This window comes from Tursiops truncatus, chromosome 11 (genome assembly GCF_011762595.2).
Source record: "Tursiops truncatus isolate mTurTru1 chromosome 11, mTurTru1.mat.Y, whole genome shotgun sequence".
Lineage (NCBI taxonomy): Eukaryota > Metazoa > Chordata > Mammalia > Artiodactyla > Delphinidae > Tursiops > Tursiops truncatus.
Window position 1 is genome coordinate 63,314,751 of NC_047044.1, and position 134,627 is coordinate 63,449,377.

Genomic DNA, 134,627 nt, shown 5'->3' on the forward strand with positions numbered 1-134,627 from the left:
TGGTGGTGGTGCTGGTGGTATGAATTGGGAGATTGGGATTGACATATATACACTAATATGTATAAAATAGATAACTAATAAGAACCTGCTGTATAAAAAAATAAATTAAAAAAAAAAGAAAATGCTACTACGGGCCTTTTGTTACTGAGCAGCCGTACCTTTCAGAACCCTATGGTGCTCTCACATTCCACCTGGATGGCCTGATCCAAATGGCTTATTTAAGCAAGGTCACACTCGTTGCTCATCAACTACGGGAGGTGAAAAAGACAGTTGCTTGGTTTTAGAACGAGCACCGGTAAGCCCCAAAGATCCCGCCTTCCACGGGGCGAGCCTATCAGCGTTCCTCTAGCGAAGAGCGGCAGCTCAGTAGGAACCAATGAGTTCCGCTCCCTGGAATGATCCCGCCCATCCGTTTTGTGTTCCCTCTGCCTCTTGTAAAATAGAACCGGGACTTGCGCTTCCTCTTAGCGTGCCTATCGGCTGGTGTCTGCGTTGAAACTCTACGGAAGACTGACCTTAAAGGGGAGGGAGCAGCGGGGGGCTGGGGCCCTTTAAAACGAGGCCCGCGGGTGCCTGCCCCTTTAAGGGAAGGGCGTCCAGACGACAGAACCTGAGCCCCAGATTACCCCGAGTCTTCGTCACAGGCTGCAAGAAACGGCTCCTTCGCTGGGTCCGGGTGCTTGGCGGCGGCGGTTTCATCCCCGCTGGTCCTCCCCGGGCCCGGAGACACCCCCGCCCCAGTCATGCTGAGCAGAGTATGGAAGCAGCTGACTACGAAGTGCTATCCGTGCGAGAGCAGCTATTCCACGAGAAGGTCCGCGAGTGCATTGTGAGTGCGGGACCCGGGCAGGAAGGGTAGGACCAAGTGGGGAACGGGAGTCGCGGGAGAGGGAGAGTCCGGGTCGGAGTGAGACCACCTGGGCTCAGAGTGCCGGCAGACAATGCTTGGTCCAGGGGCTAACGACGAAGGGCCCTGGTCCGACCAGTGCTCGGGCTGGCGAATCCCTAGATCGGGTCAGCTGGGTAGCTGCGCGATAAACAAAGCCGATCGGTTTCCGTTCCTCCCACTCGACACGCCCCTCCCCCCTCCTGTCCCCCAACCCCGCCCATGTTCGGAGTGCAGGTCTTCGTGTGTCTGGGAGCCTGGTGAGCCTGCCGGTTTTAGTCAGATGGTTGGAGAGGGATGGGTTTGGCTGGGGGGAGGCTTATTTGCACTTACCCCTCAAACCCAAATAATGTTTGACGAAGGGGAGACGAACAGTGGACTTTGGTGGGTTTCCCTCTTTAGAAGAAAGTACTCTTGCTGAGGTGGATTCTACTGTCTAGAGATGGGGAACAACTAAAGTTTCCCCTTCTTTTCCTCCCCCTTATTGGTGTTTGTTAGAAATCCTGCAAGCCGAGTTTCCTAGCTTCCCAGCCATTCAGGGATTTCCTGTGAGTGGTTTCCCCCGGTGCTACAGAGGGCACCTGGCTGCTTTCCTTACTGCCTCACTGCCACCTAGAGTAACAGCTGAAACTGCCACACAGCAAGGGACTCCTCACTTCTGGGCCAGGGACACCCAGTGGAGTTTAGGGGATCGCATCTTTCTCAGGCCGGCTCTGAACTCTCATCTCTCTCCTTTCTTCTCTGTCTCCTCCCTTGGAGCTCCCCTGGGTAGCCCTCACCCACAAATACTAAAGGGAAAGGGAAGGGTTTAGAAGAATAGAAGTTAGTGAGTGGAGAACCCACTGATGGGGTCATCCTTCATTTTTCTCAGACTTGGCCCTAGTCTGCCCTGGGCAGCCTCAGATTGGAGGAGGGCTAAAGTGAGCCATGGCATAACTAGGTCTGCCCTTATCTGTGAGGACTGAGAAGTAGGGAGTAGATCTGTCCATGTGTAGAGCTCCAGATCTGCTTTCAGGAAGCTTTCCTTGTGTGTTTCTTAGTGGATAGTTCCACATGACAGGGTTGGGCATATCGTGGAGGCACACCCAGGCCTTGAGACAGTGTAGAGCCAGAGACCCACATTCCTAGAGAACAGGGAGGGATGAGACCTTGGACAGAGAAGCAGCCTCCTGGATGTCTCCCCCATCCTTTAGTCCCATTAGCTGAGGACATCAGTGCTGGCCAAGGGCAGCCTGAAGGCTTCTAGTACCTCCCCCACCTGGCTCCAATCCCCTGCTCTAGAAAATGACCTAGCCTCTGCTGGAACTGCAGGGAACTGCGGGGAACTCCAGTCTGACCTTTTGAGCCCTCCCACCTTCCTGCTTATTAAGCAAGCCCAGGGCAGAGCCCTAGGCAGTAAAAATCTTGCAGTTACAATCTGAGTGGCTCATTCTACCCTACTTCCCTGATATTAAAAGCTACAGTTTTGTCCTGGACCCTTGGTTCTCCTGGGGTCTATGACTTCTCTCTTTGCATAGAGAGCTGTATGCAGATTCCCTGTAGGGTCAGCTCCTCTTGGGGACTGGAGCGCCTATGAGACTGATTCTGCCTTCTTTTTTTAAATTTATTTATTTTTGGCTCCGTTGGGTCTTCGTTGCTGCGTGCGGGCTTTCTCTAGTTGCGGCGAGTGGGGGCTACTCTTTGTTGCGGTGCATGGGCTTCTCATTGCAGCAGCTTCTCTTGTTTCGGAGCATGGGCTCTAGATGTGCGGGCTTCAGTAGCTGTGGCAGGTGGGCTCAGTAGTTGTGGCTTTCAGACTCTAGAGCGCAGGCTCAGTAGTTGTGGTGCACGGGCTTAGGTGCTCCGTGGCACGTGGGATCTTCCTGGAGCAGGGCTCAAACTCGTGTCTCCTGCATTGGCAGGCGGATTCTTAACCACTGCGCCACCAGGGAAGTCCCTGATCCTGCCTACTTCAAACGCAATAACATCTCAAGATTCTCTGGCCCTGGTTGTGGAGCCAAGCTGTCTAGTGGCTCCTTCCCTGGGCAATAGCAGCTTACTTGCGGTAGAGTAGGGATGCATGCATGTGTAGAATAACCTGGCCAAGTCCTGCCATAACTGTCCATTGGAGGAGTAGTCCCCCAGGGGCATGGGACAGACCCTTTTAGGCCTACCCTGCAGTTGCAAATCACCTTAGGTAGGGACCAGGGATTGATAGCTTTTAAAGGGACTGATGCCAGCTCTAGAAACTTTATAGATGTGGGGCCCCAATTAAAGCCTACTATTAAGGACAGGGCATCAAAGAGGCTCTAGTTTGGCCCAGAGCAGACCTGATCTTTCAGGGCCCCTGAATAAACAGAGTGGAAGCTCTGAGTTGGTCTAGGAACATGATTCCTACTTATTTTCTCCTAGAGCTTGGATCAAGGTGGGAGTGGAGGAAGAGGGGGGTGCAGCACCAGGACAATGCAGACATCCCCTTCTTCCCCTCAAACCTGCTTCCTTTTCCAATAATGTGCTAGGAGTAAATTCCCTCTGGTTCTGTGGCCTGTTTCAGGTGTGCGGATATGTGCATCTCTAGGTGTCTTCTCTGACAATTTACCAACCAGGGTTCAGTTGGAACTATTTTTTTCCTGGGAAAAAACCCTTGTAGAGCTGGGCATGGTACTGTTTTCCCAAGTGCATGGGACAGCCCCTGTCTGATGCTTCTTGTAGGCCCCTGAGGCCTTGACTAGAAGGAAGTACTGGGGAGAAAGATGGAACCCCTGGAAGTATGGAGCCTAGTTTTGGGAAAGTGTCCCTGTGGAATTAAGAGAGGCCATTGGGGCTGTGAAATGTGTGGGGCTTAGAGCTTCTCATCTCGCTCACTCTCTGCCACAGATCTCAACACTTCTGTTTGCGACACTCTACATCCTCTGCCACATCGCCCTGACCCGCTTCAAGAAGCCTGCTGAGTTCACCACAGGTACCTGTGACTTCCCTTCCTTCTGCCTGCCCTCTGCCAGTGTTCCCGTTGCCATGGCACCAGCCTCAGGGGAAGCAGCCTATGGTGCCTGCTGGGAAAGGAGGGGTGGCCGTTCTGGAGCCTCTGCCTCTTCTGCCTCCCTCCCTCCACAGGCAGAGACAAGGTGGTAGAGTGGAAAGTCTAGATGGAAGTCCCTCAACTAACAGAGCCACAGGGCAAGTAATGCAACTCTTGTGACCCTCAGTTGCATCCTCTACAAAATGAGCCTAACAGTCTCTACCCAGTCCACTGTCATTGTGTAGAGCAGATATGATGGCTAATGTGAAAGCTCTCTGTGAACCTAAAGCAGGCAGCTGCAGGGTGAATGTTATCATGGGCACAAGCTCTGTCATCTCCTCTCCTAGTGCTCCTAGTGCTCAGAGACCTCCCTGACCACTGGGACCCCAGGACCCGGTGATGGTGACCTTTCTCTTGGTAGAGAGTTCAGATTAAAGCTTTCTGTAGGCATTGTGTGGTTAAGGGGAGGGACACACTTACCACAGTTCCTAGCTCCAGCCTGTCCAGATCTTCCTGTCCTGGCCTGAAGCTTTCCTCCCCTCCAGACGGCTTTATGCACCCTCAGACAAGAAGGCAGCTAGTCCTCAGTGTGATTTCCCTGGGGACTTTCTCCATGATTCTCCCTCCCCGCCCTGCGCCCCCGCCATTTCCCTTTGCTATACCTAGCCACTGATGTAACCAACCTCACAGACCAGTCATTCATTGTATTTGCAGCTTACAAAGAGGAACCTATGATGGAGGAGAGCTGGGGAAGGAGGGAAGTGGGGGAATTTCTGGTCCATACTCTCTCCACCTGGGACCACTGATTTTTTTTTTTTTTTTTTTTGCGGTACGCGGGCCTCTCACTGTTGTGGCCTCTCCCGTTGCGGAGCACAGGCTCCAGATGTGCAGGCTCAGTGGCCATGGCTCACGGGCCCAGCTGCTCCACGGCATGTGGGATCTTCCCGGACCAGGGCATGAACCTGTGTCCCCTGCATCGGCAGGCAGACTCTCAACCACTGCGCCACCAGGGAAGCCCCTGGGACCACTGATTTTTTAGCTGCCACCCTGGCCAGAGAATAGGTTGTGGGGTTCATAGTGTGAGCTCTCCCAGGGCCTCCTGCCCAGCTCTGCCTCAGTGGGCCCAGGCCCTTCTTTCAGGAGACAGGAGGGAGCAGGAGAGCACACTGCAACACAGATGGCTCCCAGAGCTGCACACTGATGGCCTGCCTCTTCCCCATGCCTCTATCTTTTGTAGCGGATGATGAAGATGCTACAGTCAACAAGATTGCGTAAGTGTCATTGCCTCAGTACCTGGCACTAGTAGCCTTTAGAAGCTGGGATCTGAGGCCCCTGGAGCTGGGGGAGAGTAAGGTGTCAGAAGAGAGAGTTTCTGCTTCTGCCCCATTTCTGGCTTCTTCTGGCTTTACGCTATCCTAGGGATGCTTGGAAAAGCTGCTGTTCCTGTCTCCCAGGTTGGGCCGGGAGCTTCAAGCAGCCTCTTGGCCAGGAACTCTGAAGCCTCTTCTGCGGGCCTAAGTCACCAGAAGTGGCTCCAGCTTGGCGTCACCTCCCAGCAGCCACTGGAGAGGGTGTGGGGTGGGGATACAGACTGATGGAAACGGCAGGGGATGGGGAAGGTGGAACCCCCAAAGGCGGGGCATGCTTATTTCTGAGAGGATGGCCCTTACTCTAGGCAGTTATTATTCACTAGCACCTAAAGAGAAAAATATAGAGATGACCCCTCTGATTCAACAGGCAACAGATTAAAAGGCAACCCCCCTCTCTCACCTCCCATGGACCAACTAGATAATTGTCCCTTCTTTTCAGCTGATGCAGCCCAGGGCACAGGCCTTGGCTATGAAGCTGGGTTTCAACTCCCCTTGTCCCCGCTTTGCCTTAGTACCTTCCCATAGGGCATAGCCATATGGAGTGACCCTGCTCTGTCCAGGCTGAAGAAGGCAAGCTCAGAAATCCACTTCCCTGAGCTGAGCAGAGAAGTCAGGCACTTTAGCTTGGCATCATGCCCGGCACACCCTATAGGCAAGTGCGGGAGGACCTCATTCCTGGGGACAGTCTGGGCAAGTGATATGGCAGGCAACCAGTTTCCCATAAATGCCTGAGCTGTTCCCATCCCACATGCCAAGGCTTTCCTGGAGGTAAGGGCTACGGTGGGGAGGCAATGGGTAGAGCCCCAGCTAGACAGCTCTTCCCCTAGGTCTGTCACTGCTACAGCTGGTTCTAGAAGTCACAAGTGCCTGTGGGGACGAATGGGGCTTCTTGGGCCCAGGGAAGTGAGTGTCTGAGCTAATCAGAGGCACTTCCCCTTCTCTGCCCAGGCTCGAGCTGTGCACCTTCACCCTGGCAGTCGCCCTGGGTGCTGTCCTGCTCCTGCCCTTCTCCATCATCAGCAACGAGGTGCTGCTCTCACTGCCTCGGAACTACTACATCCAGTGGCTCAACGGCTCCCTCATCCATGGTACATCGATCCTGGTTGCAGCTGAGGGTGGGGATGGAGAGCAGATAGGGTAGGGCAGACACAGACAGCCTGGGCTAATCAGTCATAGAGCACCCCATCCCTCCCGCCTTCCCTGCCACATGGTCAGTCCCCAGTGGGTTGGGGGTCCCCCCTTAATGACCATCTCTGCTTCTCCTTTTTTGCTCTAGGCCTCTGGAACCTCGTTTTCCTCTTCTCCAACTTGTCCCTCATCTTCCTCATGCCCTTTGCATATTTCTTCACTGAGTCTGAGGGCTTCGCTGGCTCCAGAAAGGTGAGTGGGGGAATGTATCAATCAATCTGTGCAGACAGGAGACAGGATTCCACTGAGATGGTTCAACTGAAGAGATTTTAATGAAGAAACTATTTGCAGAGGTTTAATCAGCACTAAGGAGCTTGAGGCGCTAGTGACAACAGGAGGTCATGACCACCCCTAAGCCTGTGGGAGCCAAAGGAAGAAATAATTTCTGGAAGCCACTGATAGTGGAAACTGGGGAGGTGTGGCCACCCAGGAGAGGAGCTAGTGTCCAAGGTGCCCAAGGTGGGAGGAAACACAAAAAATTACCCTGGACTCTTTCTCTTCCTACCTTCCACTCTCCTGCCAGCCCTTCCCATTGGGCAAGGTGAACAGGAAACCAGAGGGCAAAGAGCTTATGTGACACAGACCTCGGGGTCAGCCTCCCAGGGCAAGACAGGGATGGAGAAGGGATCTGGGGAGGGGGATTGCAAATGAAGGATATCCAGTAGAGGGAATGATCCCGGACTGTGGGGCAGGAGGACAGAGTAACTTAGCAGAGTAAGCGGGAAACACCCTCCGCTGCCTCCTGAATCCGGTCCTCTCGGGTCCCCAGCCAAGCTGCCATCTCTGCCGTCTCCTTCCTTCCCCACACTGCCCGCACCCCACCTACTGCCTCCTCCTGTAGGGTGTCCTGGCCCGGGTCTACGAGACGGTGGTGATGCTGATGTTCCTCACTCTGCTGGTGCTGGGAATGGTGTGGGTGGCGTCAGCCATTGTGGACAACAGTAAGGCCAGCACGGAGTCCCTGTATGGTGAGAAGGCCAGCTTCCTCCCCACCCTCCAGGCCGGCTGACTCTTCAGCTGGCCGATGTTCCCTTGCCCGGACCAACTGTATCCCTCTAAAGTGGAGCAGTTGGGAACCTTCCCCCTTAGACTGAAGTTTCAGACAGATGGATTTCAGGCCAAATCCAACCTGTAGAAGTGTTCCATTGGGCCCATACAATGATTTAAAAAAATGTGAGTCCGTTGAAACGGGGAGATTTCACATTAATATCCAGGTTTCTGGCTTTGCTTGACAAGGTTGAGGATCTGGCCACACTAGGCCCCAGTGACTTGGGCCAAATAGTGGTAGTGCCCTTTCGATAGGATCTCCAGTTTGCTATAGTCTCTGTCGCTCCTTCTTCTGGCCAGCTTTCCTCATTTACATTACTTTCCTAACCCCTATAGGCTTTTGTCTTGTGCCTTTGCCTAGACTCTGAGGCCTGTCATCCCCCAGTAAGCAGGAGGAGAGAGATGGGCTGACGTACTTTTTTTTACCCTTAGACTTCTGGGAGTACTACCTCCCCTACCTCTACTCCTGCATCTCCTTCCTCGGGGTCCTGCTGCTCCTGGGTGAGTGTTCAGGACCTGAGAGGGAATGGGTAAGGTCCTCAGGCCAGCGCAACCAGGGTGGAGGACGGAATGGAAGGGTGGGTAGGGGAAGCGGTAGAGAGAAGGGTCTGGTAGGTGACTGGCTCCTGTCCCCACAGTGTGTACTCCGCTAGGTCTCGCCCGCATGTTCTCGGTCACTGGGAAGCTGCTGGTCAAGCCCCGGGTATGTAGTGCCCCTTGTCCTTTGATCCTGCAGGGCGGGCTTCCTGCAAAGGTGGAGCCAAACAATGAAGCAACCCTACAGTTGTGCAGTGCACACCTTGCAGAGGGCCACAGCCTTTGCTGGCTCCTGTATCCTTGACCCTCATCACCTGGAGCTGGTCACCAGGCATACAAAGCAGAAGACATGGCAGCTGGGAGGGACTGCATAAAGTGCCTGGCCGCAGGGCGGTGAATGAGGGAGGGGGAAGGAATAGGACAAAGGAGGCCTGAGATGAGCAGGCTTCTCCTGGGGCCTTTGGGATCAGGGAGCCTCTGACAGCCCATCCCTCCCTTTCCCCCGCCCACAGCTGCTGGAGGACCTGGAGGAGCAGCTGCACTGCTCAGCCTTTGAGGAGGCAGCTTTGACCCGCAGGATTTGCAGTGAGACGCAGCTCTTCCCAGTTGGGATGGTGAGCGTGGCTTGGGCAGGGCCTGTGCAGGACTCGGGGACAGCACCATCTTCTCTGCCCTCAGATCCCACTTCCTGCTGGCTGCCCTTGGACATGGAACTGCTGCACAGACGGGTCCTGGCTCTGCAGACACAGAGGGTCCTGCTGGGTATGTGGGTTGGTAGGCACTGGGATGCCTGCTTTCCCCAAGGAGAAGAGAGCCTCATTCTAGGCCCTTGCTAACTGCTTCCCATCCCTGCACAGAGAAGCGGCGGAAGGCTTCAGCCTGGCAGCGGAACCTGGGCTACCCACTGGCCATGCTGTGCTTGCTGGTACTGACGGTACGGATACCAGCCTTGGTGGGGGTGGGAGGTAGTAGGCCCATGAGTACCTTAGACCTTCTCAGGGAGCAGGGAGGAGATGCAAGGACCTGGTTATCATCAATAATAGTAGTTGCCTCTCAGCGAGTATCTACTTTGTGTCCCGCCTTGTGCTGAGCACATCAGTCCCCATTTTGTAGATGACGAAACTGAGAAGTTAAAGAGTTTGCCCAAGGCCGCGCAGGGCCTAAGCAGTTATGCAGGTTTGCTCTGGGGTGAAAATAAGGGTCGAAATCCAGTCCATCCCCCCATTTGCTACATCCTGGACTTGGGAATAAGTCTTATTTGTCTGGAGGAAGAGGTATATTTTTCTATTTGGCCTTTTTGCAATCCTTCCCATCTGGAGAGGGTACATCTTATAATACCCTCAAAGGTGCTCTCTTGCTAGCATCAGCCTTCAGGAGGTCCCACACAGCTAACTGGAAACTGAAAATGTTGGACCAGAGTGTCTGCTCTTAACATTCAACTCTGGATACAACTGTGGGCTGGGACAGGGATGGGAGTCCATGACCTTGCCTCACACAGGGTCTGTCTGTGCTCATTGTGGCCATCCACATCCTGGAGCTGCTCATCGATGAGGCTGCCATGCCCCGGGGCATGCAGGTACTGGGCTGCCCTGCCACCGTATCTTTTGGGGAGGGCCTAAGAAAGGCTGGGTGAGGGGGCAGAAGCTGAGGCCAGAGGGTAGGCTGGGTGCGGGTGGCATTGATGATGGTGGGGCGTGCTGCACAGTGACACTGCTCCATCTCTCAGGGTGCCTCCCTGGGCCAGGTCTCCTTCTCCAAGCTGGGCTCCTTTGGTGCCGTCGTTCAGGTCGTACTCATCTTGTATCTTTCTGGAAACCCACCGTTGCCTCTCTTCACCAAACCTGTCTCCTCTGGGTTGCTGGGCAGAGCTACAGTGGGAGTGATAGGGAAGGGGGCAAGACTTGGCCAACCCGGGGTTCAGAAAGAAGGAAAAGACTTGATTTGAAAGGAGCGCTGGGGGAGAGAGGTCTGTTCCCTTTGAGATGAGGCATTAATCCCTGGGAGCAGACCAGTTCTTCCCTAACCCAGTGACAGTTACCTGATGGTTTCCTCGGTCGTGGGATTCTACAGCTCTCCACTCTTCTGGGGACTGCGGCCCAGGTGGCATGACACAGCCATGACGCAGGTAGCTGGCCTGGGGGGCGTGCCTGGGCACTAGGTGCTGGCAGCTCTGCTACCCTGACCTGCCCTTTCCTTAATCCCACCCAGATAATTGGGAACTGTGTCTGTCTCCTGGTCCTAAGCTCAGCACTTCCTGTCTTCTCTCGAACCCTGGGTAAGTAGCAAAAGGAGGTAAGAGAATTGGCTTTTTTTGAGTACCTACTGGTACTAAGCAGACACATTATATTCATGCTCTCTCTAATTCCCACAACAAACCTATGAGGAGGGATTATCTCCATTTTACAGATGGAGAAACAGAGGCTCTATAAAATGCTATGCTGAGCTTCAGAGTAGTGTTGCTTCAAAGCTCATACTTTTTCCATTTGCTACATCCATCCCACAGCCTCCCCTACTTACTTCCATTTTTTTTTTTGGTGGAGAAGCACCACTTTCCCCCAAATCTTCTTTTGTGGTGGATCATCTGATAAACAGTTCTTTCTTTTTCTGCGGCATGAGGGATCAACCCTTGCCCCCTGCAGTGGAAGCACGGAGTCTTAACCACTGGACCACCAGGGAAGTCCCAACATTCTCATTTAAAAGACGAAAAACAGGGACTTTACCGGTGGTCCAGCGGTTAAGACTCCGTACTTACACTCCAGGGTGCGCGGGTTCCATCCCTGGTTGGGGAAATAAGATCCTGGCTTGCCGCGCTGCGTGGCCAAAAAAAAAAAAAAAAAAAAAGAGAAACAGAAAAGCTAACTGATTTACCCAGAGTTATACAGCTTGTTTGAAGCAAGGCCAAGCCAGGCTAGAACCTCTGTCTCCTGAACCCCAGTCCAGTGTCAGTGCTTTTTCTACACGCTGGGCATGAAATAGCATGCTCAGTTCTTCTCCCATCTTTAGCTATGATCTAGCATTACCTGGTAAAAATGTTCAAAACTGTAACTGCTTCACCCAAGGTAGTAGGGGAGTTGCATAGGTTCCCCACCTCCCCACCATCGTCATCTATATACTGTACATGATTTAGTATTTACGTCAGTTCTATTTGATTCTTAAGTTCATATTCTCTCTACTCTACCATTTGTACTTATGCCATGGCGATTTAGGAAACTTGGCCTGTGGGTCCACCAGTTAGTTCCTTTAAGGTTGGATGCTGGTAGGAATATTTTTTAAGTGGGGGGGGGGGGCCGGGGCTCCAGAATTTTTTTTTTTTTTTTGCGGTACGCGGGCCTCTCACTTTTGTGGCCTCTCCCGCCGTGGAGCAACAGGCTCCGGACGTGCAGGCTCAGCAGCCGTGGCTCACGGGCGCAGCCGCTCTGCGGCATGTGGGATCTTCCCGGACCAGGGCACGAACCCATGTCCCCTGCATCGGCAGGCGGACTCTCAACCACTGCGCCACCAGAGAAGCCCTCCAGAATTTTAATTTATGATGATTATATTATTATTGTTAGGGGCTTGGTAAGTGTTGGAATAGTGCCTGGCGCATATAGTGCTTTATGTGTGTTGTCTCATTTAATTCTCACAGTCCCATTATTTTCTCTATAGTTGAAGAAACGGAGGCACAGATATTTAATGAATTTGCCCCAGATCACACAGTTAGATAGGGCGGGGTTCGGATATGAACCAAAGCAGCCATGACCAGAGTCAGAGCTCTTAGCCTCCACACTGCTCTGTCTACTAAAAAGAACATTTGGCTTGTAGGCTCCTGGCCCAGGAACAAGTAGCAGGCCCAGGATGCTCCTCAGGACTCCTGGAGCCAGAGGGCACCCCCCATGGGAGGAGAAGATGCCAGACTCTGGAAGGGAAGTTAAAGCAAGCCTAGCTGCTGACACTTTCTTCAATAGCCCTGAACTGTCCCTGAGACAGAGCTTGGGAGATAGGAATAACGAATGAATAGAAGCCAACCTATTAGTTGCAGTGTTGAGATGTGGCCACCAGGAGGCAGCAGAAAGCTGGGCTCTGAGCCAGGGAAGGGTTGGGGAGCCTACCTCCCATCCTGGCCTTTGTACTTCAGGGCTCACTCGTTTGGACCTTCTGGGTGACTTCGGACGCTTCAACTGGCTGGGCAATTTCTACATCGTGTTCCTCTACAATGCAGCCTTCGCGGGCCTCACCACTCTCTGTTTGGTGAAAACCTTCACCGCAGCTGTGCGGGCAGAGCTGATCCGGGCCTTTGGTGAGAGGGAGTGGCGGTGAGGCTGGTGGGGTTGTGGGATGGAGCCCTCTGGAACAGTGGTCATCCCAAGCAGGGGAGATGGCATGCTGTCTGCTTTGCAGCGTATCTCATCCACCCATTCTGTGGCTTGGTTGTCTTATCCCTGAGGACTGAACCTATATCCTGCTTTTGACTGCCCACCCTGCCTCTTCCACAGGGCTGGACAGACTGCCATTGCCGGTTTCCGGTTTCCCCCGGGCATCTAGGAAGACCCAGCACCAGTGACCTCCAGCTGGGGGTGGGAGGGAGAAAACTGGACACTGCCATCTGCTGCCCAGGCCTGGAGGGGTGCCCAGGGGTGGGTGGACCTCAGGACCTGGAATCTGAGAGGGTGGGTGGCAGAGGGGAGCTGAGCTGTCTGCACTGTTGCATCATCTGAGCCAGAGTTTGGGACCGGGCCCCCCAGCTTTTCCAGATTTAACTGTGGGCCCCAGCGTGAGGTGGGGCTGGGTGACTGGGTCTGGCTCCCCGTCCCAAATTCGTTTACACATCAATCTGCCTCACTGCTGTTCCGGGCCATGCCCATAGCCATGTTTACATGATTTGATGTGCAATAGGGTGGGATGGGCGCAGGGGAGGGACTGAGCTGGGGGCAGACTTGGAAGGCAGATTGTCTCCCTTGCCTCTGGCCCAGCAGAGCCTAAGCCCTGTGCTATCCTGGAGGAGCTATGGACCACTGGAGAGACGGGGTCATAGGGAGGAGAGGCCACAACCATCAGCAATAAAGTTGATCCCAGGGTCTGCTTTGGTTTTTTTAAAGGGCCTGTCTCTGTGTCTATTTGAACAGCTTTGCTCCCACCAGTCCTGAGTCTGCAGAGAGAAACAGAGGGGTCCTTCCCACCATCCTTTCCCTTCCCCTCCATCCGCATCCTCAGTGACCTTTGGGGACTTGGGTCTGGTGTTAGACCATACAGTTAGGCAGTGGGAAGCTCCTCTTCCCTCAGCCTTCCTTAAAGCTGGCTGGTCACCTGACTTTTCCCTATGCCCAGACCTTATTTCTGTGCCTTGGTTATTGGGGGTAGGTGGGCATCAGTGTAGGAATGGGATAACATCCCCCTATATAATATCCCCTTCCCCCCTACACAAGCCCCTTCCTCCTTGACCTGCCTATTGGATGTAGAGTAAAAGAAGTGGCTGCCTGACAAGGGTTTATGATTCTCAGAGAAGAACCTAACTCCATCTTTCCCGAGGCTATCAGTGTCTTGAATACTCTACAAGCCCCCCTGCTATGTTGGGCGTAGAGGCAAAGTTTCCGCTCATGGTTATGTAGCTTGTACATTGCACAACTGCTAGAGGCACCATTCACCTCACAGTCACTGTATGTATAGTTACTATGACTTTTCTTGCAAATGGCAATCAGGTGGCTTGAGGAAGGGCTGCTTTTTTCTAATGTACACAGTTACTGTGAATGTTAGCCATAGAGCTGAGTGAGGAGTGAGTATGGAATACCAAAAAAAAAAAAAAAGTGTAGTGCCACAAATACTTGCCGAGCACCCTACTATAGGCCAGGTGCTCAGCTGAGATTGTGTTTAAGTTTGTGCTTAAGAACTGCTGTGTGTAGTAAGGGTGACATTTTAATACCATACCACAGTGGATGGCAGTTAATCACTGGTTCTCAAGGAAACATAGAGGTCCGGTGTCAGAACATCAGGGAAGGCTTCTTAGAGAAAGATTTTTTTTTTTTTTTGCAGTACGCGGGCCTCTCACTGTTGTGGCCTCTCCCGTTGCGGAGCGCAGGCTCAGTGACCATGGCTCGTGGGCCCAGCCGCTCCGCGGCATGTGGGATCTTCCCGGACCGGGGCACGAACCCGCGTCCCCTGCATCGGCAGGTGGACTCCCAACCACTGCGCCACCAGGGAAGCCCAAGAGAAAGATTTCTAAATGATAGTAGATTAATGGGTGAAGTGTTGCAGGCTCAGAGCCTCTGAGATGAGACCCGAATGGCTCCAGCGGGGGCAGAGAAGGAGAAAGATAAAGAGGTGACTAGATGGAGGGTAAAGGGAAGAGATCATCAGACTGTTAGAGACTATGACTTTAAGTACCCACTGCCCTCCAGCAGTTTCCAATCCACAAGTTGGGTGTTTGGCAAGGATAAGAGGGGACAAAAGTTTGAAGTCCTCAACCTGACTATAGGTATGAAGCTCTGTTCCTGATTCTGGGGAAGCTCCCAGCAGAAGGCTGCAAAGCTACCTGGGAAAATGGTCCCCTGGTATCCAGCCCTTCCAGTCTTGGTTACTGCTAAGGAGGAGAGATGGAAGTGGGGGAGGACCACAGAAGGGAGGCTCTGGTTGTGTGCCCAAAGGGCTTGGCTGGCCTTGGGCAGAAATTGGATCCCATAGCTCCTAGATGATAGCGGGGGGACATGGTCTGCCATGTAGGCTTGGGGAGAGCAAAGATCCAATTCGAGTATCAGGGTGGTTTGGTGCCACACATGGGCTTAGAGGTAGAGGGATGCTTATCCAGGCAGCCAAGGACTGTACAGCTGTTAGAATTTCCTAGGCAGGTGCCTGCCTGGTTTCCAGGGTGGAAACGAAGTGGACCAGCGGTGGCCGACTAGAGCCCCCGCCCCGGTGGTAGGGGGCGGGACGGTCCTGGGAGAAGGGCGGGGGGCGGGGCCAGGGGCCACTTAAGGCGGAGCCCCGGCGTTCTGGCAGAGCCGGAGCCTGACGGCAGAGCCCGGCAGGATTGGCACTTACCCACGACCCCCCTTCCCTGCTATGATGGCCGGTCAGTAGCAGGTTCCAGACCCCCCGGGGGTATGTAGGCAGAGCTAGCGGCAGCCAGGTGTGCTGAGCCACAAGAGCTCTAGGGCACTCTGGGGGCAGCTCTGCCTGCTGCGCTCTCTGGTGCAGGGGGAGATGCCCAACTGACGAGCGAGCTGGTGAGGACAAGAACGTTCCCTTTTGGCCCGAGTCCGCTGCATCCATGGCGCTGCCGGCCAGTCTGGTGCCCCTGTGCTGCTTGGCACTTCTGGCGCTGCCGGCCCAGAGCTGCGGGCCGGGCCGGGGGCCGGTTGGCCGGCGCCGCTACGTGCGCAAGCAGCTCGTGCCGCTGCTCTACAAGCAATTTGTGCCCAGCGTGCCCGAGCGGACCCTGGGCGCCAGTGGGCCGGCCGAGGGGAGGGTGACAAGAGGCTCTGAGCGCTTCCGGGACCTGGTGCCTAACTACAACCCCGACATCATCTTCAAGGATGAGGAGAACAGTGGTGCAGACCGCTTGATGACCGAGGTAAGGAGGGCCTCTCCCCACCTGCTCGAGGGCACCGCCAATTTCTCTGCTCTCCTCTGGCAGCTGGCGGAGGGGACGGGGGATGGTGTGAGCTGGACTTCATCTATAGGGACCTTGATCTCAAGGATCTACCTACACTCCTCACCCCTCACCCGCCCCCCACCCCAAAACACACACACACACACACACACACACACACACACACACACACCTCTCTGCTGGCTGTACTGAGTGATCAGGAGGGATCCAGGGAGAGGCTGCATGGGGAGGGGGAGAAGGGACTAGTGAGAGTGAAGCTGGGAGAGACAGGGAGGGCGGGGAAAGGAGGATGGCGGCAGGCGAGACGGGAAATGGCTGAGGCGTGGACCGGGGGTCAGCTACCGAGCCAGGCAGGAAGGGCTGGGGTGAGCTGGGGGCCAGGAGCTGGCTAGGCAGCAGACAGAAAGCTCTACCCTTAGCCTGGCTCCTGACCTGATTGTGTTAAAGCTCTGTGGGCTAAAGAGACTGAAGGGGCTGGGAAAGGGGTGACCAAGGGTCAGGTCATCAGGCCATCTACCTGAGGAGGGGCTGGGCAAGAATTGTCTTTGGCATGGGGGAGGCATCTCAGAACCAAGGTAAAGCTATTCTAGAGTCTAAACGACTGTCCTAGAGTGAAAAGTGATCTTTGATGGGAAGAACAGATGGGCCCACCTGAGAATCAAAGGGTTCCTGTGTCCCTCAAACTCAGTGTAGCTCAGGGACTTTCCTTGGAATTAAAGGGTTAAAATGAATTCAACTACCATGTATCAAGCATCTGCTGCAGACCAGAACCTAACCAACCTATGGTGAGGTGTGAAGGCCCACCTCTGCCCTGTGATCTCAAATGTCAGAGCTGGAAGGAAACTTGGAGGTCACATTCTTCCACCCCCCCACCCCACCCCCACCCCCGCCTCCCATTTTTACATGAGAGCTGGGCCCCAGGAGGAAAAGTGATTTAATCAAAATCTTGAAACTAATTAGTGGCATGCCTGGGACTAGAATTCAGGACTCCTGATTCTAAGTCCTATACACTTTCCATTACACCACCTAATTGTGTATGGAGTGGGGAGGTGGGGGGAGAGGGAGGGGTACGGATTTCCTCTGATTAACTGCCATAGTTTTCCAGGTTACTTTGTTAGGAAAACCTGTCCAGGGGAGAAAGAATTCCTTCTTGCTCTTGCCCTGAAGCATTCCTCCTCCCCAGAGATTGGGAAGGGGATACTCCTTCCCTCCTGGCCAGGGATGGAATATCCTGGCCCTTTCCTCTGGTTTCCACCTGCAGCAGAGGGGGCAGAACAAGGGATAGGCCCAGGAGAGGCTCTGACAGGCCTGGGAACCCCCCTCGGTCCTGCTTATCTCCCACACCCTGGCTGCAAAAGGCCTCCATTGAGTTGGCTCTGCACTGGGCTGCTGCCCCCGCAGGTCAAGGCCTCAGGGCCTCCTTAGGGGACAAAACGACAAAAAGTTGGAAGGAGTTACCACTTTTCCTGTCTTCCCCCTCCCCTCCTTTCCAACCCTGCGGAGGTGTAGAAGACTCGGGAAGAAGGGCAGGGGGGAAACGTCCCTCTGGCAGTTAGGAGAAAACCAAGTCCGAGGAGAGGTCAGAGCGGGGAGAAGAAAAGGAAGCTGTCCTCTCTGTGCCTCCTCCCGCGAGGTCCGTGCTGTGGTGCGCGCCAAGGTCTCCGGCTCCCAGACTGGAGCGGCCGAGATAACCGCGGTCTCACTCCCCCGGCGCAGGCTTCCAGCCGCTGCTGCTTTTCCTCCTCTCCACTCCCACCCTGCAGGGGGCCCCCCAGATCCGCGCAAGGGCTGCTCGCGTTATTCTCAGGTGTTACTCCCACGCCTTTCTGCGCTGCCTCCGGAGCAGAGACGGAGAGATTGGGGGCTCTCAGGGCTGGTGGAGCCCGAGCTGGAACTGGGAGGGCTGGCCGCGCTGGGGGAGGGGACCCGGCGGGCCGGAGCAGGGATGGGGGGCGCGGCTTTCTGCCCTTTCCTCTCTCTGAGCCGGGGCGGCTGAAAAGCGCCTTTGTGGATGGAGCTGCTGAGTCCGCTTCTCCCGGCGCGTCCCCGGCCTCGGCCCGGGATTCTCGCTCGGTTAAGTCATCCGGGAGAATGGCCATTGTACTTCGCGCAGCCCCCGCCGCCCCAACCCTTTTTCCAGCAGCCTAGATCCCGTACGGCTCCGCTTGGGCACCTCTGTGGGGGGGCACTCGCTCCACGAAAGGGTTAATGCTAGGGGCTGAAAGGAGGAGGAGGAAGGAAGGAAGGAAGCGATGCCCGGTGCCAGGGAAGGCAACGAAACAAAAGATGAATCAGGCGGAGGGAGGGCAGCCGGGGCTTGGGGCGGGGGCCAGGCCAAAACAGGGGCTCCTCTCGCGGAGCCGGGCTGCTCAACCCCTCCCTGACAAAGCTTACACCCGCTCTCTCCACTCTTGCCCTCTCCCAGGTTGAACTGAGGTCCCAGAACAACTAGGGATGAGGGGCGGAAATTAAAAGTGGGGGAAAGAACTAGGTTTGGGCGCTCCCTCTCAATATCAGGGGTGACCCCACAGTTCGCCAACGATGTTCTGGAGAGCATAGATTAGCGACTACACCCATTCAGATTCTCACTTCCTCAGGACACTCAAAATCTGGGAGGGACTGGAGGGGTGTCGGGAAAACAAAGAAGAATTAACCCGCCCGCCCAGGTCGCTTTAGCCCCCATGCTGGTGGTAGTGGTACTGAGGAGACTGACTCCTTTATTCCCCGCCAGCGTTGTAAAGAGCGGGTGAACGCGCTGGCTATTGCGGTGATGAACATGTGGCCCGGAGTGCGCCTACGGGTGACCGAGGGCTGGGACGAGGACGGCCACCACGCTCAGGACTCACTTCACTACGAAGGACGTGCCCTGGATATCACCACGTCCGACCGCGACCGCAATAAGTATGGGTTGCTGGCGCGCCTGGCAGTGGAAGCCGGCTTCGACTGGGTCTATTACGAGTCCCGCAACCACGTCCACGTGTCTGTCAAAGCCGGTACAGTACGGGGTGGGTGGTGAGGTCCCTCCGGGAAACTGAGGGTACGCAGCCCTGTTGGGACTCTAGGGGACCCCAGGCGGGCGTTAGTGTTGTAAACCCCCTTCCATTTCTGCCCAGGTTAGGACCAGATCCGTGGGAACTTGCATGTTGTTCCGGGACTGGTGAGGTCTGCGCTGGGCTTGACCCACGTCTTTGACAATATGTACTAACATTCTGGAACTGGTCTCCATGCAATCCTCTCTCTGCTTGTCCCCTCCAGATAACTCACTGGCGGTCAGGGCAGGCGGCTGCTTTCCGGGAAATGCCACCGTGCGCCTGCGGAGCGGCGAGCGGAAGGGGCTGCGGGAACTGCACCGCGGTGACTGGGTGCTGGCGGCAGACGCGGCAGGCCGGGTGGTGCCCACACCCGTGCTGCTCTTCCTGGACCGGGACTTGCAGCGCCGGGCCTCATTCGTGGCTGTGGAGACCGAGCGGCCCCCGCGCAAGCTGTTGCTCACTCCCTGGCACCTGGTGTTCGCCGCTCGAGGGCCTGCGCCCGAGCCAGGCGACTTTGCACCGGTGTTCGCGCGCCGGCTGCGCGCGGGGGACTCGGTGCTGGCGCCAGGCGGGGACGCCCTTCGGCCTGCGCGCGTGGCCCGAGTGGCGCGGGAGGAAGCCGTTGGCGTGTTCGCACCGCTCACAGCGCACGGGACGCTGCTGGTCAACGATGTCCTGGCCTCGTGCTACGCGGTTCTGGAGAGTCACCAGTGGGCGCACCGCGCCTTTGCTCCGCTGCGCCTGCTGCACGCGCTGGGGGCGCTGCTTCCGGGCGGGGCCGTCCAGCCAACTGGCATGCATTGGTACTCTCGGTTCCTCTATCGCTTGGCGGAGGAGCTGCTGGACTGAGCGCTCCAGGCATAGAAACCTCGTGGCATCCGCCTAAACGGGAGTGTGCGGGCTGAGATCTGGAGATGTGGGCAGCAGACGATGCTGATTGGGAGGGAGGGAGGGATAGGGAGAAAATGGACGCGATGGTTTAGGGGCAACCTCTACCTGAGAGGTTGGGTCCTAAGTAGATGGGGTTGATGATGGGTACTCGTCGACGAGGACTATTTCTCCTCTTCTTCCCCAGTGCCTCAGCCCCACCCGATTATTTTATTTTATTTTCTATTTATAAATTGTAATATAATAATCTGCTTGCCCCGCCTGGCAAGATGAGGGGCTGGGGCACAGCGTTAACAGTTATCTGACATGGGAGCCAATCTGACATCTGACATTTTCCTACAAGTGGGCTAATAAAGGGAAGGCTTCCAGGAGCTTATTGGGAAATATCTCTATTCAGATGGTGATTTACCTCCAGATTGGGGGAGGGGGGTACGGAGAAAGGGAACCATACTTTACTTCCCATTCCCCTCTCCTTCCCCAGCAGATCGTCCCACCCTGCTTCCTCCTCTCAGAGGAGGCATCCCAATCGACCAGCAACAGAGACCAGAAGAGTCTGCCCTTTTCTAGGCTGCTAGTTCTTTTTCCCACCCAGAGAGGACTAGCATTCTGCCCACATGTTTGCATACCGACTGTTGGAGGGACCAGGGTTACCCAAGGAACAAGAAAACCCAAAAACGTCCTTTTTCTGTTCATAGGGGCTCCAGAGGTGGCTCAGGCCACTGTGGGTACTGATACTTAAAGAATTCTGGCCTCCAATTGTTAGCCTGCAGTCCTGGTCCCTCCCTCAAGAATCACCGTAATCCCCATCCTACTCTGGTGTAAGGGGTCTACATGGGGCTGATGTTTTTTGGGGGGATGTAACTGGACCAACTGATGACTCATGGGAATCCCTAGCTAATTCATAACTAATAGTCCCCACACACTCTTGATCAAGAGAAAGAACCTGGACAGAGGGCTAGAACCTATCCCTCCTGATGGGCTGAGCCCAGATGTATGGGGGTAGAGGGGGCATAGGCTCTCCAAGCAAGGGCACATAGGAATTAAAACCTGAGCCCCCTTCCTGATCACCTGTCCTGGTTGTTGTTTCTACTGGCTTCCTCCACCTTTCCCCTCTCCCCTCTCCCATTATTTCTAGCTCTGCTTTCCTGGCCTGGGTGTTTCTGGAACCTCTGGGTCCAACGCAGCAGACACCTGGAATCCAGACAGGCAAGTGCCCCTGAGTTAGGAATGGAAGCTCCGAGGAAGTTGGACTGCACTGGAAGGAGAGTGTCAGGGCCCGGGCGGGGAATGGTAGGGGTTGGCGGTACCACCAGGAGCCCACCTTTCCCTGTAGCGGCTGTGCTCTTCCTGCCCAGGGTCCCTGCTATATACTGCCCTCTAGTGGCCTTCAGGATCGGTTCCCTTCCCGGCCAAAGGAAAAATGCTGCGCAGAGGGTGGACTGGATTTGTGCAGAGGAGCCTTCCCCCAGGATGCAAGAGATGGTGGATGGTACTTGTTAAGCTGCCAGGGCTTAGCCACCGGTATCAGGGGCTGGCGAGGAACCCACCTGCCTCTCATTTGGAAAGTGGCACTTTTGTATCCCTTGCACCTGGTTTAGCTCTGTGGCTCCTGGAAGCTGGAGGTATGGTTGTAGCCTGTAGTATTCCAGATTTCCATGTACGTCCAAGTTGCCCACTCACCTCCCTCACCCTGTGACACTTTGAGTTCAGTGTCTGGAGGTGAAAGCATATAGGGTTCCAGGTAGTGCTTGATAAAGCCGACATTTGGAAGCAGGCCAAGTTTACCTTTAGTATCTTTCCACCTCCCATTTCCCTCAGTCCACACCAGGTGCCCATTACCACCACCCTCCCCCTTTCAGAGGGATTTCAGAAACACAGTCCAAGCTGTGGACCTTTCCTTCCTACTTTCTAAACCTGCTCTTGTCTCATTCTATCAGATCCTGATGCCCTACTGTCATGTCACTCCAGGTGATGACTAATCTGATAAACTAATTAGTATTTCTACATTGGTAGGGCTGTTTTCACAGGCCTATTACATGATCAAAAGATCATGTAATGCATATATCTTAAAGGCCTGCTGAAAATAAGGCCTTAAACCATGAGACCATAATGGTGCTGATTCCTAGCACCTTAATATGTTGGGCAGGAGATATCTGGGGACAAGGAGAACTAATTGGTTTCCCTTAAACTACATCCTGTAGATTACTCCCCAGGCCTGAGGCTCACCTCTCACCCTCAACTTCCATCCCTCCTTATTCTTGTCCCCTTGACGCCCTCCCAGCTTCCTAAAATAAAGTCCATTCCCTTCCCTCAAGCAGCAAAGAGTACCATCTCTATGAAGATGGCCAGGAAGGCATATTTACTTGGCCACACAACATCTCCAAATGCAGCACCCCTTCTCATTAACAGAATTGGCAAGGAGGATTAGGGAAAGAAAGGGCATGGCTAGGAAGTCAGGCAGATCTGGAGATAATGATCCTTCCCTGACAGGATTGTTGACAATATCAATGTATGTGCCCAATGTGGAATAGATACCATTGAGTTTTATATGCTCTGCACCCGTTTCTCACTCCCTTTGCTGCTGTCTGCTGTCTGTCTGCTTCTGTCCTTACCACTCTACCAGAGGCAGCATTATCAATGGTTCCCAGACCTTTGGGGATTGTGTTGTCCCTATAATTGTTTGATTTCATAACACTCCATTCTTCAGAAGGTGCTGTGTGACAGATTTAGGTTTGCTTTAGAACTAAAGTATAATTAAAAGTAATCTTGTTTTGAGAATTGCAGAGAATTTTGTGATCATCCTGGCAAGACCTCTCCACATACTGGGAAACCGGAGTTGAGAAGCACTGCTTTAAGGTTCAGGTGACCTTTTTATTGCCCAGAATCCAGATTTTTCTCCCCTTCCTTTCTTCAAGCAGGAGTTACTGAACATCTACAGTGTAGCACCGTATTAGGCACTGAAAAACACACCAAAATTAAGAAATAGCTTCTTAAAGGTATAAGATTGTTAGCTGCCAAAGCAACATTGTTACTTAATCAAGATGAGTTGAACGGGTGCTAAATGTCATATTTGTACATAGGAGGCCTTGTGGAGAAAGTAGGGCCTGAATAGGATGTTGTAGCCTGTGTAAGTGGAGGAGACTAGAAAGGCCATTCCAGACAGAAGTACCAACATGAGCGAGGACTTGGAATCTGGGATGAAGATGTGCAGGCTGGTTAGAGTAGGAAATTGGGAAATGTAACTATATGTAGCTAAAATTTCCTGAGAACTTACTGCAGGCCAGGCCCTGTTTTAGCACTTTACATACTTTCTCATTGGTCCTCACAATAACCCTATGAGATTGTATTACAGATAAGGAAAATTGGGGCAGGCATAACGAAATAAGAATGCCTCGATGGGGGCTTCCCTGGTGGCGCAGTGGTTGAGAGTCCGCCTGCCGATGCAGGGGACACGGGTTCGTGCCCCGTCCGGGAGGATCCCACATGCCGCGGAGTGGCTGGGCCCGTGAGCCATGGCTGCTGAGCCTGCGCGTCCGGAGCCTGTGCTCCGCAACGGGAGAGGCCACAACAGTGAGAGGCCCGCGTATTGCAAAAAAAAAAAAAAGAATGCCTTGATGGATGGGGCCACATCCTATGGGACCTTAAGCTGGTTTTGACTCTCTTCCTCATTCCCTCCATTGGGTCACTAGTAAGTCTAGCTTTCTGACAGTTATTTCTCTCTCATTTTCATTGGCTCTTCTTCCTCCTGCCTGGATGACTGGCTTCCTTAACTAAAGCAACCTAGCTACCAGTTAAGGAAATACAGATGTGGCTGCAACTCTCTGGCAGTCATCCATGGCAGATTGGTACACCAAGCCAGAAAGCATGAGAAGACTCTCAGCTCTTTTTGAATTAGAGGAGGGGAATGTTGCACTTTGTTATGGACTGAATGCATGTGTCTCCCCCCAGATTCAAATGTTGAAGCCCTCATGCCCGTGTGGCTGTATCTGGAGATGGGGTCTCTAAAGAAGTAATTAAGGTTAAATGAGGTCATAGGAGTGGGCCTTGATCTGACAGAATTAGTGTCCTTACAAGAAGACATAGGAGAGAGCTTGCTTTCTCTCTCTTCACATGTGCAACGAAAGGCCATGTGAGGCCATAGTGAGAAGGCAGCCGTCTGCAGGCCAGGAAGAGAGCTCTCACCAGAAACCAAATTGGCTGGAACCTTGATCTTGGATTTTTCTAGCTTCTAAAACTATGAGAAAATAAATGTTTGATGTCTAAGCCGCCCAGTCTGTGATATTTTGTTATGACAGCTCTAGCAGAATAATATAAGCTTCCAGAAATGTTTGAAATAAGAAGAGGCCAGTGCTAAGATGGGGTCCTTAGTGAAGAGAAACAACTCTGCTTGAAAAATTAGCATTTCTGACCTAGAGCCTTGAGATGTGTATCCCTGACTGTGCTTTTGTGGTCCCTGGTATATTGGAGGAAGCGTTCTTCCCTGTCTGGGTAACTGAGGCAGCTGTCTATGGGAAGCAGCTTATGGCTGGTTAGGGTAGTTTCCTGTGGGGGATTTTGTGGCCAATTATCATATTCAAACCTTCCTCTCCCTGTTATTGTCTCTATATGTGACTTGGTTAATGATGAACATCTCCCATGAGAAAGCGGTATCTTTAATAAGGGTTTACTGAGTGCCTACTCTGTGTCAAATATTGTGTTGTGCCTTGGGCATAGGACAATAAAGTCAGGCATCGCTCCTACGGGTCATCTGGTGAGACAGGCATAAGTGGTTAGAAGGTTGTTGAGTGTGGTAAAGAGATGAGAAGTGGCATTTAAGCTGAGACCTGTACGGTAGGTAAGAGTTGTTCAAGCCGAGGGAACAGCATGTGCAAAGGCCTGGAGTTGGAGAGCAACAGTAAGATGAATCTGAGGAGCATCGACAAGTTCAGTATAGTGAGCGGGAGATGGGGTCGACTTTAAGGGTTTTCAATCCTGTCTGGAAGTTGAAAGCAATTGCAGGATTTGAAGCAGGTGAGGGGAAAAGTCAAACTTGCATTTTAAAATAAGGAAATTGGGGCTTCCCTGGTGGCGCAGTGGTTGGGAGTCCGCCTGCCGATGCAGGGAACACGGGTTCGTGCCCCGGTCCGGGAAGATCCCACATGCCGCGGACCGGCTGGGCCCGTGAGCCGTGGCCGCTGAGCCTGCGCGTCCGGAGCCTGTGCTCCGCAACGGGAGAGGCCACAATAGTGAGAGGCCCGCGTACCGCAAAAAAAAAAAAAAAAAAAGGAAATTGCCGGGACTTCCCTGGTGGCCCAGCGGTTAGGACTCCGCACTTCCATGGCAGAGGGCAAGGGTTCCATCCATGGTCGGGGAACTAAGATCCCACATGCCATAAATAAATAAAAAAGGAAATTGCCAATTGGATGGGCTTTTTGGGTCATCTTTATCCCTAAGTAGGTTGGTTCTCATCTGAGCATATGAGTATCGCTAATTCTGACCACAAGTAGGAAATGCCCCCGTCCCTACAGAGAGCGTGTTATGGGAACAGATGGAGGTGGGGGCAGCGTAGGGAAACTGGAGCAGGACAGGATAAGATAGAAACAGAACTGAAGGTGGTACCTCAAGCCCTGGCTTTGCTTCTCTCTGAAACCTGAACCCCAACTGTCTCTCAACTTCCCTCCTTGAGACCACATAACCTAAGAACACAGTGGTCTGCTTTCAAACCACATGGTGTCAAAAAAGGATTTATTGGAACTAGGGACTCTTTTTCTGCTATTCTCTTTTGCTTTCCAGCGATTCTTTCCACGGAGGCTTGACTTTGCTTGGAGCTGATGGCCCTAAGCTGAGACAGAGCTGCCACCCTGAGAGCCAGGTCTGGGCTGAACATTGCAGCTGCCTAGGGAACAGCTGGTTAAGCCCTCAGCAGCTGCAGCAGCTGGGATTCCACCCAACATGTGAGCTGGGATTAATCCCATTTCCTCCACACACATCCTTTCCTTGTTCTAGTCCCTGGCTAGTCTATAGTAGCTCGTAGAATCTTTGAGGCTAGATATCATGAATCTCTCCCTGAACTAAGCTGTAGTCAAAGTCACCCACCTTCCTCTTCTCTTGGAGGCAGCTGGCCCAAAGCACCTGAGCACCACCACATGAGGGAGGATGTGGGTCTCTCTCTCACACACAACCTCCTTTCCCTCCTTATCTCTATCCTTTGATAAACTGGCTAGGTTGGATTCTTCTCTGAAAAGTCTCATTTTCAATAACTTGTAGAATTGTCTAAAGATGAAGGGGCTTCTTTGGTGGGGTAAGAAGGTGGATTTCCTTTATCTTCGAAAGACTCTGTACAGAGGCCTGGAAACTTGGTGGGAGTGTTGCAGGAGGATCAAGCATCCTACTGGTGGTTGTCACTTTTCAACTGTGATTGCTTCTCACATAACAGTGGCTCCACAGTGAAAAATAATAGGGCTGTATATTCTATTTGGTGCCTATGCACCAGCTGTGTGACCTTGAGGAAAATCACTTTGTAAGAGATGCCAGAGGCTACTACAATGAGGTGTTTCCAAGAGGGTGGAAACAAGGAGGTACTCTGAGATTTAAGCAAGTCAAATTAACACACAAAGGGACAAGGCAGTTCCTCTCAGGTCCAGAGACTTGACTCCCTCCCTTCAACAAATATTTATTAAAGCCCCTGCAAATACTATTAGGCATTGTACTATGCTGGGGATTTTTGACAGTTTTCTAGAGAAACAGGCAGTCGTTTTAATGGATTAAATTAATTAGGTTTTAGCTTAGAGGAGTGGCCTGATCAAATTTGGGTTTTAAAAAGATCACTCTAGCTCCTAAGTGGAGAATGGAGTTAGAAGGGAGTGGGCCCAGGGAGGAGAGCAAGCAAAATGATAATGAGATAATGAGAGATGATGTTGGTTGAGATAAAGAGGTGGCAATGGAGATGGAAAGGACAGTTTCAGGACATATTTGTAGTTGTGGGATTGATAGGACTTGGTGGTTGATTGGACAAAGAGGAAGTGAAGAGTAAGGTAGAAGAAGAAAAATATTTCTTTCAACTTTATCGGCTTGATATTAATGTATCTAAAATGAAAGAAAAAGTCATTGATCAACCAATATCAATCTATTGATCCAAAATGGAATGTGGCAAATGGGCAACTCAGTCAATCAGAATTGTTACCACGTGCCCAGAATTATCTTGGGGAGAGAAGTGCCGAAATATGGTCACTGGTGGGGCAGGGATGGTTCTTTGGGCCTCCACGTGTCCTGGCCAAAATACCTTCACAGAGTTAGTCCTCTTCTTTTATCCTAATGTTCTGCTCATCAGGCACCACATTGGTACCTCGCTGAAAAGGGAGTGCCCTAGATAGAGGATGTGCAGACTTCCTCGGTAGTGGAAAGGGAAAGCAACAGATACATACATTGGCAAATTGGTTCCCTGATTTGGGAACCCAAATCACGCGTTCATGAATTATTGTGAGGCTTCCCTAGCACATGAGCATTTGGAGGTCCTGAGCAAGTCCAGTTCCCAAGTTGGCTAGACTGAGTGCTCTTCCCAGTGGCATCTTTCCCAGTGATGTCCAGGGAGGGATCCAGACCATCTGCCTCAGGGCATACCTCTCTGGCCAAACTGCGAATTCATTTTCAAACTAATAACGATAATTACTATGATGGCTTCAATGTAATGAGTACCAAGTATTTTTTAACAGAGTGATAGGAATATCACATACATTATCTCATTTACCTCTCACAACAGTTGTGCAAAATAAGTATTTGATTCCAGAAAGATTTAAGCAGGTCACAGGAGGGCTGGGGGTCTGGGTTCCAAGGTTGTACAGCCAGAAACAATGCCTCAAATCATAGAACCAAGCCAACAGGGGCACTGTGGCAACTGCCACTAAACACTAGACAGTGCAATTTGCAGACCAATGCCCTGACTGGGTGCTGGAAGGCACTGCTGACACCACGGCCACTATCCACCCTGGAACTCGATCTTTCTGTGGCAGCCAGAAAGAATGACAAACATCTACTATCTTGTTGTTCTAACCATTTCATAGAAGAGAAACTGAGGCTCAGAGCAGTTAAGTACCTGCCTGAGATCACATAGTGAGTCAGCCAGGATTTGAAACCAGGTCTGATTGACTGCAAAGTCCATGTTCTTTCCAATATGTTTTGCTGCTATGATGCACTTTACCTCTCCAGGCTGCAGTTTCTCAGCCTGTAGTCTGGAGAAGTTGTGTTACATCAGTGGTTCTCAAAGTGTAGTCCCAGCAAAGTGTAGACCAGCAACCTCAGTATCACCTGGAAACTTGCTCAAAATGCAAATTCTTGGGCCCTACCCAGACCTACTGAATCAAAAACTCTGGTGTAGGTCCCAGCAATCTGTGCATTAACAAACCCTCCAGGTGACTCTTATGTGTCCTCACCCTTCAGAATAACTGTACCAGATGATCACTAAGGTCCTCCAGCTCTAATATGTTCTAATTCACTTATTTTGGAAGTTGCTGGTTGTGATCCGTGGATCGAGCAAGGTCCCCTGAGAGGACCTAAGTACTTCTCATTTTCCTGAAATGGGTTGGTGTTTATCAAACTCCATGATAACAGAATTCAAGAATAGGTGTAAGAGTGAGGAAAGAACCAGACATATGGAACATGTAGGGAACATGCCTGCACATGTATCCTGGCTATTTTTCTGGGCAGTGCCTAGAGACACATATCCTTAAGTGGCCCATGGACATGTGAACATCTGGGAGGTGCCCCAAAATCCACATGTCAAAAATAAGTGCATTGGGCTTCCCTGGTGGTGCAGTGGTTGGGAGTCAGCCTGCCGATGCAGGGGACGTGGGTTCGTGCCCCGGTCTGGGAAGATCCCACATGCCGCGGAGCGGCTGGGCCCGTGAGCCATGGCCGCTGAGCCTGTGCGTCTGGAGCCTGTGCTCCGCGGTAGGAGAGGCCACAACAGTGAGAGGCCCGCGTACCGCAAAAAAAAAAAAAAAAAAAAAAAAGTGCATTAATTCAATACTCTCCCCATGCCCCCACTAAGCAATTCCCGTTCTTCCCCTGTCCTCTAAATCTATAAATGGAATTTTGTCTCTATTAATCAGGTCATAAACTTTTTAACTTGAATCTGGAGTGCACTTTGTGTGAGTCCTCACCATCCTCTCTGTTGCTACTGTGGTCCAGGCCCTCATCTTTCTCCTCCTGGGTATCAGCTTCCTAACAGTGCTCCTGCCTCCAGCACCAGTCTCTCTCGGTACATCCTCCTCCACAGGGTCGCCAGCATGATCCTTACAAAGCACAGCTGTCTTCACGGTACTGCCCTCCCCATAACACTCCCACCAAGGCAACATCAAAGGTCCCTTTGCTCATTGCAGTGCTTCCCAAACCTTGTACTATTTTCATGACTATGTCCATAGACCCATTCCACCCATATAATTGTTTAATATTTTTCTCTAATTTCACGGGCTTCTCTTTCTACCAATTTCAACCTCTTCTAAGCAACAATATTTGTGAAGTCAGAGTTTTGGCATTATAGCTCTTGTTTTTCCTACCACACATTAAAAATTACATAGCAAAAAAAATTTCTTTTGTGTATTACCTAAGTCATCTTACATGGCACTAGTTGTATATTTTGAAAACCCTGGGGTACAGAATAAAAACCAAATTCTTTTTTCTTAATTTTAAATTATTTATTTATTTATTTTTGGCTTTGTCGGGTCTTCATTGCTGCGCGCAGGCTTTCTCTAGTCGAGGTGAGTGCGGGCTACTCTTCGTTGCAGTGCGTGGACTTCTCATTGTGGTGGCTTCTCTTGTTGTGGAGCACGGGCTCTAGGCACGCGGGCTTCAGTAGTTGTGGCATGCGGGCTCAGTAGTTGTGGTTCGTGGGCTCCAGAGCACACAGGCTCAGTAGTTGCGGCACACGGGCTTAGCCGCTCCTCGGCATGTGGGATCTTCCTGGACCAGGGCTCGAACCTGTGTTCCCTGCACTGGCAGGCAGATTCTTAACCACTTCGCCACCAGGGAAGTCCCAAGACCAAATTCTTAAAGCTGGCATTCATAGCCCTCCCTGATCTGATCCCAGTCAAATTTCCAGCCTGAATTTCCACACGTAGCTCCCCCTCACAGAATGCTCCAGGTACAGGGTTCACTCTGTATTTCCAGACACACTGTGCTTTCACTCTTCTCTGAGCATTTTGCCTTAAAAATTTTTTTTTTATTGAAGTATAGTTGATTCACAATGTTGTGTTAGTTTCAGGAAATCACAGGAAAGTGATTCAGTTGTGTGTGTATATACATACATATATATATATATATACATATATATATATATATATATATATATATATATATATATATATATATATATATATATATATACTGATTCACTTTTTCAGATTCTTTTCCATTATAGGTTACTACAAGATATTGAGTATCGGGACTTCCCTGGTGGCACAGTGGTTAAGAATCTCCCTGCCAACGCAGGGGACACGGGCTCGAGCCCTGGTCTGGGAAGATCCCACATGCTGCAGAGCAACTAAGCCTGTGCGCCACAACTACTGAGCCCGCGCTCTAGAGCCCATGAGCGAAAACTACTGAGCCCACGCACCACAACTACTGAAACCCACGCGCCTAGAGCCCGTGCTCCGCCACAAGAGAAGCCACCGCAATGAGAAGCCCGCGCACCACAAGGAAGAGTAGCCCCCGCTTGCCACAAATAGAGAAAGCCCGCAGGCAGCAGTGAAGACCCAACACAGCCAAAAAATAAATAAATAAATTTATAAAAAGAAATACACAAGTTATTGAGTATAGTTCCCTGTGCTATACTGTAGGTCCTTGTTGGTTATCTATTTCATATATAGTAGTGTGTATATTTTAATCCCAAACTCCTAATTTATTCCTCACCATCCCAGCATTTTGCCTTTTTGCTTAGAGCCTTCTTGAGCATTAAGGCTCAGCTCAGTTATCATGTGGAATCTCTGATCCTTCCAGACAGAATCAATCAACTTTTCTTTCTTCCTTCCTTCCTTTCTTCCTTCCTCCCTGTCTCTTCATTTTTGAAGAAAAATTTCTTCCATGCTTCTAGCTACTTATACTGTAATGTGAGATGATATAATTTTGCTTTCTAATCTTTTTTTTTTTTTTTTTGCGCGTTACGCGAGCCTCTCACTGCCGTGGCCTCTCCCCTTGCGGAGCACAGGCTCCGGACGCGCAGGCTCAGCGGCCATGGCTCACGGGCCCAGCCGCTCCGCGGCATGTGGGATATTCCCGGACCGGGACCCGCGTCCCCTGCATCGGCAGGCGGACTCCCAACCACCGCGCCACCAGGAAGCCCTGCCTTCTAATCTTTTGCCTGATAATTTTCCCTACTATAACATTCAGAGGTGTATCATTCAGAATCCTTGGAGGAAACAGATTGCATACTCAAATGGGAAACTGAAGATAATATAATGAAAGGGATATTCATAAAGGTGTGGACAGAGTAATGAAGTATCTACAAGTGTGGTGAAGCATTCAGTCTGGCATCAGTGGGGAGTCATCAGAGGTGCTACCTCCTAGGCCTGAAGGGGCAAGGGAAGGAAGGATTACAAGAATTCAAGGGAGCTGCAACTGTGTCTAGTTGAAAGAGAGGGCTACCCAACAGGGTCTGTGGCCTCTGGTAGCCCCATGAGTGAGTCCAGGAGAGACGACAGAAGAACTGCCAATTTAATCCACAAAATCATGAGAAATAATACATTGTTATTGTTTTAAACCACCAAGTTTTGATATAGTTTGTTATGCAACAGTCGATAACATACGTCAGCAGGGAGGTGAAGCCTTTCTCTACCAAAACTGTGGAAAACCAAGAATCTCTGAAGACCTGTAAAATGGAACCCATCATTTCAATGGAAAATGTTTTCACTTTTCATAGAGATAATTAAAACAGTTTTCTGGGAGCATTTCATCTTTATTTTATCTCAGTTGTTTGAGACAGAGCAATGTATGATGCTGTCATTAGAAATTTTATTCTAAGCTTATTTACCTAACATTAGGATAGTTTGCTTCCTTTATTTTATCCTATATTGGTGATCTTTGCATATCTGTGATTTTTAAAAATTAATTTATTATTTATTTATTTATTTCTGGCTGCGTTGGGTCTTCGTTGCTGCATGCAGGTTTTCTCTAGTTGTGGCTAACGGGGGCTACTCTTCGTTGCGGTGCGCGGGCTTCTCATTGCGGTGGCTTCTCTTGCTGTGGAGCATGGCCTCTAGGCTCACAGGCTTCATTAGTTGTGGCACACGGGCTCAGTAGTTGTGGCTCACGGGCTTAGTTGCTCTGTGGCATGTGGGATCTTCCCAGGCCAGGGCTCCAACCTGTGTCCCTTGCATTGACAGGGGGATTCTTAACCACTGCGCCATCAGGGAAGTCCCTACCTCTGATCTTTACAAAGTAACCGTTTATGCCCTACCTTTTACAGTGACATATTTAACAAACAAATATCTTGGTCCCAAGGTATGCAGGTCTTGTAGAGTGGCTCTGTAAAAATTTGTTCCTATTCTCTTTTACCTTTCTATACTATAGAGGGTGGAAAAGAAAATGCTAAAATTTCCAGGCTCTTTTGCAGGTAGAGATGGCCACATGATACAGTTCTGTTCAAGAAGACATAGGTGAAAATCTTCTGTGAGATCTTCTCATCCAGAAAAAACTACAAGAGAAAGCCCTTTGCCTTAGTCCTTTTGCCTTCTTCTTGATTGCAAACAAGAGAGTTAGAGGATGATTTAATAAAGAGATTATTTACAAAGGTGTGGGCAAGGTGTAGGGAAGCAAAAGGGATAGAACAACACCTCCCGGTGAGTATCAGAGAGGCTGTTATTACTGTAGGCCTGAAGGGGAAGGGAAGGGAATTACTGGAAACAGAACACTGAGAGCTGTCTGGGTTAGGGTTGGGGGAGTGCTTGGAGAGGTGCTGTGACCTTCAGTGTGGGAACAGACCTTCTCTTCCTTCCATTTGATCTTCTGTGAGTACTCCTCTTTGGCTGAACCCCCCTGGAATCCAAGGAGCAAGGTCTACCTCCTGGACACGGATCTGGGTGGAAAAGAGTAGAGGGTTAATGTGCAAAGACAAACAGCATAAAAGGCATCTATCAATATTATTTATCTTTATATCCTTAGTGTGCAAAACATGGTAAGACTGACTGGTACAAAGTAGGAGATGAATGAACTTTTATTGAATTGAATCCAGTTCTTTGTTTTATCCTACAGTGCTTACAACCTAACCTGGAACTACCGCCAACCTCATTCAAGCCCAATAATCCAGCATAAAATTGCTGGTCTGCAAGGAACTTCCTTTACCCAGTAGAAAAGGTATTTGGGTTCCTTTCTGAGGCCAGATTAAGAAGTGGCTCTTTGGGGCTTCCCTGGTGGCGCAGTGGTTGAGAATCTGCCTGCTAATGCAGGGGACACGGGTTCGAGCCCTGGTCTGGGAGGATCCCACATGCCGCGGAGCAACTAGGCCTGTGAGCCACAACTACTGAGCCTGCGCGTCTGGAGCCTGTGCTCCGCAACGAGAGGCCGCGATAGTGAGATGCCCGTGCACCACGAAGAGTGGCCCCTGCTTGCCACAACTAGAGAAAGCCCTCGCACAGAAACAAAGACCCAACACAGCAAAAATAAATAAACAAATTAATAAACTCCTACCCCCAACATCTAAAAAAAAAAGAAGTGGCTCTTTGGGGACTTCACTGGTGGCACAGTGATTAAGAATCTACCTGCCAATGCAGGGGACGTGGGTTCGAGCCCTGGTCTGGGAAGATCCCCCGTGCCGCGGAGCAAATAAGTGTGTGAGCCACAACTACTGAGCCTGCGCTCTAGAGCCCGCGTTCCACAACTACTGAGCCTGTGAGCCACAACTACTGAAGCCCGTGTGCCTAGAGCCTGGCTCTGCAGCAAGAGAAGCCTCCGCAATTAGAAGCCCACGCACCAAGGAAGAGTAGCCCCAGCTTGCCGCAACTAGAGAAAGCCTGCGTGCAGCAAGGAAGACCCAATGCAGCCAAAAATAAATAAATAAATAAAATTTTTTTAAAAAGGTGGCTCTTTGAAACAACTTTTGTAGATCTGGACATTTTTAAATAATTAATTTTATTTTGGCTGTGTTGGGTCTTCGTTGCTGTGCGTGGGCTTTCCCTAGCTGCGACGAGCAGGGGCTACTCTTTGTTGTCGTGTGCAGGCTTCTCACTATGGTGGCTTCTCTTGTTGTGGAGCATGGGCTCTAAGCGCGCGGGCTTCAGTAGTTGTGGCACGTGGGCTCAGTAGTTGTGGCTCATGGGCTGTAGAGCGCAGGCTCAGTAGTTGTGGCGCCCGGGCTTAGGTGCTCTACAGCATGTGGGATCTTCCCAGACCAGGGCTCCAACCTGTGTCCCCTGCAATGGCAGGCAGATTCTCAACCACTGCGCCACCAGGGAAGCCCCAATCTGGACATTTTAAAGCATGAGATGGTTCTATAGTTTTATAAAGCCTGCCCTCTAATCCAGTCTAACTCCTACACACCCACCTCATCAGGGCCTTGCAAAAGAAACAACTTCTGTGTGCTACCTGTATGACTCTCAGTTTCTACAACTGAGAGAACAGTGATAATAGCTACCCATTACTCAAGTCTCAGGCACAAATGTTACCTCCTCAGCTTCCTAGGATATCATATAAAAAAAGAGGAGTAACACCCCAGGTTACTCTCAGTGGGTTAGCCCACTCATGTCTTGTTTATTTTTTCTCATTGCAGTAATTACTTTTTTCTTTCTTTCTCTCTCTCTTTCGTTACTTTGGGTCTTAGTTGCAGCATGCAGGATCTTCATTGCGGCACATGGGGTCTTTTTTAGTTGCGGCATGAGGGATCTAGTTCCCTGACCAGGGATCAAACTGGGGCCCCCTGCATTGGGAGCATGGAGTCTTAACCACTGGACCACCACGGAGGTCCCTGCAGTTATTACTTTTTAACTGTAACTCATTTATTGTTTGCTTGTAGATGGTTGGTCTTCTCCCCCAAAATACTTGCTCCTTGTAAGCAAAGACCTTGTCCCTGTTGTTCATGGCTCTATTTTAAGCACCTGGAAGGGTGCCTGGGACATGGTGGTTGTGCGATAAATATTTGTTCATGGGGCTTCCCTGGTGGCGCAGTGGTTGAGAGTCCGCTTGCCGATGCAGGGGACACGGGTTCGTGCCCCGGTCCGGGAAGATCCCACATGCCTGCGGAGCGGCTGGGCCCCTGAGCCATGGCCGCTGAGCCATGGCCGCTGAGCCTGCACGTCCGGAGCCTGTGCTCCGCAATGGGAGAGGCCACAACAGTGAGAGGCCCGCGTACCGCAAAAAAAAAAAAAAAAATATTTGTTCATGAATGAATGAATAATGCAAATTAACAACCTCAGGCTGTGGAGAATATTAAATGAGATGACAATGAAATACACCTGGCACAAAGTAGCACTCTAAATCTAGGTTTCTTTCCTCTTTATCCTCCCTCACCTCCTGTATCCAATCCTTCAGCAAGCAAGCCAGCTTAACCTCAGCCTCCAAACATACACTGAATTCTCAGCTTCATTCATCTCTACTACTCTAGTCAAGCCACCCTCACCTCTCACCTGGACTACAAGTAACAGTCGCCTAGCTGATCTTCCTGCTTGCTCCACTTGCTCCTGTTTCTCTCAAACCCCAATCCATTCTCTACAGCCAGGGAGATCTTTTAGAAACACAATTCAGATCATGTCATGACCCAACTTACTTAGTAACATAATCAATAGCTTTCTAGGTACTTAGAATTAGTCCAAACTACTCTACATAGCCTGGCCCCTGCCATCCTCTTAGATTTCATCTGCTTTAGGCTAACTGGCTTTCTCTCTCTCTCTTTTCTGGATTTTAACAAATTTATTTCCACCCTAGCGCCATAGCACTGATGGATTCTTCTGTCTGAATCTTTTGCTAGCTGGCTCCTTACTGTCATTCAGACTTCAGCTTAAATGGGGCTTCTTTTGAAAGGAAGTGTCACTGATCTAAACTGGTTATTTCTTCTCACACTGCTCTATATAGCACTTAATACTATCTAATGCTTACTTGTTTAAGTTTGTTTCTTCCCAACTAGGTTTTAAGCTTTGTGAGTTCCAAGACCTCACCTGTCATGTTTTTCACTCTATCTTCAAAGCTAGAGAAATGCCTAAAACATATAGTATACGCTTAATAAATATTTGTTGAATAAATAAAACACTGTGATAATGGTGACAGCTAAACCTCAGAGGACTTGGCCACAAATTCTAACAATTTTCCCAGGAATAAGATTTGCAGTTCCGAAGTTAAATCCTGGAAGACTGTGGAAACCCGACAATAAAATATCTGGGGCTGAAGTCTGGGGGAATCGGAGGGAATATATTGCAACTTTGGCCTTTTTTAACCTACCCAAGGACGCCGGAGACCTTGCAAAAGGGAGGCCTAGAATCTTTTGACCAGAAAATCCAGCCCAGCCACAACGGATATTATCCATCCATGATTCTTTGCAGCCGCTTTTACTAGGTTGCAAAGGCGCAAACACCTCTAGGACCCCGGGTTCCTTTCTGTTTCTTTATGAATGAACCGGGTCTAGTCTGCGCACGCGCAGCTCCTGGTTCTCCCGCTCCACGTGAGGCCCGCCCTTTGCTTCTGCCAACGGCTCCGCCCCTATCCTTTCTAGTGGACCAATGGCGAGCGGCCTGGGGGGCGGAGCCCTGAGCGGCGCGGCAGTGTAGTTCCCCGGTCGCCCGGCTCCCTCGCCTTAGTCTTGCTGTGTTGTGATCACGTGGCCAGCTCCGGGCGCGGCGCTTGTTTTGGTTTCCCTCTATCTTGCCCCTGGCAGCTTCAGGGTGAGCGGCTTTCCTGTGCCGGTTGCTACACCTGCCTGCACTCGACTTTCTCTTCTTGGGGCTCTCTCAGCCCCAAGTTCTGCAAGCCCCTCGGGGCCGGTTCCTGCCATGCCGTTAGTTCGCTACAGGAAGGTGGTCATCCTCGGATACCGCTCCGTAGGTGAGTCTCGGTCTTGGGCAGAGCACGGATGCACCGCGGCTTTTTGGCCAGAGGAGGCGCACTGCCGCGGGTACGCGACCCAGGGAGAAATGGTGGCATCCTTAGAACCAGCTTGTAGAGCGAGGATTGAAAGGTTGGAGTTGAAAAGGCTGGGGTGGTGGTAGTGTAGAAGGCTGCAGGAAGCTGGAGCATGTAAGAGTTAACGTGGGCTTTACTGCTGGATCACCGCGGTGGTCCTCAGCGTTACTCTGGGGGGTGGAGGTGGGGTTAGGATTTGATGGCGGGGGCGCGGTCTGGGTGGGGCAAGTCTCAGGTGCCCGGTGCAGGACTGACTGGGTCCTAAGGAATACCGGATCTTCCCAGGGGTGGGGTGGGGTGGGGAAAGGCGGCGGGAAAGGCTTCCTGCGGCGCTACTGTATGCATCCGGTGGCCAAGGTGCAGCGACCCAGGGCGAAAAGAGGGTGAAGGTAGCCTAAGGGGAAGCATTGCATGGGGCATTCCCAGGCTAGGATGCTAATTTGGGGTCCCCTTTAGTCCAGGGCCACACAGCCCGAAAGGACAGAGGATGTGAATATGGATGGGTGATTTGGATAAAATTACCTCTGCTTCCCACAGGGAAGACATCTTTAGCACATCAATTTGTGGAGGGCGAGTTCCTGGAAGGCTATGATCCTACTGTGGAGAATAGTGAGTAGACTTCTCCCCTAGGGATTGGGTGGGGAAGGCTTGGGTGCCCCATCCAAGTCCATAGTTTGGGATTTTCCTGGTGCCAGAGGGATGATTTAATTAGACATTAAATCTAATCTCCTCTAGCAATCCTGTTCTGAGTGGAGCTAGAGTGTGGATTTTCCAAGATACTGAGTCCAGGATGGTGTATATGTAGACAATAAGAAGCCTAACATTGTCTCTCCAGGTTCCTGGAGAGCTCTCTAGACCTGGCCCATCTATGTCAATATATAGGGGCACAGATTGCTAGTCCTACAAGGCACCTCACAGTCAAGTTTTCTTTTCTTTTCAGCTTACAGCAAGATAGTGACTCTTGGCAAAGATGAGTTTCACCTACACCTGGTGGACACAGCAGGGCAGGTACCAGTTTGGGGTAGGGTATCTAAATGTGGCAGTTCAGTCCTGGGAGATGAAGTCTGGTAGCCTCTGAGGCTCATCTGTAAAGTAGAATTAAAAGAAAAGCATTTTAGCAGCATTTCAGTGTGCAGCGCTGATTGGAGCTACTCTGTTAATACTTGTTGAACAGAAGTGACTGGAGTAGGGAGTGCCACAGGGAGGGTCCCCAGGATACAGCCCACCAACCTTGGCTATCTGAGTGCTGTGGATCTAGGTATTGATGTTTCTATTTCTTGTCAGGATGAGTACAGCATTCTGCCCTATTCATTCATCATTGGGGTCCATGGTTATGTGCTTGTGTATTCTGTCACCTCTCTGCATAGGTAAGTGACCAAGGTTGTGAGTGGGAGACTTGGGAGGATCTGAGGGCTGTCCCAGAATAAAGTTATAGATTCATTTCTTGTGTTTAAAGTTTCCAAGTCATTGAGAGTCTGTACCAAAAGCTACATGAAGGCCACGGGAAAACCCGGTATGTGGCTCTGGGGGATAAAGACATAGTGTGGACCCGAGGGGAGAGGGAGGACAGGGGCGTATTGATCCAAATTAAGGAGAAAGTCAGGACATAGATCCTGTCTGGTTTGATGGGGAGTTGTCCAGCTCTGATTTGAAGGAGGTTGGGGTCCATGGGGAACAGAGGGGCTCCTGTAGTAACTGCTGTTTCCTCCCAGGCTGCCAGTGGTGCTGGTGGGGAACAAGGCAGATCTCTCTCCAGACAGGTATGGAAATCTCTGTAGCTTAAGGCGAAGGAAAGTGAGCTGGACTAGGAATGAGCCAGGGTCTTGTCGTGGCTCTGCCACTGATTCGAACCAGTCATTTTACCTCTTCATTTCTAACTTGAAGGGTAAGACAAAACAACCCTTCTATTTCAAAAACTATCATTTCATATTTCAAGTCTCAGTCCTAGGCTCCTGTAAAGATTTTGCAGAGAACCTGGGGCCATTGCTGTCCTTCATTTTCATGTCCCAAATTTGCTTCTAGGGAGGTCCAGGCTGTTGAGGGGAAGAAGCTGGCAGAGTCCTGGGGTGCGACATTTATGGAGTCATCTGCTCGAGATAAGCAGGTGCTGGGCCTGAAGATTAGGAAGGTGGTGGCAGTAGCAGTGTTATGGCACTGCTTGGTGGTGGGGATGGTGGGGGAATGGGGTGTTCACCTCAGAGTTGGGTGGTATTGGCAGTGAACTAAACGATTTTTTTTTGCCCTGAATCCTTATCCCTTGCAGCTGACTCAAGGCATCTTCACCAAAGTCATCCAGGAGATTGCTCGGGTAGAGAATTCATATGGGCAAGAGCGCCGCTGCCATCTCATGTGAGCCCTTGAGCGTGGGGTAGCTGCCTTGATTCTGCCCCTGGCACTTGCCAGGCTCCAGTGGGGGCTTGGGGGGGGCAGGCCCTCAGGACTTAACGGGTTTGTTCGGTTGCCAGCTGTGTCCCTTGCCCTCTGGGCACACAGTGTGGTACCCTCATGTTTGCACACTTACCTGGGCTCCAGTGGCCTGGTTGTCGATGTTTACAAAGAGGCAAGGATGTCTCATGGGCACTGTCCTCTAGCTCTGTTTTTGCTAAATAAATGAATTGTTATAACCTATGGAGTTGGGATATGAGTCCTGGGCATTGTCTATTCAGGACCCAGTCTCCTATGTAGGTTTTGGGTGTCGGCTGGGTGAGGGGAGCTGGGGACTCCTGAAGTGGAGCTGGCTCCCTGGAGTGACAATGTATATATGCAAATAAACTGATTAATCTTTTTGTAGTTGACTTCTCTGTATCTGGGGAGAGCTCAGGGCCAATGTCTCCTTTTCTAAGGAGTGATGACTATGGCCTTTGGTAGAGAATCTTTCCTCCTACCTTGTTCCTATTCCTTACCCCTCACTCATTCAGAACCATTACCCTAAGACTTACTACTTATCTTTCCCACCTTTCTTTTCGACTCTTCTCCTATACAGGTAACCTATTGACTGCCACTCCCATCCAAATTTGTAGGCTCTCACAATCCCCTTAACTACAGAAACACCACCCTCTAGTGGCCGGCTGCCACATGCTGACATAGCTTCCCTTGCGGGGCCTTGGCATTCGCTGGAACTCAGAGAGGATAGGGTTTGGGTGGAGGAAGAAAGACCCTTGTTCCTAATGATGTAAGAATTGTGAAGTAGTGTGAAGGCAGGGACTAAAGTGTTATGATGATTTCAGCTTTTTAAGAGTTGAATAAAGTAAGAAATAATGCCCCTGCTCAATCCCCACTCCCTGCTCTCCATCTCCTCAAGTGCCTTTCATTAAAATGGATGTTCTTTGCTCCTTTCATACCTTTCACACCTTTGGAGTTGTGCTGCCTTTTTTGGTTTCAAAGGCTATTGCTTCTGCTCTTTCTTATTGACCGGCCAGCTCGGTAGGAGGATGGGTTTGGCTAGGAAAATTTGGTCCTACCTGCCTCTACCCGCGACCCCTCCCCAGTAGCCCTAGGGCCTAACTGGCCTAATACCTCCTCCAAGGACTTATAAGGGTTACCTGAATGGTATCCTTCACAGGAAGGGCATAGAGTTCTCCTGCCAGCTGGGGATGCACTCCTGCCAACTCTGTCAATGCACTTAGTTGGGGAAAATGGACAAAATTTAGGTGTGATTTTTAGCTGTGACCTTATTATTGCCTGGCTCCAGGCTAGTTGGGCTTACAGTTGGGGATGATGGTTTGTCATGCTGGTTTTCAAAAGTCCTGCCAGCTGCTTTTGCATCTCTGATCTAGAATCTAAAAAGAATTAAGGGCTGCAGGAAGGAGCATATTCCAAAGAGCAATCTCTCGGGGGCTTAGGAGTCTCTTTAGGGTTGTAAACACCCTCTCTCCCTACACTAAAATTAGGTCCTTTTATGCATCTGACTTGGAATTCTCAATAAGGGTACCTACACTCCTGCTGTTATTTCCATGAGGTCTGAGATAGAATAACAAATGTCTGAGGTTTTCTAGAAGTGTATCAAACAATCTCAAGGCCTGATAGTAGTAAAGAATAGTGGTTAATGGCTGGGTTAAAAGAGTAAAAGAGTTACTCTTCCACTTAGCTGTGTGACCTTGGGCAGACACTTAACCTCTCTGAACCTCTCTCAGTTTCTCATTTATGAAGTGTAGTTAAACCTTCCTCATAGGACTGATGTGAGAATTAAACTGAAGTGATTTATGAAATACTTAGCATAGGTCCTCATACATAATAAACCCTTAAGAAATAGTGGCTATTGTGTTATTTGAGGTCTTTCTGGTGAGGGTCTGCCTCTGGGTGCAGAGTAGGGAGAGGCCTTCTATTTTCCAACTTCTGACTCTTGGTGAACTTATTCCACTATAGCTGGGACAGGTGTGGGGTCAGTGCTGGACTTTTTTGCTGAAATAGACCTGAATGGTCAGTGAAGAGCATATGTCAGTGTGTGGCTAGCACAGGACATATCTGATCCCTCCTATGACTCTGGCCAGTAGGGATTTAGGTCTCCTGCACTGTCCAATATGAAAGCCGCAAGTCACATATTACTATTTAATTTAGTTTTAAAATCAACTAAAATTAAAAGTTCCTCAGTTGCACCACCTACATTTCAAAGTGCTCAATAGCTACATGTGGCTAAACCATATTAGATAGTGTGTAGTGCATTTCCATCATTGCAGAAAGTTCTATTGGGCAGCACTGTAAAAACCCTTTCCCACAAAACCAGCCCTGCACCTGATTTGCCTGCCTCTTTCTCCACATCTTAAAAAAAATAATAATAAAATAAATATATATGAATACACACACATATCCCAGGAAAAACATGGCCATTGTTTTGCATCCTGCATGGCTCAACTTCTCACTTCATGTGGTTTGTTGAGCAATTTTACCTATTTCAGTCTCAATCTCTTCATCTGTAACATGGACATAATTACATGTAATTCATAACGAGGGTGAGTAATAACTAAGAATATATAAAGTATCTAGCACATTTGTTAATTTGTCTCCTCCTGTCCATCCCGTGGATAGAGTTAATGCAGAGAAGTCATTTCCAATCCCTTCTCATCCAGACTAATGGAGGGGGGGGGGTGTCTGTATACTGGGATCTTGTCCAGAATAACAGTACTCCGGCCAGGTAGCAGCAAGGCTACAAGTTACATGCTCTCTAAAAAGGGGTTACATGTTTACTAAGAAGGGGGACACAGGCCCTGAAGATTAGGAAAGAAGGACTGGGTCTGGGGGTGGGAGCACCCGGCAAAGGAGGGGAAACTCTACATTTATGTTTTGATGGGGGAGGTGATTGTGGGGGCACTAACAGTCCTCTTTCCTCTCGAGGGGATTTGAGAGTCAGAAGGAACGACTAGGGACTCGTTCCGTTTTTCTTCAGGCCCCCGAACGTGGCAGGAACCCACCCTTTGCAGCGCCAGGCGCCGTGCCTCACTTTCTCCATTTGCGGACTCCAGTTCCCAGGATGCAGAGCAGCGGCCAACCTCCTGGCTCTTCTTCCATCCCCCTCCCGGGAAAGATTGCTCCTGGTCAAGGCAAGGGGCAGCTGGAGTTTCAGGGGCCGATAACTCCAGGGAAACGGAATTAGAAAGTGCACGGAGTCCTAGTTCTACTAGCCGGGCGGTAAAGGAGGCAGTTCTAGGGCCGGGGCGAAGAGGAAGGGGGCTTCTTTCCCACGTGTCTGCACAGCGGCTGGCCCGGCGCAGTCGGGGTTAACCCGTGGCGGAGGGATCCCTTAGCGTGTGCGTAGAACTGCAGAGTCACAGCCTTTCCTCCGAGAGGGCCGGATCCCTCCGCCGCTCCGCTCCAACACAAAATAGGGCCGCGTCTTCTCCTTTCTCCCCCTTCTGGAGTGGGGTTCACCAGGCAAAAGGGCCACCCGGATCTCGCGCCGGAGGCTTCCTGAATCTTCACGACCATTGCCGAGATCTCGGGCCAGGAAATAGCCCCTTCGCAGGAACCACCCTACCGGCCGAACAGGAGGCGGAGGGGGGGGAGGCGGAGCGGCGCCGCGCTGCACTACTTTCCTCTCCGGTTGCAAATGGCTGCCTCGTTCCCCACTTTCCGCTCAGTTTCCTGACCCCCCGGCGCCGGGAGCCGGGGTTGGGCCATGCACCTCTAGGCCCCCCGCGATCGCAGCCAGCCGGGGGTCGAGGGGGTGCCGCCGATCAGAGCCGGCCAGGCCGGGGGCGGGGCAGCTCCCGAGGCCAGAGGGGAAGGGAGGCGAGCGCAGGGCCCGGAGCGGCCGGAGGGGAGCGGGCAGAGGGCTCGCACCGCCCGCCCCTTCCTCTTCCTCGCCCACCTACCCTCCTCCCTTCCCCGGGGGGAGCAGAAGGTGGGGGGCTCGAAGCCGCCGAGGGCGAGCGCTCGGGGTCGAGGAGCCCGGCGCTGGGGTGTGTGTCAGGTTCAGCTCCGCGGCCCCGCCGGCTCCGTGTCGCCGTAGCTCGCGCGGCCCCGGGGCGCCGGCCCGAGCGGGGAGAGGGGCTCGGCGCTCCTGCGAGGGTCTCACGTTCCATCCGGGCCCGGCGCGGGGCGGCGCGGCATTCCTTCCGGGCTGCTGGGGAGGCGCCTCGACGTTCCATCTGGAGAGCCTCGACGTTCCGCCCGAGCCCGGTGCGGGCGGCCGGGGCGCTGGCCCAGCCCTAGGACTGAGAGGCCGCCCGGCGACGCGGATGCGGATCCTGCTCGCCCAAGATCAAAGCCACCGGTGCTCTCTTTGTGTCCGCTCGGGATTCGCCGCCCAGGGGCTGTCCATGGAAACCTAAACTGCTGGAACCCGAGGCAGAGAACCCTTCTTTGGCTTCTTGCTTTTTTGGGGCGGGGGAGGGTGGCCACTCCGACCTGGATTTACCGTTCTTGGCCCCCCTAAGCCCCCCCGTGCGGGGGGCGGCTGTGATCGCTCTGGCGGTTGGAGGTCGGGGAGCGGCCCGGGCTCTGGCCATGTTCTCGGATGAGGATTTCTGGATCGCCCTGTGAAGAGGTGAGTGAAGTCCGCCCGGCCAGGGCCCAGAAAGGGTTGGACTGGGGGCATAGCCAGATGGACTATCTTGGCCGGAGCTGGCCTGTAGGTTGGAGAAAGGGGTGCCAGAGCTGAAGAGGGTTCCTTTGGCAGGGTCTGTCAAGGGAACCCGAGCCAGTCGCCAGAGCACAACCGAGGCCTGGTGTCCTGGGGTGTGCCTCTTTAAAGACTGGGGGGTTCAGGGAACCACGGGAGTTTGGGAACCTGGCCAGAAAGCCTCTCTGCCTGTTTATTTTTGTGTTGGGGGGAGCTCTACCAAACTAGGACCCAAGCCCTGATGCCAGCACCAATCCCAGTCAGCTGCTTCTCCTTCAGGGTTCCTTGTGGGCCTTGGGAATAGAACAACTTGGGAGCGGGGGTAGGGTGGCACTGCCAGGTCCGATTTACTGCCAGGTTGGACTTTAAGGTTGCTCTTGCCCATCCGGGCACTCAGAGCAGTCTTTGGGAGACTCAGGGAGCCCTAGGTCCTTCACTGGGCCTTATTTCACTGTGCAACGAGGAGAGTGTGTGGAAACTGACCATTGTGATGAAGGGGTGGCTGGGGCAAGAAGGAGGCGGGGCTGGGGGCAGCTGTGGCCTTGCTGTTCAACTTTCAACTACCCCTGCCTGGCAGAGTGACCCTAGCGAGGCCTAGTGCTGTCTTAGCCTGCTTTGCCTCCCCTCCTCTCCGGATGGACATAATCTCTAGGGGATTATAGAGGAGGCCGTTGAGATTTGCTCCCTGCGAATGTGGGCTGCAAAAAAATGGCTTTTGTCTCCCGCTTTCTCTGGGCCTGGTGTGGAGAGCTGGTTGCCCATAAGTCCCTGGCCGGTCTTGCAGGCCCCTCCCAGACCTCTCCAACCTTTTTAAATCAGGGAATGTTAACTGGTCCTCTGATCCTGTCCCAACTCTGCAGAATAGGGGGGCCTATATCTCTTTGGAGGAGAAGTGACCTGAGCAGAGCTGTGTCTGCTGAAGCCAATGTTTTCAGCCCTGGCAGGAGGTGTTGGGGAGAAGTGGTGTGTATGTGACTGCACGAAGGGTGCAGCGTGAGCCTCATGCCTCTGACCCTGGGCTGGGACAGCCCCTCTCACAGCTGTCATGCTGCCCAGCAGGGATTTGGCTGGTGTATTTTGCTCCCTCACTCTACTCCCTCCACCATATGAGGGCTAGACCTCTTTGAGCCTGGTCTTGGAAAGGGGAAAATAGGGATTTGCCCTTGAAAGATTTCTGGGTGGTAATCCTGAGGTGAGAGGTGGCACAGGGGTGCGGGAATGAGGCTAGCTGTCGCCCATGCTGTCTGCCCTTGCCTCCTGTGGAGGGCCTCTCCTGTTGTCTGTCCCTGAAGAACTTCCTTAGGAGATACCTCTCCTTATTAGCTGTGGCTGACCCTAGGATGACCCAGGGGGCAGTCCGGAGGGTCTACAGGGCCACTGTTGCCATTTGGATTCTTCCCTGGAGGGCCAACCCAAAATGGGGGTGGGGAGAGGTGTGGTTTGAGTCTCAGGCTGGGAACCAGGAAGTCCTGAGTCCTAGAGAAGAGCTGTTCACTCAAGGGCCTGCTTCAGCCTTTCACCTCTCCAAGCCTCCATTTCCCCTTTGGCTGGGAAAATGGAGTTAAAGCTCTTGGTCTGGGATGGAGGCAGGGAGGAGAGTGGGTTGAGATGAATCCCTGCTTTTTTCCTTGCTGTTCTGGGCCTCTTTGGCCTAGGATTAAGGGGACCCACCATGGTTTTACTCCCTAGATCTGTATTTCTCTGGGATCCCTAGTTCCCCTGAGGAAGCCTGGCCAGGCATTACCCCAGTGTAGATCCAGGGAAAAAACCCTTGGTGTGGATGTGTGGTTTCTGGCTGTGAATGATGGGACAGGGGAACCTATGGTCTTTATTTGTTTAGATCTGTTTAAGGAGGGGCCTGACAACTGCTACTCAGCATTGGGGTGCAGGCGCTAGACTGCAGGGTAGTGAAATAGGGCTTCTTGGAAGTGCCTCTAGATTCTTTTTCCTCAGCTTGGAGGACACTCAACCCTTTGCTTGTCTCTCATCTTCCATGGTGCCATGAATGAGGCTGCCGCTTTGGAGGATGTTGGTACTGATTCCCAAGGCTAGACGAAGGTGGTTTCTGTAGCTCCCCCAGCAGCGCCAGCATTACCAGCTTGAGAGGGCTGCGCTTGGGGGAGGGCGGAGGAATTTGTCCCTCTGGCCTTGTGTGAGGCAGTCCTCCTCCCACCCACTGCACTATCACTGTTGCTTTTCATTTCTTGATGTTTGTGACTCCTTTAGCCTTAACTTTGAGAGCACAACAGTTGGAAGATCTTGGCGGCATTTAGTGGTAAGGTACAGCAAAAGTTGCACACATTTAGGAAACTTTGAAGCCTTCCGGGTGTGGTCAGGCCTTGGATAACTGAATAGGAAGAGGAGCCTGGCTGGTGCCCTGACCTCCAACCCCTAATTCACATAGGAGGCTTCTAGGCGGCCCCTTGAAGTTCCAGAGCAGCTTTTCTGTGGGCTGGCTAGATGACCACCCTGCTTTCCTTTCAGGTGTGATTGTGTGGGTGGCAGCTTTTCTGTGGGCTGGCTAGATGACCACCCTGCTTTCCTTTCAGGTGTGATTGTGTGGGTGTGATTGTGTGGGTGATTGTGTGGGATGCTATTGTCCTGGGAACTCTTAGACAGGAGGTGGGAAGTGGGAAAGGGCACTGGATCCTCTCTTTACCTCTTTGGTAAAGAGGTGATCTGGGAATAGAGGTAACAGGTATCAGGTGATATTTCACTTTCCCAATCTAGTAGAATCTAATAGTGTGAGGGGAAAAAAGTAAAGTAAAATTTCCCTTCCTGTGACATGCTACATGAGGCCCACTGCCAGTGTCTGGAAATGGAGTGTTAGCTCAGGGAAAGAGGACTGATAATGTGGTTCTTAGGTAATTGATTTATGGATCCTGGGCACCTTTGAGGGTTCCCCACTGTCTCATCTGCCCCAGTCACTCAACCCCCAGTGGCTGACTGGGGTATTTGGTTTGGGAAGAGAGGCTTGTCCTTACTAAGGTTGGTGTGGTTCTTCTGGTTAAACAAGAGGAGTGGAGAAGGTGAGAGATACAGTTCTCAAACTTTTATTTAGAGTTTTGTTTTAGGGATTCCCCTCTACCTTCTGTAGGAAAACTATACTCTGTTTCTCTGCTTAAGCCCCTACCCTTCCCACTAAGAGCTGTTTATACCTGTCCTTTTCTCCCTTCTTCTATAGGACCTCTTTCCTCTTCCTCAGCTCTGTAATTCTTATTCTTTACTTCTCTCTTTTTGGTACTGTGTTTAGTTTTATCTGAGGTTTAGGAAAATATACCCAAAGGTGTGGGTCTTGACCTTCTTAGGTATAACTTTAACGTGTTTCATTTGGCTCTGGGATAGGCAGGCATATCTTAGAAGAGGGGACCGTTACCCGCCACCCCCATAGTGTGTGTCGAAACCCTGCTTGACGGAAGAGGAAGGAAGCTACTTTGCTCTGTCCTGCCCCGCTTAGAACAGCTCCAAGTGGTGGTGTGCTTCCTGAGACTACAACTCCCAGCATGCCTAGCCTCAGGCCTGGCTACACATGCTCAGTAACTCTTAAGGCCCACTTCTGTTAACTACTAGGGACATCTGAGGAGGAAGGGCTGTTGGTGTTGCTAAGGGCAACGACCTCAGGCCTTCAGGCTGGATGAGATCCTGAGCTCAGTCATGGCAAGGGCCAGGGGGGTGGGCCTGGGTTGGATTTAGATGGGCAGTGGTGGAAATTGGGGAGTTTCTTCTGTTGTGATTGGGATGTTCTGGTTGAAACCAGTGGAGATGGGGGAGATCCATTCAGAGATAGGCTTTAGTTCCAGTAATGTGTTCTACGTCCTGCGAGACCCCAGGGAGAGGGACTTCGGCTGGACTCAGACTTCTTGTTATGACTGCCCCTGGGTTGGCACTGAAAGGCCTCTAGGATGGTAGCTGACTTAAGACCTGAGGAAAAAGTCCAAGGGATAGGGCCCACCAGAAGCCAAGAACTCAGTCATGAGGCAAAGAGTGATACTGGATGTAGATTGTATGTGCTTCTAGTTGGATGCTGCTGTCCTGGGAACTCTTAGACAGGAGGTGGGAAGTGGGAAAGGAGACTGGATCCTCTCAGAATTCAGAGTAGGAGAAGATGGTATGTGTTTATCTGGGGAGGAGGTAGGCAGTGGGACAACGGTTGGGGAGAGGGACTTTCCTTGTCATTAGTGCAGGAATTTGTAGGTATGGCTTTGCTCTGATTTCTGTAGGGTCTAGATAACATTAGATGCCTTCTCCCTAGGATTTGGGGGAAAGTGTTTAGTGGGAAGACTTACTAGACAAATAGATATCTCTTGGGTCTGACAGGTCTCCCCGAGAGGGCCCTGCCCAGTCGGAGAGAGGGATGGACAGCCCGAAGCCGCCTGGTGAGGATAAAGATTCAGAACCAGCAGGTGAGTAGGGCGCATTCTGGGTTTGCCTGGCAGCTTTCTGTTCTACCCAGACAATCTTAGATTTCTGGTCCTAGCACAAGGACAGGAGCTAAGTCCATCTAATAGACAGGTAATTGAAGGACTTTGTTCTTTGGGACAAAAGTTGAAATGCCATCACTGTTATCCACCAAGGGTTTTGGATAATCTCATGGGTCTGATGAGTGGACTCGTGCTAAATAGAGGATAATGGCTGATGCACACTTCTCTGTCTGTTCATTCAGCTGATGGACCTGCAGCCTCCGAGGAGTCAGGTGCCACTGAGCCAGACCTTCCCAAACCACATGTGGGGGAGGGCTCTGTGCCCAGTTCTGGGGGTCCCAGGCTTCAGGAGCCTCCCCAGGACTGCAGGTAACTAGTTTGGGGAAATGAGGATGTAAGGACATACGAGGATTTGATTTGAGAGTCTGGGGCTTTCAAGGTGGAAAATTTAGGAAAATTAGCGGGAAGCATAGGTGTGCAAGTCATGGGGTTGTTTAGGGGTACCTGTGGGCAGGGGCCAGCGTGGTGCTGATGCTTGTGTGTTCACAGTGGGGGTCCAATGCGGCGTTGTGCTCTCTGTAACTGCGGGGAGCCCAGTCTACATGGGCAGCGGGAGCTACGGCGCTTTGAGTTGCCATTTGACTGGCCCCGGTGTTCAGTGGTGTCCCCTGGGGGGAACCCAGGGCCCAGTGAGGCAGCGCTGCTCAGTGAGGACCTATCACAGATTGGTTTCCCTGAGGGCCTGACACCTGCCCACCTAGGAGAACCTGGAGGTAAGTGGAGGGAAGTGGGGTAGCTGACTTGGGCAGGAAACAGGGAAGGGGCTGAGTGGCCCTGAAGCAATGATGACGTTCTTGTTAACTCTTTCCCCCTTTCCCCCTATGAAGGGTCCTGCTGGGCTCACCACTGGTGTGCTGCGTGGTCGGCAGGCGTGTGGGGGCAGGAGGGCCCAGAACTATGTGGTGTGGACAAGGCCATCTTCTCAGGGATCTCACAGGTGGGGCCGGGCCAGGGGATTGCGTAGGCCCAGGGCAGGGTGGGCAGGGCTGGTGGGCTTCCGAGAGTCAGGGTGGAATGAGAAGGGCAGGGGGCATACTGGGACAGAGGCAGTGCCTGACATGTTGCTCTGGAGAGAGCTGGCTAGCACTAAGGCTTTGTCTCCACCCTGGCAGCGCTGTTCCCACTGCACCAGACTCGGTGCCTCCATCCCTTGCCGCTCGCCTGGATGTCCACGCCTTTACCACTTCCCCTGTGCAACTGCCAGCGGTTCCTTCTTATCCATGAAAACACTGCAGCTGCTATGCCCGGAGCACAGTGAGGGGGCCACACATCTGGGTGAGAAGTCCTGCCCTTTGGACGGAGGGCAGATGAGGGTCCGAGGGTGCTGGGGGCTCCGTACCCTGCAGAGCACTCAGAAGTCTACAGTTACATACTGTCCGTCTGCCCCACTAAAATACGTGTGGCCTTTGTGAGTGCAGGGGCTTTGCCTGTCTCGTTTAGCATGGTGTCTGCAGTGCCTAGAGCAGTGCCTGGCATGTGTTAGGCAGACACTTAGTAACTTTTTGTTATTCGTTCATTCTGTGTCTGTGGAATGCCTGTTATGTAGACAGCACCGTGCCGAGTCCCGTAAGGAATCCATAGGTGACCCGTGTCCTCTGTCCCTTCCCACTGCAGAGGAGGCTCGCTGTGCCGTATGTGAGGGGCCAGGGGAATTGTGTGACTTGTTCTTCTGTACCAGCTGTGGGCATCACTATCACGGGGCCTGCCTGGACACTGCTCTGACTGCCCGCAAGCGTGCTGGCTGGCAGTGCCCTGAATGCAAAGTGTGCCAAGCTTGCAGGTAAGAGTGGGAGGGCAGGAGAGAACCTTAGGCGGGGCACAGGTTAAGGTTGAGAATGAGGGCAAGGAGGACCCTGTCATGTGCCCTGTGCCCCTGCAGGAAGCCTGGGAATGACTCTAAGATGTTGGTCTGTGAGACGTGTGACAAAGGATTCCATACCTTCTGCCTGGAACCGCCTATGGAGGAGCTGCCCGCTCACTCCTGGAAGTGCAAGGCGAGTGCCCCCTGATCCTCCTGCCTTACTCTCCCTAAGTCTGCCTCCTACAGCACCCCGAGTTTCTCTGTTGTGACGAGTCCCGTGTTCTCCTCCAGTCTCTGGCTGTCTGACAAGTGCCCGTTTTGCCCGTTCCCTTCCCCTAGGCATGCCGGGTATGCCGGGCCTGTGGGACAGGCTCAGCAGAGCTGAACCCCAACTCTGAGTGGTTTGAGAACTACTCACTCTGTCACCGCTGTCACAAAACCCAGGGAGGACAGCCTGTCAGTTCTGTTGCTGAGCAGCACCCCCCGGTCTGTAGCAGGTAAGTGGTGTGGACTGGAAGAGATCAGGCTGGGGGATCGGAAGGGCTGAGATTGGCAGGGCTCGTGTTAAAGCAAGCTGACGTTGAGAGGAGGGCCCTCAGGTGGGCAGTGCAATCCATAGCATCCGTGCCTCGCCCCAGTGTGCTCTCGTGAGGAGCCGATAGCTGATGAGAGCCATGGGGCCTGCTCCCCTGTACCCTCTGCAGATTCTCACCCCCAGAGCCTGGCGATACCCCCACTGATGAGCCCGATGCTCTGTACGTTGCATGCCAAGGGCAGCCAAAGGGTGGGCACGTGACCTCTATGCAACCCAAGGAACCGGGGCCCCTGCAATGTGAAGCCAAACCACTAGGTGAGTAGGGTTTGAGGGTCCCTGAAAGTAATCCCCTTCTATCGTGTGGCGAGGGACAGTTTCTGCTTTGCCCCAGACCCTGTACTTTCTGTGGAGTGCAGCTGAACTAGGTAGGAACATAGTGTGTTATGTCTGCAGGTAGAGAAGGGGCCCAACTTGAGCCCCAGTTGGAGGCCTCCCTAAATGAGGAGATGCCACTGCTGCCCCCACCTGAGGAGTCGCCCCTGTCCCCACCACCTGAGGAATCACCCACATCCCCGCCGCCTGAGGCATCGCGCCTGTCCCCACCGCCTGAGGACTCACCCCTCTCTCCACCGCCTGAGGAGTCTCCTCTGTCTCCCCCACCTGAGGCATCACCTTTTTCTCCACTGGAGGAGTCACCCTTCTCTCCCCCAGAGGAGTCCCCCCCGTCTCCCCTGCTTGAGACACCCTTATCCCCACCGCCTGAAGCATCACCTCTGTCACCACCATTTGAGGAGTCTCCCCTGTCCCCCCCTCCGGAGGAACTGCCTACCTCCCCACCACCCGAAGCGTCGCGCCTGTTCCCACCACCTGAGGAGTCACCCATGTCCCCTCCACCTGAAGAGTCACCCATGTCTCCACCACCTGAGGCATCTTGTCTGTTCCCACCATTTGAAGAATCGCCCCTGTCCCCTCCACCAGAGGAGTCTCCTCTCTCCCCACCACCTGAGGCATCACGCCTGTCGCCACCACCTGAGGACTCACCCATGTCCCCGCCACCTGAAGACTCGCCTATGTCCCCCCCGCCTGAGGTATCACGCCTGTCTCCCCTGCCTGAGGTGTCACGCCTGTCCCCACCACCCGAGGAATCTCCTCTGTCCCCACCACCTGAGGAGTCTCCCACATCCCCGCCACCTGAGGCTTCACGCCTGTCCCCACCGCCTGAGGACTCACCTGCTTCCCCGCCACCGGAGGACTTGCTTATGTCCCTACCCCTGGAGGAGTCACCCCTATCGCCACTGCCTGAGGAACTGCGACTCTGCCCCCGGCCCGGGGAGCCGCGCCCGTCCCCTGCGCCCGAGGAGTCGCATCTGTCTCCTGCGCCCCAGGAGCCGCGCCCGTCCCCTGCGCCCCAGGAGCCGCGCCCGTCCCCTGCGTCCGAGGAGCTGCGTCTGTCCCCTGGGCTCCAGGAGCCGCGCCCGTCCCCTGCGTCCGAGGAGCCGCGTCTGTCCCCTGCACCTGAGGAGCTGCGTCTGTCCTCCCAGCCTGAGGAGCCGCGCCTGTCCCCTTGCCCTGAGGAGCTGTGCCTGTCCCCCGCACCCGAGGAGCCGCAGTTGTCCCCAGTGCCCGAGGAGCCGCGCCTGTCCCCTCGACCTGAAGAGCCCCCTGAGGAGCCAGGCCTATGCCCTGCACCTGAGGAATTGCCCTCGTTCCTCCCACCTGGGGAGCCACCCTTACCCCCTTTGCTTGGAGAGCCGGCCCTGTCTGAGCCTGGGGAGCCACCTCTGTCCCCTCTGCCTGAGGAGCTGCCGTTGTCCCCAACTGGGGAGCCATCTTTGTCACCTCAGCTGATGCCACCAGGTACGGGGATGTTAACCCTCTGACTCTGGGACAGTCTTAACTCTTCATGGCGCATCTAATCTAAGAGCCTCTCTTTTCTTCTTTCTCTCCAGATCCTCTTCCTCCTCCGCTCTCACCCATTATCACAGCTGTGGCCCCGCCGGCCCTGTCTCCTTTGGGAGAGTTAGAGTACCCCTTTGGTGCCAAAGGGGACAGTGACCCTGAGTCGCCATTGGCTGCCCCCATCCTAGAGACACCTATCAGCCCTCCACCAGAAGCTAACTGCACTGACCCTGAGCCTGTACCCCCTATGATCCTTCCCCCATCTCCAGGCTCCCCGGTAGGACCGGCCTCTCCCATGCTGATGGAGCCCCTTGCCCCTCGTTGTTCCCCACTCCTCCAGCATTCCCTGCCTCCCCCAAACTCCCCTCCTTCCCAGTGCTCTCCCCCTGCTCTGCCACTGTCTGTTCCTTCCCCACTGAGTCCCATGCAGAAGGCAGTGCAGGTCTCAGATGAGGCTGAGCCACATGAGATGGAGACTGAGAAAGCCCCAGAACCTGAGTGCCCAGCCTTGGAACCCAGCCCTACTAGTCCTCTCCCCTCTCCCATGGGGAACCTTTCCTGCCCTGCACCCAGCCCTGCCCCAGCCCTGGATGACTTCTCTGGCCTGGGGGAAGATACAGCCCCTCTGGATGGGACTGACACTCCTGGATCACATCCAGAGGCCGGACAGACTCCCGGCAGTTTGGCTAGTGAACTTAAGGGTTCCCCTGTGCTCCTGGACCCCGAGGAGCTGGCCCCTGTGACCCCTATGGAGGTCTATGGCCCAGAATGCAAGCAGGCAGGGCAGGGCTCGCCCTGCGAAGAGCAAGAGGAGCCACGTGCACCAGTGGCCCCCACCCCACCTACTCTCATCAAATCTGACATCGTTAATGAGATCTCCAATCTGAGCCAGGGCGATGCCAGTGCCAGTTTTCCTGGCTCAGAGCCCCTGCTGGGCTCTCCCGACCCCGAGGGGGGTGGCTCCTTGTCCATGGAGCTGGGGGCATCTACAGACGTTAGTCCAGCCCGAGATGAGGGCTCCCTGCGACTTTGTACGGATTCGCTGCCAGAGACTGATGACTCGCTGTTGTGTGATGCTGGGACAGCTATCGGAGGAGGCAAAGCGGAGGGGGACAAGGGGAGGCGGCGCAGCTCCCCCGCTCGTTCCCGCATCAAGCAGGTAAGGGGCTGTCCAGCCACTGGATGTGCTTGGTGTCATGCCACTGTCAGAGGTGTAGTCCTGTGTCACTGATACCTTCCTGCCTGGCTTATTGAATCCTGGACTGTCAGAGATCCTTGAGCGCACCTTCTTATTTTATCAAGGAGAATGCTGATACACGGGGGACGCGACTTGCCCAGGTTCATGGTAACTCAGCCATAGAATCGGGACTAGAAACTCGGGTCTCTCAGGCCAGTATTGTTTCTTGTGGTACCACGTTGACCACTCTTCTTGGACGATGTGGAGTGGTTTGGACCAGAGTTACTTACCTGTTGCTATCTGAGAGCTTGGCTTTTTCCCTGGCCCTGACTGGGACTTTTGGGCCTTGTTACCTGCCATACTCTGTCCCTTCATCTCTCCTCTTCCCTCCAAGCCTGTGGATGCAGCATATTAGCCCTCGACTTTTCCTGTAATCATCCCCTTTCCTCACTCAGGGTCGCAGCAGTAGTTTCCCAGGAAGACGCCGGCCACGTGGAGGAGCACATGGAGGACGCGGGAGAGGACGGGCCCGGCTAAAATCAACTACTTCTTCCATTGAGACTCTGGTAGTAAGGAGAGGCCTCCCATCCCCCAAACATGCTTCAGCTGGCCCCTTCAAGATTAAACACCCTTTAAATCTTGCCAGTCCCCTGCACGCTCACCTGCCTGCCTGCTAGCCTAGGGCCCGTCCAGCTATGTCTGTGCTCCTTCTGTGCTCTTGGCCCCCAGGCTTCTCTGAAATCTGATGTTGGGCTGAGGCCCAGTGTGGGAGCTGGGGTGTTCTTCTGCTTCTTAGTCCTGGCTCCTGGCTTTCATCTGAGCCAGGGGTTTATGCCGCCTTGCCCCAACACCAAAGAGGAAGCAGCTTAGTTGGGGCGGATTTAGCTGCCTCACTTTCCACAACTCTCTGCCTATAAGGTTGCTGATATCGATAGCTCTCCCAGCAAGGAGGAAGAAGATGATGATGATGACACCATGCAAAATACTGTGGTTCTCTTCTCCAACACAGACAAGTTTGTCCTAATGCAGGTACCATACTTGACTTTTGTAGTCCCATCTTCAGCAGTGAGACCTGGCAGCCTGAACAGTTGGATATGTGTGTTTCGGTGGGAGGGTAAATGGGGAGAACCAGGGACCTACTCCTGGCATTCCAGAGAATGAGCTTGACACTGAGCTAGCAGCTGGGAATGTAGCAGTGAAAAAGGCAGAAATGGTTTCTGCCCTGTTGAAGCTTAGAGTCTAGGGAACACGAGTAATCTCGAAGCTGTAGAATTTTGTCGCATGTATTACTGTCTCGTCCTGACCAGTCTTTACCCATCTTATCTTTCACTTCTCCTTAGCGTTACCCATGTCAGGCTGTATCATTTCAAATTACCTGATCAGATGGGCAAGGCATGCTAGGAAGGGACGGGGTCTCGTGATGGCTCACCGTGTCCTAGTGCTGGGGATAGGCTTCTGGTTCTTTGACTCCCTCTTCTCAGATTAGTGGTGTAGTCAGTTACTGGGACTGAGTGGTATTGAGGATGTGAGGTTGGACATTTGGGTTTCTGTGTGTTTCCCCAGGACATGTGTGTGGTATGTGGCAGCTTTGGCCGGGGGGCAGAGGGCCACCTTCTTGCCTGTTCCCAGTGCTCTCAGTGCTATCACCCTTACTGTGTCAACAGCAAGGTGAGTTCAGGGCCCAAGAGGTCTGGCCTGAGGGATGGGGTCGTTACTGCTTATCCTAGTTCCCTGTCCTGGCCACTCTACTTAAAGTGGCCATTGGTCATGGAAGTTGTTCATCAGTTTCCAGTGGTTGTCAAATTCATCTTGGGAAAAAATACTTTGGAAACCGTAGTGGTCTTTACGAGTTTCTTTGTGGTAGACCATGACTTGCTGGTATAATTCAGTCCATCATATAAACTGTGAGAACTTTACTAGTAGAAAACATGATATGGTCTGGATATAAAATGTAAAATCAGAATCAAACACATGTCCACAAAGAGAAAGCAGCGTTTTTGACTCAAGTATGATCAGTCATTTTGGGGTTTTCACTAATGTTAATTTAGAATTTGTCCACTGCTGACACTCACTAACTTGCAGCAGTAGCAGGTTCTACATGTTCAAGAAAAACCGGGGGAAATACAACCTAATTCTATCCACAGTCTTTTTGGAGACTTCGCTAGTGAAAGATCCTAATGAGGCAGTGGCCGGGTGAGGCTGTTCTCTGATCAGCAGAGACCCCTGGAAGCCTAAGTTTAAGATCCACTATTTTTGGGGTGAGGGTGCTCTGTGTAGCTTCCCTGTGCTCAAATGGAGGTCTGGCCTGGGTACTGGGGTCCTCCAGCCTCACCTGTGTAAGTCCCCCCCTCCCCTGAGAGGTCTGCCCTGCCCTCCGCATCACCTCCTGAGGAATTGCCATCTTCTGCACCAGATCACCAAGGTGATGCTGCTGAAGGGCTGGCGTTGCGTGGAGTGCATCGTGTGTGAGGTATGCGGCCAGGCCTCAGACCCCTCCCGCCTGCTGCTCTGTGATGACTGTGACATTAGCTACCACACGTACTGCCTGGACCCGCCACTGCTCACCGTGCCCAAGGGTGGCTGGAAGTGCAAGTGGTAAGGAGACTGGGAGCTTCAGAGGGGCCTGAAGTGTTTGAGTGGGTGTGGTGTTGACTACATGGCAGAGGCGGGGTTTAGAAGGCCGGGCGGCTTTGGGTGCTTGGGTAGGTTAGGTGCTGAGGGTCTGTCTTTCTGCCCCCACCAGGTGTGTGTCCTGTATGCAGTGTGGGGCCGCCTCCCCTGGCTTCCACTGTGAATGGCAGAATAGTTACACGCACTGCGGGCCCTGCGCCAGCCTGGTGACCTGCCCGATCTGTCATGCCCCGTATGTGGAAGAGGACCTCCTGATCCAGTGCCGTCACTGTGAACGGTGAGGGTGCCCCTTTCTCCTCATATAAGCCCCCTCTTCCCTGTTCTCAGCCTGGCGTTGTCTCAGTTTATCCCCTCCTGTCTCCCTTCTCCCAGGTGGATGCATGCTGGTTGCGAGAGCCTCTTCACAGAGGATGACGTGGAGCAGGCGGCCGATGAGGGCTTTGACTGTGTCTCTTGCCAGCCTTACGTGGTAAAGCCTGCTGGTGAGTACCAGGGGCGGGGGAGGGGGGAGGAGGGGTCGGGCAGGGGTGCCTTGCTTTGGGACAGGGCCTCTAGCTGCCTTGCTTTGTCCTCTCCACAGTGCCTGTTGCGCCTCCAGAGCTGGTGCCTATGAAGGTGAAAGAGCCGGGTGAGTCACAGAAATTCTGAATGCCAAAGCCAGAGGAGACCTTAGGCACTTAGTCCAGCTCCAGCCCCCCAACTTTATCTCGTTATTTTTCGGAGAAGGAAACTAAGACCCAGGGGGGTTGAGTGGCCTGCCCAAGGTCACTCCATAGGTCAGTGGTGAAGTTATGACGAGAACCAAGGCATCCAGTTTCCCAGACAGAGTTCCTTCCACCAGGCAACGCGGCCTTTGTACGGCTAGAATCTCACCTCCAGAGAGCACGGAACACAGCTTTCTCCTTAATGAAGGAGCTGGGGCTCTCCCACCTCCATCGTGATGTGGGCACTGCTCCTGGCATCTGGGGCACTGTGAGCTGGCATTCGGCAAGGAGGGGCCCTCCTGGCCTCAGACAACTGGAGAATATATTGGGTGAACTGAGGGTGAATCTTGAGCAAAGTCCGGCTTCAGCAGGAGCGGTCTCTCTGATCCCCCTGGTTACCTGAGGGAGCGCCCGGGCCTCAGCTGGCGCCCGCTGGTGGTCTCTCCTCTCCAGCCCTCAGACCCCAGTCTGGACTTCAGTCTGTCTCTCTCTCGCTGCTTTTGTCCCAGCTAGGGACTTAGGCCGAAACTTGGAGTTCTGCGCTCCTTGGGGCCTCCATCAGGGGTCACACGCTCTTCCCCCTTGTGCAGAGCCCCAGTACTTCCGCTTCGAGGGTGTGTGGCTGACAGAAACTGGCATGGCTGTGCTGCGTAACCTGACCATGTCGCCCCTGCACAAGCGGCGCCAGCGGCGAGGACGGCTTGGCCTCCCAGGCGAGGCAGGGCTGGAGGGTCCTGAGCCTTCTGATGCCCTTGGCCCTGATGACAAGAAGGATGGAGACCTGGACACTGATGAGCTGCTCAAGGGTGAAGGTCAGGCTGGGGAGTCTCAGGGAGTGCCAAAGTAATGGGAGCATGCCTGTGAGAGTTGAATGTTGGGTAGGAGCTGCATTATCACTCCCAGTCACCCTCAAGGCACTGTTGGTCTTGCCCGGATGGCTCTGTGGCAGGGCACTCAGCTCTGTTCTTAGGTGGCAGGATGACAGGGTTAAAAGGGTCCATGCCTCTGACCTGCTTCCATCTCATCTGTCCCCGTACACAGGTGGTGTGGAACACATGGAATGCGAAATTAAACTAGAGGGCCCCGTCAGCCCTGATGGAGAGCCTGGCAAAGAGGAGACCGAGGAAAGCAAAAAACGCAAACGCAAACCCTATCGGCCTGGTGAGGCCCTGCGATGCAGAGGTGGGGGTGGTGAGGGGCAGCTCACCAGGTCCCCAGCGGCTTCTCAGCCTCAGCTCTGTCTCCTTATAGGCATCGGTGGTTTCATGGTGCGACAGCGGAAATCCCACACACGTGTGAAAAAGGGGCCTGCTGCACAGGCGGAGGTGTTGAGTGGGGATGGGCAGCCCGACGAGGGTGAGACGGGTGAGGGCTCCAGTGGGGCCTGGGAGAAGGTGGGGATCACAGGACCTGTGGGACACTGCCAGGGAGGCCTGGGGCAGGGGAGTTCACTCAGAGGGCCAGGGGAGTAGTGGGCCCACTACTGGCGCTGGGGAGAGAGTAGGCAGAAAGCGTCCCCAGGCCAAGTTGGGAGCAGCATGCTCGCTGTCCCCAGAGAGGCAGACACCTCCCATTCGGTCCCCAGTGTTGCCTGCCGACCTGCCTGCAGAGGGCTCTGTGGACCAGAGCTTAGCTGATGGGGATGAGAAGAAGAAGCAGCAGCGGCGAGGGCGCAAGAAGAGCAAACTAGAGGACATGTTCCCTGCTTATCTGCAGGTGGGTCTTAGGCTCCGAGGGGCAAGGGCAGTGTCGGTCCTGCAGGGCATGAAGAAGCCTGTTTCTCCCTGACTCCTCCCACAGGAAGCCTTCTTTGGGAAGGAGCTGCTGGACCTGAGCCGGAAGGCCCTTTTTGCAGTTGGGGTGGGCCGGCCAAGCTTTGGACTAGGAACCCCAAAAGCCAAGGGGGATGGAGGCTCAGATAGGAAGGAGCTCCCGACCTCACAGAAAGGTCAGTCGTGTGGGGGTAAGGTGGTCTGAAGGGGTCCAATTTCGCTCTGTGCTTAGAAGCTGGTAAGAGATTTTAGTGGGAAATGGGCTGGTCTCCAGGAGTTGAGGGTGGGCCAAGGGCCCTGGCCTTGGAGCTGGGGTCCTATTCGGGGCATCACATGTAGGGCATCTCTGATTGGAATGGCGACTGTTGCTCATAGGAGATGATGGTCCCGATGTTGCAGATGAAGAATCCCGTGGTCCTGAGGGCAAGGCTGACACATCAGGTGAGGGCTGCTGGGAGGACTGTGCGCCATCTTGGTTTTGCTTATGTCAGTCTGTTCTGCCGCTGAGCACTGTCAGGGATGGAGGCTGGAAAGTGTTCCATGCCTTCTGCGGTTCAGGGTGGCCAGTGTGGTACCTCCATACTGGCCTTGGCTGATGGGTTTCTCCTGGCAATTGCAGGACCTGAGGATGGCGGCGTAAAGGCATCCCCAGTGCCTAGTGACCCTGAGAAGCCAGGCACCCCGGGGGAAGGGATGCTTAGCTCTGACTTAGACAGGATTCCCACAGAAGGTGAGGCTGTGACCCACACTCCTTGCCTATAAGGGTCCTCTGTGGGAGAAGGAGAGCATCCTACCTGTGAGACTCTCATCTCTACAGCTTCTCTAGTGGGGAGTCGTGGGCACCTTCCCTGGCCGTGACCATTTGTAGCCCTGTGGTGTCCCTTCAACTCCCCAGTCTTCCTCAGCAGCATCCTTCATCGATCCCTCACAGAACTGCCCAAGATGGAATCCAAGGACCTGCAGCAGCTTTTCAAGGATGTTCTGGGTTCTGAGCGAGAGCAACATCTGGGTTGTGGAACCCCTGGCCTCGACGGCAGCCGTACACCGCTACAGAGGCCCTTTCTTCAAGGTGATCTGGATAGGAGTGGTTTGAAAACTGGGTGGGCAGGTGTGGCCAAGCCTGCCTCCAGGATGGGCCACTTACTCCTTTCGCTGATCCTGTGCCTCTTGTAGGTGGACTCCCTTTGGGCAATCTCCCCTCCAGCAGCCCAATGGACTCCTACCCGGGCCTTTGCCAGTCCCCATTCCTGGATTCTAGGTTGGTATTTATGCTTAACCCCCGTGGGCAGTCTCTTCCTTCCAACTGGGGCCATGCCAAGGGAGGGAACCTTGGACTCTTGGGTGCTGCTGTAGCAACACCTCCCTCTGCTCCTTTGTTAGTGACTGTCCTCTGTTGGGGCAGGGCAGTGGCCTGGGGACTCTGGGCAGTTTGTCTGGGGTGGGACTTGGCGTCCCTGCCCTCTGTGACTCTCCGCCCCTGCGCCCCAGGGAGCGCGGGGGCTTCTTTAGCCCGGAGCCCGGTGAGCCAGACAGCCCCTGGACAGGCTCGGGGGGCACCACGCCCTCCACCCCGACCACGCCCACCACAGAGGGTGAGGGCGACGGGCTCTCCTACAACCAGCGGAGTCTTCAGCGCTGGGAGAAGGACGAGGAGTTGGGCCAGCTCTCTACCATCTCACCTGTGCTCTATGCCAACATTAACTTTCCCAATCTCAAGCAAGATTACCCAGGTACCCGTGGGATGAGGGCAAGGGAGACAACCTGTAACATGGCACGTGCAGGGGGTCACCTGACAGGTCTCCTCTAACACATTCTGTCTGCCCTCCAGACTGGTCTAGCCGCTGCAAACAAATCATGAAGCTCTGGAGAAAAGTTCCAGCTGCTGATAAAGCCCCCTACCTGGTGAGACAGAGGGAGCCTGGGTCAGCGTGGGAACTGAGGGTGTGGGGTGACTTTGGGAAGGTCGCCTCAGTTCTTTCCATTCCCCACTCCCAAAGCAGCTGGGCCAGTAGGGATCAGCTTCTGGGTAGGCAGTGTGAGTGACATTGCGAGGGCTGGGGGCTCAGCGTGAGATTGCGTCCTAGCCTAAGGTTGTGTCCTCTATTCCTCAGCAAAAGGCCAAAGATAACCGGGCAGCTCACCGCATCAACAAGGTGCAAAAGGTGAGTGGGGGCCAGGCTGGGCCGTGCCGTCCAAGGCCTGTAGTGGGGCGGGCTCTCTAAGGGTAGGGGGGGACGTAGGGCCTGCCTACAGCAGCCTGACTGACTGCTCTGTGCCTGGTCTCCCCCTGTAGCAGGCTGAGAGCCAGATCAACAAGCAGACCAAGGTGGGCGACATGGCCCGTAAGACTGACCGACCGGCCCTACATCTCCGCATTCCCCCCCAGCCAGGGGCACTGGGCAGCCCGCCTCCTGCTGCTGCCCCCACTATTTTCATTGGCAGCCCCACTCCCCCTGCCGGCTTGTCTACCTCTGCGGATGGGTTTCTGAAGCTGCCGGCGGGCACGGTGCCCGGCCCCGACTCGCCCGGTGAGCTCTTCCTCAAGCTCCCACCCCAGGTGCCCGCCCAAGTGCCTTCGCAGGACCCCTTTGGACTGGCCCCCGCCTACGCTCTGGAGCCCCGCTTCCCCACGGCACCACCCACCTATCCTCCCTATCCTAGTCCGACCGGGGCCCCCGCGCAGCCCGCGACGCTGGGTGCCTCATCTCGTCCTGGGACCGGCCAGCCAGGGGAGTTCCACACCACCCCACCTGGCACCCCCCGACACCAGCCCTCCACACCTGACCCCTTCCTCAAACCCCGCTGCCCCTCACTGGACAACCTGGCTGTGCCTGAGAGCCCAGGGGTAGGGGGAGGCAAGGCTTCTGAGCCTCTGCTGTCGCCCCTGCCTTTCGTGGAGTCTCGGAAGGCCCTAGAGGTGAAGAAGGAAGAGCTTGGGGCATCGTCTCCCAGCTATGGGCCCCCAAACCTGGGCTTTGTTGACTCACCCTCCTCAGGCCCCCATCTGGGTGGCCTGGAGTTAAAGGCACCCGATGTCTTCAAAGCCCCCCTGACCCCTCGGGCATCTCAGGTAGAGCCCCAGAGCCCAGGCTTGGGCCTAAGGCCCCAGGAGCCGCCCCCTGCCCAGGCTTTGGCCCCTTCTCCTCCCAGCCACTCGGACATCTTTCGCCCTGGCCCCTACCCTGACCCCTATGCCCAACCCCCGTTGACCCCTCGGCCCCCACCCCCACCCCCTGAGAGCTGCTGTGCCCTGCCTCCTCGCTCACTGCCCTCTGACCCTTTCTCCCGAGTGCCCGCCAGTCCCCAGTCCCAGTCCAGCTCCCAGTCCCCGTTGACACCCCGTCCTCTGTCTGCTGAGGCTTTCTGCCCATCCCCTGTTACCCCTCGCTTCCAGTCCCCTGACCCTTATTCCCGCCCACCCTCACGCCCTCAGTCCCGGGACCCGTTTGCCCCACTGCATAAGCCGCCCCGCCCCCAGCCCCCTGAAGTTGCCTTCAAGGCTGGGCCTCTAGCCCACACTCCGTTGGGGGCTGGGGGTTTCCCAGCAGCCCTGCCCTCAGGGCCGGCAGGTGAGCTCCATGCCAAGGTCCCAAGTGTGCAGCCCCCCAATTTTGCCCGGTCCCCTGGGACTGGTGCATTTGTAGGCACCCCTTCTCCCATGCGTTTCACTTTCCCTCAGGCAGTAGGGGAGCCTTCGCTAAAGCCCCCTGTCCCTCAGCCTGGTCTCCCTCCACCCCATGGGATCAACAGCCATTTTGGGCCCGGCCCTACCTTGGGCAAGCCTCAAAGCACAAACTACACAGTAGCCACAGGGAACTTCCACCCATCGGGCAGCCCTCTGGGACCCAGCAGTGGGTCCACAGGAGAGGGCTATGGGCTGTCCCCACTACGCCCCCCATCAGTCCTTCCACCACCTGCACCCGATGGATCCCTCCCCTACCTGTCCCATGGAGCCTCACAGCGGGCAGGCATCACCTCTCCAGTTGAGAAGCGAGAAGACCCAGGGGCTGGGATGGGCAGCTCTTTGGCGGCACCTGAACTTCCAGGTACCCAGGACCCAGGCATGTCCAGCCTCAGTCAGACCGAGCTGGAGAAGCAGCGACAGGTGAGTCGACATCCTGGACCTGAGCACCCTCCACGTCTCCTCTGTTTCTGTGCCAGCCCTTTGGTTTGAGTAGAATGGACTCACCCCTCTTCTCTGTTCCCTGCGCAGCGCCAACGACTACGGGAGCTGCTGATTCGGCAGCAGATCCAGCGCAACACCCTTCGGCAGGAGAAGGAAACCGCGGCAGCTGCCGGAGCAGTGGGGCCCCCGGGCAGCTGGGGTGCTGAGCCTAGTAGCCCTGCCTTTGAGCAGCTGGGTCGAGGCCAGACCCCCTTTGCCGGCACCCAGGTAGGTAGAGTGGCAAGGGGTAGTGGATCCAAGATGCTGAAGGTGGCCCCCACCTTCATCTACCCTCATCTCTCCTAGGACAAGAGCAGCCTTGTGGGGCTGCCCCCAAGCAAGCTGGGTGGCCCCATCCTGGGGCCAGGGGCTTTCCCCAGTGATGACCGACTCTCCCGGCCACCTCCACCAGCCACCCCTTCCTCTATGGATGTGAACAGCCGGTGAGGCTCCAGGGGGTGCCCTGGGGGAAAATCAAGGGAACATATTGTACCTCCATTGTGTGCTGCCTCTGATTTTCCCGTCTCTCTAATCCTTCTTCAGCATCACTTAACTTCGCTTCCCCATTCCTTCCCCCTCACTGCATTAACTCCATCCTTCCTTCCTTAGGGCAGCCCGTGTTCTAGCTCTTTTTCATCCTGCTTCTGTCTCACTGGCTACTGCATATTCTTCCAGGCAATTGGTGGGAGGCTCCCAAGCCTTCTATCAGCGAGCACCGTATCCTGGGTCCCTGCCCTTGCAGCAGCAGCAGCAGCAGCAGCAGCAGCAACTGTGGCAGCAGCAGCAACAACAGGCAACAGCAGCAACTTCCATGCGACTTGCCATGTCGACACGCTTTCCGTCAACTCCTGGGCCTGAACTTGGCCGCCAAGCCATAGGTTCCCCCTTGGCGGGAATTCCCACCCGCCTGCCTGGCCCTGGTGAGCCAGTGCCTGGTCCGGCTGGTCCTGCCCAGTTCATTGAGTTGCGGCACAATGTACAGAAAGGACTCGGACCGGGGGTGCCTCCGTTTCCTGGTCAGGGCCCCCCTCAGAGACCCCGTTTTTTCCCTGTAACTGAGGATTCTCACCGACTGGCCCCTGAAGGGCTTCGTGGCCTAGCAGTGTCAGGCCTTCCTCCTCAGAAACCCTCAGCCCCGCCGGCCCCTGAACTGAACAACGGCCTCCATCCAACGCCCCATACCAAGGGTCCCAACGCGCCTGCTGGCTTGGAGCTAGTCAACCGGCCCCCCTCAGGCGCTGAGCTTGGCCGCCCTCCTCTGGCCCTGGAAGCGGGGAAGTTACCCTGTGAGGATCCTGAGTTGGATGACGACTTTGATGCCCACAAGGCCCTGGAGGATGATGAGGAGCTTGCTCACCTGGGCCTGGGTGTGGACGTGGCCAAGGGAGATGATGAGCTGGGCACCCTGGAAAACCTGGAGACCAATGATCCCCACCTGGACGACCTGCTCAACGGGGATGAGTTTGACCTGTTGGCCTACACTGACCCTGAGCTGGACACCGGGGACAAGAAGGACATCTTCAATGAGCATCTGAGGCTGGTGGAGTCGGCCAATGAAAAGGCTGAGCGGGAGGCTCTGTTGCGGGGGGTGGAGCCAGGACCCTTGGGCCCTGAGGAGCGCCCTCCCCCCGCTGCTGATGCCTCTGAGCCCCGTCTGGCGTCAGTGCTCCCCGAGGTGAAGCCCAAGTTGGAGGAGGGTGGGCGCCACCCTTCCCCTTGCCAGTTTACCATTACCACCCCCAAGGTAGAGCCATCTCCAGCCACCACTTCCCTAGGCCTGGGGCTGAAGCCAGGACAGAGTGTGGTGGGCAGCCGGGACACTCGAATGGGCACAGGACCTTTTTCCAGTAGTGGACACCCAGCTGAGAAGGTCCCCTTTGGGACCACAGGAGGACCACCAGCTCACCTGCTGACCCCCAGCCCACTGAGTGGCCCAGGAGGGTCCTCCCTGCTGGAGAAGTTTGAGCTAGAGAGTGGGGCCCTGACCTTGCCTGGTGGACATGCATCTGGGGATGAGCTGGACAAGATGGAGAGCTCACTGGTAGCCAGTGAGTTGCCCCTGCTCATCGAGGACCTGTTGGAACATGAGAAGAAGGAGCTGCAGAAGAAGCAGCAGCTCTCAGCACAGCTGCAGCCTGCCCAGCAGCAGCAGCAACAGCAGCATTCCCTACTGTCCACCCCGGGCCCTGCCCAGGCTGTGTCTTTGCCACATGAGGGCTCTTCTCCCAGTTTGGCTGGCGCCCAGCAGCAGCTTGCCCTGGGACTTGGAGGTTCCCGACAGCCGGGCTTGGCCCAGCCACTGATGCCCACCCAGCCACCAGCTCACGCCCTCCAGCAGCGCCTGGCCCCATCCATGACCATGGTGTCCAACCAAGGGCATATGCTAAGTGGGCAGCATGGGGGACAGGCAGGCTTGGTGCCCCAGCAGAGCCCACAGCCAGTGCTGGCACAGAAGCCCATGGGTAGTATGCCACCTTCCATGTGCATGAAACCACAGCAGCTGGCGATGCAGCAGCAGCTGGCTAACAGCTTCTTCCCGGATACAGGTAACCTCATCTGGGGGCGCTGGCTTATCGCCGTTACCACTAAATGCTCACTGAGGCTGCAGACCCAAGATCCTCCCTAGTTAAAGGGGATGGGACACAAAGAGCTTTGGCCAAATCCCATACGAGTGGTGTAAGCAGAAGCACTGTAGCTTTTACGGGAGAATAGTGCCCGGCGCACAGCAGGCATTCAGATGTGGAATGAATGAATGGAACAGACACATGACGTCTGATTAGCAAAGGCTTTGTAGCTGGGGTGAGACCCAAAGATTAGGACTTGGAGAGGAGTGGTGCAAGAAAAAGCAACCGGGTTGGTGAAAAGACTTAGTGAGACTTAGCAGCAGGAAAGCCGATGGGGTATATTTGGAGACAACGAGTGGAGACAATGGTTAGCCTGGAGCCGGCTTTGTGGAGGGAAGTGAGGGGGCGCTACTGTAGCTATGGAGAGGTAAGAAGAGGGCCCAGATTGAAGAAGACCTCAAATTATAATATCATCTATTGAATAATGGTGGTTTGCCATGCCAAACACTGTGCTGAGCGCTTTACATTCATTGTGTAATTTAATCATCACAACAAACACGTTAAGTAGGTACTATTATTACCTTGGAGTGTAGAAAAGGAAACTGAGGCAGAGAGGTTAAGTTAACTTGCCCAAGGTCACACAACTAACAGAACTGGAATTTGAACCCTGGCCCTCATATCCTCTTAACTGTTTTACTGCCTCAAAATAACCAGGAGAGGGGGTTGGGTTAGTCCTCTTAAAAGTAGGGGGTCAGGGGACTTCCCTGGCAGTCCAGTGGTTAAGACTGTGCTTCCAATACAGGGCGCGAGGGTTCGATCCCTGATTGGGGAACTAAGACCCCACATGCCGCGCGGCGGGGCCAAAAAAAGAAAAAAAAAGTAGGGAGTCAGTTAAGCTCTCTGAGCAGTGGAGAAATATATAATGTACAGGATTTCAGGAAGATTTAAGTTTTTGGTGGCTGCTGGTTTCTCTTTTCCTGCCCAGCATCCTGGACAGGCAGAAGAGTGGTCTGTAGGTGATGCGTGTTGTGCCCAAAACAGCTCTGGCGTTGGGCTTTGGCACAGTGCCCACATCTTGGGTTCTTGGGCTGCGCTTAGTTGCCCTAAGAACACTACTTTTGAAGAATGCTTTCTAGGTCATAAAGTGTACTCGTATTCTGGTCACATTTGATCCTCTCAGTAGCTCTATGAGGTGAGCAGAATAAGGAATCATGATCTCTACAAAATAGAAGAGTAAACTGAGGCCCAAAGAGGTGAAATGACATTGATATATTGGCTCAACAGATATTTACTGAGTACTTTTTCCTAGCACTGTGCGCGTAAAAACGGAGCCACATGTTCTGTGAATAATAGAACTGAGTCACCTATGCTGCCGGGCTCCTAGTCCGGTGGTCTTTCCACCATGCCGTGCCGTTGTTCTGGTTGGCTTAGTGAGGTCAAGGTGTTGGAACAGCAGACATGGAATGGGGCATTGACCTCAGTGCCCAGCTCACTTGGCTCCTCCCTCTCCAGACCTGGACAAATTTGCTGCAGAAGATATCATTGATCCTATTGCAAAGGCCAAGATGGTTGCTTTGAAAGGCATCAAGAAGGTGATGGCTCAGGGCAGCATTGGAGTGGCACCTGGTATGAACAGGTAAGGCTTGCAGGGTGGGAGTGTTGGCCCTTCCTTTTTCCAGTCCTTCCCCTGTTCTTCCTGATCCTGCTTCCTTCTTGTCCCACCTCTTTGCCCTTCAACTTTCCCCATCACCGACACATCCTCTTTGCTTTGGCGGACTCCAGGCAGCAAGTGTCCCTGCTAGCCCAGAGACTCTCAGGGGGGCCCGCCAGTGACCTGCAGAACCACGTGGCAGCTGGGAGTGGCCAGGTAAATAAATGGTCAGGTGGGAGTGGGAGCTTGGGTCCTGTGCCATCAGGCCACCCTTCTTAGGGCCTGGTACAGAACAGTGACCCTTTAGCTGTCTCTCTCGTCACAGGAGCGGAGTGCCGGTGACCCCTCCCAGCCTCGTCCCAATCCACCCACTTTTGCCCAGGGAGTGATCAGTGAGTATGGGGCTGGGGAGGAGAGTGCAAGGAAGGGGCTTGGGGTATGTGGGGAAAGAGGGACTTGGATCACCTGACACCCGCCTGCTTCCTTTCCCAGATGAGGCTGACCAGCGGCAGTATGAGGAGTGGCTGTTCCATACCCAGCAGCTCCTACAGATGCAACTGAAGGTGCTAGAGGAGCAGATTGGGGTGCACCGCAAGTCCCGGAAAGCTCTGTGCGCCAAGCAGCGCACTGCCAAAAAGGCCGGCCGTGAGTTCCCAGAGGCTGATGCTGAGAAGCTCAAGCTGGTTACAGAACAACAGAGCAAGATCCAGAAACAGCTGGATCAGGTGGGGAAGGCAGACTTCGGCCTAGCAACCGGGAGCCTGGGAAGAGGGGTGGCATGGGTGGGCAGGCTCCAGGCTGACCTTCCTGACCCTCCCGTGTTAGGTCCGGAAGCAGCAGAAGGAGCACACTAACCTCATGGCAGAATATCGGAATAAGCAGCAGCAGCAGCAGCAGCAGCAGCAGCAGCAGCAGCAGCAGCAGCAGCAGCAGCAGCAGCACTCGGCTGTATTGGCCCTTAGCCCTTCCCAGAGTCCCCGGCTGCTCACCAAGCTTCCTGGTCAGCTGCTCCCTGGCCATGGGCTGCAGCCACCGCAGGGGCCCCCCGGTGGGCAAGCTGCAGGTCTTCGCCTGCCCCCCGGGGGCATGGCACTACCTGGACAGCCTGGTGGCCCCTTCCTCAACACCACCCTGGCCCAGCAGCAGCAACAGCAACATTCTGGTGGGGCTGGGGCCCTTGCCGGCCCCTCAGGGGGCTTTTTCCCTGGCAACCTTGCTCTTCGAGGCCTAGGACCTGACTCGAGGCTTTTACAGGAGAGGCAGCTGCAGCTACAGCAGCAACGCCTGCAGCTTGCCCAGAAACTGCAACAGCAGCAGCAGCACCTCTTAGGACAGGTGGCAATCCAGCAGCAACAGCAGCAGGGCCCAGGGGTACCGGCAAACCAGGGTCTGGGTCCCAAGCCCCAAGGGCTTCTGCCTCCCAGCAGCCATCAGGGCCTCCTGGTCCAGCAGCTGTCCCCGCAGCCACCCCAGGGGCCCCAGGGCATGCTGGGCCCTGCGCAGGTGGCAGTGTTGCAGCAGCAGCAGCAGCAGCAGCAACAGCACCCTGGAGCTCTGGGCCCCCAGGGCCCTCACAGACAGGTGATCCTGACCCAGCCCCGGGTGCTAAGTTCCCCCCAGCTGGCACAGCAGGGTCAGGGCCTTATGGGACACCGGCTGGTCACATCCCAGCAGCAGCAGCAGCAGCAGCAGCAGCAGCAGCAGCACCAACAGCAGGGATCCATGGCGGGGCTTTCCCATCTTCAGCAGGGTCTGATGCCACACAGTGGGCAGCCCAAACTGAGTGCTCAGCCCATGGCCTCCTTGCAACAGCAACAGCTGCAGCAGCAGCAGCTACAGCAGCAGCAGCAGCAGCTACAGCAGCAGCAGCAGCAGCAGCAGCAGCTACAACAGCAGCAGCAGCAGCAGCAGCAGCAGCTACAACAGCAGCAGCAGCAGATGGGCCTCTTGAGCCAGAGTCGAACTTTACTGTCCCCTCAACAGCAGCAGCAGCAGCAGCAGCAGCAGCAGCAACAGCAGCAGCAGCAGCAGCAGCAGCAGCAAGTGACACTCGGCCCTGGCCTGCCAGCCAAGCCTCTGCAACACTTTTCTAGCCCCGGAGCCCTGGGCCCAACCCTCATCCTAACGGGCAAGGAACAAAACATTGTAGAGGCGGCTCTTCCTCCGGAGGCCACTGAGGGGCCCTCCACGCATCAGGGAGGGCCGTTAGCAGTAGGGACTGTACCAGAGTCAGTGGCCACTGAACCAGGGGAGGTAAAGCCCTCACTCTCCGGGGACTCACAACTCCTCCTTGTCCAGCCCCAGGCCCAGCCTCAGCCCACCTCTGTGCAGCTGCAGCCACCTCTGAGGCTCCCAGGACAACAGCAGCAGCAAGTTAACTTGCTCCACACAGCGGGTGTGGGAAGCCACGGGCAACCAGGCAGTGGATCATCTTCTGAGGCCTCATCTATGCCCCACGTGCTGGCCCAATCCTCTGTTTCCTTAGGGGAACAGCCTGGACCCATGACCCAGAACCTTCTGAGCTCCCAGCAGCCCCTTGGACTAGAGCGGCCCATGCAAAATAATGCAGGGCCACAGCCTGCCAAACCAGGATCTGTCCCCCAGCCTGGGCAGAGCCTGCCTGGGGCTGGGGTCATGCCTACAGTGGGTCAGCTTCGAGCACAGCTTCAAGGAGTCCTGGCCAAAAACCCGCAGCTGCGGCACTTGAGTCCTCAGCAGCAGCAGCAGCTACAGGCACTCCTCATGCAGCGGCAGCTACAGCAGAGTCAGGCAGTACGCCAGGCCCTGCCCTACCAGGAGCCTGGGACCCAGCCTTCTCCCCTCCAGGGCCTCCTGGGCCGCCAACCCCAACTTGGGGGCTTCCCTGGATCCCAGACAGGCCCTCTTCAGGAGCTAGGGGCAGGGCTTCGACCTCAGGGCCCACCCCGGCTCCCCGCCCCACAAGGAGCCTTATCCACAGGACCAGTCCTTGGCCCTGTCCTTCCCACGCCTCCACCGTCCAGCCCCCAAGAGCCAAAGAGACCTTCCTCACAGTTACCTTCCCCCAGCTCCCAGCTTCCCTCTGAGGCCCAGCTCCCTACCACCCAACCAGGAACCCCAAAACCCCAGGGGCCACCCTTGGAGCTGCCTCCTGGGAGAGTCTCACCTGCTGCTGCCCAGCTTGCAGATACCTTCTTTGGCAAGGGGCTGGGACCTTGGGACCCCCCAGACAACCTAGCGGAAGCCCAGAAGCCGGACCAAAGCAGCCTGGTACCTGGGCATCTGGAGCAGGTGAATGGGCAGGTGGTACCCGAGCCACCCCATCTCAGCATCAAGCAGGAGCCTCGGGAAGAGCCATGTGCCCTGGGAGCCCAGGCAGTGAAGAGGGAGGCCAACGGAGAGCCAATAGGGGCACCAGGTACCAGCAACCACCTCCTGCTGGCAGGCCCTCGCTCAGAGGCCGGGCATCTGCTCTTGCAGAAGCTTCTACGAGCAAAGAATGTGCAACTCAGCACTGGGCGGGGGCCCGAGGGGCTGCGAGCTGAGATCAACGGGCACATTGACAGCAAGCTGGCTGGGCTGGAGCAGAAACTACAGGGTACCCCCAGCAACAAGGAGGTGAGTACTCTAGCTGGAGTGGAGCAGACGGTGCGGGGCCTGGAGCCCGGGGGCAGAGTGAACAGGTCTGGGTGGAATGAGGTGAGGGCTCCCAGGGGGACGGCGGCCTTCACCGTGGGTTTATCTGGCTTAGGATACAGCAGCAAGGAAGCCTTTGACACCGAAGCCCAAGAGGGTACAGAAGGCAAGCGACAGGTTGGTGAGCTCCCGAAAGAAGCTGCGGAAGGAGGACGGGGTCAGGGCCAGCGAGGCCCTGCTGAAACAGCTGAAACAGGTGACCCCCAGGAGCCAGTCCCCTGGTCCCGTCCCAGGATAGGGGGCAGCCTGGCCCCCACCTGTGCAGTAGCAGAGATGTACACGCTGCAGGTTTCCAGCCTTGTCGTCTCGCCCCTCCTAGGAGCTGTCCCTGCTGCCCCTCGCCGAGCCCGCCATCACCGCCAATTTTAGCCTCTTTGCTCCCTTCGGCAGCGGCTGCCCAGTCAACGGGCAGTGCCAGCTGAGGGGGGCCTTTGGAAGTGGGACGCTGCCCACAGGCCCTGACTACTATTCCCAGCTGCTTACCAAGGTCAGAAAAATGGCAATACCTTTTGGGGACGGTGAGGTTCCTGGGGAGGTGGAGATGGGGATGGCAGACTTGTGGAAATTGCTGGTATAGTGTAGGGCCAGGAGATCATGTCAGTCTCCCTTTGCCATCTTGCACACAACACCCCACCCCCACCCCCAGAATAACCTGAGTAACCCGCCGACACCACCCTCGTCGCTGCCCCCCACCCCACCCCCATCGGTGCAGCAGAAGATGGTGAATGGCGTCACTCCATCTGAAGAGCTGGGGGAGCACCCCAAGGATGCCACCTCTGCCCGGGATACTGAAGGGACGCTGAGGGGTAAGTCAGGAACGGAGCGAGCTTCTCCTTCTCTGCTAGGTCTGGGTGGCTGGGGTCATGTGGTACAGTTGAAGATAGGAGTGGGCTGTGTGTTGCTCTGTGTGCATACACTCCAGGGTCCTTGAGATAAGAAGGGCCTCTTCAGGACTGATTTGTTGGAGGCGGTGGCTGGTTTCTGGAGTCTAGAGCAGAGGCAACAGGACAGGGAGCGTATTTATGAGGCTTTCACTTACAGGGAATAGCCCAGCTTCCTTACCCAGTGGGTACGAACTACAGTCAGATCTGGATTTGAATCCTGGCTCCTGCATCGATTTAGCTGTGTTACTGCAGCCAAATTGATTGACTTGTGTGAGGCTCAGTTTTCTCACTATGGAATAAAAATAGTGCTCGCCTAATGGAGTCGCTAAAAGACTACAAACAAAGAAGGTACTTACAGAGTACCTCTTTAGAAAGGCTCAGTAAATATAGGTTGTCTGCCCTAAACTGGTAGGTGGGTGGATGGGTAGACAGTGGTCATGATAGCTAAGCTAGGTCTTGTACTAGTTAGGCCTGAACCGTGTGGGAGAAAGCACCATGGGCTCTGGCCACCCTCAGCCTGACTTTTCTTCTCCCACCTACCCCTCAGATGCTTCAGAGGTGAAGAGTCTAGACCTGCTGGCCGCCTTGCCTACGCCCCCTCACAATCAGACCGAGGATGTCAGGTGCGGGCGGGACCAGAAATGGGGATGAGGAATTGGGGTGCGGGCAGGTCGCCTTATTTTTCCCTTGGACGGTGGCAGATTTCAAGCAGGGCTGTGACATCTACTAATCTCTAGATTTGGGAGGTGGCATCTGTAGGGCCTTAGCAATGGATGTCTGCTTTTGGCCCACAGGATGGAGAGTGACGAGGACAGCGATTCTCCTGACAGCATTGTGCCAGCTTCGTCCCCCGAGAGCATCCTGGGGGAGGAAGCCCCTCGTTTCCCTCAGCTGGGCTCAGGCCGGTGGGAGCAGGACGACCGGGCTCTCTCCCCCGTCATCCCCATCATTCCTCGGGCCAGCATCCCAGGTAGAGGTTGCTCTGGGCATGGACCGGTCCTGGCCAGGCCGGGCTGCATTGTCAGAGGTTGGGGAGAGAGGCAGCAGGAGCTTACACAGGTCCCTCTTTCTCCTTCAGTCTTCCCAGACAGCAAACCTTATGGGGCCCTGGACCTGGAGGCCCCTGGGAAGCTGCCTGCCACAACTTGGGAGAAGGGCAAAGGAAGCGAGGTGTCAGTCATGCTGACAGTTTCTGCCGCTGCTGCCAAGGTATGTTCCTGGGGGTGCCTCGGAGGCCAAGGGGATGCTGGTCAGTGGGCAGTCCCGGGAGCTTCTCTGGATAAATACAATCATTTAAAACTATGTATTGAGGACCTACTGTGTATGAAAGCCTGAGCTGGACTGTGGGATTAGGAAAAATGTAGCACAGGGGGTCCCTGCCCTCAAGGGGCTCACAGTTCAGTGGTAAAGACACAAGTCAACAAATAGGAGAGTGTGTATAATGCGACGAGTGCTACAAAACGGCGTGTCCCCAGTCACACTGGGTGGAATTCTGGTTTTTTGAAAATGTTATCAGGGTTTTGTGGTCAAAGGAAACTGGAAATCCCAGTTAAAATAGCAAAACAGGTTTCTTTATTACAAGACTCTTCAGATCCTTTACTTTGCTAATGTGTATTGTGAATTTCCAGGTAGTGGATGTAGTGTGTGTCATTTCCCAAACCCAGCAGACACAGGTCTCTTTCTGCGGAGCTCCCGTTAGTACCCACAGCGGTTAGGGAGAGGCTGCCCATAAAGGAAACGTATGAGAAGAGCTGGATGGCACAGGGGCAAGACTGATGGCACATGGCCACCTGGGGAGTTGCCTTCTGAGTGTCCTTGTCCCTACCAAGCTGGTGGTAGTTCTCACTCCACGCACTCTGCTGACACGGCTGTCCCATCCCCTTTCCTGCCCTGGCAGAACCTGAATGGTGTGATGGTGGCAGTGGCCGAGCTACTAAGCATGAAGATCCCCAACTCCTATGAGGTGCTGTTCCCAGAGAGCCCTGCCCGGGCAGGCATTGAGCCTAAGAAGGGGGAAGCTGAGGGCCCTGGTGAGTTTGGCAGGAAAACTCCTTGGGACCTGCAGGGAATGATTCTGGTGGGAGGCTCTGACCCCTTCCTTCCTGCAGGTGGGAAAGAAAAGGGTCTGGGAGGCAAGAGCCCAGAAGCTGGCCCTGATTGGCTGAAGCAGTTTGATGCTGTGTTGCCCGGCTATACCCTCAAGAGCCAGTTAGACATCTTGAGCCTCCTCAAACAGGTGGGTCTGTTGACGGGAAAGGGGTGGGTGTCTGGCTAGGACCGAGAAGGCACAGGGCTTTTGGGCGAGTGGAATCTGGGTGGGAGGAGAGAGGTGACTGGTTCAGCGAGGAGCTGGCACTAATGGTACAGGGTGTCTTCCCATATAGGAGAGCCCTGCCCCAGAGCCACCCACCCAGCACAGCTACACCTACAACGTCTCCAACCTGGACGTGCGGCAGCTCTCGGCCCCGCCTCCTGAAGCACCCTCCCCACCCCCGTCCCCTTTGGCACCCTCGCCTGCCAGCCCCCCTGCTGAACCCTTGGCTGAACTTCCAGCTGAGCCCTCAGCTGAGCCGCCGGTCCCCTCGCCTCTGCCACTTGCCTCATCCCCTGAATCAGCCCGGCCCAAGCCCCGAGCCCGGCCTTCTGAGGAAGGCGAAGATTCCCGGCCCCCTCGCCTCAAGAAGTGGAAGGGGGTGCGCTGGAAGCGTCTCCGGCTGCTGCTGACCATCCAGAAGGGTGGTGTGCGGCAGGAGGACGAGCGGGAAGTGGCGGAGTTCATGGAGCAGCTTGGCACAGCCCTGCGACCTGACAAGGTGCCTCGAGACATGCGGCGCTGCTGCTTCTGTCATGAGGAGGGGGATGGGGCCACGGATGGGCCCGCTCGCCTGCTGAACCTGGACCTGGACTTGTGGGTGCACCTCAACTGTGCCCTGTGGTCCACAGAGGTATATGAGACCCAGGGTGGGGCACTGATGAACGTGGAGGTTGCCCTGCACCGAGGACTGCTCACCAAGTGCTCCCTGTGCCAGCGCACTGGTGCCACCAGCAGCTGCAATCGCATGCGTTGCCCCAACGTCTACCATTTTGCCTGCGCCATCCGCGCCAAGTGCATGTTCTTCAAGGACAAGACCATGCTGTGTCCGATGCATAAGATCAAGGGGCCCTGCGAGCAGGAGCTGAGCTCTTTTGCTGTCTTCCGGCGGGTCTACATTGAGCGAGATGAGGTGAAGCAAATCGCCAGCATCATCCAGCGGGGGGAGCGGCTGCACATGTTCCGTGTAGGGGGCCTTGTGTTCCACGCCATCGGACAGCTGCTGCCCCACCAGATGGCCGACTTCCACAGTGCCACCGCCCTCTATCCCGTGGGCTACGAGGCCACACGCATCTACTGGAGCCTCCGTACTAACAACCGCCGCTGCTGCTACCGCTGCTCCATCGGCGAGAACAACGGGCGGCCGGAGTTTGTGATCAAAGTCATGGAGCAGGGCCTGGAGGACCTGGTCTTCACTGACGCCTCTCCCCAGGGTGAGCACGGGGCCCTTGAAGTGGTAATATGGAATTGGGCAAGTGTCTCCCAGCGTCCCCTTTACGGTGTTGAGAAGACACCTGCAGGCTCCTCATGAGTGATCTTTCTCCCCCACTTAGGGCAGGCAGAGGTCTCTTAAAGGTCTCCAGAGAAAGTGTTTTGACCGCTCAGTCACCTTGAATTCCCTTGTGATAGAGGGTATTTTGCTTGTCTGACTACACGTATGTCAGCTCCTTCTCCTAACTCAGTGGATCTAAAGGATACAGTTCTGAGACTCCGCCTTCCAGCTCACCCAATCTGATTCTAGCCTTGAGTTCCTTATGGTTGCTTTTCGCTGGATAAGATCTTGATCTTAGTTTCAGTGTTACTGATAAAAGTAACAGTAAGAGTTACATTGTAGTGAGCATGTGCTGTGTGCCATAAACTAAGCTGAGTGATTTATACAGGTTATTTTGTTCACACAAAACCCTGCAAGCCGAGTACTCTTATTATGCCAAGTTTTACACATAGAGAAACTGAGTAGCGGAGAGATTTAAGTATTTGCCTTAAGGTCCCACAGCCAGTATTAGAACTTGAACCCAAGTCTTCTCAACTCCAAAACATGCCTGTGCTGGGTATCCTGGGCCCTGGGTTCATGTTTCTGTGTCACAAGGCTCTCGGATGCCCCTCCAGGGTGGGAAGCCTCCTGGCTTGTTGAGGGAGACTGAGATTGGGAGGCCAAGAGGGGCTCCTGAAGAACCACACACCCTCCTGACAGCAAGGTGGGCAGGCTACAGAAAACAAACGTAGCTTCAGGTGGAGGTTAGGGCTGAGGTCAGTGAGCAGAAGTTGCCTCTGAGGGCTGCTCTCTTTCCTTGCCTCTCAGCTGTGTGGAATCGCATCATTGAGCCTGTGGCTGCCATGAGGAAAGAGGCTGACATGCTGCGGCTCTTCCCCGAGTACCTGAAAGGCGAGGAGCTCTTTGGGCTGACAGTGCACGCCGTGCTGCGCATAGCTGAATCAGTAAGGAAGGGGCCAGGGGTGGGGGCAGGTGGGCGTGGGGAAGGTTGGTTCTGCCCCAGAAGTGCTCGGGCTAAAGTGAGCATGACCTGTGCCCACAGCTGCCTGGAGTGGAAAGCTGTCAAAATTATTTATTCCGCTATGGACGCCACCCCCTGATGGAGCTGCCACTCATGATCAACCCCACTGGTTGTGCTCGATCAGAGCCTAAAATCCTCACACACTACAAACGGTGAGCTTGTGGGGGGTTGGTAGGGACCCTCTGGCCAATTACAAGTGTTTGGGGTTACAGATCAGAGTTCCCTTGGAGAGACTGGGGGTTCACTCTAGGCCTCCTGATTAGAGGGTGCGCAGGTATCACTAGGGTATCCATTTCCTCCCCGAGCCTGCTCAGGTATTCTGGGTTGACCTGCAGTCTAGACATAGACTTATCTTGGGCACCCTGGGAATGGCCGTTGGGGAGGTTCTGGGTAGACAGTGGTGAAATCATATGAAATGTATAAACGACCCAGTCACCACCTTCCTTTCCTGTTTTGCTTCCAGGGAGCCTGTGATTCTCCCAAACCTCAGACAGACGCCCCCTGAGTGCTAGGTTCGCCTTCCCTTCCCCAGACTGAGTTGGTGTCAAAAATAAATAATTAGGAATATAATAGGAAAAATAATAAAACCTTACATTTGTATAGCACTTTATACTTTTTTTTTCAAAGCGTTTTCACATCCATTATCTCATTTGATCCTCACAACAACCTTATGAGGTAGGTAGGGCAGGTGGTATGATCCCCATTTTACAGCTGAGAAAACTGAGACCCAGAAAGATTAAGTGACTAGACAAAGGTCACAGCTGGGACCAGAGCCTTATCTCTTGACTTGTGGTCCACTGTTCTTGCTGTGTACCGCAGTAGGCTGACCTTGGTCCCTGGGTAGAGGGAGGCAAAATCCACGCGAGGAGGGCTTTCTTGAAGGCCTTCGGTTGCTCCTCAGGCTGTCGTAGAGCGTCAAACTCTACCCCAGCCAGCCCTGGTCCTTGATGCTCTACAACAGTGGTTTTCAAACTGTGTGTGTTCCAGAAAGCCCTGGAACACATAAACTGAGTAGGCAGAACTTGGCCCTCTCCATGCATAACTCCCCCTTCCCCAAATTGGATTCAACCAGAAGAGTTCCTTTTCCATCTAGTTTATGTATGGGAGTTCCGGTAATGTTTTGTTAAAGAAAAAAACAAAAAGATTTCTTCTGTATAAAAAAAGAACCAGTTTGAAAACCACTGCTCTGGGATGGGCAAGAATTTGGCTGGTGCCCTAGGGTGGTGAAAAGGCATCCTCCTAGGCAGCAGTCATTCCCCTGCACTGAGCCATCTGCACAGAGCCCAATGTTACATCAGAGAAGAGGACAGTCTAAAGAAAGGAAAGGATACTACCTTTTGGCTATGAATTCAGAGCCAATTTTAATTAAAATCCAGCCCAATGTGGTAGACATGGCCCCCATTTTCAGAGCTTCCAGTATGAGCAGGAAGTAGGACTCAGATATTTGAACAAATGATGAGCTTAAATTCCAGGCCTGGGCTGCTTGGGGAAGACCTCCCAGAGGTCTTGAGCATGGCCTTGAGTCTGGTTTGGCAGGAGGGTGGTAGAAGGTGGGGAGATGGGAGAGCGGGCTCAGTGTAGGGGAATCAGTGCCCCTTCCCTTCCTCCATGCCCCACCCCACCCCCCATCCTGGGCTTTCTTTGCCACCCAGGCTGTTGGAAGGGTCCCCATAGCTAGTTGCTGCCTCACCAAAGCCAAGACTCAGATGCCTCTACTCCATTCCCGAGGCAGCACATGCCCCTAACCGGAGCGTTGCACATCCCAGGGAGGAAGCGGGTGGCGTGTGCCTGGTCTGGGGGAGAGCTGTCTTGTCATGGACTATATCACCTCCCAGGCCCCACACTCTGAACAGCACCAGCATGTCCAAGGCATATCAGAGCACCTTCACAGGCGAGACCAACACCCCGTACAGCAAACAGTTTGTGCACTCGAAGTCATCTCAGTACCGGCGGCTCCGCACTGAGTGGAAGAACAATGTATATCTGGCTCGCTCCCGTATCCAGGGCCTGGGGCTCTATGCGGCCAAGGACCTAGAAAAGCACACAATGGTCATTGAGTACATTGGCACCATCATTCGCAATGAGGTGGCCAACCGGCGGGAGAAAATCTATGAGGAGCAGGTATGGGCTGGCAGAGGGGCCATCATGGTGCGTGGTCCACACTTAGCCAAGGGGCAAGGGGCAGGATTGGGGCCAGAGGAGCAGGTGGAAAGCTGTGGGAAGAGGAGGGGAGAGGCAGGAGAATGGAAGAATAGGAAATGAAGATAAGCCCACTGCCCAAGTCCACTCCTTGATCTCGCCACCGCCGCTGCCATTCTCTGATATTCTTGCCCCTTCCTCTGCAACCTCTGCCTTTCTAGAATCGAGGCATCTACATGTTTCGAATAAACAACGAACATGTCATTGATGCTACGTTGACCGGAGGCCCTGCCAGGTGAGAGAGGGATGAGTAAGAAGGTATTTAAGAGTCCCCTGGGGTGGCATTCTGGGGGTGGGCCAACAGGGAACCAGAACCATCCAACCCAGTTGCTCGGCGTTTCTGACTTTGTCCCACTGCCTAGGTACATTAACCATTCCTGTGCCCCTAACTGTGTGGCGGAAGTTGTGACATTTGACAAGGAGGACAAAATCATCATCATCTCCAGCCGGCGAATCCCCAAAGGAGAGGAGGTAAGAGGAAGCATCCCTCAGTGAGTGACAAAGCAGCTCCCTCTTCTCTGCCATTTGCCGCAAGTCAAAATCCAAGGCCACTGCCCTCCCCCACTTCCTCTGGGGGACTGGCATTGATTCTGCCCTCTTCTCTTTCCAGCTGACATATGACTATCAGTTTGATTTTGAGGACGATCAGCACAAGATCCCCTGCCACTGTGGAGCCTGGAATTGTCGGAAATGGATGAACTAAGAAGCTTTGAGGCTACCAGGCAGGGGAGTCCCCCACCCCAACCTCTTCCCTGAAAGGGATGAGGGGGAAGAGAGGTAGCAGCCAGAGCCAGGACCCAGGGCTGGGGCTGCCGGCTGACCGGAGCCCCTGGAGCAGGAGGCTGGGGCAGAGGGCCCTAGGCCACGCCCACCCTGGGCACCAGGGATGACCCTCTTCCCCGCCACTGGCCCCCAGGCTGGCATCTCTGCCCCCAGCTCCAGGAGGGGTCAGACAGAAGCAGCCATTGGGCATCTCAGGTTTGAGGGGGATATGGGCTGGGAACTACCCAGAAGCATCTGGGAGGCAGCAGGGAGGGGGGAGGAGGATGTGTGGCCGGGCCTCACAGCCCTGCTGCTCCCACCGACCTCTCTGGCCCAACTCGAGGCTGCAAAGAGACTTGACTAAGCTTGACAATCCCAAAGGCCGGGTCCCACACCTGGCCCTGCCTGCCGGGTCCTGCCCCCACCCTCACCCCCATCCCCTTCCCTCTCAATCTGTCTCTGTCTCCCTCTTCTCCTCTGTGTTTCTGTCTCTCTATGGGTTGTGTTTCCTTGTTTTCCACTCTGACAAATGCAACATGAACGGGAAAGAGGCGCCCCGCTGCCCAGGAGGGCAAGCCGGGCAAGCCGGGCAAGGAGACCCCGCACCCACACCTACCTCATTTAAGTGTTGGATTTTTTGCTGTTTTGAAATGTGAGACCCTCTCCAAGCCCCCTACTGCCCCAACCCTCTCCCCCACCTCACTGCCCTCTTCTGAGTGGGTGGAAGGGGGGTAGGAGGAAGAAGAAAAAACAACAACAAAAAATCCATCTTTGTTTTTAATTACGGGCATGGGATGGTGGTTGAGACTAATGATGATGAAGATTGGGGATGACTGGCCCCTAGTTGCTCTAGGACTTCCTTCTCCATCTGGACATGGGGGCAGGAGGGGTGTGCTAAACTTAGGACCAGGATATCTCCCTCCGGTTTTCCCAACCCCATCATGAGCCCATTTGCCCTCCAGCCCCTGGATAGGGTGGGTGGGTGGTAGGGTGAGGGCTATCCCTGAGTGGCATGCCCATACCCAGTGAGGCAGGGTGTGGCCCGGAGCTCCCACTTTCCCTCCGTCACCAAACTGCTGCTGGTCTGGTGGGAAGGGGTGGTGATGTGGGGCTGGGGGAGCTTAGTGTCAGCGCGGGGAGGGTGGGGGGTATTTATCTATTTATACATGGGATTGTACATAGTCTTGTGGGGCATGGGGGAGCCGGCTGGAGGTGAGAACCCTCCCCTCTCCCCCCACCCCCGGGGAGAGCAAATGTAAAACTACTAATTTTTGTGCTTTATATATTCTATATAAATATATCTATTTTCTTTTTACAAAACCAGTTTATAAATGGTAGGGGGGCGTGGGGCGGACACATGGAGCTCCCCTTGTGGGGGAGCCCCCTCCATTACCCAACCTACCGCCCTTTTCCTCACCCCCTCCTCCCCACCCCCTGGCTGTGACTGCTGTAAGGGGGGGGTATAGAGGCTGGGCGATTCCCACCCCCTTTTGTATAGTTGGACTATGTTATAACGCACAAAAGTGAGCTGGCCCCAGGGGGAGCCAGAGGGTAATGGGTTCCCCTGCCTCCTCCCTTGTCCTTCCCCTTTCTGCCCAAGCTTGTGCTGCAGTTGAACCTCTTCCTGGGGGTAGGGTTAGGTCAGGGGGTGGGTGAGGCCCCAGACCCCTCTCTGGTAGGGAGCCATGGGGATGAAGATGAAGCTTATATGCAGTTCTCTCCTAGGGGCTGTGGGCAAAGGGCATTTTGTAATTAATATTTTCAAGAATCAAATGTCTGGAGTGTAGGGGTGGGCTTGGTGGTGGTGTATGGGCGGGCCTGCTGGAGGGGGAGCACGGTTGCTGTTGTGATTTTAGGTTTGTTTTTGTTTGTTTTCGAATTTGGGGGGTTGCGGATTGATGGGGGTAGGGAGATTTTTTTTTTTTTAAGCTGCTTCCTCAACTGTTTCAAGCTGCAAATGTTTAAGAGAATAACATCCCCTCACCCCCACGGAAACCACTGTAGTTAAATCAGACAGTGGGGAGACTGGGCTGCTGCCCCCAAAGCCATTGGATGTTCCTTTTCCAAGAGCAAAGAAGGTCTAGGCTACAGGGAGGGGGAGATTGGCTCCTGCGAGTCAGGCTCTGGTTGGGGCTTGGGCCCTGGGATTGGGAAAAGGGGATGGGGCAGACTTTGTAAGCATATGCTAGGTATCTGATAGTCCTGTAGAATTTAGTGAAGAAACCTTATACAGTTTTTAATTTTTATATAAACTAACTCAGACCCAAGCTACAAGGTTGGAATTTTGGTTGTTGGTTTTTTTTTTTTTTTTTTTTTTAAAGTACCCCGCCTGTATAATTGCATCAGAATTCCCTCTCCCCCGCCCCGCCCTTCCCTGTGCCCCATGTTTGTATTTTGGGTTGGTTTACACTTGCACATATTCAATTTTCAGTTTTTCCCCTTTACGGTCTTCTCCCCTCACCTCCAGGACCCTCCCTCCCCCTTTTTAAAAAATAAATCTCTGACAAGTGTGAATCCCGTGAAGACTTTATTTTGTGTTGTGTGTATCCTGTACAGCAAGGTTGGTCCTTCGTAACAACGGATGAAATGATTCCCTTTTTTAAAGCGCCCTCTCTCCCTCCACCCCCAGCGCCCCTGTCCTTGGCATGTTTTGTATCAGCGATCATTCTGAACTGTACATAATTTATGTTGCAAGAGGCAAAGGGCAAGTTTTGGATTTTGCTTCTTCCAAGTTTGTTTTTAAACGACAAATAAAAAAAGAACATTTTAAATACAAGCGGCTCCGTCCCGTCACCCTCGCCGTCGGTGGGATCTGTGAGGTGCGGGAGGACTGGGGGGAGGGCGGTTTCGGAGTCCAGGCTACGCCGGAAGGGTCAGCTCCTGGCCTTCCGCCCTTGGCTTGCGTCAGTCCTGACGTAGGCGGAAGTGGCGTCGCGGTACCGGACGTGGGGCGGGACCTTCCCCGCCTCCCTCCCCGGGCAAGCTTCCTAAAGCGAACGAACCCAGCCGGCGTCTGTCGCGATGGAAGCGGTGAGGAGCGCGGGAGGGCTGCGGGAGGGCGCCGTGGAGCTTGAGACCCCCCCCGTCAGGGGACGGGGAGGCCGGGGCCGGCTCTGGTGCCCAGTAACCGAGAAGCAGGGTGTCAGTCCTATCCCGTGACCCTGCTCCTCCGCTCCTTCGCTGAGTGCATCTCCTAGGACTGGGCCGCGCCCGTGCCTGCCTTCGGTCCGTGGTACTTTTAGCCCGAGCGGGCAGTGACTCCTAGCTCCCTCCTTGGAACCTACGCACGCCTTGGCGATATCGGGCCTCCTTTCCTTTTAGCGCCTCGGGCCCTTCGGAGGTTTGCCTGAGAGAGAAGGGTTGTGAGCCAGCTTTCCTGGGTGAAGCAGGGGGTTCCGAGGGACCCCCGCTTGCAGGTAGCACCTGGTCCCCAGTTGTGTGAGTGTGATTCATGCAGTCCTTGGCAGGAGGGACGTCTGAAAGACTTTTATACTGCATTGAGGTGTCCAGCGAGGTAACATACCCTTAATGAGACTGAAAAGTGGGGTTTCCCCGAAGGAGGGACCCTTTCAGTGTTAGAGGCCACTGTGTCCCTGATCTAGTTTAGGTCACGCCCTGCTCTGCGATTCTGAGCAGGTGTGTTGGCGTAGCTCCTTCTTGGCAGGCACGCACTGACGGATTGTGGCAGGTCCCTGTCATCCTCCCAGAGTTGCTGCAGGTTGCCTACTACCTGTTTGGACCCATCCTCACTCTCAGGAGCCTTTGTCTAGTACTCTGGAACCCTGCCCATTCACTTCCCTCCATGTATCCTTTGTCAGGCAGAGTAACTCTAACTACCTTGGTTTTTATCATCTGCTACTGTAGTTGTGTGAGGGCTGCAGGTTCACCTTTCTTTGGATCAGTTACACGCCCAGGGTCATTCCCTTACTGTACCCTTTGTTTGCCTGCGGAGAGGTCATGTCCCTAAGGTTATAAAGAAGAAACCAGACCAAAGTGGTAAAATGATTTGCAGCTGGTCACCCAGGCAAGGGAGTAAGTTCTTACAGATTAAGAGAATTTTGAACAAGAATGAAAGTTCTGATTCCATTAAATTCAAAATAACATTATTTTTTACTTACTTATAAATATATTATGGTTTACAAAGCATTTTAATATAGGTTTTCTGATTTAGCCCTCATACTTTATGTACTGGATTAGGTTTTTGGAATAGAAATAGTTTTGAAAAGAAAAAAAAAAAGGGAGTTCCCTGGCGGTCCAGTGGTTAGGACTCAGCCTTTTCACTGCCAGGTCTGGGTTTGATCCCTGGTGGGGGGACTAAGATACCGCAGGCCACGTGTCTTGGCCAATAAATAAATAAATTAATTGAATAAAATAAAGAAAAAGGAAAACTCCTGCTTTGAAAATGCTTAGCCTAACTGGAGTGGGGGTGAGGGCAAGTCAGTGACAGCTGTTATTTAAGGTAGACTGTAATAAATGCTAGCATCAAGATGCAGAAAAAGGACCGTGGCAGCATAGAGGAGGGAGAAATTGCTGTCAGCCCACGAGAGGGCATTGCAGGTTGAGAGAACAGTGTGAGCAAGGGCATAGAAACTGGGGCATGTAGAGATTAATTGGGGTGAGCCAGTGGCTTGATGTTGCCGGAGCTTTGGATTTTGGTCACAGTTGGAGAAATGACTGGAAAATGGAAAAGTAGGCTGGGGTCAGGTTGAAGATATTGCATGCCACATTAAGTTTGAACTTTGTTTTGTAATAAGAGGACCCATGGAAGATTCATGAGCAAGGTAGTGAGTGTACTTTAGGAATATTCCTAACGGCTTTCTGTAAATGGATGAAGCTGCTTCAGAAAGTAGTGAGTTCTTGGTTGCTGGAGTTGAAAGTCCCTTCCGAACCTGAGATGCTTGGTGAGAGAACTTGGTGACAGCATGAAAGACAAATTGAAGAGGAAATAGACTTCCTCTTCTCTAAACTGGCAGGGAGACCAGCTCAGAGAATGCTATAGAAGTGGGATGTAAAAGGCTAAGTTAAAGCTGTGAAAGTGGAAAGGAGAGAGATGGCTTTGAGGCATTTCTAACATAGCAGCTTAGCTGATAGATGTTAAGGATGAGTTTAGGTCATGCCCTGCTCTGTCATTCTAAGCAGACATGTTGGCATAGCTTGTTCTTGGAGGAATCAAGACCACAGTTCTAGGCATCAGGGAAGACAGCAGTGCAAAAACAAAGGTGGGACCCACAGTAAGAATAATAGGATTGGAGGGACAGATGCTGTTCTGTTTTGTATTGAAGCATTTGAGGAGTCCCTGTGACATCTGTGGTGGTGCAGCAAACAACTGAAAATGTGGATCAGGAGTTTGGAAGAAATTGTGAGTCTGTGTGTCAGATCTAGGGTGTGTCTCTAAAAATAGTATTTTGCACAAGTCCCCTATGTTATTAAATGTAGAGAGAGTGGACATAATTATCCCACTCTTGTGTGGAGAAACAGGCAGAAAGATAAAGTCATATTCAATTGTGTCTGACTCTCTTATGTAGGTATCTGTGTCTCTGTTTAGCTGTATGTCTCTCTTCTCTCTCTGTAACTTAATCTTAGGTCTCTCTGTTCATATCAGTGTGTATCATTATCAATTTGAGAGTTAAAAAACAAAACAGTTGCGAGTTATATGCAAACCCCCATGCTACGTGGTATGAGGGAGTGATACAAAGAACTATATGATAGTTCCAGGCTTCCAGGAATTTACAGTCTGTTTGGATAGATAACGAACAAAATAACTGTAGCACAGTGCAGTAAATAGGTATCATACGCTGGGTACAATAATTTCTACAGAAGTAGCTGTTTCTGTGTCTCTGTATAGATCTTTGTAAGACTGCTTTACTGCTAAACAGACCTCTTTCCCACTTAGAAGTGATGAGGCTGTTGTTCCGACAGTTTTGCCAAAATGCCGGGCCATGCTGATAGCCTTATGCTGCCCGGACAGAAGAGAGGGAGATTATCCCCTGCCCACACCCTGGCCCATTAGAGGAGGGAAGTTTAGGGCTGTCCTGCCAACTCGACCCTGTTTACCAGCCAACCTCCCAGCTTCAAGCCAAGGCCTTTAACTTCATGTCACTACAGCAGCTGTGGAGGTAAAGTATGACTTTAAGTTAGTTTGGGGATATTACCCAGACAGAGCAAAATAGAGGCAAAACTGTTGATTCCAGCCGACAAAAATTATCATGATCTCTCCTGGGTTCCTAGATAACAATGAAATTTCCAAATGTTCCCACTTGAGGGAGCACAGAGATGGTTCTGAAGGTTTCTCTATATTCAAAGCACTTTCTAATCTCAGACTGTCATGAACAAGGAAACTTGGAAAACCAGCACCCTCTGGGCTATAGCAGCCTTTGACTCACAAGGGTGCTGAGAGGACTCAGTTCCCTAGTTTCAGAACATTTATCCTTCTTATCTACCCCTCAGTCATTCAAACTTTGACTCTCTCTGGTAGTCAGCTGCTGGGATCCTCCCCAGATGTGGCCCCCTCTCATGGTAAGGGGTACGTCAGTGACTCAGGTGCCCACAACTATGCTTAGTGACTGTTTGGGGGAAAGCAGTATTGTCTCTCTGGCTTCCCTATTTTTATAAAATAGGTCTGTGAGAGTGTTGTGGGGCCAACCTTAAGCTCATATTTTCTAGTCTCAGCTTTTAAGACCTAATGTTTCATTAGGCAAGGTAGTATATAAGGGCATGAGCTTTGGAACAGCACAGATCTGTATTCAAATCCCCATTCCACCCTTTGCCAGCCATGCGACCTTGGGCAGGTTGCTTAATATTTCTTGAACCTAAGTTTCCTAATCTGTGAAAATAAGGCTAATAATAGTATTCACCTCAGGGTTATTATAAAGATTAAATGAGATAATATTTCTGAAAGACAAGGAAGTCATTAGTTAACCAGCCCTTTCCCTAATGTTGCTAGGCTCAAATGGATGGAGCCTAAGATAGGCTGAATCTTTGTTCCTCTGTCTCTCCAGGTCACTTCTTCAGATAACTACTCAGCTCTGGAAAATGAGCATCCTCAAGGTAAGTTTACTGAAGAAAGGAAACTGGTATGAGAACCAGTTTCATACCAGTAGCCCAATCCTGATTTGTCTTCAGCAGTGCTTTTGAATTTCTCCCGGAGTCTTCCCTGGGAAGATCAAAGCTGGGCCAGATAATGTGCCAAACCACATAAATCAGGAACAGTGATTTGGCAAGATCACCTAGGAATAAATCTTGGGCAGGGTGAGGATGATTAATATCCTCAGTTGGCATACCACCTGAGAGAAACTTTTGAGGTACAGGGAAAACTTCCATAGGCAACTCTGGGCTGGCTAACCATGGTTTAGAAGTCCCTGGTAGGGACTTCCCTGGTGCTCCAGTGATTAAGACTCTGTGCTTCCAATGCAGGGGGTGCAGGTTCCATCCCTGGTTGGGGGACTAAGGTCCCACGTGCCGTGCGGCCAAAAAAGAAAGAAAGAAAGAAAGAATAGTGAATGAATAAATGACTTGATACTGCAAAAAAAATAAATAAATAAAAAGTCCCTGGTATGTTCTGAGTAGCCCAGAAACAAAGCCACTAGGATTTCATCATACAGCGATCTCACTAAAACCACTGAGTATACACAAGAAATTATAGAAGGGACTTGAAACCCTTAGAACTAATCTAGAAATAGAGGCACTAAACCCTAAAATTCAGGGCACAGGAGAAGGCAATTCCAGCACCTGCCCAAATACTTGGTTAGAATGGAATGGTTCAACCCTAGGTCATCTAGAAAGAAGCAAAATTTATAGGCATCTCTGGTAAAGAATTTTGCCCAGGAACACTCCTAGTCTTCCTAGGACATGTTTATTGGCATTAGGAGTACACACTTTCTCAGAGGATTGAAATATGGGATGAGATCCTAGGACATATTATTAAAGGTCCGTGAGTTCTCCACAAGAATTTTTTAAATGTTCTGTTTTCATGTTGTTGGTATCCAAAAAAGTTAATATAGTCATATTTTGAATTACCTAGATGATTCTTCATAATTGAGTACTGCCCCATGATATCAGTGCTCATTTTGTGTTTCTGAGTGCATTCACATTAGCACCAACTGAGGCAGGGGTAAGACACTCAAATTGCCTCCATGGATCAAGCAGTGACGTGAGCTGCGTATGACTACAATAACCTGTAGATCTCGTTGCATCTAAAAGGAGGCAGCAACTATCCAGGTCTGGTCAATTGCTACTATTTGGGAATTCACAACCTACTTTTGTAAGATCTTCTGATTATGAAAAGAAATTGAGAGTTTGGATTTTTATGTAAATCTCCAGATTTGTGTAAATTGGGCAACTGATTTAAATTATTTTAAAAATCCTGGGAAAACCAAGTCAAATATGTTTGTAGGCCTGTAGCCTGGAATGGTGGTATTTAACTGTCAGTGTAGCATGTCTTAAACTGGTGTCAAAAGACATGGGAGTCTTCTTGGGAGTCTGTGAGTTTTCAAATTTGAGGAACAATGGTGGCCTTCCAGTTAAAGATGGTGGATTGAATACATGCATCTACTTTCGCTCCTTCACAAAAAGCCACTAAAACCATGAAGGAATTTTTTTTAAAAGGTACAAAACCATCAGAATAGGGAGAACAAGAGAGGAGATAATAGCGATGAATTTTTGGAAGCTGGAAAGCAGACAGAAGTGTGGTAAGTGACTTAGCAGACCTGAGAAAACTGAATTATAAACTAGCAGTGAGGAAGGCCCAAAAGCATTGAAGGTCTAAGAAGCAGTCAGATCCCAAGACTCCCTCCCCCACTGAGTGCAGCTGGGAAACTCCCATCCCAACTTTGGCAAAGACTGGAGGTATGGAAAGGGGCGCCGGCCCAGTTGAAGGCAGAGGTACTGCGCTGAAAACAGGAGCATGAAGTGAACCATACTGGATGCTGAGACCCCAGCCCTTTTCCCCCATTCGGTTTTCAGAGTGCTAATAGAAAAGACTTCATCCTCCAAGCACAAAATTGCATGAATAATCCTTGTCTTCAGAATCCCATTGAGGGGAAAGCCCTATAAATGTAAGTACTGAGTGTTCCCCATCTAAATGGTTCACCGTCAACAAGGTTCATTTACAGACATAGAGCTTCTAATCAGCTCTAAAGACTCCACTCTTGGGCTTCCCTGGTGGCGCAGTGGTTGAGAGTCCGCCTGCTGATGCAGGGGACACGGGTGCGTGCCCCGGTCCGGGAAGATCCCACATGCCGCGGAGTGGCTGGGCCCATGAGCCATGGCCGCTGAACCTGCGCATCTGGAGCCTGTGCTCCGCAACGGGAGAGGCCACAACAGTGAGAGGCCTGCGTAGAGAGGCCCGCGTACCGCAAAAAAAAAAAAAGACTCCACTCTTAAAATATGGCTTGAATCCTCCTTTAAACCAAGGATTACCAGACATCTAAAGAAAGCCTGTAACTTGAAAAAAGTGATCCAAACTGCCCCCCACAAATGGAAAAAAACAAACAAACAGGAAAAAAAGCAACAGAAGGGAAAAGTCAATGCATAGAGAAGAGAACTTTAAAAATTAACGTTAATGGACTTCCCTGGTGGCACAGTGATTAAGAATCTGCCTGCCAGTGCAGGGGACACGGGTTCGATCCCTGGTCCGGGAAGATCCCACATGCTGCAGAGCAGATAAGCCCGTGCGCCACAACTATTGAGCCTGCGCTCTAGAGCCTGTGAGCCACAACTACTGAGCCGGCGTGCCACAACTACTGAAGCCCGCGTGTCTAGAGTCCATGCTTCGCAACAAGAGAAACCACTACAATGAGAAGCCCGCGCACCGTAATGAAGAGTAGCCCTTGCTCACCACGACTAGAGAAAGCCCGCATGCAGCAACAAAGACCCAGTGCAGCCAAAAGTAAATAAATAAATAAATTTATTAAAAATAAATTAAAAAAATTAACATTAATGCATACTCAGATGAAGAATATTTCCACCATGAAACAAGTATAGGAAGTAATTTTTTTAAGAAAAGCAGTTTTCAGAAAACAAAAAAGGAGCTCTTGGAAATTAAAAATACAATAGCAAAAATTTTAAACTAAGTAGGAGGTGTGGAAAATCAAGTTGAAGAAATCTCTCATAAAGTAGAATTAGAAATCAAAGAAGTGGACTCACAGACATAGAAAACAAACTTATGGTTACCAAAGGAGAAAGGAGGGGGATAAATTAGGAGTATGGGATTAACAGATATAAACTACTATATATAAAATAAACAACAGAGTCCTACTGTATAGCACAAGGAACTGTATTCAATATCTTGTAATAAACTATAAAGGAAAAGAAAAAATCAAAGAAGAGGAAAGTAGGAGAGAAAAGATACAGTAGTTAGTACCTCCTTATCCTCGGGGTATACATTCCAGGACTCCCAGTGGATACCTGAAACAGCAGATACTATGAAACCCTGTATATATTATGTTTTTGTCCTATACATACATAAATACCTATGAAAGTTTAATTTACAAATTAGGCACAGTAAGAGATTAACAACAGTAACTAATAATAAAATAGAACAGTTATAACATATATTAAGAGTTATGTGAATGGGGTTGGTCGGTCTGTCTGCCTCTAAATATCTTATTGTACAAATTTAATGCCTTTTCCATCTTGACTAAGCCCTTATCACACACTGACCCCACAACTTTTGCAGTTGGAAGTGCGACAGCAAAACTAGCATGAATTCCTTTTTCATTCTTCACAGTTTCACAGATAGAAGATTCATCCTTTTTTTTTATCAGTGAATTGTGTTTATGCTGATTCTTTTTTTTTTTTTAACATTTTATCTTTATTTATTTATTTTTGGCTGCGTTGGGTCTTCGTTGCTGCACGCAGGCTTTCTCTAGTTGCGGCGAGCGGGGGCTACTCTTCATTGCAGTATGCAGGCTTCTCATTGCGGTGGCTTGTCTTGGTGCTGAGCACAGGCTCTAGGCGTGCGGGCTTCAGTAGTTGTGGTACATGGGCTTGGCAGTTGTGGCTCACAGGCTGTAGAGTGCAGGCTCAGTAGTTGTGGCACACCGACTTAGTTGCTCTGTGGCATGCGGGATCTTCCCAGACCAGGGATTGAACCCATGTCCCTGCCTTGGCAGGCGGATTCTTAACCACTGCGCCACCAGGGAAGTCCAGAAGGTTCATTTTTATCATAGATCTCAGCATATGATTTTTTTTCTTTCCCTTATTAAGTCAAGAACTTTCACCTTTTCACTTATAGGAAGCACTTTGGGGCTTCAGTTTTATATATCCGAATTGCCAGCATCACTATTCTTGTGCTCTGTGGCCATTATTAAGTAAAATAAAGGTTACTTGAACACAAACACTGTGATACAGCGACAATCTGATAACTGAGATGGCTACTAAGTGACTAACGGGCGGGATATGCTGGACAAAGGGACGATTGACGCCCAGGGCTGGAACTGAGCTTAATGGCAAGAGATTTCATCATGTTGCTCAGAATGCCGTGCAATTTAAAACTTATGAATTGTTTATTTCTGGAATTTCCCATTTAATATTCAGACTAGGGTTGACCTCGGGTAACTGAGACTGTGGAAAGTGAAACCTTGGATAAGGGGGGGACTACTGTATTTTAAAAACAATAACAAAAACAACAAAAACAAACCTTAAAGGATCAGTTTTTGGAAGTCCAATATCTAAATAATAGGAGTTACAGAAAGAGAAAAATGACAACACAGAGGGAAGGAAACAATCAAGGAAGCAATTCAAGAACATTTCCTGGAACTGAAGAACATTAGCTTTCATGTTGAAAGGACTCATTGAATATTCAGCACAATGGGTGAAACTGTCCCACCCAAAGCACAATCATCATGAGATTTCAGAACACTGGGAACAAAGAGAAGATCCTGAGTTTCCAAAGAGAAAAAAACAAGTCACACACAAGGAATCAGAATTGCCTGGGACTCCGGACTCTCAACAGCACCAGAAGCTGGAAGGCAATGAAGCAGTGCCTTCAATATTCTGCAGGAAAATAAATTCCAACCTAGAATTCTATATCCAGCCAAATTATAATTCAAAGATGAGGGTAAAATAAAGATATCTGCAGGCTACAAGGTCTCAAAAAATTTACTTCCCATGCACCCTTTCTCAGGAAGCTACTGGAAGATGTGCTCCACCAAAACAGGGAGTAATCAAAAAAGATGAAAACATGGGATACAGGACACAGGAGTGCCAGTACAGGAGAGACGTGAAAGGGCTGGCTCCCCTGGATGGTGATGAAGGAAGATCTAAGGATGACAGCAGTGCACACCAGGCACACCAGCCCAGATCTGAGCAGGTCAGAAGGCTCCAGAGAGACTTCTTTGGGTAGTTTAAATTGTTAGACTATCTCATGCTTCTGAACTTCTTGAAAGGAGATTTAAACAATTGGTAAAGAGTTTGGGGATTGAATTAGTTATAAGTATTATGCATAGAGAACTAAGCAAACAAAAAGACAAGACAGTTATTAACTCCAAGGAAAACAAAAAGTTGTGAAAGAAAAAAAAAATCAGACTTTACTACTTGACTTAGCTCTGAATAATGAATATTTAGTCAAAATTATTTAAATACTGATGTAACCAACCGTACAGTTTAACTTCTGGGAGAACGGAGTGATGAGAGGTGCATGTTTATAATGGGGTCCTGGTAGTAAAGAGAATTGAAAATTCTCATCTTCCTTGCATGATAATAGATAATGCCTCTCATCTTCCTTGCATGATAATAGTTAATGCCTAAAAGTGAACAAAAAAGGTAGCAATATAAGCATGTTATTTATAGACATAGAAATAAGTACCAAAATACTCAGCTAAAAGAGGTCTCATCTCTGGGGAGGGGTCGTACAGGGAGGTGGGTGCTAGGGACTGCAGTTTTTCTTAACAAAATTTGTAGAAGTATTTGACTCTTTAAACTCTGTACCTGTATAACTTTGGTAAAAAATTAAAAACAAACAACTGGCATAGGATTTAAGAGCGTGAACTTTGGAATCAGGTAGATCCGTGTTTGAGTCTTTCTTGTTACTAATGGTATGACCTTGAGCAGTTTTTTTTTTTTTTTGCTGCTTTCCACCTGTTTTCTCAGCTGAAAAATGAGGGCAATATTTATTTGCCCTGCAGATTAGATGGTGTAATATTTTTAAGTACACATAGCATACTATGTAGCACATTTGGGCTATTATTTTGAGGCTTGCTTCTCCAGTTGAGAGCAAGCAGTTAAAATCAGGGGAATGGAAAGGTAAACCCAGCCAGGGTCTCTCATTTGTCTAGAGTAGGTGGGATGATTTCTGATTCACACGGTCATCCCAAGATGGACTCTCAGGTTGTTTTGGGCCAGGTTGATTGAGCACTGGGCTTTAACTTAGTGTTGTTCTGAAATGGCCCAACTTGGACCATGACTTTCTCATCTGTGGGTCTTAGAAGAATTTTAAGAAGTTTACTTGGATTTTAAGAAGCTTAATTACATCTTAATTGAGAAAAGAGAACAAGTGAAAATGTGCTAAATATATGAAAAGGAAAATGAGTTAAGGATGAGAAAAAAAGCTTTTAGCCTAGAACAGGTTAGTGAAAGTATTACAGACTTTCTGTTTTAGTCAGCCATCTTTTGGCTAAGGAGCCAATAGATTATATAGTTCTACCTGGGGGTGGGGTTGGATGAAATGGTTTCGAAGGGGTTTATCCAGGTTCTGTGGGAACAATAGGAACAAAACAGAATAGGGGGCCTTATAAAATCATGCTGTAAATATTTGAGCAACTACAATACTTTTATTTTCTGCCTCTTTTGATTGTGAGTTGTTGCATGGAAGGAAGCTACTAACTTTCCCACCCTATGCAGAGACTCCAGAATCCAACAATAGCGTGTATACTTCCTTCATGAAGTCTCATCGCTGCTATGACCTGATTCCCACAAGCTCAAAATTGGTTGTATTTGATACTTCCCTTCAGGTAGGTGAAATCCTCTTTTCCCTTCCCCCTTCCTTGGAGCCTCTGGTTCAATACCTCTCATCCTACCTCATCCCAAGGCTAATACCCTTGTCCTTCTATGGGGTTGGGCTCATGTTTTCCCCAGCATACCCAATTCCTATTCTGTTAAAATCCTGCCCCCTGGGAATTTTCCTTTGTGACTGTTGCTCTTTCACTACAGGTGAAGAAAGCTTTCTTTGCTTTGGTGACTAATGGTGTCCGAGCTGCGCCTTTGTGGGATAGTAAGAAGCAAAGTTTTGTGGGTAAGCAGAAGTTGTTGGAACACAGTTTTACTGGCATCTTGTGCTGGGCAGGGAGAGAAGCTTTGAGCAGTGCTGAGGGCTCTTATCTTGGCCCCTAGGCATGCTGACCATCACTGATTTCATCAATATTCTGCACCGCTACTATAAATCAGCCCTGGTAAGGAGCCTTAGCTCAATGACCAAAACCACTTTCCCTGCCCAGAGTCCCTCATTCTCATTTCCTTTCTTCCAAACAAACTACAAGGGGTTAGTGAAGCAGGGAGATCAAGTCTCAAGTTCTGTTGCTTCTGCTTTCAGGTTCAGATCTATGAGCTAGAAGAACACAAGATAGAAACTTGGAGAGGTATGTAGAGAACTGGGGGTTGTAAAAGGATAAAGGGATGGAAAGTTTCCTGGGAAACAGTTTTTCATGGTGGTATTTTGTGAACCTCCCTTTTCCCTTCAGAGGTGTACCTACAGGACTCCTTTAAACCACTTGTCTGCATTTCTCCTAATGCCAGGTGAGTTCCAGCTAACCATTTGTCCAGAGGGGAAAGAGCCTTGCCATCATCATAGCTAAGGCCGTAGATACCCAAAGATCCAAGGGCAGAAGAGAGGCAAGACACTACACTACACACACACACACACACACACACACACACACACACACACACACTTATTTAGGTCTAGTCTGAACACTGCTCCTCTCCCCCAACCACCTGTTTATAAACAAACTCTAAGGAGCTATTTAACCACCCTCAGGCCCAGCACTGTGGAACTTATCATTATCCCCTACCTTCCCACAGCTTGTTTGATGCTGTCTCTTCATTAATTCGAAACAAGATCCACAGGCTGCCAGTTATTGACCCGGAATCAGGCAACACCTTGTACATCCTTACCCACAAGCGCATCCTCAAATTCCTCAAGTTGTTTGTAAGTGCTCCTCGGCCCAGTTTTTACTTCTTACATACTTGTCGGAGGGGTATCCAAAGGTGGTTTGAGGGGCCTTGAAAAAAATCAAGATGATGGTTATTTCCTCAGATCACTGAGTTCCCCAAGCCAGAGTTCATGTCTAAGTCTCTGGAAGAGCTACAGATTGGCACCTATGCTAACATTGCTATGGTCCGCACTACTACCCCCGTCTACGTGGCTCTGGGCATCTTTGTACAGCACCGAGTCTCAGCCCTGCCAGTGGTGGATGAGAAAGGTGAGAGATTGGGCAAAAGGAGAGGGAGGGCTCCAGGGAAGCCAGGGAGGCTGTGGGAAAATCTGCTGTCCCCTCAGCTCAGCCCGGAGGGTGATTCTATAGGCAGGGGGAGCCTTGGATGCCAGATCCTCCTTGCTGAGCTGCCTCTGTCCCCCTAGGGCGTGTGGTGGACATCTACTCCAAGTTTGATGTTATCGTGAGTGATTGTGGAGGTGCTGGGAGGCAGGGAAAGGGGTGGGGTGTTGGATGTGGAGAGGGAGAAGAAGAGAGTCTCTTCTGGGACCTGAGGGTTTTAGAAGTTTCCAAGCTTTCAAATCCTGTTTGAAAAGGAATTGAATGAGCTGGGTATGGCTTGTGGGCATGGCTGACAGCTACCCTAAATCACTCTGGTGAGGTTGGGTGGGCTCGGAGTTTGCGGGCCGGCTCCCTTGCTTCCCTGCATGAATGTTTCTCTCTCTCCCCAGAATCTGGCAGCAGAGAAGACCTACAACAACCTAGATGTGTCAGTGACCAAAGCCCTGCAACATCGATCGCATCACTTTGAGGGTGTCCTCAAGTGCTACCTGCATGAGACTCTGGAAACCATCATCAACAGGCTGGTAGAAGCAGAGGTAGGGGAGCCAGCAACCCAAAAGGTGCTGGGGGTAGCAGCTTCGGTTTGGCATGGAGGGTAGGGGCTGAAGGGCTCACCTTAACTGAGGCTGGCACTAAACATCCCTTTCTCCCTTCCTTATTGCTCTGTGCAGGTTCACCGACTTGTAGTGGTGGATGAGAATGATGTGGTCAAGGGAATTGTATCACTGTCTGACATCTTGCAGGCCCTGGTGCTCACAGGCGGAGAGAAGCCCTGAGCCGGGGGAAGGGGTCATGCAGCACCAGCGGTTATGCCCCACTCACTGCCTGCCCAAAGCTCTGGGAACCAGAGACGAGAACTTTAGAGAATTGGGACTCTGTTCCCTGCCCGGGAGCTCCCTACCCTTCTACATGGGAGTGAGGGAAGGTGTGGGGGAGGAAGGAGAATGGATTTTTAGCTGTCCTTATCCTCACCCTTGAGGAAATCTTTCAGCCTGCTCCCTGCCCACTTAGACATAGCCCCCTTTCTGTGCTTCTCAGGCAAATTCTGATCTCTGAGAGATCCCCAGACCTCACCCAGCCTTTGCCTCTATCTCTGTCCCTGACTCCACCCTAAGATAATGGACACAACAAAACTCTTCATAAAGATATTTTTATTCATCCTGTTTCATGCTGTATGGAGGAGGCTGAGTCCATTTAATGGCATTTCTTCCCATAATGGGAGTGGGGAGGATCATGGGGAGGAGGGCCTTTGGGTTCCTGTGCTGTATGCATATGAAGGGAGATGAGACTCAGGTGGAGGGGGAGGGCAGAGCGGTTAGCTGAGGTTATTGCTTTTTGTGGCAAACCTAATTAAAATGACAGGAGCCTCTTCATGGTATTTCAGTGTTTGATTTTTGTAGTTGATAGACACTACTACTCCAGCCTTCCTACTTCATGTGGCTTCTCCAGCTCATCATTAATAACAACAATAATAGCACACACACATATATATAAAGCTGTGTGCCAGGCACCATTCTCAGTGCTTTACATATATTACTTCAACTAATCCTCAGAACAATAGTAGATACTATTTCAGTTTTACAGATTTTTTTTTTCTTTTAACTGAGGCACAGAGAGGCTAAGTAACTAGCCTAGGGACACACCATTAATAAAAAGTAGAGCTAGGATTTGAGCCAAAATAGTCTTGCTTTAGAGCTCATGCACTTCACCACTACACTAGATTTACTGCCTTTCTAATTCACTCTTCATAACTGTTTCCTGCAGTCTCCTTACCACCTCACTTTCTCCTCTGCCTGGACCATAGCTGGCACCCAAGGAAAATCCCATCACAGACTGAGGATCTCCTTTAGGTAGGCAGAGAGACCTGCCACTCTCAACTTTTCTTAGAGAAGGTGGGACTCTTTGGATTTTGCTGAGCTGGCACTGTCTTTGAACTCACAAATCCCTTTCTTCCAAGGTAGATATGAGCTGGAGAGTGGGGGGTGGGGAGCAGCAGGATTATGGTCACCCCATCAGACCCTTTCCCTGTGCTGAAACCATGTGGACCAAAACAGTAGTCAGCACCGAGCACTGTAAGGACTGCTAGATTGTTGGCTATGAACCAAATTCTGGGTACCATCTCACCACTGCCTTACAGGTATGATAACCATTTCCTATCCAAGATTTGAAAGAACTTCAGAGTAACTCCTGTGTGTATCCCTACCCACACTGTGCCTAAGAACTCGGATGAACCCAGCCATACCATACTTGTTCCTCCAAACCAGGCTTCTTGATGGAACACAGAGAAGCATCAGGGCACTGGTCAGAGGTCAGCTTTCAGTGCTGCATCATGGCTTTGGAGAAGCCCCTGCTTCTGCATTCATCCCTTCACAGCTCTCATAGCACATTCCCAGCCTTGAGGGAGGGAGGCTTCCAAGTTATTAGAATTAGGGTATGTTTGTGTGGGGGTGGGTGAATGGTGGAAAGGACAGATGTCTCCTTATGTCACATTCCATTGTGTCTAGGGAGGAGGCAAGGACTTTTAAAGCCTTAGGGCTCTGTTGGGACCTGGGTGGAAGGAAGCACCTTCAAGCAAAGAGACATCGGTGCACCTGGTAGGTGTAAAGTGGGGTCGACTGGATGGGATAGGGGATGTTTGGGTTCACTCTAAAGGTCCATGTTAGGGAGCAGGAGGCCTGGGTTTTGTTTCTCTGGTTCTCAGTAAGTCAGTCTCTGTCCTAAAACAACCCTCCTGGCTCATCACCTTAAAAGGAAGGGTCTGTGCCTAAGGGCTGCATATACTTTGGTGGAAAACAAATGGGGATCTGCGTCTCCCGTTGCCCCCTAAAAACCTAACCAGTCAGTCTCAGAGTCTGAGGATGGAGCAGAAAGAAAGACAAGGGACAAAATTTGGGAGCCTCAAAGCCTTCTATTCTTACCTGTTCCTCTCAGGAGAGGCGAATTATCCCTTCTTCAGGAACCATTGCCATACACACACTTCTCCCACCTCCCCGCACCCCTCCTCTCCACTGGAACTGCTGCCATGGTTGCCAGGCATGGTTGCTAAGTCTCTGCATGGAAGGGTTGGCGTGGGCTGTGCTGCCACTAACATTACCATGGTGAATCAGGGGACACCTGGTATAGGCTTGGGGGGAGGGATCATGTAGATGTAAGCAACGACCCCCTCCCCGGGACAGAATGAGCCTAAAAGGTGATGGTCTTGAGCACCACTTCAGGTGGGGGTTGAGTCAGCAGGCATTGTGGTAGTGGTGATGGAGAGATCTACGCTGGGAAATAGGGCCCACTTTTATCATTTCAGTTGCTAGGGGATTAGTTTTGCCAAGGGAGCACGCCATTCCTCCTCTATACCCTCTGAGAGGGTGCAAGTGGGTACGCACCCTAGTCTGTCCTCCATAAAGCTGAGCAGAGCTCAGGCTGAGAACATTATGACCCCCCAAATCCTCGCTTCTGGACTAGGGGAGAGAGCCTGCCTCAGGGAGAGGGCTCCACGGGTGCCCAAGGACAAACATCTTAGAATGAGAGTGTGGGCAGCTTCGATGGCTAAGACAGACTCCTGTCCTGCTGCACCAGCAGCCCTGAGCACAGCACTGAGAGGGTAAGGAGTTAAGGGTGTGGGGGGGGGGGTGACCCTTTTTGAGCTTGGAGGCAGCTCTCCCCCAGAGTCGCACAAAGGCTGCGTGAAAGCCACCGCCTCCTCCCTCCACCGCGTGGAAGCTGGTTACTCATCTCCTCTCTGCGCCCGAACGCCACTGCCGCTAAAAATAACCCCCCCCAGCCTGGGCCAGCCCCTCCTGCACCCCAACCCCATGGAAACCAGCAGAGAGTGGCAGGCGGAGACCTTGAGTTCCATTCCCATCACCTCCCTGTCGGAGAAAACGAAGTCCGAGGCAGGAAGTCAGGGGCAGAACGCTGCTGGTCAGGCACCCTGACAAGCAGGAGAATGAAGGGTTAAAACGGCGGGAAGGTTGAAGAAATGGGGGCGGGGGTGCAGGCGCTGTCAGCTTGGCAAGAATAAGAAATCCCCTGCCCACTCGTGCAGGTCCCATCAGGCTTGGGGGACAAGAGCAGTGGGAAGGGGCGCCCAATCCCGGGCCCCAGGAGGCGGTCGTGCACGTGGGGGAGGTAGCAGCGCGGAGCCGTCCGCGCCGTGTCACATGCGCGCGCACACACACAGACAGGCACACACGTGTGCCTGGGTATATATAGTCCCCAGTCGCTGGGCCCGCCGCTCTGCAGTGGGCGCCGGCTCCCCGGGCTGGGAGGGGGCTTTCGGGGCGGGTGGGAGGGTGGGGGGCCGGGGTGGGGTGGGGCAGGATGCTGGATGGCCAGCTCTTCTCCGAGGGGCCCGATAGCCCCCGGGAGCTCCAGGATGAGGAGTCTGGCAGCTGCCTCTGGGTGCAGAAATCAAAGCTGCTGGTGATCGAAGTGAAGACTATTTCCTGTCATTATAGTCGCCGCGCCCCTCCTCGACAGCTCATGGACTTCCAGGCCAGCCACTGGGCCCGCGGGCCCCAGAGCCGCACGTGAGTGAAGGAGGGGTAAGGGGAAGAGAGTGGTGGGGCAGGGATTGGGGTCCGGACCTTACCGTGGGCACCAGCCAGGGCTGCTGTTCCCCCTTCTCTTTCCCACGCCTCCCCCCACCCCATCCCGAGGGCTGGGGCTTGACTCATCCCGTTTGTTTGGGGGGACAGGAGTGGGCGTGAGAAAGGGCAGGTGAGATGGGGCAGACGCTATTAAAGTGTGTATGGAGAGATGGTGAGGAGTCCCGCTTCGACTTCAACCCTAACATATACGCACGTGCACACGCGCACACACTCACACACTCCCCTCCACAAGGCGGCCCCAAGTGGGCTGCAACGCTCCCAGCTCCCCGGACCTCGGCTCCCTTCCCCCACAAACTGCTCACCTGGGTTCCTGCTCATTGTCCCAGGTGTGGGCCGCGCCTGGGATCCCCTGAGCCGCCGCCCCGCCGGCCCTGGGCCTCCAGGGTGCTGCAGGAGGCGACCAACTGGCGGGCGGGGCCCCCGGCCGAGGCCCGAGCCCGGGAGCAAGAGAAAAGGAAAGCGGCATCGCAGGAGCGGGAGGCCAAGGAGACTGAGCGAAAAAGGCGCAAGGCTGGTGGGGCCCGAAGGAGTCCCCCTGGTCGGCCCCGCCCGGAGCCTCGGAACGCCCCTCGGGTGGCCCAGCCTGCAGGGCTCCCAGCTCCCTCACGGCCGGAGCGCCTGGGGTCCGTGGGGCGACCGCCCCGTCCATCCGCGCAGCCGCAGAGCAATCCAGGGGCGGCGTGGGCGGGGCCCTGGGGAGGTCGGCGGCCAGGGCCTCCCAGCTACGAAGCTCACCTGCTGCTGAGAGGTGCTGCCGGAATGGCCCCGCGACGCCGCTGGGACCGGCCGCCACCCTACGTGGCTCCACCCTCTTACGAAGGCCCCCACAGGACCCTGGGGACTAAGCGAGGACCCGAGCCCTCGCAGGCGCCCGCCTCTTCAACCTCTGCTCCGACGAGGACAGAGGGAGGGTGCACAAAGAAGAGGCTAGATCCTCGGATCTACCGGGACGTCCTAGGGGCCTGGGGTCTCCGTCAGGGCCGGGGTCTCCTGGGGGGATCCCCAGGCTGTGGAACAGCCAGGCCAAGGCTGGAGTCCGGTAAGGTGGCCGCGGAGAGAAGCCTGAGGCTGGCTGCTGCTGGCCTGAAGAGTGGTAGCGACGGACATCCCCAAGCCAAAGCTGCTGGGAACCCAGGCACGGAGACAGTTCCTGCGGGGTCTGCACCTGCCACTCCCAGCCCCCCGCGTCCTGCTCCCAGGTCCAGGCCCCATCCCAAGGGCTCCGGGGAAGGGAGAGAAGGGAGAGAACAGAGCTGGCTCCCCAAGTGCTGGATGCCCTCCGTTAAAAAGCAGCCTCCCCGACATAGCCAGACCCTCCCCAGACCCTGGGCTCCGGGAGGCACGGGATGGAGGGAGTCCCTGGGTCATAGAGAGGAGGCCGGACCCGAGACCTTGGAGGGTTGGAAGGCGACCCGCCGCCCCCACACCCTGCCACGAAGCTCCCGTGGCCCGGCTCGTGGGGAAGGTGTCTTTGTCATTGACGCCACTTGCGTGGTGATACGGTCCCAGTATGTTCCGACCCCTCGAAACCAGCATGTGCAGCTTTTGCCCGCTGGGGTGCCGCGCCTTGTGGGGAATGCCCCCACCCAACTGAAGCCCAACAAGGAGGAGGGAGAGGGGGCCGCGGTCCTTCCCTCCCCTTGCCGAAAGCTGCTGTTGAGCAGTCGCCCTTCACAGCAGCCCGGTGGGGGACGTGGGCTCGAAGCTGAGGGCGGGACGTCCGCGGACTCCTCACTGGAGGAGCGCGCCTCCCGCATCTTGGGGCTCCCGGTCGGCGAAGTAAACCTGCAGGATGCCCCCACGCAGCCAGGTAGCCCAGAGCACTCAGCCTTAGGCCCAGCGGCTTCGGGAGGCGCGCGCCGTGCCGAGGGCTCGGAGGAAGTGGCTGCGGTCCTGCGGCGCGCAGGCCGGGGCTGGGCGCGGACCCCGGGGCCCTATGCCGGGGCCCTGCGGGAAGCCGTGTCTCGCATCCGCCGCCACACCGCCCCGGACTCCGACTCGGACGAAGCTGCGGAGCCCAGCGTCCATAGCAGCTCTTCTGATGGAAGCGACACAGAAGCCTCGGGCGCCTCCTGGCGGAACAAGCGGACCGGGCCCCCGGAAGGCGGGAAGGCAGCCGAGCTGAGCGACAATATCGGAGAGATTCTAGATGTCATCAGCCGAACCGAGGAGGTCCTCTTCGGGGGCGAGGGACACTAAGGGGACCCCACAGGGAAATAGGGAGCGACAGTGAGAGGCCCTTTATTGTATTTGTGTCCCCTTTCTTCCTCACAGACTTCCCTGTACCTCTTACCTATACCCGTTCCCATACTCAAAATAGAAGGCGCACAGATGAAAGGAAAGGGAGCATATGTCAATTCATGATTTTTTTTTTTTCAGGAGAGGTGAGGGTGCGCAGTAGACTTTAACGTTTGGTAGGGTCTTCAGGGCACTCGGGTAAGGTCTCAGCAGGGGCCGACGCACTAGGCATGGAACTGAGCAGAGAGGCCTAGGCAGGATAAGGCAGGAGGACAGGGATGGGATAGTCATAGGGCAACTTCAGGGCAGGGCCTCTGGGCAGGAGGGGGAAGGTGATGGAGAGGCTTCGGACTGAGGTGACCAGGTGACGGAGAGGCCCTTGGCAGAAGCCGCCAGCAAAGCAGGAAGAGGACTCACTTTGGTGTCACAGGTTTTGGCTTCCAATCCCAACTCTGACACTGGTTGGCTGGGTGACCTTCGGCAAGTCGCCTCCCCTCTCCAGGCCCTGTAATATGTAAAACAAGGGAGTTCTAACGTCCATCCCTGATGTTTTGGAGTCCTTGGGGAGGCATTTATCTACTCCTCCCCTGCCCAAGCCAATACAGTTAGGAATAAGTGAACAGAGTCTGAGCGTCCCTGGGTGGCTTCTTTGACACCTGCATTCACTCTCAATTCAAGAGACTGTGCAGTGTTTGCAGAAGAGCCGAGTAAGTGGGCAAGGGCTCCTATTCCAGTCTCAGGTTTAGGCGTAGGATCCCCAAGGCAGTGCAGGGTGGTGGCCTTGTCATTGTCCCTGGTTTGTGGTGGTCTGAGCTGAGCAGCTTGGGACTTTTTTAGGCCTTCCCCTTTTCCTCCTCCCCAGTGTTCCTTAGTGATGCTCTGAATAGTTACCACGATTTCCCACTCAGGTGGTATCACCCATCTGAAAGAACCCTGAGAATGTCTTGCATGCCTGCCTCTTCCAGAAACCAGCCAGGGAAGGAAGAGGGAGGCTGGTCCCCAAAAGCCTGTAGGTGTGGGGTGTGATACTCGCTGTAGCCACTACGGGGCGCGCGCAGGTCGCGGATTTCCCTGGTAGCTAGTCCGCGAGTCCCTCCAACCCCGGCACTGCCAGTTAATCAATTGCTCCCTAGTTACTGCGCGCGGGTCCCCCGCCTTGCTGTCTCCAGTCTTGCGAGATCGGGAGCAGGCCTCTGGCCTTGCAGACCTCTGGAGCGCGCGGAGCCCCTCTTTGTACTACTATCCACACCAAACGGCTTGGGACCCAGACACTGAAGTATTTTTTTTTCTTCGATCTCGGGCACCTCTTCTGTCTCTATTTACTAGCCATGTGAACTTGGCCAAATCACTTCACCTCCCTGAGCCTCAGTTTCCTCATCCGTCAAATGGGGGTTTATAAACACCTACCTCGCAGGGTTGTTGTGAGGACTTAATGCGATAATGTATGTAAAGCGCCTTGCACAGTGCCTGGTACACAGCAGGCGCTCAATAAATCTAAGCTTCCCTTTGTCCAGCCTTGGCATCTTCTTCCTTTCACCGACCCACTCCCCATAGTGTCCCTTCCCCAGGGCTCCGGCGCTCCTTCCCGCCTGGTGGGCGGTGGAGGAGACTCCTTTACTGGATGGAAACTCCCTGCCCACCCCTGTCTCCCCCAGGCCGGACTCTCTGTTCCTTGCCCCCCACCCCACCCCCGCTGGCTCTTCCCATTGCCCCGATGCCCTCCCCCCACCCCCCATTCCGGGCAAGGGCTGAGTCAGCCTGGGTAAATTTAGCCGCCGGCTCGGCAGGCGCGGGGGCTTCGCTCAGACTCAGTCTCCGAGTCCTGGCCCGGCCCTCGGCCCCGCCTCTGCCCCCCACCCCCACGGAGTCCTGCCAACTCCAACTCAGGCTCAGCGTTCAGATCCCCAGGCCCGCTCTCAAACCGCGTATAGTTTTGGTCTCCAATTATCTCAGTGTCACTCCCCACCCGAACCAGGAGAGGCTGGGCAGGACGGGGAGGGAGCAGGGTAGGGAGGCCGCTGGACTGGACCCTAAGCCGGGCCTTGGTTCAGTGGAATGGGGCACGGGGTGGGGGGTGTCCTCTTTGGGCTTTGAACCTAAATGGAGAACCTTGGTCAGTCACCCGGGAAGGTCCTTCCATCCCAGAAGCTGCCTGGAACCCACACTGCCAGGTTTCAAGTTAGCTCTTACTGGAGGAAGTAAAGTAATTGGGGTTCACCTTGGGCAGAGATCAAAGGTTCCTGAGTTCTGTCTCCCTTCCACCTACAATTCTAACTTCTACCGATTATAACTACTGAGCATTTACTGAGCACCTGAGGGGAACCAGGCACTAAGCTGGGCTCCAGGAAAGAGATGAGTAAGACCTGCCTGACAATGGGGTGAAGAGGAAAACACACAAATAATGATAGATTGAGCAGCGGGTGTTAAGTACTCTAAGGAATCAAACAAGGCAGAATGTATGGATTTTATGAGACCAGGAAAGCCTGCATGGAGGAGGTGGCATCTGAGATAGAATTCGGGGAAAGGGGTTGCAGGTAGAGGGGAGAGCAAAAATAGAGGCATGGATATAGGGAAACAGGGTATGTTTACGAAATTATCAAATGGTCTGGTTTGCCCGGAGTTGAGGATACGTTCAGAGGAGTTGTGGAAGATAAAGGCAGGAGTGAAAACTGAGGCCAGGCTGGGGTGAGCCTGCTCCAGCTGAGGGGTGTGTGCCTCCGACCTCTGGGCCTGAGAAGAGGATGGACTTCAGGCTAGGAGGAAGACTGAGGAAGACCAGGGCAGTGGTGAGAGCATCTGCCTGGATTTTGCTGTAGCCCAGGGGCTCCAGGGTTCTGGGGCTGGCAGGAGAGGTGAGCTGCATGGGAAAGTGGAGGGGCTGGCCTTGTGGAGGTGGGCTCCACTATGCTGCCTGGGCCTCTTTGAGGGTGAGCACACAGGAGGCCAGTTTCTAAGAGCTTACCCACACTGCTATCATTGTTAGAGAACTATGGTAGTGTTGTGTTCAGAACACGGACTCTGGGACCTGGCAGCCTGCGTTTAAATCTTGTACCTACCTCATACTAGCTGTGTGACCTTGGGCAATTACTCAACCTCTCTGTGCCTTGGTATCCTGAGTTATAAAATGAGGTTATTAATAGTGCTTTTTCATAGGCTTGTTGGGAGGATGAAATGATTCAATATGTAAAGCACTTAGAACAATGCCTGGTACACAGTAAGTGACACATAAGTGTTAAGCTCTGATTATTATTCCTCTCTAGGGCTATGTCATTAGTGTTGGAGTATCGGGCTAGGAGATGGGAAGAGAGAAGTAGAGGTAAGGGAAGAGGAGGAACAGGCAGCAGAGGCGGAGAGAAGAGGGGATCCCTGGGGTGGAGACAAACAGCCCCTTGAACGGGTGAATGGTGTACTGGGATCATTTGGGTGGTTAAGATGCCAGTGCATTAGCCGCCCCCCCCCCCCACCAAGACTCCATTTATCTTTGCCTAAGGGTGGAATCAGCACCAGCTGCTAAAGATCTGGGGAGAAAGGCAGAGAGAGGTGAAGAGGAGGAGCTAGTGCAGGTCTCAGGGCCAGCCCTTGGTGAGCCATATCTCAGACTGGCCCTGCAGGGCCCTGTGGGTGGAAGGCTGGAGACTCCCTGCTGTGAAAATGACTTCTAAATCTGGCTGTGTCTGCCAGCCAGCCAGCCTCAAGACAGAGGCCACAACTACCTCTCTCCTCCCACCCCCACCTTGGGACAGCCTCACAGGTCAGGAGTAGGGAAAGGCAAAGCTGGAGGGTGTGGTCAGGTAGGGGCAGAAGCCCTCAGGTTAGCACAGGATGCTCCTACCCTCCCAATAGCCAGGTTCTTCTCAGGGAAGCCCTTTTCTGAACGGGTCCCAGTTAATATGACCTTATAGGAGCTAAGAGCCCCCTCCCCCTTCAGACTTTCAGGAGAGCCCTGAGACTTCCCTAGATCAGCCACAAATGGGTAATGACACAAAGAACCAGGCCATAACTCTGGCGTGTGTGGAAGTGTGTGAGGAGGAGAGGACAAGCAAAGATGGCTGAACATGAATAGTAGTGGTAGTGTGCAAAATGTGTCTGTGGGGAAGAGAGTCGGCATTCACTCAGTTATTCATTTGTTCACACACCCATTAAACCTGTATGCCAGGCCCTAGGGACACACAAGAGACTCAGACATGTTACCTATCTTCAGGGAGCTCACAAATCTAGGGTGTGTGTGAGACAGGGTACGGGATGTGGAAGAGGAAACTACAGAGTCATCACCGTGCAGGCGGTACAATATAATATATGCTGATGAAGACATTCTAGAGGGTCTACGTGCGCATGACGGAAGGAACAGCTCCCAAACTATAACTACTGGGGAGTCAGAATATACCCAGGCCTCTGGGAGACCAGTCACTGAGGGTGCACCTGTTAGTGAAGGAAGTCTCGGCCTGGACACTCTTCTCTCCTCTGTGTGTCCTGGCATGGGGTAGCCTCCCTCCCTTGAAGCCCCTGGTACTACATAGCCTTTTGTGAATCTTTTTTAGAGAAGACTTGCTTCCTCCATCCATCTATCTATGCATGCATGCATCCATCCTTTTGTTCATTCATTCATGTATCCGTGAATGCACACGTCCATCTATACATCCCACGCATCCATTTATCCATTCATCCACCAAACTCATCTGTCATCCTTCCATCCATTTATCCATCTATCCATTCATTCATCTATCCATCCATCCATCTATCTTAATGAGGGCATATGATGTGCCTAGCTCAGTGTTGAAAGAGATGCCAAGATGAACAAAACACAGAGTCCATGTCCTCAGAAATCTAGAAGCGAATAGGAACATGAATAACATACACAGATCACCACCCATGGAACAGCCAGTATGTGCTGTTAATGAAAGCCCTGCCAAGGAGGTGCTTCAGGAGGCGGGGCCACTTTGCCAAGGGAAATTAGAAGAGCTCCAAGAGGAAGGAAGCTTTGAGGTGGATTTCAGCAGCGGGAGATGGGGAAGAGGTTCATTCCAGGGTGTGGGTGAAGGTAGAGAGGTGGGAACGCACACAGATTTCACTGGGAGCAAAGGCACTGGGGAAGGCAGAGCTGCAGAGGGATGGGATCCTGGAATGATGTGTGGGAGACAGATCATGAAGTGTCCCTGGGAAGCAAGGATAAAACGTTTGAGCTTTAGTGAGAGGAATTGACGGAGAGGTGAGGGGCAGAGAGTTTTTGTAGAATTCCCCACTGGAACATGAGTTACTCAAGAGTAGCGCCTTTGATTTAGCTCCATATCACCTACAAGCTTGGCCTGGAGCAGGTTCTCAGCAAATGCTGGCAGAAGGAAGGAACAAATGATAAAACTGTGTCACAGGAACACTGGCACAGCAATTCAGGGTCAACATATAGGGGGAGGGGTGGCTGCTGCCTGATGTGACCACCCCCTGCCCCCATCCCCCTGCTGGGAGGGATGACCCGGTTTCCTTTGCTGGGGTCTCGCAGGAGCTCTCCCAAGAGGCACCACAAGGTGGCGCTGTTCCAACTGTAGCACCGAGTTCTGCCAAGGTCCTTGACACAGGCAGCTGGTGAAGTGCCCATTCAAGAACTGTCCGGGGATGGTCAGAACTTCTTTTCAGCAAGTCCTGAGGCAGAATGAAGAGTCTGCGTGCAGCTATGGAAGAGAAGAGTCGACAGATCTTAACCCCAATGAAAGAACAGGCCTCACCCATCCATTCATCTGACAGGATCTACTATGTGCCAGGTACAATGTTAGGCTCTCGGAAAACAACAGTGACAAAGACACAGTCTCTGCCCTCCAGGAGCTCACCATCCAGTCCTGTCCAAATCTTCCTTTGCTATCTTTCTCTATCTCTCTCTTTTACACACACACACCTGTTCCCCACGGCCAATCCCCTTGACCTGGGAGGCCATCTCCATGTGAAATCTACTCTTTGACACTGTTCACCCCTTCAAATCCAAGTTTCTCCCCAAGGTTAGTGCATGGCCACATTAGCGTGAGCCCTGGATGCTCCTTCCTGGGATGGCTCCTCTTCCTCTTCCCCTGAGCTCCCGCTCGAGCCCTTTCCTATTCTTTCTCCCCGCCTCCCCCATCATACCCACACTACTCTGCCAGCCCTGGGACCCCCCTAAAGTACACCTGGCATGGGATGGGGCCTCCTAATACCCTAGGGCTCTGGAGGCTACAGGGACATGAAGGTGGATCCACAGAAGGGCCCTGGGAGACCCTGGCACCAGAAACCCAGAGATGGGGCGTTGGAGAGTCCGGAAAACCAAAGACCTCAAGACATGCCCCTCTGTGGCTTGAGGGCTCTGCCAGCCAAACCTGTCCCCAGACAGGCCGCCCTATTTTCTCGCCTGCTTTGGAGGCACCAGGCCTCTCCCTGGCTGCAACTCCATACTGGTGGGGAGGTGAAGCATTATGGGGCATTGTCCACTTTCCCATCATGCTCCAGGGCTCCACTCAGCCCTTGGCGGGTTTGGGAGAGGAGAGGAGGGAGGGTTGGTGCTGAGAGTGGGAGCCAGGCCCATCGAGGTCCCGGGAGTGAATGCCGCATTGTTGGCCAGGCCAGAGTCACAGATAATTACCTCAATTAGTGACAATGGGAGAGTAATAAATACAGGCTTAGTGTCTCCTACCCCACCAGGGCTCCAAAGATTAATCCAGGCTGACGGGCGGGCCCTGAAAGGCGTGATGGACAATTCATTAAACTCCCCAAATGCCGCACAACCTGGGCGTGAAGGCTGAGTTAGCCCCCTGGGGGCTGCGCCTTTGTCCCGATTGTGTGTCTCCGCCACAGCAGAGCCGGGCAGCCCCCAGAGAGCGGGGAGGTGAGTGGGGCTCCCCGAGCCGGGCCAGGCGGCGGGGGGATTAGGCCTCGGTCCGGCCTTGGTTGCCCTGGCACACCAGTCCGGCCGGGCTGGAATGTCCGTGGGGGGGAGCCGGCCGAGCGGAGGGGCGGGGCCGACAAGGTGGGGTAAGGGGGGCGCACAAAACCGGGGGCAGGAGGAGTTAATTAGACGCCAGCCGAGGAGGGCGAGGGGCCACAATAGGGCTGAGGGTCCGCCAGGGCCGGCCCCTTCACTTCCGAGGATTAATAGGGAGGATAGAAAAGGGAGGGGTTTGGCTCTGGTGGGGGGAGAGCTGGGAGCTCTCCAGGATGGCACTGCCCCCTCTTGCCCAGCCTGCTACCTACTTGGCGAGTGGCTGGGAAGCAGGAGGCTCTGGCAGCCCGGGCAGGTGCCCCCCAGCATCCTACAGAGTGGCTCTTTCTTCCTTGTGTGGCACCTACATTGGTAGGATGATTGGACAGGGAGGAGAGAAAGGACCCTCTCATTTATCAGGGAGGTAGTAGAAGCAGGAATGTTTAGGGGCCCTCTTCTCAATGTCCCCCCTTCCCCCTGCCTAACCTGCTCCGAGCCAGGACCAGGAGCCTGAAGCTTTACCCTTCCTGATGAGGCTGCCAGGTTAAAGCCAAGAAGTCTGTAGGAGGGGCTGGAGCTGGTGTGAGTGCGTGGGAGCAGGGGCTGCTGTGTGCGTGTACATACACGGGCATATGCTTGTATGTGAGACATGCTTGTGCACAGGGCATTCAGCAGGCCCTCTGTTAATATCTGTCGAGTGAATGAATGAATTTTGGTATTGGATGTGAGGAGGAGCAGTGGCGCTGGGCTCCACCGTGACACACAGTGAATGGACTTGGGCCCTTTCGTTCAGAGCTTCCAGCCATGGCCCAAGGAGGCTGGGGACCCCACCTCTGAGCAGATGAGCAAATGTCCAGGAAAAATGAAGTGGCAGTGTCTCCTTTCCTTTGAAAAGGGCAAAAAAAAAAAAAAAAAAAAAAAAGCAGTAGCCTCTTGGAAGCCCCACTTCCTCCTGGGCCCCAGGGAACAGGGCAGCCCTGGCTCCTCCCTAGGAGCTACCCCACCCTATACCCTCCCAGGGGATGACAAGGGAGCGAGTTGGCGGCAGTTCCCTGGGCATATTTATAACCTGCTGCTCGCTCACCAGCGTCTGCTTTTAGCCCAGACGGGGGAGGGGGCAGGGGGGTGGTCTGTCTCATGCTGGGCGCCCTGGCTGGGTGTGGAAAGAGTGAGTAAGGGTGAGTGGTGGGCAGCTCTGCATGGATATTCCTGCTCACACCACAGCCAAACAGCTTATTTTCTCCTCATTTTGTTATTTTTCTCCCTCTGGCCTGGAGAGGAGGACTGAGCCAGCCTGAGGTTGGGGGGTGGGCGCTAGACCCTGGGGTATTTGCAGCCCCACTGACAGGATTTTTCCAGGGTGCGTGTGGCAGGGTGTGTGTGGTACCAGCTTGCTGACCCTCCGGGGACTGTGCAGGCTCAGTCCTCTCAGCTTTTCCGCCCTCCCCCCGCCCAGGATATTTCAGGACAAGTGCCTCCCTCACTCATTGAGGACGACCCTGTGTCCGGGGTCCCTGCCAGTCTCAGATACCACCGGAAGATCAGAGGTGGGCAGGAGGATAGCCTGGGTAGGTAGGGCTAGCTGGGGCATCAGGCCCATTCCTGATAGCACCAGCCTATGGTGACCGCCCCCCCGAGCCCGCTCTGGGCCCTAAGACCTTTGTGAGGCCTCTCTCTAGGCACAGCTGTTTCCTCCCCAGGATTTACCTGCCCGGTGTGAGGACGGCACAGATGATCATAATAAATAATTAGCTCCTATGTAGTGCTTTGCAGACCCTACAGCCCTTTTACTTGCTTTTTTCCTTTTTATCGTTGCGCGCCCCCTTGAGGGCCAGCCCCATTCTGTACTTCCCTACCCCCTCCCTTGAAGTCCCAGTGCCTGGAAGCAAAGGGCCTCCACGCTGAGGACTTGAGTACGGGAGTCTGTCCTTAAACTTCACGCATGTGCAGAGGGCTTTACACTTCACTGAGCCCTCACTGCGCTGCCCCCATTATCGTGACAACATCTTTTGACGTGCTTGATTCCCTGGCCAGACTGTAAACTTCTCCAGGCAGACTCTGTGGCTCATATATCACTGTATCCCCAGCATTTGGCATATACGCCTGGCACAGAACAGGTGTCAGCAAGTGTTCAAATGACACGAGGTTTCACGTACATGATCTCATCTCAACTTTATCACCTTCCTGAAGAAGACTAAGTACCATTAACCATCCCCGTTGAATAGACAAAGCCACTGAGGCTGAGAAAGGAACGGAATTTTTGAAAGTCTAGTTGGGACCAGAACAGGATTCACTTTTTCCCTTGCTCTTCTTCCAGCTCCTATGTGTCAGCTCAGCTCAGAGCCTCCCAGCTTCCAGGCCTGAAAGCAGATACTGATTCTAGTTTTTAGAGTTAGAAATTAGGCAAGAGTGGCTGGGTACAGCCGTGAACCCTTCGCCTCCCCACCCTGCTGCTCCTCCCCGAATCTGGGTATCGTCTAGCAGGGTCCCAAGCCCCCCTCCTGCCTCTGGCAGCCCATTAACTTCGTGCTTTGGGATCTGGGGGATCTAATAACTCGTTGGATTATAAACTGGACATTCTTTGCAGGGGGTTCTTTACTGGAAACCAAGGCCTGTCAGGTGCCTTCTACCCAGGATCAATAAGATTTCTATTCCTCCCCCTCAACTGCCCATCAGAGCCGAGCTGATGCTAGCTTGCTGGATGGAGAGAAAGGAAAAGGGATGTCATTGCAGGGTTGAGCAGCTCCTGGCTCCACTTCCCTACCCCCACACATATCCCAAAGACCAACAGGGGTCAGAGTTCACACACCCAGGGAGAGGTGGGAGGCAGCAACAACAGCAAGAGTCCCGGGGAGAGGGGGAAATTCTCTAGTAGGCTGGGATCAGTTGTTGCCCTTGGGGGTGCGGTGCTTCATAGCTCCCCCCTGCTCTTTGGGTCCTCCCCTAGGGGGACGTGTTAGGATGAGGGACAGGCATTAGAGCTTAGGAAGCAGTTGGTGTTTGTCTGAAGTAAGGTTAAGCCTAAGGGTGGGCCTAGACCTAGGGAAAGGGAGTGGATTCGAGTTAGAGGTAGGTTTCGGGCTGTGGGCAGGATTAGTACTGCCCTCCAATCTGGTGAAATGCACACAGGAGTATCATATTGGTGTAGTTAGTAACAATCCTCATTTGGGCTCTTTATGGAAATGGCTAGCTTCATGGTTAGGTTATGGACCACACCTGGGTTTCCTTTCAGTTACACTGGTTTACGACTAGCCTCTATTTGAGTTCTAACCCTCCTGCTCCTTTCTTCTCCCCCATCATCATCTCTGAGCTTTTGGGTCCAGGAATAGAGCCTATCACCTGTTACCTGGATCCTACGTAGCCCAAGGTTTGGAAGCTGGCATCCTAATGTGGCATTTCCTTGTCTTGGGAAGGGGAGTGGCTTCCCCATTGCCCAACACCCTGACCACAGCTGGCCCAGATAGGCTTTGGGGACCGAAAGCTCTACACCAGGAGCAGCAGCACCCCTTCTGTTTGGGGTTTCTCTTTCTTCTTTGGTTTCTTTTCAGAACACCATCATAGCCATCACTCAGTTAGAGCGATTTTCACAACAGCTCATCTACATAGGAAAGGCAGGCTCCAAGTTTGTTTGTTTCATCCCCTCTCCGCAAGGGAAGAAACTGAGGGAGTTATGGACTTGCCTAATATCACAGAGCCAGTTGGTGTTCAAAGAGGAAGAAGGACCCTGCAGCATCTTTTGACTCCTGACCGGGTTCTTCTGGAGATCTGGATCCCCAGTGACCTCATCAGGGCCATCCAAGGGACAGGATCTCAGAGTCCTCTTTCAGGGTCAGGAAACCAGTTCCCCATCAATGTATCTTATTTGTTTAAAGGAGGTAAGCAATAGTGTGTTCTGGATTCAAGGAAAAGCCACCAAGTCATTGATAAAAATAGAGATTTTATTCTGCAGAGGAAGATACTACATGGGTGGGGGCGAGGAGCCACTAATAGCTACAGTGGAAGGAAATACTGATTCCGGTATGCAAAGGCATCTTTGAGAAATTGGGGAGAGGAAAAGAGGGGTCACAAAAGGCTGGAGGGCAAAAGGAGAGAAGAATGGAGAGGATTGGGTTGGGTGGAGGTGGTCTCTGCAAACCAGGCTGGAACCCAGCACAATAAATAGTTTTATTTACAACAACCAAACTTGTGGCTTTTTATCCACGTTTCAGTGCAAATTATTTACACACTGATGAGGAGGCAGGACAGGAAGGGGGTAGGAGGTGGCTGAGGGAGGCATGGCTGGCAGCTGTTCAATGGCTCCACGACAGAGGCTGGAAGAATGGGGATATTTCCGCGGGGTCCCCCAGCCTCATGTTCCACATCACCACAGCTGCCCTTTCACCCTGGAACCTCCCGCTTCAGCTGTAGGTGGGGAGGACAAAGGCCCTGATGCTCAGGTGTGTGTTCAGGGTCTGCACCCTTGGCAGGAGAATGGGAAGGGCATGTGGGGACCTGGAAAAAACGGAGGATAAAGGAGAGGGAGAGAGGCAGGCAGGTTGCTGGCGCGGTGGAGGAGACAGAGCTACACGTCAGGAGCTGACGCTGATGGAGGAGGGGACGAATCCTTCTCCCACCTCCTGGCCAAGCAGGGGGCAGTGCAACAAGGGGTCTCCCGCGGAGGTGGAGGGAGGTAGGTCCGGGGCAGGTCAGTCAGGATGGCAAGAGGGTTCATGCCGCCCCAGGCAAGTGGTTTCAGGAGTCCCCAGGTAGGAGCAGGTGGGAGAAATGATCGGATACGTAGGAGTCGCGGAGTGTGGCTGAAGGGGCTGGGTGGGCGAGGATCGGGGTCTTAGGTGCCAGCGAATCTGTTTGGGGGTGGGCTTGACGAGAACGCTCCTAGGGATGAGTCCGCGCAGCGCCTCACAGGCACTCGTGCAGTACGCGAGTGTGCGTGCAGTTGCGGCAGCTGACGTGGCAGCACCAGTGGAAGGTGCAGTTGCAGCGCTCGGTGACGCGCTGCGTGCGCGTGCGGTGGCCCCGGCCACAGCAGAGCAGCTCGCAGCCGTCCAGCGCGGGCGACGAGCTGTTGCAGGCGCGCCCTGCCGTGCCCGCTGTACCCAGGCGTCCGCTATATGTGCAGAAGTTGGGCGATTTCTCGAAGTAGACGAGATCGTGGGGGGAGGGAGGCTTGTGAGCGGGGTCCTCGGGCTCGAGGCGCAGCAGTTCCGCCCGCGAGGCGCGGTTGTTGCCGCGATTGCCGTACAGGACGCGCGAGGCGCCGTCGAAGCGGTCCCGCAGCACGTCGCCCACGGCGCGCAGCGTGGGCAGCCGCATCCAGCACGTGCGCACCGTGCACGAGCCGGACATCCCGTGGCACTTGCACTCCTGGCGCATCTCGGAGAACACGGTCTGGGGGAAACGGAGAAGAAAGGGTGTTCCAGGGCACTGTCAGAGTCAGGGCCACCTTCCCAGATACCGCCCCCTCCCGGACGTCGCCGGAACCTCAGCAAAGGCCCAGGCCTAGCCGCGCACAGAGGAAGGGAGGCGCGAAATGTCCCGCAGAGATTTGGACACTAAGCCCAACTCTGCTCCACCCGGCGAATCTGTCTCTGCCTCTCAACCTGGTTTTTTGAACCTGTACAGTGGAGGGGCTGTAGGCAATACAGTCTATGGGTTACATGACTTCTAACCTCTCAGTTGTCAGCCACTGTCTCTTTCATTCTCTGGCTTCCTTCCAAGCCTCCGCGCTCTCCGGACGCCCTCGCCTGGCTCCTTACCCTACCCCATGACCTTATCACCGACCGTTACTTCCCAAGTTCGAGGTTAGCCTCTGCGAGGGACTCCGAGAACCCTGCCATTCCGTTTCGGGTGCGGTGACCCGCAAGCCCGCTCACCGTGCGGCCCGCCTCGTTGTTGTGAAGGTTCATGAGGAAGCGCAGGTCCCGCCCCTTCTCCCCGGAGTCCACAAACTCCCGGCCAAAGAGGCGGCCGAAGTCGATGTTGTCGCTGCAGCCTCCCCAGTGCCAATCGGGGCCCCCAGGACCGCGCCGCCGGTAGTCGCACGTGCAGGACTCGATGGAGCCCTCCGAGCAGGAGCGCGCCACCGAATGGGTGACCCCGGCCGAGGTGATGGCGAAGATAAATGCTGTTTCCCGACAGCCTGTTGGGGAAGGGAGCGGGGATCAGCCAGGGGGCACGCGGGGGTGCAGCAGGCACCTTCAGTGGAGGGCTTGGGACCCTTGAGTCACACGCCCCAAATCCTGCCTTAGATTCCTGAAAGCCCGGCGACGGGCTGTGTTGGGAAGCTGGTCTCACGGAGAAAGCAAGTGCGTGGGCACGCAACCACGCCACGCTTGTAATCACACGTTACTGAGACTCAGGGAGCATTCTGGCTTCTCGGTGGAAGTGGGGCAGCCCCAGAGAGAAAAGCCGGAAAGAGGGGAGTGGAGGAATTCTGCACCGCCAAGACCTCTCCGCAGCCCAAACTTTCGGCCCGGCCCTCGTCAGCGATGCAAGACTTGCTGGGCTGGAGGTAAGAGACGCCCGCAGAGACCAGCTTTGAGAGGGGCTGAGGGACAGCAGTGGCCAGCCAGCGTCCACGACTCGGAACTCCCTTTCTCTGGGGCAGTGGCTCAGAAAAGTTAGCTTCGTGCCCGAGGTGCACGGCTTGAAAGCCCCTGGTAGAACGAGTCTGGCCCAGAGCTAGTGCTGGCATGAAGCTCTTGGCGGGTGGATCGTGTGACCCTGCAGGTGCCCCGGACATCTTCCCTGCACTTGCCCGCCCCTGCCCTGGGGGTGACCGTGCGTTCCCCTGGTCCAGGAAGCGTCACCTTCCTGGGTACCCACCTCGGTTGACGATCTTGCCGAAGAGGTGGGGCCCCGAAGCTGTGGGACAGTTCCAGCGGCGGTTCCGGAACTGCCACTTGCACTCTCGCACAGCGCTCTGCAGCCCCCCGCTCACACTGTGCAGGATCCCCGGGTTCTGGCGGATCAGCCGCCGCTGTTTGCGGCTCAGCAGCTGCAGACTGGGCTCGAGTACCAGTTGCAGGCTCTTGGAGTCGGTCAGCAGGTTCGTGGAGGAGGCTACGTTCACGATGCCCCTGGTGAGACGCATGATAGGAGCTCAAGCTCTGGAAGGGGACCTGCACCCTAACCAGAAAGGTCATGCCCACCCTGTCCTCTTCCTGGAGCTATTTGCTGGCGAGAGCGGCGGGATCAATAGCAAGGTAACAGTTCCGCGCTCCCAGGCTCACTAGTTTGAAAGGACTTGGCGTCCAGAGTTTTGTGTTCCCAGGGATCTTAGGACTGCTCGGGGGCCCTGCGCCCGGAGCTGGACAGCAGAGGCACGGAGAACCGGAGACTAGATATTCACCTTGGTTCTCAGAGCCTGCTTCCGGGCAGCCTGGTGAGCAAACCCTGGCCTGCCATCCATGCCCACCCAAGGCGTGAAATGCTTGGGAGTTCCACCCTCTACTTGGCTTCTTTCTGAGTGCACGCCTGCCCTTTCTCTCCCGAGGCTGGGAAACCTGTGGTGTGACTACCGCCGTGAGGCTCGGTTTGGGGCTCTTGGAAGAAGGGCGGTGCTAGATGGGAGTGGGCTCCCTGGCTGGAGTATCGTGGGCCACCGGGCGGACCATTCACCCCACTTAAGCAGAGCTGGATCCTCTGGAGCAGCTCCGCCCCAGAGCGCCCCTCGGTGTCTCAAAGGGAAGTCAGAGCGCTGGAGAGAGCCTGTCTGCGGACGGATCCCAGAGCGTGGGAGCTGGATGGGGCTGGCCCCTGGCTCTGTGCCCCGAGACAAGTGGCGACCCCGCACCAGCTCACTTACCACCATCGGCCACTGCTGTTGGCGGCCAGGGCTGCAGGCAGAGCGGCCAGCGCCAGCAACAGCGTAGCGGAAACCCAGCCAGGCAGCAGTGCCCAGTGCCCCATGGCCTGCCCGGCCTTGCCCGCTCTGTGCTGCAGTTGGGGCGGCTTTGGCTGCTGCCCGCGGCGGTGGGACTGGACGCGGCAGTGGCGGCTGTGGCGAGAGTCCGCAGTCTGGCTCTAACAGCCCCGGGGGCGGGCGACGGGCTGCATGGCTCGCGGTCCCAGCTGGTGGGCTGAGGCAGCCACGGCGGGCGGCACCGCCTCTTATAGTTGTGGCGCTGGCTGAAGTGACGATAGGAGGCTGCCCCGCCGGGCCGCACTGTGGCACCAGGGCACAACGGTCAGGGGCGCAGACAATGGGCAGCGAGCGGGGCCGTGGCTCCCGCCCGTCTGAGCCGAGAGCTGACGGGCTGGCCGTCGGGGCTCACCCCCGCCCCCTACCCGGTGGCTCCCGCCTCCGGACCTGCACTGGCCGCCGACCCCTCCCCTTGGGACGCCCTCCCACGCGCGCCCGCCTCACTCCTCTCCGTGTCCGGAGCCCGTCGGGGACCAGCGTCCGCCAGGGGGCGCGGCGACCAGTGTGCTGCGGGCACAAACTGCCGGGAGCTCAACCGCTTCGCTGCCTGCTGTGGGGCTGTCCCCTCGACGTCACCCCGGTCCCCGCCGGCGTCTCCTCTCTCCCCCATCCTGAGTGGAAGAAGGAAAGCTGTGGTTCTGGGCAGCGACTCTGGGGAGATACCTCCCCTCCCAGGACCCCCCGACGGCTGGACAGGGAAGGAAAAGGGGGGAGACTGGGGTGGGGCTGGGGCTGTGGTCAGGGAAGTCCCAGGGGTGGGTTGGGGGATGCACTGACCACACAGAGCCCCACCATGGAGAGGGACCTGAGGCAGCGGCAGTCTGTGCTTGTGAGGTGGGCTGGAAGGAGTGCACAAGTGGCTGCGTGTGTGCGCGCTAAAGTGGGACAGTGCAAATGAGACTCCGGGTGAGAATATGTGTGAGTGTGTTCTGAGAGCGCACACTCACGGGTGTCCTTGTGCACAGAAAATCCATGTTCAGAAGAGGGATGTGAGGAGCCTTTCCCAGGAATCTTGGAACTTAGCTCAGGTCAGAAAGGGTCATCTAGTCGTCTTGTCACCACCTGGGGCAGTGCATCATCTCCTAGGTGTCGGGAAGGAGGTGGCAGCTACGTCAGGAGAGACCCAGAAGGTTGGCCGAGGAACAAAGAGTGTCTGGAACTGTGTGCGGAGGTGGGCGGTTGAGTGGGCGATTAAATATGCATAGGTGTGTCACTCTCACCCGGCGTACCTCATGCCATCCTATAGTGTGTCACCCTGTGGCATGTTGTCAGCCTGTGCATGTCACTGGGGGAGGGGGGACTACGCCTGTAACCAAGGTGGTATCAAGATGGATGAGTGGCAGTGTCTCTAAGGACTAGGCTCAGAAAGGAAGGGCAGTGGAGCAGATGTCAGGGGTGTACATGGAGGGGCTGGGAAGAGAAGGGCTGCTGGCTAAACTGAACCCAGAAGAGGGAACTTGTGTCTCCAAGTTTCTGCTTCTTTCTGAATTTTTCTGCCAGGTTTCTGTCTTCTCCCCCCCAAACTCTGGCTCTCTTCACTCTCACCGTGCCAGGTTACCTAGAGCACCTGCGACCATCTCTACGAGTCCTGGGAGTCCCTCCTCCTAGGACTCCATCTCAGCCTCAAGGCCACCTCTGCCTCCTATCGAAGAAGTGGCAGCTGTTCCCTATATGGGGCATAGGGGGCACTGCCAGCCTGGTTCTCATGCCCCACCACCACACACAGGTGGCCCCTGGAAGACGGAGGATCTCCTCCTTTAGGTCTCTCCTGTCTCTCCATTTTACCGAGGAAAAACTACATTGGGCAGTTATCCAAGGGCCACATAGCTAACGAGGGAATAAACGGTAGAGCCAGGTTAAAACCCAGACTGTTTTGACTCAAAGCCCATGCTCTTTCCACCTTACTGGCTGCTTGTGACTGTGCAGCAATAGCAGGCTGGGAGCTCTTCCTGAAATTGGCAGATAAAGAAAAATGGTCTTTAGGATCTTCCTGCCTCTCCTTTTTTTTAAAAAAAAAAATTATTTATTTGTTTGGCTGTACCAGGTCTTAGTTGCAGCATGTGGGATCTAGTTCCCTGACTAGGGATCGAACCTGGGCCCCTACATGTGGAGCGTGGAGTCTTAACCACTGGACCACCAGGGAAGTCGCTCCCTTTTTTTTTTTTTTTAACATCTTTATTGGAGTATAATTGCTTTACAGTGTTGTGTTAGTTTCTGCTTTATAACAAAGTGAATCAGCTATACATATACCTATATACCCTTATCTCCTCCCTCTTGCGTCTCCCTCCCACCCTCCCTACCCCACAACTCTAGGTGGTCACAAAGCACCGAGCTGATTGCCTCCCTTTTTGATCCTCTCTTTTCCCTCTCCTCTGCCTTTCGGATGCTTTTTGACTGAGCAATATACCCAGGCCTGATCCTAAAGTGTTCCAAGTCCCAGAAATGATCAGGCTTCCCCTCCAATGCAGGGAAATCACTCTAAGAAATAAATGCTTGATAAGTTTAATTAATCTTCCTGGGGCACTTGCATTTTAAAAGAGATGCATATTAACACAAATGAAGCCTGATGGAGGTTATTTTTGAGGGGAATGTATTTTCCAGGCCCTTTGCCCAGTCCAGCATGCTTGTCCCCTCCAAGGATTTGACCCTGAGGGACAAGGTGTACTGGCCCAGCATCTTCCACAGGTCTAAAAGCCAGTGGCCTCTGCAGAGGCCACCCAGCACAGATGGCTCAAGTAAATAGACAGTGTACCATGGGCAGCCTGTCCTTTGTCCCTTAGGATTTTCTTCCCACTGGGGCCTGGGTCACATCTTTTGGCTTGGTGGGTTGATAAAACATCATGGAGGAGGGAGCTGGGCTCGAAGACAGGGCAGTCCTGTCTGTGGCCACTGGTGACAAGCAGAGGTGGGAAGAGAGGAAAGAAGGATTCAGTATCCTTTGTTCCACCATTCCACCCACCAGGAATAGTGGGGAAGAGTGGGAGGGCTCTAGGTCTGGTCACACTCTGTATGACCTGGCCCAAATTCCTATTTAGATCAAATCGTCGCTCTATCAATCGTCCTCTCCTTCTTTCCTGCGTCATCGGTTTACCTAGCTACTGGATCATACCCATCAGCATACAAATATGCTGTAATGTCTCCCATCTAAAAAACCCCAGAACTTTGTTTGACTTCACATTACCACCCAACGTTGCCCCATTTCTCTGCTGTCTTTATATATATATATATATATATATATATATATATATATATATATATATATATAAATTTATTTTTGGCTGCATTGGGTCTTCATTGCCGTGCAAGGGCTTTCTCTAGTTGTGGAGAGCGGGCGTTACTCCTCATTGTGGCGTGCGGGATTCTCATTGCAGTGGCTTCTCTTGCTGCAGAGCACGGGCTTCAGTAGTTGTGGCACGTGGGCTCAGTAGCTGTGGCGCACGGGCTTCGTTGCTCCGCGACATGTGGGATCTTCCCGGACCAGGGCTGGAACCTGTGTCCCCTGCATTGGCAGGCAGATTCTTAACCACTGTGCCACCAGGGAATCCCCTCTCTGCTGTCTTTTACTGCAGAACTCAAAAGCGTTGCTTTAATCACCGATGCCGGTTTCTTTTCTTTATTCTGTCTTTCCACCACCCTAATCACACCTTCTAACCCACTACATTTCCTTATAAAAATCATCCATGACCTCCGTTTTGCTCTACAGTCAAATCTCAGTTCTCATCCTAACAAACTTTTTAGGAATAGCAGACAAAGTTGAACACTTCCTCCTTGAAATATTCTCTCTCGATTTCTGGAGCACCGTTCCTACCTCCCTGGCTGCTCAGTCTCTTTATCTGGTTCCACCTTTGTACCCAATTTCTACATAACTCATTGAACTGCACCCCAGTTCAATCTGGAGCTTCTTCTCAGTCTACACTCACTCCTTTGGTGAACTATCCAGTCTCATGCTCCCTACTTTTATCTCTGGCCCTGAACTCTGGACTTGCATATCTAACACTTGAATAAACACCTCAAAATGTACAATGTCCAAAACTGAACTCCCAGTTCTTCCCTTGCACCTGCTCTTTTTTCAGTCATCCCCATCCCAGTAAATCGCAACTCCATCCTTTCAGTCGCTCAGGACAAGAATCTTAGAGCCATCCTTGACTCATCTGTTTTCTTATAATCTGTGTCAAATCAGTAAAAAAAAGAAAAGAAAACAGTCTTGCCCTTCTGTCTTCAAAATATATGTAGAATCGGATCCATTCTTACCATTCCACTTCTACAACACTGGTCAGAGCCACCATCATATCTCTCTCCTGTACTATTGCAATAACCTCCTAACAGCTCTCCCTGCCCCAGTCCTTGGGCCCCATAGTCTATTTTCCACAGAGCCATTCTTTCTAAAACAAAGTAAGATCGTTTCATTCTCTGCTCAGAATTTTCCAGTGATTCCCTATCTCACTCAAAGGAAAAGGCAAAATCTTTATTTTTGCCTACAAGGCTCTATATAATCTGACCTTGCTCCTTCCTTGTCCTCTAACTTCATTGCCTACCACTCTCTCCCCTGTGGGTTCCTCCCTCCAGCCACACCGGCCTCCTTGCTAATTCCTTGAACGTACGAAGTAAGTGTCTGTCCCAAGATCTTTGCACCTGCTTTTCTGTCTTCTGGAGTGCCCTTCCTCAGCTATCTCCATGAATTTGTTGCTTCCCTTTTCCTCCCCCTGTATAAAATGTTAATTCCACTACCTATCTCCTTTACCCTGCTTTATTTTTCTTTGTATCACTTTTGACCATGGATAACTTTAAAGGCTTAAAGTAGAAAATTAGTAGCAAGCAACCGCCCCCCTTGAAATAGAAATGAGAGAGATATGTCAGAGGGGAGAGAGGCTTTACCTAGATGGGGTCTGGGGAGGAAGCAGGGGGCCAGGGCTGAGGGTTATTGGCAGAGGAGCCTACCTTCCTTTGAAGCACCAGCAGGTGGCACTGTCTCCTTGGGCTGGGAAGGCATCAGTCTCTGGTAGAGAAGGGGGCAAAGTTCTGTCGAGGGTAATCTCACAGATAGGTTGGGTGTGTGCGTGGGGGGGGGTTCTCGGGAGTCCAGCGTAGTCGGGCTGCGGAACCTCTGGTGCCTCCGGGTGGTGGCCTACGGTGCTGCAGCAGAAGGCGTGAGAGGCGGAGGGTGGGCAGCGCAGCTGAGCTCACCGCCGCCGCGGGCGCATCCATCCCTCCAGGGCCTATAATTTGGGTTCCCCGGGCCTGGCCGCCCCTATCAGCGGCTCAGCAATAGATGAGTCACCCGGGACCCTGGGCCAAGGCAAACACGGGGTGGGGGGAGGAGGGGGAGGAAGAGGAGGAGGCTTTCGAGACTGTACTCAGCTTTAGCCGACGCCTCAGTTGCTCGATCCCCCAATCTCCCTTTTCTTTGACCCCCGCCCTATAGGGCCCCAGTGTCCTTCTCAGATTGCTCTCGGTGCGTCCATCCCCATGATGGGAAGGCAGCCCCCTACCCTTCCCATTGAGGGGAAGGGGGATCAGTTTGCTCCCATTTCCCTCCCTGAAGCGATGACAGTCCCTCACTTTCCCCCTGCTGTCATGGCCCCAACCCTTGTCAAGGTCCCTCTGGTTCCCGCCCCTCTCCTTTCCTGGAGCTGGCCGCGTGCTTGGGGTATTAGGCAATGGGTGTGTACCCGCAGCCCTCTCCAGGCCCCGCCTGCCACACCACCCTCCAGCCGCCTGCGGGTCAGTGCTCAGGCCAGCCGGTCGGGCCAAGGGCACTGGGGGCCAGCTCAGGCCACCCAGTCTGCCTGCCTGTGGCCTCATGTCCCAGAGCTGGGCTTCTGCAGGGAGAGGGAACAGGAGTATGGGTCCTTGGACTTGGGATAGGCCAGCTTGGGGAGCCCTGGGGTCACTAAGAAGTTGGAATCTGTGGCAGTAGTTCTGACCCTGGCCCTTCCTTGGCACCTGGCTATACGGCAGCCCAACAAGGGTAGAATAAGAAGGAACAGTCTGAAACTGGAGACACATGGAGAAATACGAGCGTCCAAGAGGTCCCCCTGTGGGAGAAGAGGGGCATAGGAGACCTCGTCCCTCCTTCCAGGGCCCTAGGTAAACTTCCAGGCTGACATCCAGGGAGAAGGACAAGGACACTGGTGAGGATCAGCGAATCCAGGTGTAAGGACAGAAGCTACGGAGTCAGGGTGCAGATTCTGGTGGCCTCAAAAGCCACGCACGGTTTGGTTCTTGGCCCCTAAACAGGAAGGAGGGGCAAGAGCTCTAGGGCTCCTTCTCCTATACTCCCCTCTCCCCCCAAGGTAGGACAGCAGAGGGGAGCAAGCAGCCCTCCGTGGTCACAGCTGTCCAGTGTCAGGACCATGGCGCTTTCACCTCCCTAGCCTGCTTGAGGCCTGGCACAGGAAGGTGATTAATACATTTCCTACCAGATGAAAGTCATTAATCTCCCTCAGACAGCTCCGCCCCCCTAGACAGCAATGCCCCCTGCAGCACGGGGCAGGACCTGCAGCCACACAGACTGGAGGCTGGCTGCCCAGCAGAGCTACATGGCCAGTACCAAGGAAGCGATGACTGGGGCTGTGGGTTTCAGCCCCGTGGCCCTGCTTCCCCGGGGGGCCTGTCTCTGAGTCAACGTGCCAGCCTTGGGCGCGCGGGGCCAGCGGTGCCTTGGGCTGCGGTCTGGCAGGGGCGGGGGGCGGCTGGGAAGCCTGGGGCCCCTCTCTGGCAAAAATAGCCCACAGTGGTTAGAGCTGGGAGGGTGAGTCAGGCAGGAGCGCAGCAGCGCCTAACCCCTTCGCTGCCACTGGGGCTCCCTAAGGTGGTTTGCCTCCGTATCTGCAACCCAGGATCAGGCTCTTTCCCTGGCTGTCCTTGGGCCGGGCTCAGCTCGGGATACCGAGGCCCTCCTCCTTCCACGTGAAGCAAGTCTGAGAGTCTGGAGCAGGAATATGGGCCACGCGGAGTGCAGACCCGGGATCCTAGGAAGGGCAGGAGACCTCTGCTGGCAAGGATGCCTGTAAGCTAAGGGGAAGCATTGGGGCAGGCTGAAGATCTCTGGAGTCACCCGAGCCGCTGCTAAAGCCAAACTCTGAGGCCAGAGCTGACCCCTCCCAAGGGGCAGGCGTAGGGCTCGGAGGTGGGCGGAAGCCAAGCCACCCAGAAGGGAGCTGCTCCTGCCGGCTCCGATTGCCCTGCACTGTGCTCTCTCTGAGGGCTCTACCCAAGACTGTCCAGCGACAGAAGCTCGATCTCAGCTCCATCTTCATCTTCTCAAGGGCACCTTGCAGCCATCCAACTATCAGTGGGAAACTGAGGCAAAGAGAAATGACCACTTGGGACCAGGGTCCTGGCTCCCTAGACTGGGTCACTGCACCCTTCTTGCAGCCTGGGCGGTCCCAGAGCAGGTGAGCGGAACTCTGGCCCACCTCCCCCTTCAGCGGGGCCAAGCCTGAACCCAGGCGTCGGGGGAGAGGGTGTGTGTGTGCGCTGGGAGGAGGGGGAGCGGCTGGGCTCCCCGGGTCATGGCGGGGGGTGCGACGAGTGGGGTGGGGATGCCCCGGGCTCAGGGAGGGGCCGCAGCTCTGTCAGCCGCGGCAGAGCCGCCGGTGAGCTCGGCGCGAGTAGAGCCAGAGCCCCCAGTTCTTTGCTCGCCCGCCTGCTAGCTTTCTCGATCACTCCCTCCCTTCCTCCCTCCCTTCCTCCCGGCGGCCGCGGCGGCGCTGGGGAAGCGGCGAAGAGGAGTGGCCCTGCCCTGGAAGAATGCGGCTCTGCCGAGGGGGCAGAACCCGACGCAGTCTCCCCACGGTTTGAACAGCCCGAGCCCAGGCTACCCAACCGCGCCAGTGGCGGACTCTGCACGAGAGCAGCTGGAGGTAATCGGGACCGGGAGAGCAGGGAGGGCAGGGACTCGCACACGGGGACGAGACGGGCACAGTGGCAGTCAGACAGACAGACACGCATCCGCCCACGGGGGCACAGAGATGCGGAGAGAGCCAGGGATATCGCCAGAAATAAAGACACCGCAAATAAAGGAGTGGCCCCAGATTTGGAGGGCAATGAACGAGAGCAAAGGGGTGGGGACTGAGACTGGGGACCTGGTGGGGACCAGAGGGGCGATGCTAGGAGGAGGGGAACATGTAGTTAGGAAAGGTGGCAGATGAGGAAGAGGTCTCAGCTTGCGCCACGGTCCCTTTCAGGAGGGAACCAAAGTCCCCTCCCTGACTTTGCCGCACCTGGAGCCTCCCCTCGCTCCCTACTGGGGCCGAAGCGGGCAGAGTGGGATGGGGAGCCCATTTCTCCACCCTTTTCAGAGAAGTTGCTGGCCTTAGACGGCACCCGGAGGCGACAGCCCCCCACTCCCGCCCTGCCATCTGGGGGTGGTGGGGAACCCTCTCTCAGTCCTGCCCAGCAGCCCAGTGAGAGGGTGAAGCTGTGTTGGGCAGGGGAAGCCAGTCTTGGGGCCCTTGAAAAGGGAGCGGTGGGCAAGGTAGTGGAGAGCTGTTTGTGAGTCTATACCTCTGTTTGCACGTGAGTGTGTCTGTGTGCCAGGCATTGTGTCTGGCTAGATTGGCTCCAGAGCACTAGCGTAAGTCCCAGCTTCTAGGCGGGGACTCTTCCTCCAGGGCCCAGGTACTCTGGGAATCAAGGCGTGATCTTTATTGTTTTGTTTGAGGGGGGTGAGAACGGTCGGTGGGGTGGCACTGGTGAGTTAGGAGCCCGAAGCTGAGCATCCTTTGGTTGCCTAGGCGAGCCACCCTATTCCGGAGCCATCCTTAAGTCTCCCTGTCCCGCAGGCCCTGATCGATCTGCCCACCGGGGCCTTCGGGCCCGGGATTCGACATGCGGGAGGAGCCGCGGCCGCGGCCTCCGCCCTCGGGCCTCGCGGGTCTCCTGTTCCTGGCTTTGTGCAGTCGGTGAGCAGTTCCCCTGTCACCCAGCCCACGAGAGAAAGCCCTGGGCTAGAGGCGGGGCGGGAGGAGTCAGAGGGGGCGCGAGGCCTGGACCACTGACCCTCAAATGCCTTCTCGGTTCCCAGGGCCCTAAGCAATGAGATTCTGGGTCTGAAGCTGCCCGGCGAGCCGCCGCTGACCGCCAACACCGTATGCTTGACGCTGTCGGGCCTGAGCAAACGGCAGTTAGGCCTGTGCCTGCGCAGCCCCGACGTGACGGCGTCCGCGCTTCAGGGCCTGCACATCGCGGTCCACGAGTGTCAGCACCAGCTGCGTGACCAGCGCTGGAACTGCTCGGCGCTCGAGGGCGGCGGTCGCCTGCCGCACCACAGCGCCATCCTCAAGCGCGGTGAGCCTGGCGGGGCGGGTCTGTGCCGCCGCCGGGGCTGGGGGGCGGGGGGCAGGCCGAGGCGAGCGGAGGCGGGAAGGGACGAGTTCACGACTCCGGGAGGGGCCTCTCCGGGAATTCCCCCCGGAGCCGCGCGCGGAGTAGGGTCTGGCCACCCGTCTGGGGCCCCGTGCTTCTGACTTCCACCTGCGCACTGCCGGCAAGGCAGCTGGGTCCCTGCTCCCCTACCCTAGGCGCCCCCGCCCCTTTCCTGTCTCCGCCCAGCTGATCTGGGCTGCCCCTGTGAGCAAGAGATGCCCCCAGCCCTGGAAACTTCAAATGCCCCCCTTCTTCCCCTCCCCCAGTTTTCTGTCCCTCCCTCTCCATGGGACAAGCCCAGGCTGGTGTCCCCAGAGCCTCAGCGGGGGTGGGGTGACGCCCCCAACCGTTTAAGGGTTAAACCTACTCCCCTAATTACTGGGGTTCCCAGGAGCAGAAGGTGGGAACAAAGACCCTGATGGCTTTGAAGTCGGGGAGCATCCCCCTCCTCTGTGCTGTGAGGGCCCCAGGTGGCTCTCACCTGAGCAGGTGAGGAGCGGCTAGAGGGGCGGAGAACAGGTCACTGCGGGGCCTGGTCTGGGGGCCCTGGTCTGAGCGGCAGCCCTGTCTCTTGCCAGGCCATGCCGGAGTTTACTCCCTAGAGGAGTAAACATCCATCTCAGGCTCAGCCCAAGGGTGGGGGCAATACTTTGGGGACCACAGGGTTAATAGGCAGCTACCATCTTCAGGGGAATTCCCAAGACTTGTGCAGACAGCTTCCCCCCTGGAGGGCTGGGGCTGGAGGATCGGGAGGCTGGGCCAGGAGCCCTGCATCCCGGGGTGGGAGAGGCCTGGCCCCTAGAGAGGGGCTGTCTCTCATCCACTCAGGGCTCCAGAGAGCCCCTGCCTAGAAGGAAGTGAGGGACCCCCTCCATTTCCACAGGGCCTGGTGTAGGCGAAGGCTTTGATGCCTAAATGAGAAGCATGCCTATCTAAGCCTGGGAAAGGCTTGTCATCCTGAGCCTCTGTGACCCCCAAAACGTAACAAAGAAGCCAACATTTTAAGAGGGCCTTAGGGAGAATCGCCCACGCCTCTCTCCCTCTCCCAGTGTTTTATAGAGTAATAGCAGGTTAGGATAAACATAAAGGCTAGTCTTAATGGGCAAATATAAAACTAGAAGCTGGAAAGAGGAAGGACAGCTCCACAGCTCCCGTACTTTGGGGATGTTGGAGTGGTGGAGGGTAGGTTGGTTAAAAGACTGATTAAAATAACCTTGAATTACACACACACACACACACACACACACACACACACACACACACACACACACAACCAAAGGACTCTGCTTCCACCCCACCTGCAGGGCTGGGGAATTTCTAAGGCTTTCAGATGTAGAACTGAGTGAACGCATCTTCAAAGACCTCAGGGACTCTCTCTTAGTCATCTCTCAACCCCAGGGGTCTTTCCCTTTAGGCTAGCTCTTTCATCCATACCTGAAAATCCCAGACTTACAGAGCAAGAATGGGCCTCAGGGATGATCTCAAACCATCCTCTCCCTTTAAAGATGAGGAAACTGAGGCTCTGTGCTCTCGGTTCCCTTACTTCCCGTGTGACTTGCTCCCAAATTACTCAGCTGGTAAAAGGCAGGACCAGGAGTCAGGAGTTTCTGGAATTGGAGTGTGGCTGTTTATTTCCTTTGGCCCCCTTACTCTCAGCTGCCTGTCAGACTTACCCCTACCATCATAACCTTTTCATCCCCAGGTTTCCGAGAGAGCGCTTTTTCCTTCTCCATGCTGGCTGCTGGGGTCATGCATGCGGTAGCCACGGCCTGCAGCCTGGGCAAGCTGGTGAGCTGCAGCTGCGGCTGGAAGGGCGGTGGCGAGCAGGATCGGCTGAGGGCCAAACTGCTGCAGCTGCAGGCACTGTCCCGGGGCAAGAGTTTTCCCCACTCCCTGCCCAGCCCGGGCCCTGGCTCAGGCCCCAGCCCTGGCCCCCAGGACACATGGGAATGGGGTGGCTGTAACCATGACATGGACTTTGGAGAGAAGTTCTCTCGGGATTTCTTGGATTCCAGGGAAGCTCCCCGGGACATCCAGGCACGAATGCGAATCCACAACAACAGGGTGGGGCGTCAGGTATGTGTGTGCAACTTGCCCTCCGTCTCCGCTTTCGAGGCCTGGCTAGATCTCGGGAGGCACAGCATAGTAAGAGGATGTGGTGGGTGATTGTCACTCACCAGCTGGGTGGCCTCAGTTTTGCATCTGTAAAAAGAGTCTCATGATACCTACCTTACAGTGTCATTAAGACTGAGCTAGTACATAGAGCACCCAGAATAGTGCCTAGTCCTCGACAGGTGCTCATTACATGGTAGCTATTATTATAGCTGTCTTCCCTACAGAATTTAGGGGTGCGAGACTCCCTGGTTTAGCAGTGCTCACTCTGGAAAGAGCACTGGACTGGGAGTCAGGACAACTGGAGCTGAGTCCTGTTGCCAGCTAGTTATTGAAGATGGGCAAATTACACTCTGCTCCGGCTTCAGTTCTGCAACCATAACATGAGGGAGATGGGCTATTAGCCAGCCTCGAAGTGCCCTTTCTCTTCTGATATTTCCTTGTCATTCTTGCCTCTATTTGTCCGTCTGTGCCCTCTGTTCCCTCCCCTCTCCTGTGCCTTTGTGCTCTGTCCATTTGCTGCCCTCCCCTTTCACCTCTTCCCTGCTGATGCTCTAGGTGGTAACTGAAAACCTGAAGCGGAAATGCAAGTGTCATGGCACATCAGGCAGCTGCCAGTTCAAGACGTGCTGGAGGTCAGCCCCAGAGTTCCGGGTGGTAGGGGCGGCCTTGAGGGAGCGGCTGGGCCGGGCCATCTTCATTGATACTCACAACCGCAACTCTGGAGCCTTCCAACCCCGCCTTCGTCCCCGTCGCCTCTCAGGAGAACTGGTCTACTTTGAGAAGTCTCCTGACTTCTGCGAGCGAGACCCCACCATGGGCTCCCCAGGCACGCGGGGCCGGGCCTGCAACAAGACCAGCCGCCTGCTGGATGGCTGTGGCAGCCTGTGCTGTGGCCGCGGCCACAACGTGCTCCGGCAGACACGAGTTGAGCGCTGTCATTGCCGCTTCCACTGGTGCTGCTACGTGCTATGCGATGAGTGCAAGGTCACAGAATGGGTCAACGTGTGTAAGTGAGGGTCAGCCTCACTGAGGGGCTGGGGAAGGGGAAGGGCACCCTTGCAGCCTTTTGCTCTGATTTCTGTCCAGGGTCAATCTTGGCCCCTGGAAGCTCAAAGTATCTACCTAGAAACAGCTTTGGGGGTGGTAGGGGTCAGGTGGAGTCTGTGATGTGTGGCCTTCTCCCCCACGGTAGGAGGGCCTTGAGGGGGAGCTGTCACCCTCTTCTGCTCCTCGAACATCCGAATGGACTAAGATGAGATGAACTGTATTGCCCCCCTCTACCCAACCTGGGGTCCCTTTAACTCTCATTCACACTCCTTTTGGCTGGGGAGTCCCTATAGTTTGACCACTCTTTTCTCTTGAGGGATAGCCCTAGGCATTGTGTGGGGCCATAAGACCTGTATCCAGGAGACCACTCACTCCTATTTGCTTGTTCCCAAACTCCTTTACTGCAGCCTGGGCCCCCTCTTAGCGAGTAATGGGAGATGGTTGTAGAGAGGTTTTTCTTAGGGAAGGGACAGAGCACAGGGCACTCAAAAACCCTGAAAGTTGTCTGTCTAGGCCCTTAGGGAAGCTGTCTCCCCAATTCAGATGTTAAAGGGAACCCTCCAAAGGAAGACTTTTACCTAAGATTCTCTGAGCCTCTTCTTCTTTCTTCAGCAGTGGGGGTGGGAATGGATAATTTATTGTACCGAGACTTGTTCTTGGTTCTTGTTTGTAACAAAAATAAATTAAGTTACTGGACCAGTGAATACAGATGGTGATATTTCTACCCACACTTGGGATCCCAGTCCTGGATTCTTTGCCGGGTGATTTCTCCTACCCTCCCACACTCAGTGACTTTTTGTATATCATGCCTGGTTCCACAAAGGATTTCAGATGGTCTGCAGGTGACCTGGCGACTTTTAGTGTGGAAAAACCTGGGCGGGGCGGGGGGACTTCTAGGTGTGAGGGACTAGAGATGTAAATATAGGCCCTATTTACGTTCTCTGTGCCTCAACTCCAAATTTTGCCTTGGTCACTGCCCTAAAACAGGGGTTGGCTTTTTTTTTTTTTTTCCCCCTGTAAAGGGCTTGATGGTAGATACATTAGGCTTTCGGACTTCGTCGAAACTACTCAACTCTGTCATAATTACTCAAAAGCAGCCATAGACCATACATAAGCAAATGGGCATGGCTATGTCCAATAAAACTTAATTCACAGAAATGGACTGCGGGACCAGATTTGGTCCTCTGGCTGTGGTTTTTGACCCCTACCCTACACACCATGAGGTCACCTCCTTTCTGGGGTTTTCAAGTCCTGAAGATGTCCCGACATTGAACCTGGACCCAAAAGGGCAGGTTCTTTTCTCTCTGGCTCCAAATCAAAGAACTTGGAGATAGATGCAAGACTAATGGGAAACATATATAAAGGATTCCTACGCTCAAAATTGGAGTTTTTTACTTTGGAAACCAGAAAAACCAGCATGCTCTCCCACTGAATTATTTGCCTATGTAGTCTGTCTTTCCTTATTCAGAGCTCTTCTGCATTTAATCTCAATAAAACAATGCCTTTATCTTTTAGGAGATAACCATAACTAGAGAAAACAGAATTTCTTTTATTTCAATCCTGATTTCTTTCTATTCCTAGCCCAGTATCACTGAAAATAAACAATTAGGGCTTACCTGGTGGCGCAGTGGTTGAGAATCCGCCTGCCAATGCAGGGGACACGGGTTCGATCCCTGGTCCGGGAAGATCCCACGTGCCGCGGAGCAACTAAGCCCGTGTGCCACAGCTACTGAGCCTGCGCTATAGAGCCCGCGAGCCACAACTACTGAGGCTGTGTGCCACAACTACTGAAGCCTGTGCGCCTAGAGCCTGTGCTCCGCTCCGCAACAAGAGAAGCCACCACGATGAGAAGCCCGCACACCACAACGAAGACCCAACGCTCCCCGCCGCAACTAGAGAAAGCCCGTGCACAGCAACGAAGACCCAACGTAGCCCAAAATTTAAAAAATATATATATATACGATAAATAATTTATTAAAAAAAGAAAAGAAACAATTATTTTCAATTTAGAAAAGGAATCTGCATCACAAATTTAGAACTTTACAAATAACTGAATATTTATGGAGTTGCAAGATGCTGACTCTATCAGGTCATCTCCTTGGCTAGGGGATATAGAAATAGTCCTTTTCGCTCCTCTAGGCAATAGCTCTATCTGCTACCCAAATTACCCTCAAAATCAGGTGAAATGACGGTAGCATCAGGGTAGCAAGAACCGCAAGGGGTGTTGGTTTAGGGCAGTAGTTTATGGCGAAACTTTATGTCCTGAATTTCTGCTTGTGCACTGAGAATTCTTGATTTGGAAATTTGATGGAGGTAGGCTTTAGGCACTGACTGAGCCTAACGTATATATGGGATAGTTGGGGAGAGAGGGATGCAGCTAGAATACACACAGGATATGAGAGAGAATAATGATAAGGAATTTCCAGAATGGGAATTTCTCACACTCAGGAAGAGGGAGGAGAAGGTCCAATGAAATCACAGCAGGAGTATTTCAGTTTTCCCCCTATTTCCTTCCTCTGTGCTCTCTTTGGCTCCCTTTCTCTTTCTAGCATTCTCTCTTCTTTCGTCAGACACACTCTGTGGCAAACTTAAGCCCCAAACCACAACCTTGAGAAATTCCAAATAGATTTTGTCAGCAAGGCCAACACCCCCCTCCCCACCCCTGCTCCCGGCACACGCTCTGGGCTCAGGCCCAGGCCTGGGGTCAGTGACGGGAGGGGGAGTGTGCAACCCACAGAGCGGGTGGCTGAAATTTCAGCTTTAGTTAGCGCCAATGGCAGCCAGAGGGAGGGAGAAAGACTGATGAACTGTAAGTCAGGCCTCTTGGCCTCCTTCAGCTCTGGACAGAGCTCTTCTTCCCTTAGCTTTTCAAGTGGCTGGGGAGCTGGGGAGTGGCACTGGCTGGCTTATTGCCAGCTGAGCAGCACCCCTCCTGTCTGTGCTCCTCTTTGCTCCATGGGAAGTGCCCAGTAATGCTGCAACAGACACTTTCCTCTCCAGACTCCAGACGGTGAAGGATAGAAGGGCTGGGAGATTCTCCAGTTCCATTCAACAGTTCTGACTCAAATATCATGGTACTTGCTGCTAACCATACTAGACTGTCACCATTTCCATCCTTCTGTCACACCTGGGCCCAACCTTGAGAGGATCTGAAGACTTCGGCAGGAACATTGACAGGTGTCACCTCCTGTCAGAGTCCCACAAGGCATGTTGGTATGGTTGAGGCACCAGCAAGGGCAGTTGCAAAGCATAATTTTGGTGATCAGTGTGTGGGCATAACCTGGTGGGGTGTGCCTAGAAAATTCTAGGAAAAGAGAAGAGTAATCATGTGGAGGTATCACAGGGCCCACTCTAGGAGTCTGTAATAACACTAGAGGAGTCTTCTGCCATTTAAAACAGAGAGCTTAGGAGGGCAAAGGCCCTTAATGGCAATAGCCCAGGATGGATACAACTCTCTTTGTTATAAACATGATCCTTGTTATCCATCTCACCCTTCACCACCTTTTCTTTTCTTTTATTGGAGTACAGTTGATTTACACTGTTGTGTTAGTTTCAAGTGTACAGCAAAGTGATTCAGTTATATGTATACATATATTCATTCTTTTTCAGATTCTTTTCTCATATAGGTTATCACAGAATATTGAGTAGAGTTCCCTGTGCTGTACATTAAGTCCTTATTGGTTACCTGTCTTACATATAGTAGTGTGGGGACTTCCCTGGTGGTGCAGTTGTTAAGAATCCGCCTGCCAAGGCGGGGGACACAGGTTCGATCCCTGGTCCAGAAAGATCCCACGTGCCGCGGAGCAGCTAAGCCCATGCGCCACAACTACTGAGCCTGCGCTCTAGAGCCTGCGAGCCACAACTACCGAGCCCGTGTGCCACAACTACTGAAGCCCGCGCGCCTAGAGCTTGTGCTCTGCAACAAGAGAAGCCACCACAATGAGAAGCACGTGCACCGCAATGAAGAGTAGCCCCCGCTCGCCACAACTAGAGACAGCCCGCTTGCAGCAACGAAGACCCAACACAGCCAAAAATAAATAAATTTATTAAAAAAAAATATAGTATTGTCTGTATGTTAATCCCAAGCTCCTCATTTAACCCTCCTTCCCCTCTCCCCCGCCCCAGACATTTCCCCTTTGGTAACCATAAGTTTGTTTTCAATCATCCTTCGCCATCCTTTTTCTGTTTTTAAACAATATCTTAATTTTATTGGAGTATAGTTGATTTACAATGTTGTATTAGTTTCAGGTGTACAGCAAAGTGATTCAGTTATACATATACATATATGCATTCTTTTTTGGATTCTTTTCTCATGTAGGTTATCACTCATCCTTCACCATCTTAAATTAAGGGCCTCTTGACTTCACATTCCAGAGTTGTGTTATTCTTCAGGTTAAAATAAGAGAGAAAACAAACTGGGGGTACTTCCCTGGCGGTCCAGTGGTTAAGACTTTGTCTTCCAATGCAGGGGGTGTGGGTTCCATCCCTGGTTGGGGAGCTAGGATCCCACATGCCTCCAGCCAAAAAACCAAAACAAAAAACAATGTTGTAACAAAGCAATATTGTAACAGAGTCAATACAAGACAATATTGTAACAAAGTCAATAAAGCAATATTGTAACAAAGTCAATAAAGACTTTAAAACAAAAAAACCCCAAACTGAAATAAGAGGAAGGGACTGGTGAATTCATACACCAAGGACTGATAGGGATACAGGGTAGACAGAATGTAGCTATCTACCAGTCTAGTTCTTCTTGGAAGGAGACAAGAAACAAGGTAAAAACAAAAACAAAAACAAATTTAAAAAGCAACAATTTTGGCTCAAGCTTTAGGGAAGAGCCATGTGTTCCCTTGTACAGATGGTCCCAACTTACAATGGTTTGACTTACGATTTTTTTACTTTATGATGGTGCAAAAGTGATCTGCCTCGAGTAGAAACTATAAATTAATTTTGAACTTTGATCTTTTCCCAGGCTATTTGGTATGATGTCCTGTTGTGATGCTAGGCAGTGGCAGCTAGTTGCAGCTCCCAGTCAGCCACGCCATCACAAGGGTAAACAACTGATACACTTACAACCATTCTGTGCCCATACAAGCATTCTGTTTTCCACTTTAAGTACAGTATAGTATTCAATAGATTACATAAGATATTCAACACTTTATTATAAAATAGGCTTTGTGTTAGATTATTTTGCCCAACTGTAGGCTAATGTAAGTGTTCTGAACATGTTTAAGGCAGGCTAGGCTAAGCTATTATGTTCGGTAGGTTAGGTGCAAACGCATTTTTGACTTAAGATGTTTTAACTTACGATGGGTTTATTGGGATGTAACCCATTGTAAGCTGAGGAGGATCTGTACTGCTGTAAATGAGGAGAAAGGGCACTTCAAGAACCTTTTTCCATTCTTAGCATTACTAGCGCCCTTCTTGTATCACAGCTGTGACTGTTCCAAGGCAGATTTGCATGTCTAGACCAGCTGCAGAAATGAGTGTGAGGAAAGTGGGGGTTGGCAGGAATAGAGAAACACGGGTGCAAAATCCCTCACTTTCCTTGTAATCCTAAAATTCATACTCATCTAGGTATACATCCTCAAACCATACCTCTGAATACTGGTCTTCAATCGTTTGTCTTTCAAGTTCCAACTTCCTAACTGACCCAGTGTCCAGCTGTTTCCTTCAGTCTCTTAAATTCATCACTCTCCCTCTTCCCTATGGAAAGGATCTCTTGATTCTCACCCCCAAGCA

General features: G+C 53.3%; 8 protein-coding genes across 37 annotated transcripts; 7 read left to right on the forward strand and 1 right to left on the reverse strand.

Annotated features, from left to right (window-relative positions):
* Nucleotides 1-471: 471 nt before the first annotated feature.
* On the forward strand, nucleotides 472-13,100 carry LMBR1L (limb development membrane protein 1 like). 4 transcript variants are annotated; one of them, XM_033866799.2, is made up of 17 exons: nucleotides 472-829; nucleotides 3,743-3,827; nucleotides 5,122-5,155; nucleotides 6,203-6,342; nucleotides 6,531-6,634; nucleotides 7,284-7,410; nucleotides 7,922-7,990; nucleotides 8,128-8,192; nucleotides 8,539-8,611; nucleotides 8,705-8,788; nucleotides 8,884-8,960; nucleotides 9,525-9,602; nucleotides 9,753-9,826; nucleotides 10,061-10,151; nucleotides 10,235-10,301; nucleotides 12,141-12,302; nucleotides 12,499-13,100. In XM_033866799.2, the coding sequence occupies exons 1-17, from the start codon at nucleotides 758-760 to the stop codon at nucleotides 12,564-12,566; spliced, it is 1,470 nt and encodes a 489-aa protein (XP_033722690.1). In that variant the 5' UTR covers nucleotides 472-757; the 3' UTR covers nucleotides 12,567-13,100. The 4 variants fall into 4 exon arrangements, with proteins under 4 accessions (XP_033722690.1, XP_033722691.1, XP_033722692.2 ...); XM_033866800.2 differs by lacking the exon at nucleotides 472-829 and having other exon boundaries at nucleotides 3,752-3,827; nucleotides 5,025-5,155; XM_033866801.2 differs by lacking the exons at nucleotides 472-829; nucleotides 3,743-3,827; nucleotides 5,122-5,155 and adding an exon at nucleotides 5,889-5,906.
* Nucleotides 13,101-13,226: 126 nt separating this feature from the next.
* DHH (desert hedgehog signaling molecule) lies at nucleotides 13,227-19,577 on the forward strand. The gene is made up of 3 exons (XM_033866802.2): nucleotides 13,227-15,569; nucleotides 18,340-18,601; nucleotides 18,864-19,577. The coding sequence occupies exons 1-3, from the start codon at nucleotides 15,267-15,269 to the stop codon at nucleotides 19,487-19,489; spliced, it is 1,191 nt and encodes a 396-aa protein (XP_033722693.1). The 5' UTR covers nucleotides 13,227-15,266; the 3' UTR covers nucleotides 19,490-19,577.
* A 16,668-nt stretch (nucleotides 19,578-36,245) lies between these two features.
* On the forward strand, nucleotides 36,246-39,386 carry RHEBL1 (RHEB like 1). 5 transcript variants are annotated; one of them, XM_019934497.3, is made up of 8 exons: nucleotides 36,247-36,523; nucleotides 37,139-37,210; nucleotides 37,542-37,609; nucleotides 37,886-37,968; nucleotides 38,058-38,114; nucleotides 38,314-38,486; nucleotides 38,624-38,705; nucleotides 38,865-38,915. In XM_019934497.3, the coding sequence occupies exons 1-8, from the start codon at nucleotides 36,472-36,474 to the stop codon at nucleotides 38,866-38,868; spliced, it is 591 nt and encodes a 196-aa protein (XP_019790056.1). In that variant the 5' UTR covers nucleotides 36,247-36,471; the 3' UTR covers nucleotides 38,869-38,915. The 5 variants fall into 5 exon arrangements, with proteins under 5 accessions (XP_019790057.1, XP_019790056.1, XP_019790060.1 ...); XM_004326807.4 differs by having other exon boundaries at nucleotides 36,256-36,523; nucleotides 38,314-38,361; nucleotides 38,865-39,386; XM_019934498.3 differs by lacking the exon at nucleotides 38,058-38,114 and having other exon boundaries at nucleotides 36,246-36,523.
* A 3,049-nt stretch (nucleotides 39,387-42,435) lies between these two features.
* On the forward strand, nucleotides 42,436-81,677 carry KMT2D (lysine methyltransferase 2D). Of its 11 annotated transcripts, none has more exons than XM_033866804.2 (56): nucleotides 42,439-43,583; nucleotides 47,976-48,061; nucleotides 48,322-48,448; nucleotides 48,629-48,852; nucleotides 48,967-49,076; nucleotides 49,252-49,414; nucleotides 49,754-49,919; nucleotides 50,019-50,133; nucleotides 50,280-50,437; nucleotides 50,645-50,790; nucleotides 50,929-52,332; nucleotides 52,425-53,533; nucleotides 54,007-54,120; nucleotides 54,470-54,580; nucleotides 55,115-55,219; nucleotides 55,965-56,146; nucleotides 56,295-56,459; nucleotides 56,555-56,664; nucleotides 56,763-56,810; nucleotides 57,477-57,698; nucleotides 57,928-58,047; nucleotides 58,138-58,251; nucleotides 58,442-58,602; nucleotides 58,687-58,834; nucleotides 59,034-59,099; nucleotides 59,278-59,388; nucleotides 59,554-59,727; nucleotides 59,832-59,916; nucleotides 60,147-60,388; nucleotides 60,487-60,560; nucleotides 60,770-60,820; nucleotides 60,952-62,763; nucleotides 62,872-63,051; nucleotides 63,130-63,266; nucleotides 63,499-65,369; nucleotides 66,900-67,023; nucleotides 67,170-67,254; nucleotides 67,364-67,430; nucleotides 67,531-67,763; nucleotides 67,864-70,635; nucleotides 70,769-70,909; nucleotides 71,033-71,200; nucleotides 71,360-71,519; nucleotides 72,145-72,220; nucleotides 72,392-72,567; nucleotides 72,676-72,806; nucleotides 73,495-73,627; nucleotides 73,706-73,833; nucleotides 73,982-75,122; nucleotides 75,989-76,125; nucleotides 76,224-76,354; nucleotides 76,830-76,877; nucleotides 78,038-78,323; nucleotides 78,563-78,636; nucleotides 78,764-78,872; nucleotides 79,012-81,677. In XM_033866804.2, the coding sequence occupies exons 2-56, from the start codon at nucleotides 48,013-48,015 to the stop codon at nucleotides 79,102-79,104; spliced, it is 16,587 nt and encodes a 5,528-aa protein (XP_033722695.1). In that variant the 5' UTR covers nucleotides 42,439-43,583; nucleotides 47,976-48,012; the 3' UTR covers nucleotides 79,105-81,677. The 11 variants fall into 11 exon arrangements, with proteins under 11 accessions (XP_033722705.1, XP_033722695.1, XP_033722697.1 ...); XM_033866806.2 differs by having other exon boundaries at nucleotides 60,168-60,388; XM_033866807.2 differs by having other exon boundaries at nucleotides 58,472-58,602.
* A 409-nt stretch (nucleotides 81,678-82,086) lies between these two features.
* PRKAG1 (protein kinase AMP-activated non-catalytic subunit gamma 1) lies at nucleotides 82,087-95,812 on the forward strand. 6 transcript variants are annotated; one of them, XM_073788735.1, is made up of 13 exons: nucleotides 82,161-82,193; nucleotides 84,446-84,522; nucleotides 86,162-86,210; nucleotides 93,003-93,112; nucleotides 93,312-93,393; nucleotides 93,492-93,550; nucleotides 93,691-93,736; nucleotides 93,839-93,893; nucleotides 94,179-94,305; nucleotides 94,414-94,579; nucleotides 94,738-94,775; nucleotides 95,044-95,190; nucleotides 95,326-95,812. In XM_073788735.1, exons 2-13 carry the CDS (start codon nucleotides 84,496-84,498, stop codon nucleotides 95,428-95,430), a joined length of 1,011 nt encoding a protein of 336 aa, XP_073644836.1. In that variant the 5' UTR covers nucleotides 82,161-82,193; nucleotides 84,446-84,495; the 3' UTR covers nucleotides 95,431-95,812. The 6 variants fall into 6 exon arrangements, 5 of the variants coding, with proteins under 5 accessions (XP_004313163.1, XP_019790066.1, XP_073644836.1 ...); XM_019934505.3 differs by lacking the exons at nucleotides 82,161-82,193; nucleotides 84,446-84,522 and adding exons at nucleotides 84,989-85,279; nucleotides 91,288-91,473; XM_004313115.4 differs by lacking the exon at nucleotides 84,446-84,522 and having other exon boundaries at nucleotides 82,087-82,193.
* A 346-nt stretch (nucleotides 95,813-96,158) lies between these two features.
* On the forward strand, nucleotides 96,159-103,005 carry DDN (dendrin). Of its 8 annotated transcripts, none has more exons than XM_033866823.2 (5): nucleotides 96,159-96,962; nucleotides 97,159-97,248; nucleotides 98,111-98,249; nucleotides 99,106-99,177; nucleotides 99,585-103,005. In XM_033866823.2, exons 3-5 carry the CDS (start codon nucleotides 98,170-98,172, stop codon nucleotides 101,455-101,457), a joined length of 2,025 nt encoding a protein of 674 aa, XP_033722714.1. In that variant the 5' UTR covers nucleotides 96,159-96,962; nucleotides 97,159-97,248; nucleotides 98,111-98,169; the 3' UTR covers nucleotides 101,458-103,005. The 8 variants fall into 8 exon arrangements, with proteins under 8 accessions (XP_033722714.1, XP_033722713.1, XP_033722716.1 ...); XM_033866822.2 differs by having other exon boundaries at nucleotides 96,159-96,504; XM_033866825.2 differs by lacking the exon at nucleotides 98,111-98,249.
* A 10,324-nt stretch (nucleotides 103,006-113,329) lies between these two features.
* Nucleotides 113,330-116,341, reverse strand: WNT1 (Wnt family member 1). The gene is made up of 4 exons (XM_004313116.4): nucleotides 116,238-116,341; nucleotides 115,256-115,509; nucleotides 114,304-114,569; nucleotides 113,330-113,818 (listed from the first exon to the last, which is right to left on the reverse strand). Exons 1-4 carry the CDS (start codon nucleotides 116,339-116,341, stop codon nucleotides 113,330-113,332), a joined length of 1,113 nt encoding a protein of 370 aa, XP_004313164.1.
* A 6,716-nt stretch (nucleotides 116,342-123,057) lies between these two features.
* WNT10B (Wnt family member 10B) lies at nucleotides 123,058-129,589 on the forward strand. The gene is made up of 6 exons (XM_033865644.2): nucleotides 123,058-123,751; nucleotides 124,076-124,219; nucleotides 125,141-125,260; nucleotides 125,383-125,645; nucleotides 127,426-127,799; nucleotides 128,394-129,589. Exons 3-6 carry the CDS (start codon nucleotides 125,187-125,189, stop codon nucleotides 128,850-128,852), a joined length of 1,170 nt encoding a protein of 389 aa, XP_033721535.1. The 5' UTR covers nucleotides 123,058-123,751; nucleotides 124,076-124,219; nucleotides 125,141-125,186; the 3' UTR covers nucleotides 128,853-129,589.
* The last annotated feature ends 5,038 nt before the right edge of the window (nucleotides 129,590-134,627 follow it).

Excerpts from the sequence above, each read along its gene's own strand:
- WNT1 (XM_004313116.4), bottom strand. The coding sequence starts at position 116,341 with ATGGGGCACTGGGCACTGCTGCCTGGCTGGGTTTCCGCTACGCTGTTG. Across the intron at positions 115,510-116,237 it reads AACAGCAGTGGCCGATGGTG|GGGCATCGTGAACGTAGCCT; the intron begins GTAAGTGAGCTG and ends GCGTCTCACCAG. Across the intron at positions 113,819-114,303 it reads ACAACGAGGCGGGCCGCACG|ACCGTGTTCTCCGAGATGCG; the intron begins GTGAGCGGGCTT and ends CGTTTCCCCCAG.
- PRKAG1 (XM_073788735.1), top strand. The coding sequence starts at position 84,496 with ATGTGGATCAGGAGTTTGGAAGAAATT. Across the intron at positions 93,113-93,311 it reads TATTTGATACTTCCCTTCAG|GTGAAGAAAGCTTTCTTTGC; the intron begins GTAGGTGAAATC and ends CTTTCACTACAG. Across the intron at positions 94,776-95,043 it reads ACTCCAAGTTTGATGTTATC|AATCTGGCAGCAGAGAAGAC; the intron begins GTGAGTGATTGT and ends CTCTCTCCCCAG.
- RHEBL1 (XM_019934497.3), top strand. The coding sequence starts at position 36,472 with ATGCCGTTAGTTCGCTACAGGAAGGTGGTCATCCTCGGATACCGCTCC. Across the intron at positions 37,211-37,541 it reads TGATCCTACTGTGGAGAATA|CTTACAGCAAGATAGTGACT; the intron begins GTGAGTAGACTT and ends TTTTCTTTTCAG. Across the intron at positions 38,115-38,313 it reads GAAGGCCACGGGAAAACCCG|GCTGCCAGTGGTGCTGGTGG; the intron begins GTATGTGGCTCT and ends GTTTCCTCCCAG.
- LMBR1L (XM_033866799.2), top strand. The coding sequence starts at position 758 with ATGGAAGCAGCTGACTACGAAGTGCTATCCGTGCGAGAGCAGCTATTC. Across the intron at positions 6,635-7,283 it reads GCTTCGCTGGCTCCAGAAAG|GGTGTCCTGGCCCGGGTCTA; the intron begins GTGAGTGGGGGA and ends CTCCTCCTGTAG. Across the intron at positions 9,603-9,752 it reads CCATGCCCCGGGGCATGCAG|GGTGCCTCCCTGGGCCAGGT; the intron begins GTACTGGGCTGC and ends TCCATCTCTCAG.
- WNT10B (XM_033865644.2), top strand. The coding sequence starts at position 125,187 with ATGCGGGAGGAGCCGCGGCCGCGGCCTCCGCCCTCGGGCCTCGCGGGT. Across the intron at positions 125,646-127,425 it reads CAGCGCCATCCTCAAGCGCG|GTTTCCGAGAGAGCGCTTTT; the intron begins GTGAGCCTGGCG and ends TTTCATCCCCAG. Across the intron at positions 127,800-128,393 it reads ACAACAGGGTGGGGCGTCAG|GTGGTAACTGAAAACCTGAA; the intron begins GTATGTGTGTGC and ends CTGATGCTCTAG.
- DDN (XM_033866819.2), top strand. The coding sequence starts at position 97,088 with ATGTTTGTGTGGGGGTGGGTGAATGGTGGAAAGGACAGATGTCTCCTT. Across the intron at positions 97,249-99,105 it reads AAGAGACATCGGTGCACCTG|TCGCCGCGCCCCTCCTCGAC; the intron begins GTAGGTGTAAAG and ends CTGTCATTATAG. Across the intron at positions 99,178-99,584 it reads CGCGGGCCCCAGAGCCGCAC|GTGTGGGCCGCGCCTGGGAT; the intron begins GTGAGTGAAGGA and ends TCATTGTCCCAG.
- DHH (XM_033866802.2), top strand. The coding sequence starts at position 15,267 with ATGGCGCTGCCGGCCAGTCTGGTGCCCCTGTGCTGCTTGGCACTTCTG. Across the intron at positions 15,570-18,339 it reads CAGACCGCTTGATGACCGAG|CGTTGTAAAGAGCGGGTGAA; the intron begins GTAAGGAGGGCC and ends ATTCCCCGCCAG. Across the intron at positions 18,602-18,863 it reads CCACGTGTCTGTCAAAGCCG|ATAACTCACTGGCGGTCAGG; the intron begins GTACAGTACGGG and ends TGTCCCCTCCAG.
- KMT2D (XM_033866804.2), top strand. The coding sequence starts at position 48,013 with ATGGACAGCCCGAAGCCGCCTGGTGAGGATAAAGATTCAGAACCAGCA. Across the intron at positions 50,791-50,928 it reads ATGTGAAGCCAAACCACTAG|GTAGAGAAGGGGCCCAACTT; the intron begins GTGAGTAGGGTT and ends TTATGTCTGCAG. Across the intron at positions 56,460-56,554 it reads CAGTGCCGTCACTGTGAACG|GTGGATGCATGCTGGTTGCG; the intron begins GTGAGGGTGCCC and ends CCCTTCTCCCAG.